At 31.7% G+C, this 140,853-nt stretch overlaps 17 protein-coding genes and 1 pseudogene across 34 annotated transcripts in view; 7 read left to right on the top strand and 11 right to left on the bottom strand.

Annotated features, from left to right (window-relative positions):
• The window catches only part of LOC103492200 (glutathione synthetase, chloroplastic), a 7,853-nt gene extending 1,713 nt beyond the window's left edge, over positions 1-6,140 (bottom strand). The window contains exons 1-9 of the mRNA XM_008452476.3: positions 5,653-6,140; positions 4,286-4,455; positions 3,838-3,913; positions 3,323-3,453; positions 2,003-2,125; positions 1,834-1,914; positions 1,528-1,608; positions 1,363-1,432; positions 175-296 (exon numbers count right to left, since the gene is read on the bottom strand). Coding sequence (XP_008450698.2) covers positions 175-296; positions 1,363-1,432; positions 1,528-1,608; positions 1,834-1,914; positions 2,003-2,125; positions 3,323-3,453; positions 3,838-3,913; positions 4,286-4,455; positions 5,653-5,997 — 1,199 coding nt within the window. The 5' untranslated portion in view covers positions 5,998-6,140. The remainder of the gene's footprint in view (positions 1-174; positions 297-1,362; positions 1,433-1,527; positions 1,609-1,833; positions 1,915-2,002; positions 2,126-3,322; positions 3,454-3,837; positions 3,914-4,285; positions 4,456-5,652) is intronic.
• Positions 6,141-9,383: 3,243 nt separating this feature from the next.
• LOC103492196 (uncharacterized) lies at positions 9,384-16,317 on the bottom strand. 2 transcript variants are annotated; one of them, XM_008452461.3, is made up of 12 exons: positions 16,151-16,317; positions 15,677-15,717; positions 15,473-15,573; positions 15,212-15,298; positions 14,816-14,898; positions 14,574-14,625; positions 12,649-12,738; positions 11,749-11,817; positions 11,458-11,559; positions 10,753-10,821; positions 10,004-10,060; positions 9,384-9,781 (listed from the first exon to the last, which is right to left on the bottom strand). In XM_008452461.3, the coding sequence occupies exons 1-12, from the start codon at positions 16,219-16,221 to the stop codon at positions 9,695-9,697; spliced, it is 909 nt and encodes a 302-aa protein (XP_008450683.2). In that variant the 5' UTR covers positions 16,222-16,317; the 3' UTR covers positions 9,384-9,694. The 2 variants fall into 2 exon arrangements, with proteins under 2 accessions (XP_008450683.2, XP_008450685.2); XM_008452463.3 differs by having other exon boundaries at positions 15,473-15,533; positions 16,151-16,299.
• A 1,859-nt stretch (positions 16,318-18,176) lies between these two features.
• Positions 18,177-25,445, bottom strand: LOC103492194 (L10-interacting MYB domain-containing protein-like). 2 transcript variants are annotated; one of them, XM_008452459.3, is made up of 11 exons: positions 25,225-25,445; positions 24,020-24,361; positions 23,795-23,945; positions 22,769-23,109; positions 22,548-22,692; positions 21,296-21,630; positions 21,088-21,226; positions 20,497-20,822; positions 20,272-20,422; positions 19,387-19,730; positions 18,177-18,872 (listed from the first exon to the last, which is right to left on the bottom strand). In XM_008452459.3, the coding sequence occupies exons 2-11, from the start codon at positions 24,350-24,352 to the stop codon at positions 18,366-18,368; spliced, it is 2,772 nt and encodes a 923-aa protein (XP_008450681.2). In that variant the 5' UTR covers positions 24,353-24,361; positions 25,225-25,445; the 3' UTR covers positions 18,177-18,365. The 2 variants fall into 2 exon arrangements, with proteins under 2 accessions (XP_008450681.2, XP_050937237.1); XM_051081280.1 differs by lacking the exons at positions 24,020-24,361; positions 25,225-25,445 and having other exon boundaries at positions 22,769-23,448; positions 23,795-23,944.
• Positions 25,446-26,267: 822 nt separating this feature from the next.
• On the bottom strand, positions 26,268-28,788 carry LOC103492193 (pentatricopeptide repeat-containing protein At1g07740, mitochondrial; the record flags this gene model as incomplete). The annotated part of the gene is made up of 3 exons (XM_051081279.1): positions 26,268-26,727; positions 26,817-28,084; positions 28,712-28,788. Coding segments are annotated over 3 exons (1,566 nt in total), but the record flags the coding sequence as incomplete, so codon positions are not given.
• A 4,523-nt stretch (positions 28,789-33,311) lies between these two features.
• LOC103492192 (transcription factor bHLH96-like) lies at positions 33,312-37,053 on the bottom strand. Its single transcript, XM_008452455.2, has 3 exons — positions 36,272-37,053; positions 34,252-34,803; positions 33,312-33,676 (listed from the first exon to the last, which is right to left on the bottom strand). The coding sequence occupies exons 1-3, from the start codon at positions 36,707-36,709 to the stop codon at positions 33,581-33,583; spliced, it is 1,086 nt and encodes a 361-aa protein (XP_008450677.2). The 5' UTR covers positions 36,710-37,053; the 3' UTR covers positions 33,312-33,580.
• A 20,901-nt stretch (positions 37,054-57,954) lies between these two features.
• LOC103492191 (probable serine/threonine-protein kinase PBL7) lies at positions 57,955-61,459 on the bottom strand. The gene is made up of 6 exons (XM_008452454.3): positions 61,016-61,459; positions 60,699-60,946; positions 59,415-59,800; positions 58,698-58,830; positions 58,472-58,561; positions 57,955-58,381 (listed from the first exon to the last, which is right to left on the bottom strand). Exons 1-6 carry the CDS (start codon positions 61,320-61,322, stop codon positions 58,256-58,258), a joined length of 1,290 nt encoding a protein of 429 aa, XP_008450676.2. The 5' UTR covers positions 61,323-61,459; the 3' UTR covers positions 57,955-58,255.
• A 5,728-nt stretch (positions 61,460-67,187) lies between these two features.
• Positions 67,188-72,901, bottom strand: LOC103492189 (uncharacterized). Of its 5 annotated transcripts, none has more exons than XR_007818932.1 (5): positions 72,680-72,900; positions 71,955-72,156; positions 70,936-71,032; positions 67,739-68,290; positions 67,188-67,503 (listed from the first exon to the last, which is right to left on the bottom strand). XR_007818932.1 is itself a non-coding variant. In XM_008452450.3 (4 exons), the coding sequence occupies exons 2-4, from the start codon at positions 72,132-72,134 to the stop codon at positions 68,034-68,036; spliced, it is 534 nt and encodes a 177-aa protein (XP_008450672.2). In that variant the 5' UTR covers positions 72,135-72,156; positions 72,650-72,901; the 3' UTR covers positions 67,188-68,033. The 5 variants fall into 5 exon arrangements, 2 of the variants coding, with proteins under 2 accessions (XP_008450672.2, XP_008450675.2); XR_007818930.1 differs by having other exon boundaries at positions 72,650-72,898; XR_007818931.1 differs by having other exon boundaries at positions 67,188-67,498; positions 72,650-72,898.
• Positions 72,902-73,888: 987 nt separating this feature from the next.
• On the bottom strand, positions 73,889-79,384 carry LOC103492188 (ribosome biogenesis protein BRX1 homolog 1-like). Of its 6 annotated transcripts, none has more exons than XM_008452447.3 (9): positions 78,984-79,384; positions 77,735-77,961; positions 77,419-77,560; positions 77,065-77,143; positions 76,837-76,961; positions 76,198-76,299; positions 74,897-74,965; positions 74,714-74,812; positions 73,889-74,302 (listed from the first exon to the last, which is right to left on the bottom strand). In XM_008452447.3, exons 2-9 carry the CDS (start codon positions 77,935-77,937, stop codon positions 74,171-74,173), a joined length of 951 nt encoding a protein of 316 aa, XP_008450669.1. In that variant the 5' UTR covers positions 77,938-77,961; positions 78,984-79,384; the 3' UTR covers positions 73,889-74,170. The 6 variants fall into 6 exon arrangements, with proteins under 6 accessions (XP_008450669.1, XP_008450671.1, XP_008450670.1 ...); XM_008452449.3 differs by having other exon boundaries at positions 77,735-77,950; positions 78,984-79,326; XM_008452448.3 differs by having other exon boundaries at positions 77,735-77,966; positions 78,984-79,264.
• Positions 79,385-80,884: 1,500 nt separating this feature from the next.
• Positions 80,885-84,744, bottom strand: LOC103492187 (NADPH-dependent pterin aldehyde reductase-like). 4 transcript variants are annotated; one of them, XM_008452446.3, is made up of 5 exons: positions 84,225-84,744; positions 84,022-84,091; positions 82,886-83,085; positions 82,395-82,567; positions 80,885-81,173 (listed from the first exon to the last, which is right to left on the bottom strand). In XM_008452446.3, the coding sequence occupies exons 1-5, from the start codon at positions 84,456-84,458 to the stop codon at positions 81,101-81,103; spliced, it is 750 nt and encodes a 249-aa protein (XP_008450668.1). In that variant the 5' UTR covers positions 84,459-84,744; the 3' UTR covers positions 80,885-81,100. The 4 variants fall into 4 exon arrangements, with proteins under 4 accessions (XP_008450668.1, XP_016901014.1, XP_050937230.1 ...); XM_017045525.2 differs by having other exon boundaries at positions 84,022-84,094; positions 84,225-84,630; XM_051081273.1 differs by having other exon boundaries at positions 80,885-82,567; positions 84,022-84,094; positions 84,225-84,551.
• Positions 84,745-100,220: 15,476 nt separating this feature from the next.
• On the top strand, positions 100,221-102,992 carry LOC103492186 (heavy metal-associated isoprenylated plant protein 34-like). Its single transcript, XM_008452445.3, has 3 exons — positions 100,221-100,722; positions 100,813-100,888; positions 101,060-102,992. Exons 1-3 carry the CDS (start codon positions 100,693-100,695, stop codon positions 102,646-102,648), a joined length of 1,695 nt encoding a protein of 564 aa, XP_008450667.2. The 5' UTR covers positions 100,221-100,692; the 3' UTR covers positions 102,649-102,992.
• A 3,689-nt stretch (positions 102,993-106,681) lies between these two features.
• On the top strand, positions 106,682-109,138 carry LOC103492185 (signal peptidase complex subunit 3B-like). Its single transcript, XM_008452444.3, has 6 exons — positions 106,682-107,015; positions 107,157-107,204; positions 108,101-108,163; positions 108,437-108,490; positions 108,569-108,655; positions 108,759-109,138. Exons 1-6 carry the CDS (start codon positions 106,890-106,892, stop codon positions 108,882-108,884), a joined length of 504 nt encoding a protein of 167 aa, XP_008450666.1. The 5' UTR covers positions 106,682-106,889; the 3' UTR covers positions 108,885-109,138.
• Positions 109,139-114,972: 5,834 nt separating this feature from the next.
• Positions 114,973-118,854, top strand: LOC127148180 (uncharacterized). 2 transcript variants are annotated; one of them, XM_051081270.1, is made up of 9 exons: positions 114,973-115,114; positions 115,284-115,980; positions 116,060-116,206; positions 116,273-116,704; positions 116,902-117,029; positions 117,121-117,346; positions 117,420-117,827; positions 118,029-118,124; positions 118,212-118,854. In XM_051081270.1, the coding sequence occupies exons 2-9, from the start codon at positions 115,285-115,287 to the stop codon at positions 118,800-118,802; spliced, it is 2,724 nt and encodes a 907-aa protein (XP_050937227.1). In that variant the 5' UTR covers positions 114,973-115,114; position 115,284; the 3' UTR covers positions 118,803-118,854. The 2 variants fall into 2 exon arrangements, with proteins under 2 accessions (XP_050937227.1, XP_050937229.1); XM_051081272.1 differs by lacking the exon at positions 114,973-115,114 and having other exon boundaries at positions 115,283-115,980; positions 117,438-117,827.
• Positions 118,855-119,397: 543 nt separating this feature from the next.
• On the bottom strand, positions 119,398-121,202 carry LOC127148178 (uncharacterized). Its single transcript, XM_051081268.1, has 5 exons — positions 120,881-121,202; positions 120,727-120,792; positions 120,259-120,648; positions 120,076-120,171; positions 119,398-119,984 (listed from the first exon to the last, which is right to left on the bottom strand). Exons 1-5 carry the CDS (start codon positions 121,181-121,183, stop codon positions 119,427-119,429), a joined length of 1,413 nt encoding a protein of 470 aa, XP_050937225.1. The 5' UTR covers positions 121,184-121,202; the 3' UTR covers positions 119,398-119,426.
• Positions 121,198-122,841, bottom strand: LOC127148179 (uncharacterized). Its single transcript, XM_051081269.1, has 2 exons — positions 121,749-122,841; positions 121,198-121,443 (listed from the first exon to the last, which is right to left on the bottom strand). The coding sequence occupies exons 1-2, from the start codon at positions 122,460-122,462 to the stop codon at positions 121,282-121,284; spliced, it is 876 nt and encodes a 291-aa protein (XP_050937226.1). The 5' UTR covers positions 122,463-122,841; the 3' UTR covers positions 121,198-121,281.
• Positions 122,842-122,947: 106 nt separating this feature from the next.
• Positions 122,948-126,389, top strand: LOC103492184 (cation/calcium exchanger 5). 2 transcript variants are annotated; one of them, XM_051081267.1, is made up of 3 exons: positions 122,948-124,054; positions 125,105-125,237; positions 125,403-125,952. In XM_051081267.1, the coding sequence occupies exons 1-3, from the start codon at positions 123,188-123,190 to the stop codon at positions 125,867-125,869; spliced, it is 1,467 nt and encodes a 488-aa protein (XP_050937224.1). In that variant the 5' UTR covers positions 122,948-123,187; the 3' UTR covers positions 125,870-125,952. The 2 variants fall into 2 exon arrangements, with proteins under 2 accessions (XP_050937224.1, XP_050937223.1); XM_051081266.1 differs by having other exon boundaries at positions 122,949-124,054; positions 125,105-126,389.
• Positions 124,533-124,629, top strand: LOC127148330 (U6 spliceosomal RNA; annotated as a pseudogene).
• A 3,928-nt stretch (positions 126,390-130,317) lies between the features above and the next one.
• LOC103492182 (nuclear transcription factor Y subunit C-9) lies at positions 130,318-133,590 on the top strand. Its single transcript, XM_008452438.3, has 4 exons — positions 130,318-130,426; positions 130,696-130,742; positions 131,706-132,545; positions 133,291-133,590. Exon 3 carries the CDS (start codon positions 131,739-131,741, stop codon positions 132,513-132,515), a length of 777 nt encoding a protein of 258 aa, XP_008450660.1. The 5' UTR covers positions 130,318-130,426; positions 130,696-130,742; positions 131,706-131,738; the 3' UTR covers positions 132,516-132,545; positions 133,291-133,590.
• Positions 133,591-133,719: 129 nt separating this feature from the next.
• On the top strand, positions 133,720-139,390 carry LOC103492183 (root phototropism protein 3-like). 2 transcript variants are annotated; one of them, XM_008452439.3, is made up of 5 exons: positions 133,720-135,463; positions 135,816-136,518; positions 136,626-136,701; positions 137,675-138,778; positions 138,888-139,390. In XM_008452439.3, the coding sequence occupies exons 2-5, from the start codon at positions 136,379-136,381 to the stop codon at positions 139,350-139,352; spliced, it is 1,785 nt and encodes a 594-aa protein (XP_008450661.2). In that variant the 5' UTR covers positions 133,720-135,463; positions 135,816-136,378; the 3' UTR covers positions 139,353-139,390. The 2 variants fall into 2 exon arrangements, with proteins under 2 accessions (XP_008450661.2, XP_008450662.2); XM_008452440.3 differs by lacking the exon at positions 133,720-135,463 and having other exon boundaries at positions 136,370-136,518; positions 136,636-136,701.
• Positions 139,391-140,853: the final 1,463 nt, after the last annotated feature.

Below are 140,853 nucleotides of genomic sequence, written 5' to 3'. Positions count from 1 at the left end.
CTTTAGTTCAATAATTAAACTTTTATTTCTATACATTTTTTAGTTTTATAAATTTTGGTTCAGTTTTATAAATTTTTTTTAGAATTTAGAAACAAGAAACAGATGATTTACCAAACACGTTTCTTTCTAGTCAAACGGAAGGATGGGAACTGAAGATGCAAAAATAAATAATACCTTTCAAGAACATTTGGTCTTGCAAGTTCCTGTTGAATTTTCTTGGTGCCTACTAAATGATAAGATATGGATGGGCATTTGACTGCAGATGACTGCTCCATAAGTAACCTTGCACTCCATTCCTGAAATTTGTTACCATTCAAATGAGAAAATAACTCCGAAGCTTTATTCAAGATAAAATGAACTTGAATAAATTGACAAGGACGTTAAAGAACTTTAAGAGAGACTCTTTTATTCCTTGGTATTGAAATCGATAATGGTCATCAAATTGGAAGGATTATCATCAGATGTTATAATTGTCTGTACATATGAATAGTTCAAAATTGCTTCAACATTATCTGGCTTAATGGGTGGATGTTGGTAAATTTTAATGCCTATTTAGAGGGCCCTACACTCAAGCTTCAATGAGCTTGAGTAAGAGAGTCTTCTGAATTTTTTAATGCCAAGCAACCTCAGCGTAGTATTATTATGAGTCAGGACAGGTAATATAACATCTATGATACAATCCATTTTGTAACTTAAGCATGCCAAATTGCTTAGCACCTAGCAACAATCGAACATGCAAATAGTCACTGTCAGCATTGCTTTGACAACAGTGGGAAAGATATAAGATATGCTGATGAAAGACAACTGCAAAATCTAACGAGCACAATCAAGGAAAATCAAAGTCTACATTTTTCCTCTGATGAATGTAATTCCAAGACTTCATCTAGAATGATCTATAAGTTATTCAAGTTTGAGGAGATAAATTCATAAGATGACAAAGGGGAGGATTCTGGAGTATGAACTCTCATTGTTTCAATTATTGTGAAGGTTCAACACTTCAGATTACATAATTTATTTCTCCCAAACATTTTCACACAAGAACTTTAAGTTAGAAGAAGCAATGGGTTTCTGGTACATCCACAAAGCCAGCATGAAGAAAGGTCTGACAAAGTAGCTAAGAAATTCAATGTCTGGAACTCTAAAATCCTCCGGGATTGAATTTACTTTTCCTTGTTTTAAAATCTCATGAAACTATTGAAATTCATCAAGAAAAGTGAGCTTCTTCCTAGAATGAATGGCAACACTAATGCATGGTAGCAACAGCAAGTCCATCCCAAAAGAATACATCAACTTAATCCTAATTCCTAAACAAAAAAGGTCTCCTGCGACTGCGAGCAGCAGCAGAATGAAGCAGTTGCTCACCGATTCAGACGGATAGTCCCTAGGCGTATATCCAGCCCTGAAGTACACAACAGCAATTGCTTGGCCATCCCTGCAGGAGGAGAAGTTCTCAAGAGTTATAAGAAACATAAAACTGTAACCAATTTTATGAAGGAAAAACCAAATTTGACATTCAACATTACTTACAGAACGAGTGTTCCATCAGATCTTAGTACTCCCTCTCTATCGATTTCTGCTAGTGTTTTCCGGAGAGTTTTGATGTTATGTGTATAATAAAGCTAAGGAACATTGACTTGGCAAGCTCAAGATGTATCAAATTGATCAAATTGTCAAAAAGCAACAATTTATTTTCAGTATTTTTTTTTTTTTTTGAAACGGAGACAAACTTCTTTATAGTTTGTTTTTCGGTCTGTATAGTTTTAGTCAGAAGTAAATGAAAAATTAAGAAAATTGATCAATGCTTTATAAAGTAGATCCGATAAAAGTGGATATCTTTTTCTCAAGTTAACAGAAAGCCAGAGTTGATCATACATGTTTCGTTCCTCAGCTTGAATCACAAACAAAATAACAGCACTGCAGAAAAGAATAACCCATGTTACATGAGCTGCAATAAATTTCTAGAAATGGAGATGAATAAGAAGATCAAATTATAAAATCTAACCTTGGGTCATTATATTCGGTCCAAGCTTTGGCCAGTACCTCAGCATATTGGTTAGCAGCATAGTTTTCAGGAATATTTTTATAGTCCAATCCGAGGACTTCTCCATATTCACCAAGTAGAAACCTGGAAGGATAAAGAGACCAAATGTGAAATCAAGCAAGGAATAAATAATGTTCTTTTACTGTAGACTGAATTGTGAAGGCAAAGCTCAGAGTTATCACAATGATCAAGAGACTTTCTTAGGAAGAAAAATGATCTAGGACATAAATTCTTAAAATAACACCGACCTAAGCACTTATTTTGCTAATTCCCATATTTTTGAAGTCCCACAGAAAAATTTTAATAAGAGATGATTAAGCTTTTTACTGACAAGATGAGAAGTATAATGATAGAGGGAAATCTAAGGGACCTCTCCCCTTACTAAGTTACTAGTATTCTCAGTAAAAGAAATATCTTCCCCCACTTACCAGTTCCTACAGTCGTAACTCCTACTATTGTTTACACTATATTACTTACCGGGCTTTTCATATGGTACTCTAACTTAATGATTAAAGCTTTCAGATTTCTTAAATACAAACACTTTCCACACGTTAATTCCATTTTGACTGTTAATTACCTCTTGACTGATTTTATCTTGTGTACTTTCGCAATGGAGGCCTAACATAAAAATAGAAGTGCAAGCACACTGCACTAGAGGATTTTTCTCAAATTATTTCAATTGGGAGAGGTCAAAGAAAGCTCACAATTACAAAAGGGTGGGAGAGGATACTGGAAAAGAACTGATAGTTTTCATTAGTATTTGACTATTTGTTTGGGCTTGTTCGGTGGGTAACAGAGACTATCGTTCCATGATAGAGGAGGTGTTCCAAGTTGCAAATTCCTTTTTGGGAAAGGGCATGGTTCTTTGGCAAGCTTGTTCCTTCGCTGTTTTGTTAAGTCTAATTAAAGAGAAACAGTAGAATTTTTGGAGGAGTTGAGCGGTCATGGAAGAGGTTTAGGATACTGTCAAATCTACACTTCTTTGTGGGCTTCAAAACATTTTGTAATTATCAGCTAGATGTTATTCCTTTGGAGTTTCCTTCTTTAATTGAGCTCTTCTTGTTGGACTATTTTTCTTGTATGCCTATGCCTTACACATTTTAAAGTGAAATATTGGTTTCTCATAAAAATAAATAAATAAACATAGAACCAAAAATTATATGTTGAGTGTACACATTTTTTACTGATGAAAGTAATACTTTAATTGGAGGATTTTATTTTATGGAAACTAAATTTTCATAAATATAGTGAAAAGCTACGCTAAATATCTGTAACATTTACCTATGAAGTTCACTGACTAGGCAACTAAGTCCAGGAAATGAGCATGATATGGTGTTGAGCTCTACTTGAAGAAGTAATTTCGTTTTATCATCAAGCATATAATCTGAGCGATGTAAACCCAAGCGGATTTCCTGCTTGAACAGTTGGAGAAGTTCATCAAAATCCTTCATTTAAATAACACGTCCCTTTTGGATAAAATTGCTTAGAATAGAGAAATTAAGTAAGACCTTTAGGACAATAAATATTATGGAGGTTTGTTATTCATTTACAAAATTCAAGCAATGAAAATTTTCCTCTGTTTCTTATTCTTTATCTGTGACGTTATGTAAGTTTTCAATGTCACCCAGTGAAAACATAAGAAGAAAATGGAAATATGAAACCAAAAAGATATATTTTCTAAAAAGCTAAAAAGTTAAAACTTGTCACATTCAAATACATACAATACAAAAGTTTGATAATTTACTCATCATGAGTCCATGACAACATAATGCCAAAGTAATTTATCACACACTTACCTCCTTTTTGTCAATCTGAAGCATCTTGGAATGAATATCTAAAAGTCTAGACGTAAAAGCATCTCCTTTTTTAGTTCTGCAACATAAATAACATATAAGACATCTTTTTTGGTAAGAGAGAATCCCTATTAGTAATCATAAAGGAAGAGAGTAAGGTTGATGGTTGTGGGCCCAAACTAGCTAAAAGAATTTAGGAAAAATACATTCTTGATATCAGGTTTTGGGTCTAGTTTCAATTTGGTCCCTAGGTTTCAAAACGTTACAATTTTACCCTTGAGATTTGAGTTTTGTTTCAATTTGGTCTATAAATTTTGGGTCTAGTTTCTATGCAGTTTTTCTCATAGCTGACCTCAAGATTTGTGGAATTTTCAAAAACATGTTTCATGGAAATTAGAAGAAAGAGTCAACAACTAGTGTTTGTGCTGACTTTAAAAGGGTCCAAGCATACCTGGATAGTGATTCCTGTAGAAACTTCCCATCCATGCTCACTCGATCAACTAATTCATTAAATATGGAGGATAACTCACATGCTTGATTCCAATGAGTTTCAGGAAATAACCCAGGCAACAAGGCAATTGGTGAATGAGACAAACCGACACCTGGTACTTCGCCTGATCTCTGCATTCCAAAACATTTGAAATGATTTCTAAAATGTTCCCCCAAAAAAGAAGTATGTTGCTTCAGCATCAAAACTCTACATCCTAATTCAAATCACTGTATTGAGAAATTTCCACCACATTTTAATGGAAGAAATAACACTCCACATTTTAAATGAAAAAATAACACTTACTGGAATAGAAAGTATGAGAGGATATGGAATTGATCTTTATGTTCAGTTTTGGTCTGACCACTATCTATAGACCATAATCACATAAAGACTCAATCTTAGCAAAGGATCTTTCCTTGCCAATGCCATAGGAAGGTAAAAGATTAAATTTGTTCTTCGGGCAACATGTCCTTGTCTTGATGGCACCGAGACATTCAATAGTCTTAAATCCGACATTCTTTTTAATTGAATGCATCTACGGAATGCAGCAGCTCTTACATTCCTCCTTCAGTAATAAAGATTTGAGTTTCTCTTTACAAACTCTTGAATTTTATTGGGTCCATCGTCATTCTTGGGATGGAAATTTGGTTTAAATGATTTGCAAACATCCTTTTAAGAAAAAACCAAAGGATCATTGGTTCAAAGCAACTAAATTGATACTTTAGAGTATTTTGTTAGAATAAAATAATAAACTTTTCAATGGTAAAGCGAAAGATTGGAGGGAGATCTTTAAGCTATACAACGTGCCGTGTATCTTTTGGGTTTCTATTGATAAGGAGTTCAGTAATTGAACTTCTTTTGTAACAAACGGTAATGGAAGAGAGTCTTGACAATATTCATGGTGTGATTCTAGCATGTAATTTGGTTGTAGACCTTGTTTTTCACGTTGTAACTTTACAAATATCAATGAAAAGCTTGTTCCTACTTCCAAAAAGATGAGGAACAGAAACACATTATTGAGATTATAGAGATCAGTCGAGGTGGGCGTAAAGCTGCCCGCCACTCATGGATATATATATATATATATATATATATATATATATATATATATATATATATATATATATATATATATATTATAAACAATGAACGATATTCCGCCCTCATCAAGTGTCTAACCCTACATTTTCCCAAACTAAATTCTCCATTTCCCACAGCTGAAGCAATACAGCAAATCCATCAGAAACTCCCCACAAAGACATTTTCAACATCCACAAACCAAATAAAACCCAGAAAGCACCCACCTAATAAACTGCAGAAACGCTTACCTTCACAGACCTGTCACCAACAACAAGCCCATGTAGAGAGCTCCAAACTAGAGCATCATAAACCATCTCCTGAAGCAATTCTTGATCGATTCCATGAACATCCGCCATGGTTTTCAAGGATTTCGCTTGGGTTTCAAATTCAGCCGCCTTTCTGCACTTCAGAGGCAAGACTTGTGAAGAAGAAGAAGAAGAAAACAGAAAAGGTTGTAACTTGAAATTGATTGAATTTCTGATTTGATTCTGATTTGGGTATAATTTTGATGGGGCGATAGGCGATGGGGAAAAGTAGAAATGTTTGGTGGAGTGAGTGGGAGTGAGAGAGCATGAAGAATGGGAAGAACCCATATCGAATTTGGCTATCTCTTGTGCCTAAAAAGTTGCGGCTAAGGCCGCCATCAACAAGGCCAAGGTGAGAGGACACCCAATGTAGTGGATGCCATTGAAACTTTTATAAAATGTTAATGGAAAGATGAATAAGAATATGTTCCTCTAATCATTTTTTTACCTTTTGTTTCCTTATAATTAATTAGGATAGAAAAGGTCAAGTCTAGTTTTCAAACCACTCTTTGAAGGATTCCATTGTTGAATTCTTTTAGATTAATCGTAAGTGTAACTCTGTTGCTCATGATTTAGCTTCTCATGCTTAGCGGTTAAAATACTTATTCATGTGGCTTGAAGACCATTCTTTATTAGTGAATTTTGTTATCGTTTGGATTATTAGACTTAAATTTCTTTTCATTTTTATGATTCATTTAAAAATAGTCTATTTGTGGATCAATACCTAAATTAGAGAAAAAAGTGAGATATTTTATACTTTACAAATGGAGAACTGTTGATTCTTAGTCATATTCGATCGAAATTACTAACATAAAAGTACGTGTAAGTTGCCCTCTCGCTCTTTCTTTTGATCTCCTTTATCTCTCTTAGTTAAGTCATTGATTAATTAGGATTAGGATTATGGTAAGTTGAAATATCTTTTAAGTGGGAGAAAGACGAGAATAAAAACTCGGAAGAGAAGTCGGGAAAAAAAAATAGGAACAAAAGTGTGAGTTTATTAAAAAGTCAAATTTGGAATACATAACAAAAGTTGAAACGAAAATTTTGTCATATCCCTAATTTTTCATAAATCAACGACATGCATGTAATTATATCATCTAAATTTGTCATCCATTATAGTATACCAAATATTTATTTACCAACTTATTTTTATTTTTCTAAATCTTTTTGTTTTATAATTTTTCCAAAAAAATAGCAATTAAAATCCACTTTTAATCAATATTTTCATAGAAATACTCGTAAAAATAAAGACCTTGATATTTTTATCGACATCGATATTTTAAACCTTAGTTCCAACTATGGATTAGTTAGCACATTGTTTAAGAAAGTCTTTAACTAATTCCTAATTTTATAATTTCACCAAAGCATGAATAACAAATAATCACTCGAACAAAGAAAAAAGAAAAGAAAACACTAACGTGAATATAATATAAATAATAAATATTGTAACTTATTTAAAAAAAAAAAAACATATCCTTCGACATTAACATTTTTATCGATATTTTTTTCAACAACATTCCCATCAACTATCAACATTGAAGCTTACACCTTCGCAACTATTATATAACCCAAAGCGAACCAAATCAAAAGAAAGCTATGAATTCAATTGATCATTCCCTTTCTCTTGCAACAATGAGTAATGAAATATATTTTCTTCATGGGCAGAAACATTAGACATTTAATCATATGATCCAAAGTTCAATCTAATATGATCTTCAAGGAGTTTTTGATAAATCTAAGGTATCTTTTATTGAGCCAACCTTGAGAATGGAGCGAATAGGCTTTAAGGAAGCATCATATTCATTATCAAAATCGAAGGATTTTGATTTTATTCCTTTTTTCTTCTTCCTTTCCTTCATGATAGAATCAATATACTCGACTCTTTCATTGATACTAACCATTTTCTTTGGAGCTCGTTTTGTTGTAGAAGGCAAGGATACAAAATCATCACTTTTCTTATCGTTTTCTTTTCTCAAATCAATCTCCTTTGGTTCTTTAAGATGATCGTTCGCGAGAGATGATGCAGAATGATCTGATTTTAAGGTAGTTGCGAACTCTTGGGACTTATTCGTTTCTTTGAGATGATCATTCGAGAGAGACGACGTAGAATGATCTGAATTCGAGGGAGTTGTGAGCTCATGAGACGAAGCGTTTGATTCATGTGACCCCGGGTTTCCAAGAGTAACAATTTCTCGAGCTTTAGATGATAAAATTCTCACAATGAAATAGAAGATTTGGTAAAATATATCCAAGAATTGGAACTTGGATTGTCGATTGTCCATTGGAATGTTTTTGGAGGGAAGGGGTGTTGAATTAAAAGAGAATGTTGTGTGAAAGGAATGAAGAATGAAAAGGAAATTTGGAATAGTAATGCACCAAATGCATATATACTTTACTTGTTGAAGAGAATACATGTAATAGAGAATAATTCATACCTTGGAAGGATACAACCTTAGCCCAAAAGACTTTGTTTCCTATGAATCTATCTACCCAAAAGGTGATTGTTTGACAAGATTTCCCAATAAATTTAATTCCTTGAAAGAACTAACTTTGTGGGTAGAATCTCTGGTATACGATTCTTTGATGTTGCAATAACTACAAGATGAAAGATCAAACTTCTAATGAGAAGTCATGCCAATTACAATTGAGCTACTTTAGTTTTTTGATGGTTTCTCTCAAACCTTGAAATAGGAATCAAGTCTATAGAAAGTTTTAGTCTTCCAAGCTTTTTTGAAACTTTGACTTTGAAGTCTTGGGAAACTTAAAAGAATTATTTTGGCGTCTACTAAGTTATTAATGAGAGCTACACTCTTCAAATCTTTAAGCTCCGTCTTCATTCTTTTTTTAGTCTTGTATTCTCGTCAGAATGAGAGATGATGTGACTTGGGCCCAAGCTTGTACAAAATTGGACAGGGACACAATTCGTTGATATGGACCTTAATGAATCTTTTAACTCGACTTCTACTCAAGCTTGTCCCAACTTACAATTGTATGTCAAAGTAGACTATTGGTCAAGCAATCAATCGTTTTTAGAATCACCATTTGCTCAAAGACACAAGACATGATTGAGATTGCTATTTGTTTGCCCTAAATTCAAGACTTACAATAATTCTTAGTTGGTCTAAAGTCAATAAAATGAGATTTTTTAACGATGACATGATAAAACTTAATTATCCCAAATTTCTCATTCTCTAGATCAAAGACCAACTTATGCATGTCTCGACTAATCTCACGAAACATCCCACTTGACCCTACAACATTTGAGTGTTACATAAATTCATAAGAAATTAATTTTTAGGTAGGTAGACACTATGGATTAAACCTCTAGGTAGGTAATGAGACTTTTTTTTACCACTAGATCAACCTATGATAGTTATCTAAAAAGGAATTTTTTTTTTATTGATGTTGAGCAAATTATAGTGCAGTGGAGTAATTGGGTACGAGGATTTGAAAGGCAGCCAGAAAAACGATTCTTTGCTCCCTGAATATGGATAGATTTGATCATGTACTATCTAGATAAAGGCTCTTAAATATGCAGATTCAGATGACCTGTAGTCTATGTGTAGATATAACGCCCTGTGATCGGTTCAAAACAATAACAATGAAGTAATCGATCCATGCACCTGAAAACAAAGGAAACCTGAAAAACAGCACAGTGGGAAAGAGAAGCCTCATAACAAAACAAACAACTATAAATGTTCTTAAAATGGTTTTCAGGGTAAGGGATTTTCCTAGTGAAAGTACACCTGAGAAAGCAGTAAAACATGTATTTGAATAATCACTGTCACGATCATCTCTAGAGACGGCTTGAACAAGGAAGTCAAGAATCATTAAAACTAAGAATCATAGGAATCTCTCGCCTATTGATGGCATAATTTAGGACACCTGAATCGTATATGATAAAATAATAACAAAATCATGAAGGAAACAACCTGTGGATCTACAAAATTGGGTAAAGAGGGATTTGAGGTTGAAGAAGATGATATTAGGTTGGAATTCTCCCACAGAGACGCCAAAAAGCTCCCTCGTGAAAAAGAGATTTCTCAAATACCCAGATGTCACGTACAAGCACCTAAAATGAGTAGAACATAACATAAAATCAAAATTGTTGATATAAAAGACAAATTATAAAGGAATCATGATAAACCTTTATTTCTTTCTGTTAGTCGTTGGGAGCTAATTTAGTGTAATATTTATTTTTAGATATTTATTGTGCATTGTAGAATAAAAATGGTAAACAAATCGAAAGAGGGAGTGAATATGATATAATTTGGACGGTATAACATGCACTTGCCTCCTTAGATTTATCTCCAGCAACGACAGCTCCTTCAGAATTATATGCTTCAAACTTCTACAAATGCAAGTTTATATCAGTGAGCATCTTCATAAGAAGAGAGATGCTTACAAGACTTCAAGGAAATCAAATTTACAGAAATATTTGATGAAACATAGACCTTGTTCAAAATTACAAATAATTTGAACTTTTTCATGGTCCAAAGGATGTTCTCAACGCTGTGGTTTCTAGATGCTCCTATTCTAGGGCTGCCTCAATTCTTTTTAACCTTTATTTTGTAGCCTTTCTTGGGATGTTTTAAGGAAAACGTCATTTACCTCATACTTTGCCCTTCATTACCTCCTAAGACAATTTCTATGAATCAACACGGTCAACAAAGCTCTTTTATTTATGGTTGGTAAGGAATCAAAGGATTTACCATAACAAATATCTCCCTTTGGCTCGATCGTTTGGAATCATCATGATCTAGGCTTTACCTCGGTGCTCTCTTTATAAATCTTTTGTGTTTTTCTTGACATGATATTTGTTTAAATTGGAATGCTTTCTTTTTTCCTTGAAATCCTTTTTAATTTTTATTTTTCTTATTATATCAATCACTTGTGAAGTTTGTATCTTTCAAACATTAGCTGATTTTCATATATTTCAATGAAAAGTTTTGTTTCTTGTTCAGAGAAAGAATTAAGTTGAATGAAATTTCATACTTAGTTCAGTCTCTTTAAAAACACAACAGGTACTAACTCTCAGCATACCTGTTTGGCAAGAATCTCAAGGGTAAGCTGTACGAAAACCTTTTCAAGGTCGCTTCGATCAACACCAATCTGTGCATGTAGGGAAACGAACAAATATAATATTATAATCAAACCAAAACAACGGGTATATTTCCACTTTGAGGAATTAGCTAGTGAGCATATGGATGATTTCGCTCTTACCACAATAATTTAAAAAGCTCTACAAATGCAGTAGAAACTACATGGCTTGGACAAACCATTCTAAATTTGTAAGTGGTGCTTGTGGCAGAATGGCAGCATTGGACTCAAAAAGAGTGAAGGCTACACTCTTTAAAAATGCAAATACACTGTGATCACTGTAAATAGCTTGAAACATTAAACTCGTGGGTATAATTAATGCATGTGGCTCTCTCGAGTGAAATGAGCATTATAATAGTTATGAGTTTCATCATTGTGGAAATTACAGATATTATCCCCACACGCCAATGGGTTAAAAAACAAAAAGAGAAAAAGCTCAACTGCTGTGAATAAACAACAGGGATAGTTGACAAACACCCAAATATTAGAGACCAGACCATCACGTATATTTAGCCAAAATAAATAACCTTTCACTTTTTTTCTTCAATGCAGGCATGACCTTTCAAAGTTGAGTAACTACACAAGTAAGGAGGAACTTGACAAATGCATGGATAAGACAAACATAGTTGTGATGATTATAGTACTTGCCAGTCTAGCTCGTAATGTGCGGACTTTGACAACTGGAACAATCATTTCCCAGTAAACTTTGCTCCATTTAGATTCTCTGAGTTTGATTTCATTCTTCAATGCCTGAAGGTTAGACCAAGGTATCAAGTTAAATTCTGCATCAGTTACAAATCCAACAAAGAATTTGTTTCCTTGACAGAAAATTGAATCTGTATATCTAATACATGAGAGCAAGTAAAGAAAACGTGGGAAAGAGAACTCAATCTCAAAGCAGCCATAAGATGAAAAGCAAAAGGAAAAGGTGATGCGTACAGAATACATATTCTCTGTGACTGCTTTCCTCAACGATGTTTTGTCACCATTTGCTATTAAAGTGTTTATCTGAAGATTGGAGAATGTGCAATTCAAGGATCAACAATTTTAAAACAAAAAAATGGTAGATAAAATGAAAAGGTAGGCATCTGGTCTTTGGTAAACAAACATGACCTTTTCTTCTTACACATCACAACATTCGATTGAAGAAAACCAGAAAATGATCAATTACCACAGCAATTTACCAGCTTTCATTAAAATAACTCCACAACTTATCTTTTGTAAGCAAGTTCCGGAAGGCAGAAGAGGGAATTGTAATGGAATTATAGAACTACATAAGGGTTATGATAAAGTAATGTTAACAAGTATCCGAGGGTGATGACCTTCCAAAACCCCAGCTGAAAAAATGGCTTCAGAAAATGATTTGTGTCATGTCCCCATTCCCATGTATTTCTCCAAGAAAATTAAGGAAGCAAAACCAAACTTTTTTTCTTTTTTAATATAACATAACAACTTTACAGTACGTAGCAAAAGCATTCTCTTAGACCATAAAGAAATTTACACTCTTCAATATCCAACCAAAAATTATGAAAAAGTTGTAAAAATAAATTATGCAAAAGCCAGATAGGTTCTTTTTTTCTTGTTTTTTTCTTTTTTCTTTTTGTTTTTTGTTTTGTAGGTTCTTTCCCCAGAGGAAACGGTTGTCAAAAGAATCAAAAGCAACTATTGGGCCTTACAATCATCAATTTTCATCCACAAGTTATGAAAAACCCAGGTAGGTTCTCTCTACACAGTAATGAGAAAACAGTTCTGAAGAACTTTCTGAAAGAGAAAGAAAATGATGATGTGTTTCACAAAGCACTTTGTAAGCCAGTATTGTGATACAAGAATCTGGAATACCTCTTTATATAAAATGGCTGCCTCTTCGTAAAATTGTTTCTTTGAGTACCCCTTCTTTCTTAATTTTGCTATTGCATAAGCACTTTTTAGCTGTAAAAAAAAAAAAAAAAGACACCATCGCTCTTTTAGGCACAACCCACAACTTAAACAGCCTATATCTATTACTTCCACACATGAGCACAAATTCTAGTCTAACAAATTAGAACAGAAACGTTCAAATCAGAAAACCAGCCAATGTATATTGAGGAATTTTTTTTCAGGTGGTGATCAAGGGATAAGTTCTATTTTTATGAATAACAAAACTCTTCAAACTAAGAAAATAGCTCAAGTCAAGTAAAACAAGGCCAACATAAAGGTCAGTTACAAAAATGATTTGCCAACAAAGCTAGAAACATGGAACCTTAAAAAAGACCAATTAATAGTAAATAAGATAATTAGCTTTAAAATCACCAAAGATTTTATTTCATTCTCATTAGAAATCTTTCCTCTATGTATTGAGCCTTTATCCAATATATCTCAATATTATTTATTGGAATACAAAATAATTTATTGCACCCAAATTTAAAAAGACCAAGCATAAATCAAATTCCTTTCAAGCTTTTAAGAAGTTCTATTGTTCCTCCAAACCTAAGACCCCCACAAAATTGCACTCTAGCTCGCCATAAAAAGTCCTCTTCTTGCAAAAGGGAGGATGAAGAAGGAACTTCTCAATCATCTCACTATGACCTCTTAGGTCAAACACCTCAAAGGAACAAACATTAGATTGAAGCAAAGTTATAGCTCCAAAGAAAGACTATGATCTAGCTAAATCTCACAATAATTATAACCAAGTAATGGTCAAACTATAAACATAACTCTGACTTGAGCTCCCTTTCAATAGTAATAACAAGGATCTCCAAATTCTTTTCCTAAGTTAAAGTTTAGGTGTCAAAACTCATGATCATACTTGTCCAGAGCATGCTGCTCGTGGCCACATACCCATAACAACCTTTTTTAGCTCTTTCATTCAGCATACTAGTTTAGCTTCCTTTCCTTTTTGTTAGTATATGACTCCTTGCTACTTGCCATGTGCAAGAGTGAGATCCTTCCTAACTTGATTGTATGGTATCAAAGGTGTTCATCTTATATGCTTTCTAGCCTACAAAAAATGTTTTTTCAGACGTTTTTGAACGATTACCAAAACCTATTTCTTTAATCCCATTTTCTAAAACTGCTTTCTCGAAATGGAGGCTGAACGATAGGCTCGTCGTTGCACCAACATCCCAAATTTGAGTTGGTTGACTTGCTCAAGGGCGATAGCAAGTGCCACACGGTTACTTTTTGAGTATGAAAGAAGTGCGCGGACATCTTACCCTTTTCCTTAGGGTGATGCTTCACTTGCTTCACCCCAGACGCACAGGAAGTAGTCCCTAAAAGCCAAAGCAAGGAAGAATCAACCCTTACCCCTGCCAGAAGTCCTCCTCCCTTAACAGGTTTCTGAAGAAGCTATACCAAACCATTCATTTGCATTAGATAGAAGTTGGAAAATCACTAATGATTTATTGATTCCAACATTCTTCTGCATCAAAAACCTAATGGGTTTTCTAGCTTGCCCCCAAGCAATCCCTCAGCAATTCCAAATCCAACCTCTCCACCCGTGTTCCCTTATGATCTTGTACGCACATTCCACAAACACCCTCTCCATCTCATCTCCCTCACCAGTACTTCCTTCTGCCATGCAAGAATGAAAAGATAAATTCTAAACCTTAAACAGAAAAGAAACCAGGAAAAAGGAAGAGGGAAGTAGAAGACTCAACATTGGGCATTGCAACATTAAAATCACACTGCTACATAAGTTAACTCGCAGAATAATCACTTTTTTTCTAAGAACTTGCAGTTGCAGCAAAATAGCTCAAAATCCAAAGGCTGAAATGACACAATTTCACCTCTAAGATGATATCATCTTTTGTTCTTTTCCAACCACTTCTTGTGAACCATCTGACACAGAAACATCAAAGGTGCTCAAAACATGGCAAATAATGACAAGCTCCAAAAATACTAGTAGTGTAAAATTGAGTATTTTGTAAATTGTTGCCAACATAATTGAAATTATAACAAGTCTAAGGAGGAGAGTGTAGAATGAGATCATATCAAATATCATAAAATAGTGTTAACAAGTTCAACTAACCTTTGCCAAAATGGGATTTGCTGACGAGGTGAATAAGGTTCATAGATGAATCCAGGACTTAACATGGAAACTTTGAGGGCAACCTGCAAGCATGATTTAACAAAAGTATTAAAAGACTTTTGCCAGGAAATGAAAGACTAAAATATTTGACAAATCATTTTCAACGAAAGATGGTGAAAGAAACTAAAAAATGGAAGTTCTAACAAGGTATCAAGTCTTTACGCTTGTAATGTCAATCATGCCATGGGTATTTGTTCATGTTTAACACAATTAATTAAGTAATTTGTAAAATAAATTTTAACAAGATAACCATAATTATCGAGCAATTGATCATTTATCCTGCTGGAACTGAGTTGAAAGAACAAAAACGTCATCAACAGGCAAAAATAAACTCACCTTTTGACGTGCTTGTGGAGGGGCTTTTGCTTGCGTTGTCACCAACCTAACGCCAATGCCATGCGAGAATACTGAAAACTCGGCAGCCTAAGTAATTTAAAAAATTAAAAATAAAATAAAACGATGAAGAAGGAAAAAAAGAATTTTGATGAACCGGAAAAAAAAAAAAAGAATACCATTAACAAAAATTTTATCACTAACATAAATCTTGGTGCATTGAAACAAAAAATGGAACAAACTGGTATAAGATCGGGAAACTACCACGGCAGAACATACGATCATTTTATGTCCCCGAGCCAGTGAAAAAGCAGAGTGACTGTTACTGAGGAAAGAAGAAGTTTTCTGAATACCCAATTGACTAACTGAACCAACCAAAAACCATATCAATTTAAAGCAAATTTCTGCAACTAAGTCTGAGGTAAGAAAATATATCTTTTTTTTAAAAAAAAAAATCATCAAAGTTACCATTTGTAATGCCACATGAATAGTTTGCTGAACTTCCAATCCTGAGCATTAAACAATTTCAAAATAACACTGTTAGACCAAAATGAGAAGCTGAAACATACGCAATTCTCACTAAATAAAAAAATAATAATAAAGAAAATACCCTTGTCAATGAAGAAAATGAGAATAAAGAACAAAAATTCCAATAATAATCATACAGCAATTAGGAGTATGTAAAGAAAATAATCTACATTCAAGTAAATGATACATTTCATTTCCAGCCTTCCAGCAGAATTGTACTTTTCCCCACCAGCTAAACAATCATTGAATAAACACCTTATACTAAAAAACAGTCATTTCCTAGCTGAGCTTCCTTATCACCCAAAAATAAACTATTCCCAGATTTCCATTTTTCCACACTTATCACCCACTAAACTTTCTAAATTCCCAGAAAACAAACACAAAGAACACAAATTTACACATACAAATACTTACGGAGAAGTAAATGGACGAATCTTTGGTGTGCGATACAGAGTTTGGAGTGAACGTAAGGTAATGAAATTCATTTTAAATCCCAAATCTGAAAATCTGTGTGACAAGTTTCTCCGATCATGAAAAGTGGGAATTGTTGAGGTGGAAGAGAGGTTTTAGCCGGCGAAGGGTTTATCTTTGGGCCGTAAATGTATTGGCCCAATCTATTCCTTTGTGTTTCTCTCTCTCTCTCTCTCTCTCTTTTTTTTTTTTTTATCAAACCAATTATTAATAGTAAAGGTATATACGTCTATCGACGGTGTCGATTTTTTAAAAACTCTCATTAGAAATCGAGTTTAAAAGTCTACACATGATATTCGTTGACTAATACCAGAGATTGAATTAATTGATTTTGTTCTATAAAGTACAGACAGTGTGAGTATCAAACATTGATACGTGTCTGACACACAAGCTAGTGTGTCGATTATTTTAGGACATACTAAGATATATCAACTATACGTCAAGGACAGTTCATATGTCACAGATTTTAAAAAATAATATCCATTTATTTTAAGTTGATTTAGATTCATTGTTGAACCTAACTTTTTGTTTTTTAGAATTATGTTGTTTTTACACTTTGTGTATAGTAACACATTTCACCCTCAAAACTTACAACCTTTTTGGAAAAAGAATTAAAAAAAATGCCCAATATATTACTTGCTTCTTCTTTCTAACTTCATCAACCATGGTGGCTTCAATATATAATATACATATTTCCCAATATGTCAAATTAGTCATATATATATATATATATATATATATACAAAAATTGTTTCTTTCAAACACTATTTGTGTTGGTGTTGAGAATATAAATATGTTGAACTATATGCACATTTTGACGTACAAATATTTAATTCAAAAATTATCAAATTAGCAGTAAGAAATATGTATCGCATAAATAAATTAAAAATCATTCATGCAGTGACGATAATCTTAAACAAATAACGATAAGAAGAGAATTTTTCCTTTTTTAGATTTTGAGATTAAAATAATGTGAAAACCAGGAAAATGAGATGCAAAGTATACGATCATCAAAGATCGATAGTGAAGGGAAATTGTATTAAAAGAAACATGAAAGATTCAAAATCCAAATACAAAATGAAGGAAGGAAGTCCAACATATTCAAGTCTCATTGATCATTTTGAATCCTACAAAATTAGCATAAATAAATGATAATAACAATAACCCAAAAGAGGTCTCTATAATTTCTCAATTCTCAATAATAGCCAAGCAAATAAAGTAAAATCAATACATTGAGTCTTCCTTAAAACATTTTGTGTGTAAGAATTGAGCCAAGTTTGAGTGTATGTAAGAATCTCAACAGTTCTTGGAACCAATGAAGAATGTTATGAGTCAACCATACCGCCCTCTGACACTAAACAAGTATTCAAAATTTCAAATGTTATAGTTAGCCTCGCACCTGTCAAAGGATATTCACTTATTGCACTAAGTTTCGAAACGATGACCATCATGCTTTCACCAATTAAGTGTGCTAAAGGTCAAGTCATGCTTTCACCAAAATTGGGCAAATCCCTACATTTCCTCTCCATCCCATCCACTTCAGTGTTTATACCCCATAAAAGAACTATAAGCATCGATGGATTTAGATGCAATTGATTCTAACAAATTGAGCAAACCATACAATAAAACTTCAATCTGTATCGTGGATCTAACACAACAAAAAACAAGACCTTCATGCTCGATATTTAGAAAAAAAATCTAATATACCTCATAAAATTTAAACTACCCAAACCAAGAACCTAGTAAAACACAACTAATACCGGTTTAACAAACTAAAAAGATAACGGCAAAGTTGGTTAGATTGCACCTTTGGTTCCTATAATTTGGAGAAAATTTAAGTTTAGTTCCTATAGTTCGGTAAAGCTCTCATAAATAGTCTCTATCGATAGAAACTACTTATGAGGATCTTATCAAACTATAGAAATTATTTATGAACTTTTATCAAACCATATAGACTACGTTCTAAGTTTTTTAAACTATGGAAACGAAATTAAAACTGATTGCAAAAGCATGAAACAAAGATATTTCCAATCTAATACATATATATAGCAAGCAGGTAAAACCTTGCTTTGAGAGAGTTTAATCTAAATTCCTATATAATCTAGATTACAAGGATAAATTTTTTATTTCAGTGCTTACCAAAAATCCACAGGAGACGCTATCGGCAGAATTTTTTTGATAACCACTTCTTTCGTGTCGTGACATCCATCGCAATAAACACCTTGGCCTTCCTTTCATCTTCTAAAAGTTTACAAGCTTCCAAAAATAACTCATCATCCATGTCTGGCACACTTTGGAGTGCAGAAACAACATTTTCTATTGAGTAATCTACAACATTTACCACATTTTTCATCAAACTTGCCTTATTACTACCTATTTCCTGCATCTCGTCCTTGATTCTCTTAACCTTTTTGTTGCCAACAGAAATTGATGGAGTGGTAGATTTTAACCTCTTTCTTTGATAAGATACTTCACATTCCCTTCCATGAGATTTACATTCTGAAAACAAATCGCTTCTACAAATTTTCCGAGTGCCATCTTCAACCTTTACATTCATACTGGAACTACCTAATCTTTCATCTTCAAACTGGTCTTCATATATCATGCACAAATCTTCATACCTATCAAAGCTTCTGCCTCCTCTTTCACTATCATTAGCAAGCTCCTGCAGAAAAAGAAATTAATTGAATTGGGCATGTTTATGAGAAATGGGAGTTTGCTGCACCCACAACACAATTTACTTTCTGCCATTGATATCGAAGTGTTTTCAGTGTCGGGAAACACACAACCCATTTTAGAACTCAAGAACACGGCTGTACAATCTATAGAACAAATATTGTTCAAGTAAGATTGTCACACAACCCATTTAAATATGCTGTTAAGTTTCCACAACGCCTATCTTATCCCCAATATTCAATCATACATGACAAGGCAAATAAACAGGCACTGATAGGAACCGAATAACTAAACTTGTTTCCGAAGATAAAAGAATAAAGGAATAAAATTATTCCCTAAGCATTCAGAACCTACCCTTCTAAATTTACAATCCTCCTCTTCCTCCTCTCTCATAATCTATTTACAATCCAGCACCCAGTAACAATTTTTTTGACTTACTAATATTATGCCCTTAATACCCTAATAACATTTCTATCTACCTCAATAGTATTACTATCACAAACCTTAATGTGAGTTTCAGAGACTTCATTATTGGTTGCTGTAGATTGGTGAATTCTAGCACGTGACATATTTTTCTGATCAACCATATGTTGAGCGTCTTTATATTCTTTCTTCAAGGTAAAGAATCGACTTTCAAGGAAATTTCTGTCACAAGTAAGTTTAAATGTCTTGTTAAATGAGGTCACCATCCAGGCCCAAGCATGATCTGTGAACATAGATCCAGTCTTGTTCCCCCTACGTACTTGCTCGAGCATGAGGTTAACATAATGATCATCCATCTCATTCGTCCATTCAATTATTGTCTCATCACTATTATCAGAAAAGAATTGCTCCTCCACTTCATTTACTGGAGAAAAACAAGACAATAAGAACAAAATATTAGAGGCTGCTTTCCCAATGGCAATGGATGAAAATTGTAGAGGTTGTTTCCAAGACTTGAGACCCAAAATAATCAAAGTTAAGACATTCTAATCATTCAATTCCCTAAATAGGCAATTGAATGAACAGAAACTAGATGGGAAAACATCACCAATTCATACTGAGTGACTAGAGAAAGATTATATGTTTTCGTTAAAGAGAGAAATTAACTAAGCTCATTTTGTCTCAAGAAGGGTGAAACTAATCACATGATGTGATGGTTGCAAAAGTTTAATAAAAATAAAATCATAGCGTAGTATTGGTCTATTTGAATCTCCAACAAGTGCAATAACGAACATACACTTTTGGGACGACCTGCAATTGGCTTTCATAAACTAAAATGTGAATTATGCAACATGAATTCACAAGTGACGAAGTTTGAAAACTGCACGTATCTTGAGGAGAAGTACTGGATAATAGAAATTATTCAAGTATTTTTTGAACAGAAAGTAAGCTGGAAAGAGAGAGACCAATATTTACTTCTGGGTAACTGTCGTCAGCATCCACAGAGTTAAATAAATAATGTTGGTGATTTGAAGTATTGTCCTTTCCAAATATCAAGAACAAATCATTAAAATTTGGAAGAGCCCTGCTCTTGTAAAATCTTGCATCTGGATATTCCTGCAAAATCTAGGTATAAGCCTACTTCAAGAAGAAAACTTTAGCGAACTTCAAATTTTTAATGAAACAAGTACCTCAATGTATGCGTCCCAGAGGTCATCTTCTGCAATTATCATCTGTAGTAATTCATCCCAGACAAAGCCATCCTGATTAAGTAGGAATTTCATATCACGGAATCTTTTCCTAAGATTAAAAAATCTACTTTTTAATACATCTTCATCATGCTGAGGCCCAAACTCTGCATTGAACTTGGAAACCATATCATCCCAAGCTTGTTTATTAAATTTTTGGTCAACCATATTTCCAGTGCGAACTTGATATAACATTAGATCAATAAGGCATCTGTCCATTTGTGGTGTCCAATCAGAGCTCCAGCGATAGGTATGGCTAGTTTTGGCATCTTTAAAAATTGAAAACAAATAATATGTAAGGGGAAGTCCTCAGTTAACAAGATCAAATTCTATATTTTAACAAAATCCCTAATACAACTGATACAATTCATTTTACAAATGCTGCAGTATCATCAATTTCATTTTATTGCTTGAGATTCTTTCTTTATTTTTCTCATGTGTCATGTCTGTGTGTGGTTGGGGCTACACGCCTACATAAATATCAGTTTGAATAGATCCCTTTCAGAAGCATTTATGAAAAAGGAAAGAACTCACCCTTCCCGTCACTGGCAATTTCTTGGTCTAAATGTTTCGGCCCCGGCCTACTATCAGGTACTAAATTTCCATAAATCAAGCACAGATCATTATAGCTAGGTATTGGACCAGTTCTGTAAGATTTTGCATGTGGGTGTTCCTACGTTTATAAGGGTTAGACAGTATTAATTGGAATTGATGGACTAGAGGCAGAAAGGAAAAAACTCACCTTAATATATGCAGCCCAAGTGTCACCGTATGCAATTACTAAATGCCGTCTTTCATCCCACCAAAATCCTCTCTGTTTGAGAATATTTTTCAAATCATAGTATTTCTTCTCCAAACTTTTGAAATGCCTCCTAAAAGAATCTTGGTTAAATACCAGTCCAAATCTTTCCTTGAACGAGGAAATCATGCTAGTCCACATAAGATCATCATTGTAATCAAATTTCTTCACTTTACCCACAGCCTCCAGCATGAGATCCATAAAATAACCATCCATTTCAAAAGACCATTGCATGCTTGAAGAATATCTATCAGCATGACATTGGATTTCTTCTTCTTCTACAAGTAGGACATTTCCAATTTTAGAGGAAAACAAATTTAAAGATGCCATAAAACAAGAAGTTATGGTCCTACTGTCAATAATATTGCATTGAATGCATTCCAGCAACAGATATCACAGATAAACATTGTTTTTAGTATTTAGAGAGAATAACAGCTATTATAAATATGTCTTCCAATTAAAAATCTCTTTTACGATCACCTATAGGTGCTATGGGGCTCCCCTCTATTTCATATCAAGGGGTCTCCCCTCTATTTCATTTATTCAATGAAATGTTTCTTCTTTAAAAGAAATAAATATCATAAATATATAAGATTAGTGTGTAGTTAAGAAACACAGATACAAATACATATTGTGACTATGACACGATAAAGACATTGTAGAACATCCTTTTTTTCTTAAATCTAAGACATGGGCATGGTCCACGGGAATGACATGTTTGACATAATATACATTTTTTATAAGAAACAATTATTAAAATATACATTTTAAAAAATATATATAAATACATTCTTCACTTTTATACAAGAAGAAAATTTAAAGTCAATATGAATACAAACTTATATCCTAAAAGGAAGAATTTTATGCATTCCCTTCTTGAAATTGATTGTTTTTGTCCGATATTATTATTATTGTGTATCTATTTAGTTTGCTTAATAAATGTTCAACGCACCTCTAACAGCGGTAGAACCCACATTCACCTTGTACAACTAGGGTCTAACACATCTCTATTGTGTTAACAAGTATTTGACATGTGTTCAACACAGGTCCAAGTGTCCAAGACATGTTGCCCAAACAAGAAATCAAATTCATTTTTTTCTGGCTCTGATTTAAAGCACTTTTAAAATAAGACTTGCATGGTTTAAATTACTACTTTTGAAGAATAATTGAGTTTCAACTGGGCATTATGCATTACCACTATCCTCAGGTGCACATTCAAAACGCTCCAATTGTTGCATATGGTCACAATGCCCATTGCTCATTGTATCATCGTAGATCAGACACAAATCTAGAAAGTTTAGCAACGTCCTTTTCCTGTATACATGGGCATCTGGATTTGCCTATATTGTGGCAGTAATAGATATAAAATATGATATTAATTGATCTATGAGAACAAAGTTAAAAACAACTATATACCTTGATATAATCATCCCACACACCGTCATCAGCTACCACCATTTGTTGTTTCTCATCCCAGGAAAAGCCTCTGCCTTCAAGTAGATTCCTTAAATCAATATAGTATGTCTTCAATTTCCTATAACGATGTTTCAAGAAACTCTTCCTATGTTGATAGCCAAATTCAGCATTAAAAGGAGTGATCATATCTTCCCATGCTTGCTTCTTGAAAGTACCATTTATCCTACAGCCTTTTCTCACTTGGTCAATCATAAGTTTCACAAGGTACTGATCCATAGGAAGAGTCCAGCCTGTTCTCGAACTCTCTTTATTCACAGGGGCAAGGCCATTCATGCCAACACCTACAACAGTAATGTTAATAACTACAGTTCACCAAGATATGATGGTTCTTTAAACAACCAAACATTGCAGAGTTAATGATGAAAATACTTCCTTAATTACAAGAAGAAATAAAAATGACACAAAAGGATGCTGCTGCATCTAAGCAACTTAGCACACCATTGCCAATGGAGAATAATTCTAACATCTAGAAAAAGGGGTGGGAAAACTTCCCGTGATCCATCAGTTAATAAATCTTTCGTTCATTTTCTCCTATAAAATGCAGGACTTGATGACATCAAAAAAACAGATTTATCATCACCCCGAACAACAAAGCAGACAGCAGGTAGTGGTGCTTGACCCTGAAAAAAGATCAAGGCAGGAAACGTGTTTCTCATCTCCACAACTAAATATGTTGTATGAATAAAATCTTTACTGTAGATCTTTAAGTTTTCATCTATTTTCCAGATATGTAGAGCTCCATCTATAACTGCAGTGACACGCCTGAGTAAGAAAAAAAATAAACTAAAATATTTTCTTCCTTTCTTTTGTGATCCATCTCCTCAAACTCGACTACCCCACAAGCATAAATACACGACAACAGAGGCAGGCTCCATACAGTTTAAATCTGCAAGCTAGATGTTGTATTTCAACAAAAATTGCACAAATTATATAGGTATCTTAAACTTAAAGTACGCAAAAACACACCTATACATAATCCCATAATGTCATCATCAAAATCTAAGTCATGGCTTGACATACTATATCTCCCATCAGCAGCAGTATGTGCATATATCAAACACAGATTATTGAAATTTATCAGAGGTCTGTTTCTGTATGACTGAATATCTGGATGGGCCTGTAAATAAGTAGTATCATTTAATATCACGTTTATAATGAAGATAAGAAAATGTCGGTCTAAACATTACTCACTCTGATGAAGCTGTCCCAAATATTATTCTCCGCGATGACCATTTGTCTAGCATTATCCCATGAAAACCCTTCATTATCAAGGAGATTCCTTATGTCATTAAATTGCTTCCACAAATTAGTGTACCGACTTTTTAAGATATTAATGTCATATGGAGACCCAAATTTAGCATTGAACATCATCAGCATGTCATTCCATGCTTGCTTATTAAATGTATGACCCATTCTGTTGCCTCTATGCACTTGATTCAACATAAGATCAATAAAATGTTGCTCCATTGCTGGAGTCCAATTTGTCCCCAAACGATCACTGCTGATATTGGTTTGGTTATTCATATTTTCGACCTGCAAATAATAATAATAACAAATATCAAAATCCTAGCTTTTCCCTTCTATTAGATAACATGGGGTTCCATCTCAAAAACAATTGACAAAGAAAGAGTAACTCATCTATATCTTTTAAGGAGTGCAAGGTCCCTTGATTTTTTCAATGTGAGATTCTCGACATTCCCCAACATGATGGTGCCTCTTTTTGGGTTCACCATTCTTGATCGATCACAATTTTTTTTATTGAATCAAATACTAGTTAAGGCTTCATGGGATTTGATACCATATTAGATAACGTGGGAATGGGTTCCATCTCAAAACTAATTGGCAACGAGAGAAGTAGCACATCTATATCTTATAAGGAGTGTAAGGTCCCTTGACTTTTTTCCCAATGCGAGATTCTCAACATAACATCAATGACTTTAAAAATGGCTCAAGAACCAATTAAGTTGTCAGGGCATCATTCCTAACTTGAACAAAGTTGCAATTTGCAATTGAAACAACCATTAGGATCATAGGCGGTATAACTTAGGCATCAATTATATAAAGGCATCAATTATATAATGTAGGATCCTTGGCAGTCTTTAAAAACAAAACTGAAGAGGACAGGCAGCAGAAACCAAGGTGAAAGAAAAAACTACAAATAGAACAGTAGAATCCGAATTTCTCTTCCAGTTTACTTGCAAGAAGTACAAAGAAGAAAACAAAGTTCAGAGTCATGAAACCTACTTAATATCGAATTAACAAAGATGGTCATTGAAATGAAATTATAAAAAGTATAATTCCAATAAGTTTGTCGTTAAATGCTAAAAGAAAGCAGGAAATATCTTATGATTTTGCTATAAACAGAAAGAAATTTGCAAAAGTGTCCGAGTGAAAACCTCCAAGTGAACGAGAAGAATGCTGCAAATTGGAGAAGAAGAGAAGAAGTCTGTGGCTGTTCGACGGATTAGGAACCGACGGTGGAGCTTCCAAATTTTGAGTTTCCGATACGAAATTGGTGATCTTCAAAAAAGTTGTCATCAATTTCACAAGTTCGAAGAAAACGAAAGAAAAGTTTTTTTTTTCTTTGCTGCTTTTTGGAAATGATAGCTGATATGAATAAGACAATAAGAAATGTGGATGCTGTCAATTCACTTTCACTAATTGTAGAGATTGGAAACATTGGTTTTGTTATTTATTTATTAGTACCATATTCATCTTTTTTATATCCGTAATTGTCTGCACCAGCTTATGCACACCTCTATCTCACGGCACAACATGACCCTACATTATTTGAGTATAAAGGAAATTCGTAAAAAATTAACTCTAGATAGGTAGCTACTATGGATAGTGGCACGTACATTTTAGTCGTTATCATATATCAAATGTGGGTAATTTGCTTATGAGTACTCATCGATCGTTTTACTAACGATTTTGCTCAATTTTACTAAGGACCAACCACTAATGGTTGATTTGTTATTTTTTAATAATGAGACGAGTGATTAAGTTTTTTCAAAGTTGGTAAGCTAAACTAAAAGTTTTAAATAATATAATTTAGGATTAAAAAAAAATTAGATTTAGATGCGATCAATGAATCAAAAGAAAGACAAAAGAATTATCATCCATACACATATTGTTCTTTTTCATTATTAGTAAAAGAGCCATGAGGCTATGTTTTAGTGAATTCATAATTTTATTTTAGACGTGTAAAAACTCACATACCCTTGGCAAACTAAAGATAGGTGAACACCTACAATGATAATCGAAACAACCTTCATTAGATCCACAACTGAAAAAAAGTTGAACAAATTTGAGTAAAAAATGATTATAAAAAATCGAGAAGATATAATAACTTGTTCCTATTTTGAGAATTTCGAACTCTCCACAATCTGAGTGAACGAATTAAATTGAAAGTTAAACATGCATTCTACACACAAGAATATAAAGAAAACATAAAACTCGCAAGAGATGGAACTCTATCACTCTACGGGATATATTTATTCAAATTACAACGTTATTTATACTAAATGAAAGGTCAATACGAAAGGACACAACCTTACCTATGTAGTCTAAATACATCCAACAACCCCTTCAACTACTTACATGAACTTCCATAAATGCAAATACACGAAATAAATATTCTTTTCTTAAAATTAAATAAACAAATCGGTAGATAAGACATTAACAATGTCGATGACCCAAGTATATTTTGAAACTTAAATTGCAACTCTTCACCATGGACGTTCTTCTCGATCTTTTAACTCTAGCTCTTGTCGATGCTTCTTGTGGCATAGAGACTGCCTCATGATTAGACTTGGTGTGACCTGCCATTAGCTTTGATATAAACTTCATTTGAGCTGATTGAGCTTCATTTTCATCTTGTAGAGTCTCATTGCCTCGGCCTAGAGGTTTATGAAAGTCAAAAAAATGCTGTCACCATTTTCCCCCCTGCAGATTTAGTGTAAGGAGATCAAATCATTTAAGTGGCTACCTATTTCAACATGTTGACCACAAACATCCATGATCAAAGTCCTCCAAGTTTCAGCATCAAACCTCAGCTGTCTCTTCTCCATTTCCTCCAATACAAAGCAAACATAATCATCATTATTTTCGCCTTTCAAAAGACCAACAACTAAAAAAGCAAAAGTTTTCATATGAGGACAGTGCCCACTCATCAACATAGCATTCAAAATCTTCATAGCCCCATCAAAGTCCCCTGCATTACAATATCCATCAATCATCATCCTATAAGTTGCTGCATTAGGATCACAACCTCCCACTTGCATTTTAACCAAAACCTTATAAGCATCTCCAACCCTTCCTTCCTTACATAAGTAATTTACAAGAATATTATACGTCACGACATCGGGCTTCAACCGTCTTTTCTTCATCTCATTAAGTAAAGATTCCATCTCGTCAATGTTCCCTGCCTTTCCAAGATATGTCATTAAAACACCGTAGTTCACAGGTCGTAGTTTACAACCATGAAACTCCATATCAAACATCAACTTTTTTGCTTCCTTGTATTTACCTATGAAGCACCATCCTTCCATTAACAATGCATAAGTAACAGCATTTGGATGATGTCCTTTCTCAGTCATGTTCTTGAACAAACACAATGCTGTGTCCATTTCACCCTTTCTACATAAAACCCCTAAAAAACTATTGTATGTTACAACACTAGGTTGAACTCCCTTCTCGAGCATTTCGTCGAACAGGTTACATGCTTGTTCCCATCCACCCTTCTTGATCCAACCCTTGATCATTATATTATAGGACACTGAATTAGGACGAAAGCCCATTTCATATGCCTGTTGAAAGATTTCACTTGCTTTAGAAAACTGGTCACAATCAACTAATGTATTAAGCAATACATTAAAGGACTGCAGAGTACGAAAGCAATTAAAGGAAGGCATTTGGTGGAAAAGCTCAATACCTTTCTCAACCAAATGAGCTTTCCCATAATGTTGAATCAAAGCGACGAAAAGGGTCTCATTGCAACGAATATTCCTATTTCGTAAGTGACCAAGAATCGTCTCGACAGCTTCAAATCTACGAGAACGAGCCAATTTGTAGATGAGAGATGAGTAGGAAGGATAGTGGTGTTTGAAGCCCTTTTCATGGTAATTCTCAAAGAGAGCCAATGCCTCACATGGATCCTTCACCTCTTTAACATCAGTGACAAAAGGAATGGGTTCACGGAGCTTTCGACGTTGTTTATGATGATTCTCAGAGTCAAATTTGTTTGTACTGAAAGTGCTAAGCAATTGGAAATGTATTAAGCAAACATTTCGGTGAAAAATAAGTAAACTCGATCGCTTGATCAATTTCTGTATCATCGAACTAGAAATGCTCAATTCAGTACTAGCAATTTCTAAATCATTCCTTAATCAATTTATGATGACTCATATCATTGAACTGGAAATTTCTGTTCCATCCCTTGATCAATTTCTGATGTGTCATATCGTTGGACTAACAATGCTCGAATCGGTGAACCCAAATAACTTATTTGAAATACTTTTTTTTGCCCAATGTCTGTATCTTGACTTACAAAAAGCTTTTCACCCTTAACTACCCATCAGAACAGACACAAAAATCTGCAATACATAAAAGAAAGGTCTAAATCAAGACAGAAAATTTCTCTTGATAAAAAAAAAAAAAAATCTTTCCAAGTAGCAGATAGCATAGAGTATAGAGCATCAAAGAATCTAAACTCAACAACCCCATTGGCCATTCCAAGGAGGAAAATGAATAATGTATTGAATTGAACAACATACTGGACTGTACAAAACATCGATTTTCCTTCTACTACCTACACACAATGGCTTGGTATGAGTCTAAGACTGCTAACAACAAAAACGAAAACAGAGAGTCTTTGAAACTGACCGGCGGGAAGGCAAGGCAGAGGCACGGCGGCAAACGGCGTAGGGAAGAAATGGGGAGAAGAAGGCTTTAGAGTTCGTTTTGTTGTTTTACTTTTCTGATGTTTTTTTGTTTTTTTTTTTTAATATATATTTATTTATTTTTGGGAAATATTAGATTTTAACATTAAAAATTATTAACAAATATTTGAAAATATTTTGTTTTATTTTATAATATTTAAAAATAATCATTTTAATATTTGATTTGAAAAATAACAAAAAGATTTTGTATTTTTTAATAAATAGCAAAACTAATAACTTCGACTAACAAATTGATTTATTGATTTTTGGTTTTTAGCTTTTGAAAATTGTCCGTACAAACACTTATTTCACTTCTAAATTTTTTACTAGGTTTGAAAATGAAAAATCATGAATCAAGTTTTCTTTTAAAACCATTAAATTTTTTATTTTTTATTTTGATTTTTGAAATTTAGGTCTTTATCCTCTCTTCTTACTAGAAAATGTATTTTTCTCGAGTAAAAGAGTTAAATTCTAAGTCAAATTCAAAAAAACAAGTACAAGGGTTTTTAAAATTATTTTATCTGTTTTCAAATTTTAACTTGATTTTTGAAAATACCAACAAAAAGTAGATTACAGAGGTTAAATGAGTGTATGTTTAATTTTTCAAAAAACTAAAAATAAAAAATCAAATCGTTACTGAACAAGATTTAAATGATTGTCAAACAAAACACAAATGATTAGAAAGGAGACCTTAGTTCTTAGTTCTTAATTGGTATTTAAAAGTTAAGCTCATTCGATCACTTTATTTGTTTTGTAATCCATTTTATACTAATGTTTTTAAAAACAAAGTCAAGTTTGAAAAAAAAAGATTTTTTAATTCTCTAATTTTTTTTAAAAATGACAAAATTGCTAAAAAATATTTACAGATATATATAAAAATATCAAAATTTACGTACGATAAATTGTGAAAGATCGCAATTACAATACAAATAGGAGCGGTATTACTATATTATTATGTTGCTAATGCCAAATTGAAATATAACGGAATGTGTCTATGGAGAATAGAAAAATAAGATAAGTAAATGGAGAATAGAAAAAAAAACAAACAAACGAAGGATTCTAAAAGGAAGTATTCATCTTTCTAGTATTCGATACCAGAAAAATTTCTTTTCTTGTTCTTGTGTCCGAATAATAAATTAAAAAAGAAGTATTCTTATCTCGTTCGTCCAAAATCCCTATTCTTAGTTTCAACTTTTTCCCGTTGATCATAAATTTCTTTTAATATTTATGTGTTGTTTTGCTCTATTTAAATAACGAGTAAAGAACTAATGTGATTGCTTCATTTTTCGAGTTACAAAAGGCCTAAAATTAATTTATTTTCTCAATCTTTTTTAGCCACGAGCGATTTTGAAAATTTGAAAAAACATTCAATTCCACATTATCTATAAAAGTACAATGCATTAACCAAAATCCATGAATAAGTTCATCAAAATCCTAAAACAAACGAATCTAGCCGCTTATATATATAATTGTCGAAAACACATTCTCATACAAGTTATCAAATATGAAACAGTAAAAAGAATGTGTAAAGAACTACCCTTGAAGTGATTCTCGGTAGTTGAAGTCCTTCAATCACACCTTGACTTTGCACCTTGGGATCTTGAACATTATTGTGAAATCAACAATTAGGTAATACAAAAACGTATAGAGATTGACGTAGAGATATATGTGTCAGCAAGATCCTGTACGACTAGCTAGCTATGTTGTTCGTAACACAACATACAAAAATTCAAGACATTCCAACAAATAGCTTCCGAACAATATTTCTCACTCTTTAACCTTTTATGTAGAAGAACTCACTCTATGGCTCCAAAATTTTATGTCTACGTCGGTTGGGAAACCCTTGATCTTAAATAGTCTTCCAAATACACTATCTTTTTAAATTAGCTAGGAAAGTTGGCACCATAGTTCCACAAGACAATGTCACCGTGCCATGGCATTGCATGTGTGCACAAGAATGCTTCGATATGCAACGATGCCACATGATAGTTATTGCAATGCTCTCCCTACCTTTGCTCTCTATGATTGATACCATGTCCCTCCCAAAATTTTCTCTTTTTTCTCTTTTTTATATCCAATCGTAGAGATTTGACTCGATTTGATTCTTTCAATTTTTATAAATAGTTTTAATTCTTTTCTATATTTAAAAATACTCCTAATACAATATTATTAAAGTAATTGTTTTAAAGAAAAAACTACTGAAAATATTTACAAACAGAGCAAAATTTCACTTACTGTAATTGACAGACATTGATAGATGTTGAAAGACATCTATTAGTGCTATTACTGTCTAACGCTGATAAATAATGAAGTTTTGCTATACAACTTACAAATATTTAATTCATTTTGCTATATTTGAAAACAACTCATAATATATATTATGAGATATAAATTCCAATAAAGCTTCCAACAATAGTTGTTATGCGTACCCTTTCTAAAACTTTTATTTCTAAGACTAGAAGTTCAAATTTTCATATTACACCTCGTTGGATGCCAAAAAAAAAAAAAATCGGTACGTTTATTTATTCTTAACAACGAAATCTCTTGGTAAAGTTTTCTAACTAAGAAAAACACACATGTACATGATTTAGTTTCTTTATAATTGATATATATGCCTCTAAGTAAGTTGATTGGTTATTAGTGACAATAATATTCAAATTAAACCATTAGCTAATATATGGTTTTGAAAGTGATATTCATATACTTTTTTTTTTCTTTTATAATAATATTAAAAAGAAGTTACTATAAATGTGACATATTATTCATATATCATTATAAAATATCTGTCCAACCATTTATGGCCATAACTTTTTTCCATTATTTTGTCAACTTTTTTATTATGTTCTGTTAAAAGGGATTCAATAACCCCACAACCAAAATCAGCTTTTACCCCATTGCATTGGGATTCCACCTTTGCTCAAATCATATACTATACTCTATTTCTCTTGTGATATATATATATCCATCCTAATTACAAAACTAATCGTTCATGTTTACCCTAATTAACATAACTCATTATATATGCATCGACTTCGAATTTTTTTGAAAAACTCCGTTGTCTTCCCTCGCCAAAAACGTGCATTAGTTTTGACACAAAAACTATCATGAATTTCGAAAAATTCGAAAAATTCAGTACGACTTTTTTTTCACTTTCTACTGTTCCCAAGTAATGAAACGTTCGTTATGTAGCAGTGATGCAATATCAAACAAAACATATGGTTAATGGTAACAATAATTTATTATTTTAGGTCTCAAAATTAATAAAGATATAATTAACATTTCAACACAAGAAATGTGTAAAGATATAAGTAAAGAAAAAGAGCTAGCCCAAATTAAGTTATAATCTTGCCAACAATAATTGTTTCTTCAATTTAGTACATTAAGTAGACTTCAATGTACAAAGTACCTTGATTCACTTGTTCTTGATTCCTTTTCCAAACTAGTAAATTTGAGGTCCCATATACATTATATATTATTGCTCTATATATATTTTTATCCAATGTATAGCATTTTCTTTGGTGTTGAATTAAGAATCTAGGATGTAATTAATAATATCTCTAGCTATTACATTTTCGAGTAGCGAAATGATTATTCTTAAATGTACGACGTTACATGTTTTAATTTTGTAAAATATGGTTTCATCGATGAATCTCTTGATTTTGCAGCTAAATAATGCTGTCGACATTGTCGTGCTACATGAGAGGTACGGTTGTGTAACCAAAACAATAGTTGGTTCAAAAGAACACGACGAGGAAATGAATTCAACAGTAATAACACGACAACAATAGTGATTAGTCCACTAAATAAAAAGAAGGTGTTTCGTAAGTTGTTTTGCGAGTCGAGGTTCTTGTTTTAGTTAAGAAGTGCGAGATCCCATGATCAAAAACAACAATTTTATGCTTTTTTAGTAACTTTTAAAACTACGGACCCGCGACTTTATCACTCCCTTTCTGGCCTTAAACAGAGGTAAAATAATACGAAAAAATCTTTGTGTATTATAATAGACACATTAAGTGAAGTCCAAAGAATCATTACAAGCTTTATATCATCCTTATAGAGAGCCTTGTAAGCCTAACTTACATACATATATAATCAACAATCAACATTTGTTCTTCAAATTGATCTTTTAAAGTTTACATTATTATTATTTTTGTGTTTGTTGCTTTCCAACAGCATCACAATAATTTTATAAGATGCAATAATATTTGCAAAAAAAAAAAAAAAAAAAAAGTATGAAGATTTATTTGTGATGTAATAAATTATAATTGAATAATTTGGTGGAATAATGTACTATCTTTGCTTTTTTTATTATACTCGCGGTTTCTCTCGAATAGAAGAGAAGTGGGAATATAATGAGAAGTGTTAAGAATCTATCGATCTTAGTTGAGATATTCAGGTGCACTTATCTATTGATGAGCATCATTATTATCTATGCTTAGAAAAACAAAAGTCGGTGAGATGCATAAAGATAAATATAACTCGATATCGATAGACATATGTGCTAAGTTTGTTTCTTGAGAGAGAGAGAATGAGAAGTTAACACAGAGTCTAAGAGTAATCAATTAAAAGACAAAGAACATGTTGAATTGACCAAAAATTTAGATCAGATCAGAAGAAGAAGAAGAAGAAGAAGAACAGAACAAGTACAATCTCAAAGTTTACAAAGTGAAGCTCCTAGAGAGAGCTCCATCAAGAGGGAGAAAAAAAAAATAAGAAAAAAGAAAAGGAAAAAGAAAAAAAAAAAGAAAGGAAATTAAAAGATAATTAACTAATTTAAAATGCAAATTTCTTTTTTCTTTCTCTCTCAAAATGATCAGTTGGAGAATGCCTCTTCTTGAATTCTGCAAAGCAATTGATACACACCATTTGCAATCTCATCCACTGAAGAAAGCCCACAGTCTTCCTCAACCTATGTGGAAAAGAAAAATCTCAACCCAAAATACATAAATAATTAACTGACTTCGTTGGTTTCGTTTATTTCGAAACCCTAATTTGATAATCATTTCATTTTTAGTTATGAACTCATTTAGATTTAAACATTTCCTTTAAAGAAAGATTTTCAAAACCTACCAATAAGAGTCAAAACTAGCTAAATAACATTAAGAAAATGAAAAGTGTGGGCGAAATAAAATAACCTAATAATAACACCCACACACGTTAAAATATAAAAAAAAAAATCAAACATTACTTTTAGGGTAAACTTCATGAGATGGTGTTAAATAATTTGACTCTATTGATATTTGCACATCTATCAAAAAGCATCTTATTTCTTTTCTCTTTTTGATGTTTAACTTTAAACTAAATTTATATTCTACACTCAACACACAAACTTTTTTAACTCTAAGATATATTAACTTTCAACTTCAAAACTCAACTTACTACTTCAAACAATTCCTTAGTTAAGTAAAGATTCGATTTCTCAACCCCACATTTTATAAAAGGAGAAAAAAAAGAGAGAAATATAAATGAGAGAAAATTAATTACCTTGAGACTGAAAGAGTAGAGGACAAATTGATGGGCAGTGGAGACATTGAGATGAAGAACACTGAGATGCAAGGAATGCAAGCCAGAAACAATCTTAAGAAGCTGTTTAGGAAGCTTTTTACATCTTATCTTAAGGTTTGCATGGGAGTCAACCATAGAGACTTCAATATCGCCAATAGAAGTCTGAATCAGACTGTTCAGGTTGTTCATGTTGTTCAAGTTGTTAGATGTCGTCATGGCAACAACGGTTGAAGCGTTATTATTGTCGTCGAGAGAAAAGGAAGAAGACGACGAGGACGGAGAAGAAGAAAACGGGAAAGTGAAGGAAGGATATTGAGAGAAAGGAAAGGAAGAAGAAGAAGAAGAAGAAGAAGAAGAAGAAGAAGAAGAAGAAGAAGAAGAAGAAGAAGAAGAAATAATGTTGTTATTTGGTGGAACATGAGAAGGAAAAAAAGGGTTTACATGATATGTTTGAGCACTAAGTAAATGTACTTGTTGTTCAAGTTCCTTAACAAAGTTGATAGCACCACCTATGATTGAGGCTTGGTCACCCTGCAGTAATCAAAAGAAAAAAAAAAAAAAATTCATGACATCTTCATTATTTTTTCAACTTTTCTTTTTTACTCATCAGATCATCAATTGTTTTTTCTTTTTTTCTTTCTTTCTTTTTCTGTCAATTATATGATTACAATTCAAAAACCATGGGTTGTTGCGCGTGGTCTTGGTTGGTATCATTTTTAGCCCACTGATTTTTTTTATTTTTTTTTTGGGGCTATAATTGAAGGGTGGTTGTGGGAGAAGAGAGGGCTAAAAACAGAAAAAAGAGACAACTTTTCTTTCTTTCTTTTCTTTTGCTGTTCTCTCGTTTCTTTTGTTCGTCTATTCTCCGTGTTGTAATGAGGAAGAGAGTTTTCTCCAGAGAGAGAGAGAGAGAGAGAGAGCTTTCTCTTTCTTTATCAACTACGGAAAGATCAGAGACAAAGTGAAGAAAGAATGAAAGAAGAATAAGAAAATCATTGAGAGAATCAAAAAGGAAGAATGGTATTTTACCTTCTCATCATTAGTGAGTAGAACTTCCTCTAATCCATTTACCTTTTTTTACTTCTAGTATTCTTTATGGGTATCTTTTTATTGTATTCCTTTGAATAAGTAGGGCCTACTAATCGTTCTTTAACCAATAAAAATTCGCCAAATCAAAAAGTAAGAAACTTTATTTTTCAAAAGTTCCCAAACGAGAGAATTGAATTAGCTCTAACTTTGAGATCTCAATAGTTTAAGCTAATTTATACTAATTGAGTTATATTCGTTTGAGCGATGATTAGGTACAACTTCTCGTGCAACTATCATTTTTACAACGGTAAAATTTAATTGAACAACAATAGTACTTGGTCTACCAAATTCACATAGTTCCATATGACAATTCTTTTAGTTTTTTTTCTTTCTCATGTTGAACATTATTAACATTGAGGTTGGAAGTGTGTATAAAAGAACTTCTAGCTTTACTTTTTTTTTTTTTTATGTACATATAATTATCTTACATAACATTAAACAAAATCTTTTTCATTCCAAAAATAATTTTCTATTTTTAAAATAGCAAAACCTATTAGCTAAAAAAAGTTCAAATTTTACATACTTTTTTAAAGTGCAAAAACCTTTCAACACATAACAAAATTTGAAAGTATAATATTTTATTAATTTTATTTTTTTGAAAAGTCTTTTCTCAAACTTCTCCCACTATTTTTTTTTTTAAATTTTATTTTAATCCTATGTAAAAACAATTATAGCTCCACCAATAAAAATTAAAAACCTTTTTTTTTTCACTTTCTCTATTTCAAATATAAAAAAGAGAGAAATGGGCCATTTTCTTTTTACATTATGGGTAAGGTAAGAAAAAAAGAAAAAAAGTGTGCTTTCTTTTCTTTTATATATTAAGAGAGAGAGAGAGAGAGAGAGAGAGAGAGAGAGAGAGAGAGAGAGTATATGAAAAAAAAAAAGGAGAGAGAAAGTTAAGAGATGGTACCCTTTGAACATAGGAATGAGGCATTAATGATCTAAGAATAGAGAGATACTCATTCATTTGCTTTCTTCTATTCCTCTCCACAACAATGTGTGTCATTCTTTGGTTCTCTATTTCCTCCTTGTTCTTTTCTGTTTTCCCTCGCCTCCGCCGTTGCCGCCGTCTCCCCAACCGCTCGCTCCCTCCTCCGTCCTTCATCTCGCTCGTCATCAACGTCGTCGAATCAACCCGTCCTGATAATTCGTCACTAAAATTATAATGATCATCGTCCAAAAATATTGGAGAGTTGTTCTGTACTGATAGGTCGGGAAGATAATAAAAGTCATTATCTTGATGATGATCAATGAAGTTGAGGCAGCTTGAAGAAGAATTCACCAAATTGAACAAATGATCTTTATACACAAAAGGGTCTTGTGGGAAAACAACTGCCTCTAGAGCCATAATATAATGGTACAAAAAATTTCCCTTTTTTCTTTTTGTGTGTTGATTTTGGTAAAATAAAGAAAATTAGTTGAGGGATTTGAAATGAAATTATTATAAGTATTTTGGGAGATAGGAAGAGGGGAAAAGAGAAGGACCCAAAAGAAAAGGGAAAAAAAAAAGGGGAAATTAGGGGGAAAACCTAAAATGGTTGGGTTTGGTTTGGGGTTTGTGATGAGAAAAATTGGAGCTTTTAAAGTTGGGTTTTTATTTTTTTTTTTTGAAAATGGAAAAAGAAAATAGGGAATTTTTTTTTTCAAATCTACAGCTTAGGCTGCACGTGAAGCTACAAAATTATATTCTTGAAGGGTATTTTTATTTATTTATTTTATTAATTGGTAGGAGGGAAACATTTGAGATCTCATAAATTTTGTTAGATTTTTCTCTTATTTTGTTTCAATGAATATTGGTTTTATTATTATTGTGTTTTTAATAATGTTAATTGAAAATATTAGGGTATGTCTTTTCTTGATTAGTGTTTGCATTGAGATTATTTATTAATCATATATGCTTTTGTAGTTTGTTGAATTATTTTTTTTTCTTTTTCTCTTGAATATTATGGGTGAGAGATTTTAGATCAACCGAGTATATAGTTTCGGTTAAAAGTTATACCCTATTGGTAATAGTGTTATCTTGATCGCATTAAGGTCAAGCTATCATATTGCAAAATGCATGATCGACCCAATTAAGTTTAGGGTTAACTTGATTTGATCGATTAAAATGTGACTTAGGTTTAACTTGCTATAAAGACATATTTTTCTTTTTGATTCTATAGAAAATAGTAATTAGCTTCATTTCAAGCATCAAATTATGGGTTACGTATTAGTATAATATCGGTGTAAAATATCCACATTTGAAACTTTAAAGATCAAACAGATATCAAAATCAAATTTCAAGAAAAAAATTCCTCATTTTGAAATAAATTTTTGTTTACTTTACCCTCCTTTGTATATTTTTATTTAAGAGAAACTATGTAAATTATTCTTAACTAAATTTAAAAAATAAAAAGTGCGTAAAAGATCACCAAACAGCTACTTGATCTCAATTTAACATGCAAGATAGTTAATTACTACAATGTGATGATTTTTTTAAAAAAAATTAAAATCAATTAATAGAACCAAAATTTGAATCACTAATAATGTTTCAAAACTCAAAATCTCCACTAAAATAACAACTTTTAACAAAAGATATCCTAATAAAATCTACGAAAGAAATAACAACTCTTGATGTGTGCCACATTCGTTCTCGTCGTGCCTTTGAATTTCTTTGTATGCTTTTCAAGATGTAATTCAACAACCTTTTCAACGAGCATAAAGTAATATTAAGAGTCTTTTCTCTTCAATTAGTTTCTCGTTTTGTCTATTTAAAACGAAGATAAATCCTATCATAATCCTAAGCTATATATTATATGGACTCTTGACCTAGAGAGATCTAAATTATGCTTAGACTAACTTTTATTAATTTTTTTTTTTTTTTTTTGCCTCGTAACGTGGCAAAAACAAGGGAGAGCGTGGCAATGCTCTTGGCTTTTGTCAAATCACTTTGCTTCTATGTCGAAGTATTGCAACGTTCCTTTGTAGTGTTGCGATGCTACTCTACCTCATCTTCAACAATGGAATTCTTCGTATATGCCGTTAACTTCAAATATAATGTTTCTATCTTCTTTTTTTTTTTTACAAATTAACTTAGAAAATGGAAGATTTTTTTCTAGAAAAAAAAAACAACAAAACTTTGAATTTCCTATAAAAAGAGGAAACAATTTTTTTTTTTAAAAAAAGAAAAAGACAACTTGGAATTGTCGTTATAAAGAGGAAGTCATAAAACTAAAATAGATATGTTGAAATAAATCACATATATTGTTGGAATATATTTTGCAAAATGAATGTAAATACAAAAACAGACAATCTTTTATATATATATATATATATATATATATATATATATATATATATATATATAATTGGGCAATCTTTTGGTCAAACCCTTGAAGATATGTACAATAAAAACAAAAACAATTTCAGTATACCAAACCATTTTTCTTTTTTTCTTTTTTGGATATAGAAATACAAAATTTAAAACCTATTAAAGAAATACCCATAGACCCAACTGGCAACTGATCTGTTGTGGTGTGTATGAAAATTATTATTATAAATTAATGAAATAAATACCCTTATTAAAAATATTATTCTGATTTTAAAAAAAGAATAAATTAAATAACAACAATTGTAATTTCAAATTAACTTGTTAGCTATAGTTTTAACTATATTAGAGAAATTAAATTAATCGATCAATGTTCATTCTTTCCTTCGTAATGCTTTGAATGATTGAAACACAGAAGTTTATTACAAAAGTGTGTTGTTTTAATTACTCAAATTTAAGTAGAATATATTTGTATATTTACCCTTACAGAATATTTACAATTAAGACTATAGAGTTTAGAGAAAGTTCGTTATATGAACTTTCTAATCTTAGGAGATGCTATCATTTTGGCGTATTTTGTAATATTCTCTCTAATGAATTCGTTCTTTCTGTCTCATGGCCGACTAACGCATTGTTAGAGTTAAACAATGTAAATGTGTATGTAAAAGTGTGTGGGAACATCTCCAACAACTAATGGAGAACAATGCCTTAGAGCAATTCAAGTATATATATGGATTTCAAGGTATTACATCAAAGGGAGCAACTAATTAACTATGGTATTACTCTTCCACAACAATAATGGTCTATTGAAATTGTATGGTTCTTGTGATAGAAACAAATTATTTATGAGAACGTTAAGAAAACTAGAGAAATCCATATGGTAGGAAGATCAAACCTAGAGGCAAAACATATTAGATCGATGATGAGCAGCAGCATACAACTACATAAATTATTTGGATAACTTTTCATATCCTCAAGGAACTTAGAGTATGTTTGGAATACACTATAAGTCAGAAAAAATTAGGATGTTTGACGACCTCTAAAAATAGATTTTGAAGTGTATTTTAAACTTTTTTTTAAGTGAATTCAAACCGAACTCTCCTAGACATATAAAAGAATAATCTCAACAGCCTCACATTTGTGTTCTATAATAATCTAATTGCTCTTCAAATGTCTATTACTACAGTGTAAAATTAGCAAGAGTGACCTTGGGATCACTTATTATTCAATGTGTTCTATCTACAAATTAACCAAATACCTAACATATTGACCCAAACAATAGTAAATGTAAATTTACATGCATGAATATATATATCGATCTAGATACATAAATCAAAAGTAGTATACATTGATGAAAATATAATTAACTTTTCATGTATATATTTGATATATTTTCTTACATGTATAGTTAAACAAATCTAAGTACAATTAATGTAATATCATTTATTGTAGTAGATATCATTTCTCATAAAATCAAGACTTTGATAGTTTTGTCTTCTTAAGTTTTAATCTTTCATTCTACATCAAAATTTTATTAGAAAGTTGTAACGACCCAACTCTTTATACTAAGCTGAGGTCGTTACTAAAAAGAAACAATGACAAGAGACACTTTTTGAAACGAGGGAAGAATAAATTTTTCATTAAAAACGGAATATTAAAACACTGAAACATAAACGCGGAAGCAAAATTGAGTCCCCATATGGCATGTCACGGATCCTTCTCTGTCGCTCGCCAGCTTTCCTCTACCTTTACCTTCGCCTGAAATGTTAAACATAGAAAGAGTGAGTATAAACATATACTCAGTAAGGGACCTACTACTAGTCCCGCTAGGTGTCTGTTAACTTCCCATTAGAGTCCTGAAAATGGTACCCAATCTCTGGCACGTTCCCGAACACGTGCAACATGCGCTCCCGTAGGAACGAAAATCTGGTCTTCGGTGTCCCGAGGGAGCACCTAGGACATGCTGGTCTGTAGTGAACCCGGGGGTAACACTAAGACAATCGGGATGCGAGGACCCCGTCGAATCACTCGAATCATATCTATATCCATGCTAGACTGGCGTCCCGTCGGACCACACAGTTCTAAATAGGTGGTGATCCCGAAGGACACCCATGCAGGTACGACTCTGATAGACAAAGTTAACAGAACACCCTATCCATAGCATGTAGCATAACATAACATCATAACATGGCATGAGTATTAATCTTAATGTCCTTAATCATGTGATTAATATATCATGCATTAACAATCATCAACAGTCATCAACAACATACTACCGGTCATTAACATAACATCAGTCATCATCATCAATCATCAACATAATAATCTCAGTCATCATCATCAACATCAACTATCATCATAATCTCAGTATAATCATTATCATCAAATTATGCATTTTAGCTACCATCAATGCATAATCATAATTACATGCGGTCTCTTGAATTCAGTTCGAAGGTCTAGTAGGAGAATCTCTTACCTGGAGATTTTAGCCAAACAAAGGTACTCCCTAGTTGACAGTAAAATTCTCCAATTAACTTGATCCTAATCATAAAAGGAACACTTAGTATCTTAATTAATGAAATTAGCAATTGGCTAACATCCAAAAATTCTCCCAAATTAATTAACTTTCTAAAAAAAAGGGTTGAAACCAATTCAACCTTGATTGGGAAAAATCCAAGATTCAGATCTTAAAAAGTTTAGCCAATTGAACCTTTAAAGAACCTCAAATAGATCCAAAATTAAATTAATAAAATATTAATTTAATTTTATTTGCTTACCAAGGTTACTCAAATGGAGGTCGAAAAATCCTCTTAATTCATCACTTTAAATCCTCAAGCTTCCAAAGAGACCAATCTTAACTTTAACTGAGGCGGCGACAGCAGAGGGTTATCTTAGAGAAGAAGATAAAGAACCTTTTTCTTTTTCTTTTAATTCCATCTTAAGCATTCCAATGCTATTTATAGACCCAAATAATAACAATAATAATAATAATTATTATTATTTCCTTTTCCTTTTCCTTTTAGGATATATATATATATATAATACCAAAAAAATATACATATATCTTTATTCCCATTATCTTTCCTAAATCAATGCCTTAATCTTAGGCATTTATAACCATTAGTAATAATAATAATACTTCTTTATTATTATTATTTTTCTCTCACCAAAATCTACAATAAATATATATTTATTTAAACCATTATTCTCTCTTATAAATATATATCTTTTTCGTCCAATCAAAATCAATCATCTCTCTCTTCATGAATTATTTTCTTTTCCAATTAAATATAATTATATTCCATAATATAATTAACTACACTTTTCCAAATTATTAATTAAATATATATATCTATATATATATACTCAATTAATTACAATTCTACAAAAACTAACTTTTCCCTCCAAAATCTCAAATTAACTTAAGTCCTCAATTAATTTAATCAATCAAATCTTTTCTAATAAATCACTTATAACTTCCAACATGAATTATCTTAACTCAACCATAACAACTTCACTCCATAAACAATATTTATCTTTCTACAGAATAATTAATTATCATCCACAATAATTAATTATTATTTACCTTTCTTTCAAAATAATTAATTATCTTCCACAATAATTAATTATTATTTATCTTCTCCAAAAATAATTAATTATCTTCCACAATAATTAATTATTATTTATCTTTCTCCAAAATAATTATTATCCTTTTACAAATAATTATATTTTCCCAAAATATAATTATTTTACTTTTTCTCCTTTAATAAATATCCTTTCCCCAAAATACAACTATCTTTTCCTTAAATAATTATATTTCAACAAATATAATTATCTTTTCCTTTAACATAATAATTATATATATATTTCCACATATACATATAATTATTGAATCTCCAACAAACTTTCCACCCGACAATTTAATTAAATAACATCCATAATTATTTAATTAAATTCAACTTCAACAACACTAAAATCCACAACTTTACTTAATTCTCTTAACTTACCATCTAATCAAAATCTCAACAAACAACACATGCTAAAACCTCTAATTAATTAAATATTCATCCAAGAAATATTTAATTAATTTCAATTCCCACATAAATCAAATAATTCTCATTAAATGGATTCAAAATAAGCCCAATAAATTATCTAAATTTTTGGGGCGTTACAAAAGTGGTAGAGTCCAATAAATGTAGCCACCACACATGGAATTAATAGTTTTTCTTTCTACTAGAGCATATATATCACACGTGTGTCCAATAATTTCTGCCTTAGTTCATTCTCAAACCATATCAAATTTTATTAGGAGAGGCCCCACCTTAGCAATACCCAAATTAAACCACTTCTAAAATTGATCTATTATTGTATATATCATTATAATATTAACAAAATATATATATATATATACATACATACATGAAAGACACAAATTATAATAACCAAACTCAGTGCCTCAATCATTCTAAATAATTGAAAAACACATTTTTTGGTGTTAAACTATTTAAAGTAAACTAGACACAACGTAAGATTACTTCAACTTTTCATGGTAATGTAATTTGTAATGGATAAATCATTAGATATTTATTTGAGTAATTGTTTTAAATGGATAAAACTACTTAAAATATAATAAAATATCATTGTCTATAGCAAAATATCATTGTCTAGATTACCATCCCACCGATAAATTACAATAAACATTTTGCTATATTTGTTAATAAGTTGGCTTATTTTACTATTTTTGAAAACCGATGGTTAATTTAAATTTTAGATATAGATTCCATATATGTATAAAAAAGTATTAATGAGTTATCTGGCTCCCTTTAATCATGTTTATTCAACCTAATTAGTCAAACTTTTAATTGCCAATCAGTACTAAGCAAGTTAGCTAGATATGTCAAATAAATCTTTATAATATTAGACCATAGCTTAGACTAAAGTAGAATTTGATGTTGAGAATTAATGATAGTGATGAAGTAGGTAAAAATTAAAATGCAAAATTCAACAAAATTAACAGAAGAAGAAGAATAAGAAGAAGAAGAAGAAGAAGAAGAAGAAGAAGAAGAAGAAGAAGAAGAAGCCACATATTAAGGCCTATATGTACAAAAGTTATATTTTGTTTATCATTTATAGGCATTAGGCCGGTTCTTGCAACACCTTTAATTTACATTTCCCATTTCTTCAAATTGTAGTTGAAACTACTCTTTAAATTAAAGCTTATTACATACTTCTAAATTTAATTTGTTATTGTATATTGACTTTTATATAACATTTTTAGTGTGCTTATGTCTTTTTATTTTACTAGAACGCATCTCAACTATATTAAGACATTCGTAGCATTCTCATCATATCTCAACTGGAAAACCTGATGATGCAGTAGGACTATAACTCGAGAAGAGCTTTGAGAAGTTAAACCAACTACCAATTAATCAATGCATGCACATTCTTCCACAAATTAGTGATGTTTGTATCTTCGTTGTTAAAGATGCGACTATATTTCTTTCATTCCATATGTACCAACATATGACAACTAAAGAGAGTTGGATGTATACGATGTTGTTCTTTTAAAATATAAGTAGTCAAGAATAATATTTGTGAATAAATTTGTGCAAGAAAAAAAAACCTAAAACCACATATACATGTATGTATGTATGTATGTATATTGAAATAATGTCTTAAATATGGTATCTGGTGCTTCAAATGACGAGTACGAAGCTTAGTTAGTATTCCATTTGTGCAGTTTAGAGGTAATGCACTCAAGTCGGATTTTAGGGACAATGCATGCCTTTAAAACCTAAGTTTTATTTATATTTGTCATATTTTTGTTGCTTACAATTTTAACCCTAAACTTTAGAATAATATGTCGTATAAATTGAAATTCAATTCTAAAGGCACGTTAAATTTATAATCTGAATCATTCTCTGTAATAATAAATTGTCATCTCTTTATGAACGTATGTTCCTAACATACACTGTTAATGAATAAAATATAAACTTGTATGTGTTGATTCTTTTCCTACTGTACATTTTCTATTCATATTTAAATATCATCGATTCTTAATAAATATATTTTATATCCATATATTTGATTATAAAAATGTCTTTTCAAGACTAATTAGGAGAGAAAAAGAAAAGTATTACAACGATAATCTTAAAAATAGATTTGATAAAAATTCAACTCCCCATCACCATCACACACTCGATGGAAGAAAAACCTAAGTATGGACGGTGCATGGAACATTGCATATATCACTAAATGTGGCCGCTTGCAGCACCTGCCGTGCCGTGCAATGCCGGGCGGCAGCCAAGGTAATAGCACCGCCGACCAACCTAACCCCCTCCCCCCCGTTTGGTTGAGTAACGCAGGGAAGCTTTTCGAAGAAATGCCCCCAACCAAAGGATTTCCCCATGTTGAAATTTCTCGAATTTGTCATGTGACGTGATGTTTGACGTTGTGCATTACTACTTTTGTCAACAAGATACAAAAGGACAAGGAATTAGTAGGTACACCAAAATATATCAACCTAAGTAACATTCCACGCGACTCATGTAAGTTAGGGGAACGTACTACCAAAACCTATTTGGTTACCCCTTTCGATTTTTTTTGTTTTTGTTTTGTCTGTTTATTTAATTTTGCTTTTAAACTTTTGTTTCTTAGAACAAAAACCATATATATTTGGTAACCGATTTCGTTTTCTTTTTTAAAAGTAAAATGTGTGTTTTCGATTTTTTTTATATTTTATTTTTAATTTCTTTCCTAATTTTAAAAACAAGTTTCTTATTTTTTTAAAGTGAATTAGTTACTAAACATATCTAGTAGTTTAAAATTAATTTTCAAGATGTATCATACATAAACTCCATCTTAGTGGCAACTCGGGGACTCTACTTATTTGGTATTTCTCTCTCTAATGATAAAAATACTCTCTTTGCAAGAACCATGCAATTAATTAATATATTTGTCGATTTTTATTTGGTTCACTAACAATTTGTTACTAGCTACAACGAACAGAGGAAGAAAAAATTTGTTATAAGGGAAGAATTCATAAAATAACAATATGCAAAATAGTAACGTCTCAAAGATTAAAAGGTTTATATAGTATACACTTCTCTAAACTCTACTTGGTCGTACAAAACACCAAATAACATATTCAAGTCATTTCAACAACTTTATTTTTTGTTTGCTTGTGGATTTTGTTTCTATCACAACAACCAAAATCCTCAAGTTTCTACATTTTCTTTGTCGTCTTTTTTCTTTGTCAAGATTTGAGTCAACGTACCAATAAGCAATGTACATTTCAAAGGATTGCAATTTTGTTGTTCACACAAGAGGGTGACGAAGGAGCCCCCCATCCCCCACCACTTTGCTTCCACCGCTCTACTCCATTAGGGCTTGATCAAGCCATTATTATTGTTTGGTCTATGTCTATAGATATGTATCACAGCTCACACTTCTGTTATATATATATTCATATCCATTATTCAAAGTGTTCGTATCTTTATATTATAATGCAATGGATTAATTTCTATTCATACCCTTTTCTTTTTTCTCTATAACATAATTGCACACCACACATATAATATAATGGTGCAAACAAGAATTAAATTTTAAAGGCTACAAACTATTGCAAAAGGACAAAATGTCCAACGATTTGATGATCAAATTATATATATGTTTAGGCATGCTATTTTATTGTTAATTATTTTCACGATGTTGGTATTTTGACATGTGGAGTGTACTAAAATTGTTATAGTCAATGTTAAAGGTAAATTTTAATATATATAATTATATGATATGATAACTTTATTAATTAGTTGAGACATTGTTGTATTAAGAGTAAAATGGTATGGATGAGTGGTTGATGAAGACATGATTTTGTTTGAAAGTTCTTTTTTATAAGTTTAAATTCGGGTGAGAATTTGATAAACTTGAGATCTTTTGATCCTCGAGTACATATAAACGTCAATTGGACTGAATTTTTGATGACCGTTGATCAATATATTAATTAATATTAATTCTCATATCTGCGATTTTGTTTTCTATCTTTATGTTGAGGTGGGAGTGGAGGATAATAGTTTCTCACATTTTGTGTTGATTAAATAGCCTAAACTTTTGGTGAATCTCCAGAAACTCTTTAACTTAATTATAAAAGGACTTTTGCTTAGTTGCTTGTGATCGGCTTCGACTCTTGTTTCTGTGTCTTGACCTTATACTAAAAGTTACATTTTTGCAATACATTATACCACATTAGCCAGAAAATGAAAAAAAAAAATTGATACATTTAAACCGCATACTTCTACTCACTAAAATTGAGGTGATCACATTCACAATTGTTATACCATATATTGAAAAATAATTAGTGCATTGTTAACCTCTTTCCATGATTCGTTAAAAGAGATAAATGTAAACTAACTCTAGTTTCATATATTTATAATGATGCATTCTCAATTCGTATATATATACATATATATATATATATATATATATATATATACATATATATATATATATATATATATATATAATTTTAAATATTGAAGTGTACTAGTTTCATTGTAGTTAATTAATAGAATGGCTATGAACTTTCAAAATTTGTCCAAACTATATTCTAAATAGAGAGGTGTCTTTTTTTTTTCTTTTTTTAATATGGAAAAATAAGCAAATCTATAGGATGGGATTTGTAATGATATATTTTATTATATAGGATCTATACATAGATCATATTAAGTTTTCTCCATCATTTTAATAAATTGTTCATATGAAATTGAACAGGCTGTTATGCATGTGGGGGTCTAATTAATATTTGAATGGTTTTGGTGAGTTTTAAAACTTTGTCAAAAAGGGAGAAATTAATTTATTCCAAAGTTTGAGGATGTGTGTTTGTTAGATTATATACCTTTTTCCCATGCTATATTCTTATATTTTTTTCTTCTTGATCATTAGTGAGAAGGGATCTTTTAAAATCTCGAAAAAGAACTATACAAAAAAAGGAAGAAGAAAGAAGAAACTTTTTGGCTTTATTGAGGTTTTGATGGAAAAAAATTCGGATATGGAAAAGAGTGTGATCTTCTTGTGACGACGATGATAAATTTTTTAGAGGAAGAAGAATATGATTTGTAAAATAGAGCAAGATCGAACATGCACAATAATGTAATGCTTGTCACACACACTCTGATGCTCAACAGATTAAATGGAAACTTTAGGACTTAAGAGTGGTGATTGACTTATTTTCTTTAGAACTTATATTAATCAATGATGTATTTATAGAAGTAGATCAATAACCTGTGTTATCATTCGTAGAATTTTGGAGCGACATTAGGATAATCCTCTATCTATCCGAGGGCACATGCAAGGAACACATTCCCCTTATGTATCCTTTTTGGTATTCGAATGATGTTCTTGAGTTGGAGCAATATGCACAAGCATGCTCTGTTAGGCATTTCGTAATTACAATTGATGAAGGATGACATGTTTGCTCGAGCCTTTGACCCAAACTAACCCTCTCTCAACTTTTATGCTCTATAATTTGATTTTAGGGTTCTGCTTTTAGTCTAATCTTGTTATTTCTTTGAGTCTATCGCTTTTGTTCTTTCTTTTATGTTAATTATATCATGCAATTCAAATAATCATCCACAACCATTTATATAATTTGCTTATAATTATATCATGCAATTCAAATATAATATTTTTTTTCTTTTATCACAAACATGTGTGTTTGTTTTTCACTCAAGTTAACTTCTAATTGACAAATTCACACTAACATAATAAATTCACCTTAGCTCATAATTTAACTCAATATTCCAACTTTTCTGATGAACTACAATTTTATATTATAATGCCCACCATACATTGATTCTTTTATTTAAAAGATATAATAAGACAGCTACTTGTTAAATAGATTCAATAACAATAAACTAAACACTTTATAATCTATATATACATGGACGGCCTTCATAAGAAGTAAACATTTTCCATAAAAGTTGATGAAGGACTCAAAATTATCATCATTTTTTAATATCAAACTAGTTAATTAATGGTGTGGCAAAGATAATACAAAAATAGAGTGGGCTCAAATTCATTCACTTCCTATCATATTAATTTAAAGTGTAAACGACTATCACGTTAGCAAGTAAATACCTAGAAATATTTTACGATCGACTCGGTGGTAAATAATAAAAAAGAAGTTGAATTAATTATCAAGCGTGAGATCTTTATTTATTTATAGAATAAATCGAGTTTTATAAGATTGTAAAAAGAGCAACTAATAAAACAATAAGGCGGCGTTTGGACTAACAAATGAGATAGAGAAAAACTCGACTATCCTATCAAATAATGCAAAGTAATTAGATGAGAATTATGTGGGTGTAAGAGTGATACTCATCTTGAAAAGGGTCGAATCAATCCTAGAGGCAGCCTTAGACGTACGTGTATATACATATTACATAGGCTTTGTTCAACACCCAAAACCAACTCTTTTACACTGCAGGTTTCTTCTTATTTTCATTTACTGATTTTCTTTTTATTTTTCTATTATTCCATCATTTTCTCACATGGTAACTTATGACATTTTATCAAATATATGAAGTATATATATTTATTCTATTTTCATTATGATTTGAGCTTTTCAAGAGATTTAATTACGTGTGGATACTCATAAACGAACATATAACTTGAACTAACCTATTCAAACACATTGAATTGCATTTCATTCTCAACTTTATATTTCTTTTATTGAAACGTATTTTATTTATTCATTTGAATTGATCGTTTAAATTACCATGTCCAGCTGAGTCTTCATACTATATGAATAATGTTAAAATATAGACCAATCTCACAAAAATACACGCGACTAAGAGCCTGGAAATAGGAAGGTTCTATAACCTTAGATATAAGGCACAACATAGAGCTAAAGGATTATCGGCACGAATCCATCTAAGTTCTAATTAGCCATTAGATCATATATGACTAATTAATTACTTAGATTTCTAAGAGTAGTACTTGAAAACAAGGTTGAATAGAAGTTGTTTTTCGGTTCATAAAGATTTGGTTGATGTCGACATATTGTTGATGCGATGTGGTTGCACTTTTTTTCTGTTTAAAACAAGTTCAAATTCAACATCTAAGGCAATTTATATCTTTGGATTGAAACTTGACTTGAGCTCCCTATTTCTTATTATTATTTATTTTTCTGTCTTTCTTATAATTTGTAACCTAACCCCAAAATCACTTATATTTATGGTTACCCTACTTGGTTTACATAAAAAAGTTCTCTTATAGAAAAGTTGAAATGCATAAATTAAATATAATAGTGGAGTATGATAGTTAGAATACTTCTAAGTTTGTTACTTATTGACAGTAAATAATACTTGCACATTACCAAACTATTGTTGTTTATATTTCTATCACACATATACATTAATTTGTTCATTCAAACCCTTTTTAAAAGATTTTAAATAATCCATTATGTCAATAAAATTAAGAAAAATAATTCGAGCAAAGTCAAGTTAATGTTTGAATTCACAACTTGTAGTTTGGATTTTATATCATATCATCCAACTTGATTTTTGAAAAAAATATAGCAATTAATTATGATTTTAACTATTTTGAAGTCATTCACAAACCTCAAACATGTCCTCAACCAAATTACATATATACTTCTCTTTTGTGCTTATTTTCTTTCTTTCTTTCTATATCTATACATGTATATATAATTATATATATGAACTTTCTTAAAAACATACACATATGCATGCATGTACTATTTTTAATTGTTTTATTATCATTTTGTATAATGATGGAGAGAGATGTGTATGGCCTTCTATATGTAGGGTCTTTACAATCTAATCATTTTTGTCAATTGTCTCTAAACTTGAGAGTTTTCTCTTTTCCCTTTTTTTTTTCTTCTTTTAATCATCAATTTTCTTTGATAATTAATTGGACCAACCCAATGCAAGTCTTTCTCAACTATGCCCTTTTTCTTCCCATAAAGCATGAATATATATAATTATTTCCAAAAGGAAAAAACCCCACTAGATAGAGTTATTCCAAAGAAATAGCCATATAGGGTAAGTCCCATTACATCACAAACTTTTTTGATGAAAAAAAGCAAACTAATTTATGATTTTGTCTCAAACCTTTATTCCCAATCAAACCCTTAATTAGTCCCTTTTTTTTTCTTCTCATATATATATACCCAATTCTAAAGGAAACCCTTTCCCTCACTCTTATATTCTCACTTTTCAAAACCAAAATGATTACCCACCACATACATTCCTCACCCTCTACTTTAATTGTATAGCACATTTTGTTCATAAAAAATCTCTATAAAAAGATCAACAGAAATTAGTCTTTTCTATAGTAATATGAATTTAGATATGTGGGGATTGAGGTCTCATATCTTCATTTGTTATATAAATTTTTCATGTATACATGATGTGAAATTTTCTCCTTCTATTTGGAGGTTGGTTCGACAACGTAACTTATATCTAGTTTTCTTCTCTCTTTTTTTAAAGGTATATATTAGTGTATTATTTTAATGTCAAACCATTATTTTCAACTCTTAATTAAGTCAATCAAAAAACTAGTTGAATCGAATCTCCCTAATTAATAAACATTATGTTAAACTCAAAAGATAATCAAGTGAATATAGAAAAAGCAATTCGGATTGAAAATACTATTAACAATCTTCTATACTTTAGGACTAATTGTTACATTTTATTTTATTTTTAAAAACATTAGAAAAACTTTAAATAAGATGGATATGATCCAAGGAGCTTTGAAATTATTGTTTTTGGTTTTTAAGTTTCTTTTCTCAATCTCTTTATATTTTAATACTTAACCAAATTGAAGAATTAATCATAAAGCTAATTTTAATAATACTACTCCTTTTAATTTATTTTTTAAAACGTGATTAACTTTAACTTTCAAAGAAGGTAAAATAAAACAAAGGAATTCATAAGTATAGTAATAATTATAAATTTCATTTTTTTTGAAAAAAAATCACAAGATGATTATCAATAATATTTAAAACTTTAACTTTTTTTTTTTTTTTTTTGAATATCTTCAAATTCAAAAGCTTTACTTTTCTAGCTAAATTCCACCTCAAAACTAAATAAAAATGTTTGTATATCCACAAATCAATCAATAAATTATATCAATTACTTCAACCAACTAAAAGAGGAAAAGCAAACCATAAATAAATTTTCAACTTGATCAAATAATGAATAACTATTTATTATAATATTCACAACTAAATTCTCTCTCTCTCTTTCCTTTAACACAAGGTGAAAACAATAGTAGTACTCCAATGTACAATTGAGGCTATTGGCTTTTAGAAAAATACTACAAATATATATATACATTAAAGTAAAACCAATTTCCCTAACTTTATATATATCTAAACCTTTTTATATATGTCCTAGTAAGGGTTTCAATGCTTCTCAATTCCAATATCAAGAGTGAAATGCCTCTTTCTTTTCACCGAAGTACGTACGGGTTCAAGAATAAAATGTCTTCTATACTTTCTGCCTCTTTCTCGTAAGCTCAGTTACTGCTTTACGATCTCGCATATTTCAACCTCCTATCGATTATGATCTGTACGACTCCAAAATCCAGATACAAAGAAAGTAAATGTGCCCTTCTAAGCCCAAGTTGCAATATCTATATACATAAGATAGGAAGAAAAGAGTAGTAGGTAGCAAATAGTAATGTATATATATGTATATGATGGTTTTTCTGCAATTGCATGCATGCAAAAACTGTAATTACAATAAGTGCCTCTCAATTATTAACGTTTTACAGTAGCAACTCACTTTTTTGATTGGACATAAAGATTAAAATTAAAATAAAATTAAAGAAAATAAACTTTTGTTTTTGTCATTTTCTCTTTGGAAGAGAACCTTCCTATTAGAGATAGGCCAAGAGTAGTCGATCTCAGCCATACACATGACAGTTTTCAATAGGAATAAAAGAAGACAGAAAACAAAAGTTTGAAGAAATAGAAACTTACCTTCTTCAGCATCAAATACAAGTTTTTAATTGGATGTATTTTGTAAATTTTTTCTTTTTTTTTTTTGTTAGAATTGTGATATTGGTTGTATTTTTTAAGTTGTCACCATAGTTATGTTCATCCATTCCTTTGAATTTTTGCTTTATTTTTTAAAAGATTAATTTCTATATCTTTGCCCCTTATCCATTATGTTTATTTACTTTTGTAGTATATAATATATATATTATATAGGTATGAGTTAATTAGCAACTCTTACTCAAGTCGATGATAATATTATTTTACGTCTAGATTGAACAAACAAAAAACCATAATCTCTATTTATATACTAAGTCGATGATAATATTATTTTACGTCTAGACTGGACAAACAAAAAATCATAATCTCTATGTATATACTAGATAGTATAAATATGAATAATATCTAATGAAAACAAATACATATAAAATAATTTTAAGAAATCAGTTTATTAGAAACGTAACATTCATGAAAATACATACCTAAATTGATATGTGATTAACCACGTTACGGTAACATTCATGAAAATACAGACCTAAATACAGACCTATATAAAGTGATGTATAGTAAGATGTATAATTTTGTCAATAGTAAATCAAAGAAACCAAAATTACTACAAATGTCACTCTATTTTATTTAAAATGATTTTGATATCAAGTTTATACTTTTATCACTCATCTATGTTAAATCAAAGGGATAGTAATAAAATATAAATAGTAGCAATTGTATAATGAACATTTTAAGGTAAAAGTTAATATGATATATATATATATATATATATATATATATATATATATATATATATATATATATATATATATATAATAACAAGCTATGTTTAGTAATTAATAGATTTAATAGATTTCCTTTTGCCTTATATTTATTATTTGTCAAAATAAAAACTTTGCTTAACTATATATTGTGATTTTTCAATGTGTGACAGCTTGTGTTCACATCTAATCAAGTATATAATAGATTGTTTATTATTTTTTTATGTGCAAACTTTACTTGTTGTAAGTATTTTTTTTTTTTACTATATTATTTCTCAAACTTTTATATTTATTTCATTCTTTTTCCTAAATACAACAAATTTTAGTTTTTCAATTTTATGTTTCCTAATATAAACCATTTTTATTTATTAGATTTTTCACCATTTTTAAAAAGAATAATTATTAAAAACTACGATTCATTCGTTCCTTGGTATACTAATTCAATTTTCAATCATGTTTTAAAAATTAAGTTTCGATAACAACGTGAGAATTAAGTTTATAAACATTATTCTCATAGTAATTAATTAATATCTCTATTTATTTATCAACTTATTAATTTTTAAAAATTAAATGGAGTTGATTTTCGTTTTAAACAAAAAAAATTCTTGGTATATCGATTTCACCTTATGTAGCTCAATCAACCGTTCAATTGTCAAGTTTTTTTTTTCGATTGAAAGGAAAGCATCGTACTTCCGTTAATTCTTTGGAACTTCATTTAGCTTCCAAAATCGACGTACAAATTCAATTATCGTTTACAAACTTTGCGAAGAAAAAAATTATTACAAATTTTAAATAAAAAAATAAGTGAAAACATCGCAAAATTTAGATTATTTTTTTTGTTGATGTCAAAATTTGGTTTAGATACAGTCTCTTTTCTTGTACCAACAACCACAAATTTATAATTCACTATAAACAACTCGAATCTACTAAACATAAAAGAATTGTTGTAGATCTCTTACAATTTTCATTACCTATCCAAAAATAGCTAATAACATATATGATGACAATAATTTAGCATAAAGATTGTGAACTTGATAACCAAAATAAACTCAATAATTCATGTGAATTTTTTTGGCTCAACAGCAATTATAATTAATAGCAGAAATATCAATTTTTATGTTTATAACATAAACTTTCTACTAACAAATATATTCATATTATATTTGAAAAAGGGAAATTTTTAATTTTTGCTATTTTCTAAATATTTTTGTTTATTTTGCTATATTTTGTATATATTTTTATCATTTTTGTCATTTATGAAAAAAAAATCGTACGGATCATGGGGTTGGCATTCGCCTTGCACTAGTTTCCCTATGTTCAAATTCTATAATAAAAAAAGTTACGATTAAGTTTAAGATACCATGAAAGTATTTAGATAGATAAGAAGAATATTGAAGACAAAAATGTTATGAAAGTTGGAGACGAGATTTTTCGAGTAGACATAAATATTATATATAATCAATCATTGTTTGGTGTTGTTTTAGTAGTGGAATATTTGTTATGGATAATAAAATATTGAAACTATTTACAAGTTTATCTGATTGATTTTACTATATTTTATAAATAATTTTAATATTTTGCTATTTTCTTAAAAAATCCCTTACGTGAAATTTTACATAATATCAAATACCAAACCTAATTAACTTTAAATTAAAACTTCAACATTCATTAATCTTATTTTGAAAAGTAAACTATCAATTATAAATTTTATTATAATTAGCATATGCATGAAACTTGTGGTTCTAATTAATTACTTTAATTTTACTACAAATTGTTAATAAAATATTTCAAACACTTTCTTTCTTTCTTTTTTCTTTTTTTCTTCTTTTCTTTTTGTTTGTTTCCATTGAAAATTTATCAATAAAATAAATGTGTGGTGAGGAATTTTTTCTTTAGTAAGGAGACAACCAAGAATTACCCACTAGATTCCTTTGTTAATTAATTTATTATTACCCCAATAAGTCATCATTAATTATCATGCTTAGTTACTTTGAACTTATAACAAAATCACAAAACAATAACAATAAAAATATATTAGCACATGGTTGTGTGTATATATATATATGAGAATTAGAAAATAACAATGTCTATATAGGATAGGTTTAAGACTTGGGAAAAAGAATAGGAAGTTAGAGAGAACACTATTAGAATTTAAGAAAGGTTGAATATTCTAGACAAAAAAAAATAATTAAAAATTAAAAAGATATATAAATTAGTAAATAAACCCTCTAAGTTTTTTAAAATAAATTATTATTTATACTACATTCACATTAATAACATTTTGTTGTTTATTTTTTATGTTTGTACCGTAGGATATAGAAATGTTAATTCAACCTCTCAAATCGATATTAAATTCATGAAAATGTTAAAATCTCAATGAAAGATGTCGATATAGAACCAATCTTATTTTGTGACAACATTTTTTGTCAATAATAATTATTTACCCATTATCCTTATGTTATTAGGATTTATCATTGGTATATCATACCATTATATATGTATATATAAAAAGAAGATATATTTTGAATGCTTCATAAAGATTATATTAATTTAATAACAATGGACACAAATGGAAAAAATTGAAGCTCAATTAATCATTGGTGATCCTAATTTTAAAGTTAGATGTTTCATTCTTAGATGTGTCACATGTTTAGAAGAATATTACTAATTAAGTACATAAAAGATAGAAATCCACTAAAAAATATCCTCAAATTCATTTTGATATCTCGGTGTCACCAATAATGTAAAGAATAAAAATAAAAACGGTCATAAATTTGTCTCTGAAATCTAATTTGACTTTGTTCCATAGAAAATACTACAAGATGACAAACGTCTTCTATTCTAAAAAGATAAGTTCGTTATTCATATTGAATTGGTCACGTAAGAAAACGAAACATGGTATAAATGTTCAAAACTCAAAACTTTATAACCGATAAGAGTCCATAAATGACTGTCATTATTGATATAATAACCTAAATTACTCTTTTCCCTTTATATAATCATCGTAATCGTAAGCCTTCTTCCTAATGTAGTCTAACTAGGTCATAGCAAACTCTCTCCATGTAAATCATCTAAACTTTTGTCATCCAATATTTTAAGATCATTGCTTCGATGGTTAAGACTCATTTGCCTAAAAAATAAAGTTTGAATTAGGTTGAATGGGCAAGGAGGTTCTTTATCTTTGTGCAATGCAAAACCACGATTGTATATGGTATCAATTTTTGTTATAGATTTGAACCCAAGATTCTTGGTTGTTAGGTACAAACATGTGTTAGTCGAACTAGGTTCTTGTTAATTAACATAAATAATCTCTATATTTATAACCGTTCAAATAAGTCTCTCAATAATCATAAGGTATGTAATTTCACTCTTTTAAAAAGACAATTCAAAATATAGAGACTAGAATTGTTATGTACACTGGGTCTACCTAACTTTAAGAATGTTCGATTGATCAAATTCATGATGCTAGACACAAATTTATAAGAGTTTGTGGATTTATATGATAATTTTAAACTTGAAGAAGCAACTATTAACTGCAAACTAAAATTTCAAAAGGGATATATCAAAGACAAACATATAAAAGTTCGTAAACTAAACTTCTAATTTAACCGAGAGTTGGTATTACTCCCTCCCTCAAAGAACAATATTATTCTTCATTTTCAACCTTTGTCAGAGTAAAATTCTCTTTACTTTTAGTTCATTTGTCTCTTCCCATTGCATTTGTCTTGTCAACTTTTTTTAACTGTTCCAATAGAAAGAACACAACTATATATATATATATGGGCTAAAACATTGTCTTATTTATGAAACTTTAGTGGCTCTTTAGCTTCTCTTTCTACCTCCATTGTTAGGATGGTACATAAGTTTCTTACCTCATGATAAGATGCTTCCCATGTTGGATTTTTTTGTCATGGTTGTAAAGTTTATGGCTGTGGATGGTCCTATTACTTAAAGTTGGCTAAGGTCTCTCTCTAGGTTGCTTCTATATCCTTTACATTCTTGTTTTATAGTTAAAAAGATTCTAGTGTTCTTTTCAAGATTTGAGACTTGAAAGACATGTATTTAAAGAAATCTTGAGGATATTGTAGAACCATAGTACTGAATTTCAATCGATATATATATTGATATTTTTAAAAATATCTCCATGCTTCCATGGATTCAATATCGATACGAAGGGAAAATTCATGAAACACAAAAAGTAAACATCAAATGTTGTTGATATATTTGAAAACTATAAAAAATATATATATATTTATTTCCATCGAGACTTTCATAAAATTATGACTTCGATATTTTTATCAACATAAATATTTCAAGCATTGGGTAGAACTAATATAATATCTCAATTTTTGAACTCTAACCAATCTTAAGAAGAGATTATGATACTACTTCGTATCTCTATTTGACCCCTAAAATTTAAAGTTGACCCACTAAATTTTAGAAATTAATATAGTTCTAACGAGTTTCTCTAACTCTTGACGGACTAAAAAATATCATTTGAGAATTCAGAAACACTTGGCTCTAAGCTTTATATCAACTCTCTCGACAGTTTACAGTAAAAATATTTTAATTTGTAGCATCAAATGATACTCAAAAATTTATGTACACGTCTCGTTTCTGATTAATAGAATTTAATGTAGATGTTTGTAGCCTCTATAGGTTCATATTGACATGCTCTAATCTGCATTTCATAAAAGTTATATAAAGTAAAACTGCAGGAAGCACCAAAAAGAAACCTACTTTAGTGAACCCATGAGGCTATCTTAATGGAAACTTGTATAATTTTTCGCTTAAATGTCATTTGAAGAACCGAGACGATGACGATGGGTTCTTAACTAAAGGAACCAGTGACTGCACAACATCGGTCATCAAAGGCCGGTAGTCAGCTTCAGGCTGCACACACATGGCTGCAATGGCTGCTACCTAGTAAACAGATACTTATGGGGGTCATAAATAAGAATGTGTAAGATTAGCAAATTCATAATTAGAATGTTAATAGAAGGATTAACAAACCTGAATTAGATCCTTTTTTGAGTACTTCCCTTGAATAGCTGGGTCGATCATTTTTTCCAGTTTTTCTCTATTAGTCAGCCTTGGGAGAGCCTAAAAGCCATGTAAATAGGAGATTAGACTTCTTATATTTGATGATTATATGATTCAATATAGCTCTGTTAAAGATTATTTTGTGGTAGCTTTTTGCAGCCTTATAGGTTTTTGAAATGTAACAGTATTAACTAACCCATGAGACAAGAACATGCTCGCCCTGTGGTCTCTTGATATCCACCGGCACTCGACCAGTCAATAGCTCTAGCAGCACGATACCAAAGCTGTACACATCTGACTTTGTTGTGAGTTTTCCGGTTGAAGCATACCTATACATATTTATTCCCAACAGAGAATTATAAACTGAAATATGTGTTGTGAAATCGACAAACAAAGACAAAGATTTACATTATTCACTAACAATATGTTAACTATATTCACAAGCAAAGGGAGAGAAGTTGAGAGAAAGTTATAAGAATGCAGATCAGAGATCAAGAGAAACCAGTAGAATTAGAGAGTTTCTATAGTTGCTTTCGTGTAAACCTTAAGGCGAAAATCATAAATAACGTAAATTCGAATTCAACTTAGATTTCGAAGCACCATATAAAATATTCAAGAGATTCAACAATATAGAACTAACTCTATGAATATGATTATCAGTAGAAAGGTTTATACTTTTTCTAATAAAAAGATTGATTCAGTACTATTGTAGTATGTACTCCTTCCTAAAAATATTGAGCTACGTTGCGTAATCAGGTAAATGTAGATTCACATTCTTCTAATATGACACAATGTAATAGGCGTACAGAGACCCACGTGGAGGCAATTCGAAGAATTGGATTGATTTTTTTGGTAGCAGGAGTTCAAAATAGTGGAAGTAATGAAATACTAGAGGCTTGTTTGGAAAACTCACTCTGGTGCTAGATATCCTGTGGTTCCAAGGACTTGTGTAGATATCTGACCATTGATCTTGTCAGAGCCCATCTTGGCCGAACCGAAATCTGACACCTTAGCTCGGAAATCCTGATCCAGTAGAACATTGGTACACTTGAAGTTTCTATGAATAACAGATGGAACAGCATGCTCATGGAGGAACTCAAGTGCCTTGGCACAATCAAGGGCTATCCTCAATCTAGTATTCCAATCCAATGGCTGAGATTCGCTGTTGGGATTATGTAGATGATGATGAAGAGTGCCATTGTGCATAAATTCAAATATCAGAAGCCTATGGTGTTGGTCAGCACAGTAGCCAAGCAACTCCACCAAACAAGGAGAGTGCAAGCGGCTTAGGAGATCCACCTGTGAATGAATCATCTTAAACTTTCAATTTCATCTATTTCAACTCCAAATAAAGAACAAATCCTATCAAGAAAATGCCTACAATCGAAACACAGTAGGAAAACCAATCAAATAAAAGCATCCAACACAACCACAAGAACCAATAACTATAAAAGTACGTCTCATTACAGATACCTATATGTATTAATTGTCCAAGTATAGGGTTTAAATTGCAACACTTATTCAAGTTCATAGTTCAAAACATCATCGAAACTGAAACTTTGACGCTGAAATTTAGCAGTAAAAATCAAACTTCTCACTTTTGTCTTATTACTGAAAAATTAATAATAATACACGTAGAAGAAAGAAATTTTTGTACAGACTACCCGAACTTGGTTTCATTAATGTCAAATGACATAAATTCTATAAACAACGAAAACCAACATTTTGCATATTTCACAAAGCACCGGCCAACATTATATTTTCCCTTCACAATTGCGGATCTCAACCATCAAGAATTTATGAGATCACCCCGAACACGATTTCACATCGAGAAAAGTCATAAGATAAACAAAATTTTAATAATGGGTTAGAATTTGAACTTCATAAACCTTAAAATTCACATTCCGACTCTCATTAATTGTCAATACACCAAACCTGCGATCGCAAATGTACAATTTAACGTTGGCCAGTGCTTCGTGACATAAGCAATAGGTTAGTTTTTATTGTTTTCAAAATCCATGCTATCTTTGACACTAACACAACGAAATTTAGTTCATCCTTAACAAAAAGATTTAGAAGGATGATGTAAATGGCAACACCAACTCCAAAAACTAGGCTCATATTTCGAAAACTTGAAAACTAGTAATGACATTGTTAAGAGAGACAGAGAAAGAAGAAAGAAGGAAAAGTTACTAACCTCCATTCTGAAAGAACGTTCCCTCTGTTTGCCATCTCTATGAAGCATTTTAATGGCAACAACAGCTCCATCTGCAAGAACTCCTCTATACACAAACCCTAATCTTCCATTTCCAATAACATTTGCTTCACTAAAATTATCAGTAGCCAATTCCAGCTCCTTATAAGTGAAAACTTGAACTCCCCTGATTCTACACTGAGGAATTCTCCCAGAGTTTCCTCCATATAAGCACCCACCCCCTTTAACTTCTGCAAACAAATCACCAATCAAAATTTAATTTTTGTATTGAAAACAGAGAACACAAGAAAATGGGTTACCTGGGCTTGAGTCAAAATTGATGGATGTGTGAGGGATGATGAATGTGGTGGATTGTGTGGTGGCAGAGGAGGCGGCGGTAGCGGTGGCAGTGTTTCGAGCAGATTTGAGACGAAGGAGCATGAAGATAAGGAGGAAAATGGCAAGGAGAATGGTGATGGAAATGATTGAAGCAATGATAATGAGGATGGAATTTGAGCTGAGAATGGCATTGTGGGTGTGGAAATGTTGGTGGGATTTGGAATTGTTGTGGTTATGGAAGTGGGTTCTTGGTGGTGGTGGTGTTCTTGAATTGTTGTTAACTTCCATGAGGATTGAGGTGAGCTAGTAGAAAAGGAAGAAGATGAGTTTTTCTTTTCTTTCTTCACAAAGAAATGATGTTGAATGTAAATGGAGGTTGAGTTTCCCTTTCTAGGAGGTCATTCATTCATTGTCTCTTCTCTCTCTATCTCTCTACTCCTCATATAAATCATTCATGGAAGCCACTAAAGTCCATAACTTTAGGTGGTAATTATTTACATTATCTAATAAATCATAGTTGAGTGAATAAGATATCTACGAACATTTTAAAAGTTTGTGATTCAATCTTGTGAATGTTAAATTGAAAAAAAATACGAATAGGAGAAAATGTGGTTAACAATTGTTAGTAAAAGGTAGATATTTAAATTTAGATTAAAAAAACACTTTTGGTTTTTAAACTTTCGTGAAAGCAAAATTGTAGTTTCTAAAGCTTAATCGATAAGATTTAATGAAATTTTTTTTAATATATAGATGAAAAAACTAATGGAACAATCAAATTTATTTATGAATTATATACATTAAGTAGTTGTGCAATACAAGTTTGTACTTTTATTTTGATGGAAATTTTCTAAAGATTAGACTGTTACAATTTTCAAAATCTAAAAGCTAAATTGTTACTTAGTAAAGTTCAATAACTAAATTATTATTATATTTTTTTAGTACAATAATTGGTGTTTGAAAGATTCAAATTACAAACACTGTACTTAACAATGCACTCGGATGTCAATTGAACTAAACTCTTTTAGTCAACAACTTTTTTAACCTTAAATTTATTAGTAGTCATTTGGCATTAGTCGACATCCTCTAGTTGTCCCTTTTTGTTTTAGTTTTTGAATATATGGAAGAAAAACTACAAAAGAAAGAAAAATATTCGAGTATATAAGTGTAGTTAGTAAATAGTATGTAGAATTTTGAAGCCAATGTCTAATGATTATTAAGAGATAATCACACGGCAACGACATTATTAAATATATATTTTTTTCTTTCCTTAGTGTTCGTTCTAATTCTCTCTATGCATATATATATATATATATATATATATATATATATATATATATATATATATATATATATATATGTGTGTGTGTGTGTGTATATATGTATATATGTATATATATATATATATATATATATATAAAAAGAGTTAGTGCCTCGTGAGAAGCAAATGGGTTTAAAGAATAAGGATTGGTCCAATGGTTTTGTATTTAGTGAAGGAATTGTCTTTGTCTTTTCTATCACACAACAATTTTTTTATCCTTTTTTAATTGATCACACACTCTCTCTTTTTCTTTTCTTTTCTTGAAAATTTCTCTTTTTAGTCTCATAATTATAAATAATTTGTGGATTTGGTTTTTAAATTTTTTATATAAATCTTTTCGATTTTGAATTTTTAAAAATAGTATAAAAAATTATTATAAATCGTTAAACTACTGAAAATATTACAATTATGTAAAATTCTATGTTTTATTAATGATAGACTTTAGTAGTGATAGAATTTATGTATCCATGAAACATAGATACTTCATGTGAGGAAAAGAATTTGTATCAGATATTGATACTTACGAATCTAACACACGAATTAGTGTATTTGTTTTATGCAGACATATTTGATACACGATTTAATGTATCTATTTTTACGACGATCCTAAAGAAAGAAAAAAATATCTGTTTAAATATTTTTTTTGCTACATTTTAAAATATTTTCACACTGTTTTGTAATTTAAAACAAATACCTGTCTTTTCAAGTTTATTTTTTGTTTCGAAAAACTTAAGAGCTAAAACCGTACCTTTTACAAACTCAATAACAAATGCACGTACTAAAAACATACATATATATATACATATATACATATATATATACATATATACATATACAGATACATATATACATATACAGATACATATATACATATATATATATATACATATATACATCTATGCATATATATACACACATATATACATATATATATGTATTTGATATGATTATAAAAAAAAAAAAAAAAAAAAAGAACTTTGACTTTTGAGTGTGATGGGGAAAGGGAGTTGTGATTGGGTAAGTGTTATATGAAATTGTGCCACCATACATTTCCACATTTCTATTCCCAATATATCTTAGCTTATATTATATAAAATAATTCAATACTTTATGATAATGTTTTTTAATCTTTAATTGGTTTTTAACCCCAACAAAAAAAAAACAATTTGTTTGAGATTCCTAAGATTGATTCATATCAACTTTTACCTCAAAACTTTTGTTTTCATCAAATTAAAAATCAGAAAAAACAATGTTTAAGATCTATTTAAAGAAGACTTGTACTTTAAAAAACAAATTAAAGATTTGCAAAATTCTGTAAATTTCAATTAAAATCAAATCTACACACAAAATTAAGGGAAAGTTAATAAATACACAAATTAAACTCACAAAATTTCAATTAAAGAAAAGTTCTTTTTTCTTTTTTTCCCTCATTAATTTTGTATCTTAATAATGTCTTGTAATTCATTTAATGTAATGTTTATTCAATTTTGAAGTAATAACCTAATTTTGAAAACAAATCAATACAATGAGAATTGCAATTTATATTTTTATCTCTAACTTTTTGCTTTTGTTTTAATTTTTATCTTTAGATTTAACATATAGTTTTTTCTGATATATTATTCGAAGTATAATTATAATCTTTTTTGTTAATCTGAAAAATATATCAACTAGCTAAGATATATGTTTTCAACTACAAGAGAAAATATGCGATGGTTAGATTTTTTTTTTAATTAATCTGTTAATGTCTAGGTCAGCTTTCACGCATTCGACTAATTTTATGGGACAACCCGTCTGACCCTACAATAGTTGGGCGTACTCAAGGAAACACGTAGGAAATTAATTTCTAAGTAGGTGACCACCTTGGATTAAATCCAGCGGGTTTTGAAAATTAAAATAAATAAAGATATTTTTAAAAGTATTAGGAACAAAATGATATAATAAATATAACAAGATAACAATTTTTTTAGAAGGATTCTGATATATATGTATAACTATTTTGATATGTTGTTGGTGAATCAAATCTCTAATACCAAGATTGATAATACAGCTATGTTAATTGAGCTTTGCTAATATTTTTTTTAAAAAAAGTTATGTTAGATTATTAATTTCATTCTGATTTTTTTTCCTTTTACGATAAGAAGATTTAAACACAGATCTCATGGTCTATAACACATTCATATGTTAGTTCAGCTATGTTCATTTTGATAATATTTATTCACTCTAAAAATAATGGAAAAGGTAGAGGTAATAGAAAATAAAAAGAAGACTTATATATAGATATTAATTTATATATATTTGAAAAAAGAGAGGAATTTAAAATTGAATAGGTGAGGGTTAGTGGAGAGTGGAAGAGCATTGGTTGGGACAAAGAAAGTGAAAGTCAATGGAGAGTGAAACAAAACACATTTATTATTGGATAACCAATACCTTAAGTCATTGGCTTTTAAATTTCCCTACACATTTCTATTCACATTCATTTCTACTTTAAGAGTAACTTGAAAATTTTAATAACAAATCGAATCAAAACAAACAGCATAATCAAGCCAAAAAGATGGTCTCCAAGCCAAATTTTTTGAAAACTAAAGTTTCGACCATTTGTAGTGAGTTCATGAGCACCAACATTACTTTTGCAATTAGTTCAAAAGAAAAAAAAAAAAAGACCTATAGCAAAGGGTATCATAAATAGAGTTAACGAAATCCTAAACCTCATCAGCATATGTTGATTTCTGAAACTATAAGCTAATTTGAATCCTGGTTCTAGGGCATTACATATCAGTTTCAAAGAGTTTTAGAAAGATCATTAAACATGGCAATAACCTTAACAAACTCAACTGATCCTATTGTTAAAAGTGTTTTTCCAAGGTAGCATAGCAGTACCATTGACGTTGCGAACAATGGTGTTGATTCCAGTGTCACTGCTATTCAAGAAAGTTAAATCAAAATCCATCTTAAAAAATATCGATGAGGGTCTAATAAGTCGGGACTTACCCCACGTGATGATTCATAGATTCTATTGGAGTCCACATTTTTATATATGTTCATAGATTCAATCTTGATATAAAAAGTCAATCATCAATTTTTATTATGCAATAGAAAAACCAACAAAACTTAACGAAAGCATAGACAAAGATGACTTCTGCATACTACTGAGGTTTATAATAAAAACGTTAACTTGCATTTAAAATTTAATTTGTTAATTTGAGTATTTTTTTTAATTGAACATTTTATGTTTATAAGTTTTAGAAAATAATTTTATTATATTTCTATACAAAATGAAAATCTAAAGATCTTAGATTGTCACATAGTTTTGCAAATTATTTTTCTCATCATTTTACAGCTCAAACTCACATGACAATATCCAAAATATCTAACATCATACTTCTTTTCTATCTCCCAAAATTATAAAATATAAAATGAAATAAAATTAAAAAATATATATATATTTCATTTTTTAAATTTGAAGTCACTTGATTTATTATTATTATTATTATTATTATTATTTCCTTTTGAGGGGGAGGTATTTAGGTTTTAATTCAATTTGAAGGTACCTATTAGTTATATTTATATATACACACCGACGAATAATATTGAGATAATGGCAAATATAACAATTAGATTCAAAATAATTAAGAATGTAGCAATATTTTTAAAAAAATTACAAATATAACAAAATCTATCGATTTATCAGTGATAGGCGGATGCACTTTTTTGTGTGTTCTTTTTTCCGATTATTAAGTGGTGTGATTTTATTTATTATTATTTTATTTCAATCTAATTTTGTATGAACTTTCCATCAAATAATGAAAAACTTTTGTTACTTATTTCCAAAGATGTAGAAATTATTGGTACAAAGCTTAATTATGTAGTGGTGAAAAGCAAAATTTTGATGGACCATATTGGAATCAACATTTAATAACTAACCTAAAATTGGCTCTAAGAGTATGAATTTGGAAGTGTTACTTTATATATTAAACATTTTCTTGAGGGGAAAACTATGGGTTAACCGTCTAGAAAAGGACTAATGTATAATATTGTTTAGTTCAATATCCAAATTTTTGTGAATTATTTTTCTAAATAATTTGATGCATTGTTGTTGTTGTTGAAAGGATATTCACTAAATTCTAATAAGATGATAAAAATGATAATGATTTTTGTAAGCGAAATTAAATTAAATTAGAGCGAGTTTAACTCAGCCGTAATATACATGATTTTCTTTCCGTATCGCCAAATATTTTTAAAAAGACCATTTTGATCATCGCATAGAGATGTTCATTTTCATACGAGATTCTTCGTCTACGTGATGTATGGGAGACTGTTCATTACTTCTGATCCTGGTCGATTGCCTCTTTTTTAATTTATTATAATGTTTATTGCTATGTTATAATTATTATTGTATAATATTACATAGAAACACATAGTATTTCCAACAATTTTATCATTCAAACCAATGTCCTAATTATATTTAAATTTAAATTTTTATTGTTTGATGATTAAAATAATGAATGTGTTTGAATTGAACATTTAAATGTTAATTCGTATGTAAACGGATAGGTAATTATTTCATTCTATTAGAAAATTATTCTCCTCCTTTTCTACTTTTTATATACAAGAGTTCGGTTTACTTCTATCTCTATTTTTCACATTTATCAAACTCCAAACTTATTACCTTCATTTGGTAGGTCAAAACGGTCCCTAAAGATGCAAAAAGTTAAATAAATGCGCGACTCACCGCACGACCCACTGAAGATAGTTGCGAATATTCCAAGTCAATGAAAGAAAAGCTATTAAAGCTACTTTGTAGTTTGTCCAATGTCTAAAAGATCATTAAAACTTAGTTTAATCTCAACTTCAACAAAAAGCTTTAAATCACACAAAAATATTGAGTAAACAACACTTTAACACCAATTTCTTATAACAAATCAATATGAACAAACCTTTAATTCTACAAAACATTTGAAATTGACATTGCTACCTTAGCTTAGATGGCCCCACTCTCCATTGTCAAATATCATCATCAGCATGTGTAGAATTTTGTCTCCTATCTTTAACAGTCCCTCTCAACTCTCTGCTATTCAACATGATGAACTGGAGCTCACAAGATATGTCATATTGTTGCTTAGTTATTTTGTTGTACATAAGAGATTAGCTGGCCTTGAAAGAATGAAGATGAGTTAATTTCCATGAACTTCCAACTCAAAGTATAATATAAATTATGCAGATAGTATAAAGTAAAAAGCTCATCTCTTCCAAATATGACTGCCATCCAAAATTTGGCTTATGTGAATTTGTCATCACATCGAAGACTCAATGATCTTAAAATCTCTCAATTGCTGATCAATCAGCATCACTCACATGCTCAAAAATTATAATTGATACCAAAAGTTACCTTCTCTACCACTTTCTGGAAAATGTCAAAACTGACTGAAGATATCTATGACCTGGCCAGCATGTAGATGGGTAATTGTAGAGTCATCGATGTCGCTGCTTTCGGATAGATATTGTTGGTTCATGAAAAAGTACAGGAAGCCAACTTATGCTCACAGTTGACAGGATGATTGTTTGAAAAAGTAACGAGGAAAAGCCAAAATTTTGTTTCTCTTGGGGTTTTGGAGAAGCTACTAACATTGATAATCTCAAGAACTAAAGAGTTTTAATTTGGAGAAAGAAGCTTTACAACTTCATCAATCTTCTGGAAAGCCTAGAAACCTATTAATGAGCGCGGCAACTGGTTTAGCATCACCTGGTGTGTATGGAATTATAGACTCCAAATTCAAGCTCTCTATAGTCTGATGTAGTGTTTGGGGACGAGCACAATACAAATGCTTCCTTTCAGCTAGTTCTTCTGCAAGTTCAATTTGATGATTGTCCATTAGATCTTTGTTTACTACAACAATCAAAGGTTTACCCAGTCTCAACGTCTCAAATATGCTTCCGGACCCTGCACGAAGTTGAACCAACTGTCAAATGACAAAGCCAAGAAAGGACGAACAAACAAACAAAAATTATGTCTAAGATAGATGAAAACATATTTAAAAAGATTAAGATTTTAAAATTTTTCTTCTAATTTGCACAGAAATATTATGTGTTAGTGCAAACGTATTTATGAGTATAAAAGTTTGTTCCATATCAAAATTCATAGCTCCAACGTTAAAAGTAGCATAGCACAACTCAATTGGCATAGTGTCTGTAGTATCAACCTCAAAGTTAGAGGTTCAATTCCCCCACCCCATATATTGTCAAGAAAAAAAAAAAGAGGCTCCAACCTTGCCATCGGTTATCAAAGATAATAAGAAAGGAGTTCTTAATGATGCAGTCTTAGCTGACGCTGAAAATTTGAAGGATGCAAAGAAACGTCCAAAAAGATGAAAGAGATCCAAGAATGGGTACTATGATTACCCACGTTTTATCAATTCACTTCTCAAACAGAGCAGACTTTTGGTTTTGGAAGGTGGAAAGTGGTGGTACATTCTCTACCAGGTCTAGCATACTACCTTGTCCCTAGGGGTCAATAAAATAGCACTCACCCACCGCTATAGAGTCTGGAAGGATAAACTCTCCTTAGCCACTTTCTTCAACACCCACCATAACCTGCAAAATGGAGCCCCTTGGCTGGCTATCTCCCACTAAACTGGCTCGACTCATACCAACAAAGAAGAAAAAGGACAGAATCACGATACAATATTTTCGTTACCTGCTCCATTGCAGTTAATTTGAAACCGAATACTTTCCTCCCTCAGTTGGTACACAGCCTCCAAAGGGATCCTCTCACTCAATTTGACTTTGCTAAGACTTTGCCCAATTTTCCCTCCTAGTTTTTGGGGATACTTAAATTTGGGAGTAAGACAACCTGCTTTCCATTACCGAGTACCTCCTCCATTAGGGTTCCAAATCTACCTCTATCACACTTTGGACATTCAGATTCTAAATGCCGTGGAGAAGCCTTGAGCTTTTGCCCACAGTCCGCTCCATTGCTGTACACATATATTCACGTTGCTTATGTACTACTTATGCTTCCCCCATGGTGCTACGTGCCACTTGCACACTTGTGCACCTTTCTACGCTGCACACTTTTGCGTGCATGGTGTGCTTAAATGTTCTGTTGTGTGTGCCCACCTACACATCTGTCCTGCCTTCTTCATGGATGTGGGGTGCTGACCACCTTCCAGTGCTACCTGAAGGTATGTGTTTGGCCATATCTTAGTTCCCACAACACATGTGTGCTGTCTTGGCCCTGTTCAAACCATGCCTTACTTTGCATTTTGCAAAATGTCCTTGTGACATAGAGGCTGCACACTCGTGTTGGAAAACTGACCAAGGAAGAACACCTCTTAGGCAACACGATGGAAAAATTAAACAGTGAGTTTTGACCACTAGACAATTGGCATCAGAACACGGTTTCCATGCTGGAAAACCAATTACCACGTTCTATTCTTGCCAGGCCTTGTTGCTTGAATCCTTTTTCCATGGAGGTTTGTGAGAAATTAATTGTGTTCCTTTATCTTGTATGGATGGAAGGCTCATTGGATGCAACGGTAGCTTACCTCAAACAAGAGATGTAACATCCAAAATGATGTTTATCAGCATGTTGCATGAGGGATGCTAATATCATTTGAACCTATCAGAGTCAAGTACACAACTTCATTACCAAGGGCCATCAATGAAGAAAAGCTATTGACGAATAAGTGAAAGGTATGGCAAGTAAGTTCAACACTGCCTGACACAATGCTGAAATAGAACGAGAAATTGACAGCATGCATGACAAGCATCCATTAGGAGCTGACGGTTCCAAGGACAGAGAACCAACTCTAGAGCTATGGAACAAGAAAATTCAACACAACTAGAGAGCGTGACCTATCAGAGAGGGTAAACTGTCTACAAACCCACAAAATACAAGATATTCATCACACCTTCTAGATTGATTGCTAAATCTCCGAGTGAAAAACAAAAGATATAAACTAAATCAACATGACTGACTGAAGGAGGTATAATTCCCAGTTCAAAAAAATTTCACCAAAGAAACTAACTAGAATTAGCACTTCAAAACGCTAGAAAGAGCCACAATTCCTTTTTGCCCTTCCTTGAATAAACTTTGTGGAAAGTAGGTCGAACAGATTTTTGTGGCTGCTGTGGAACTGTGGAAGGAAAGGAACAAGAGAATCTTGTAAGAAAATTGTGCTACTAACGAAATATTTGGAACAATGTACAATAACTTCTCCTTGGTGGTATTCAATTGTTTCATCTTTTGGGTTATTACAGATTCTTTACTCCCCTTCAGAAAAAACTACACACACACACACACACGTATTTTTATAATAGTTATAAAAAAAACATACAACATCAAACTGCATTTTCGAATACCCTGTCAAATTGAATGCACATATATTTGGGTGGTGAAGAAATTACCAATATCAATGCATCCATGTCATAGAAACACATATACCAAGATACATAATAATAACCAATCATAATTTAAATTTATAGCATTTGCACGAGGGAGATGCCAGTTAGCCTGGGGACAAAAGGGTCTTATGAATCACATTTATAGACAACAAAGAATAAAAGCAGGAACATATGAAGTTGTACCAGCATGGCTAATTACAAGAGATGCTGATTTTAGATGATCAGCTATGCTTGAAGAGAAGGAGAAATAGTCTACAACAAGCCCATCTTCTCCATGGGACTGCACATAAATAGTTAATGAAGGTTGAGTTATTCATTATAAAATTATATACATATTATAATAAAAAAAATAAATGATCCTTTCAAAATACAACTTCCTTTAAATTGGCTACTGCAATGGTGTGTGTTCTCAATTTTCATATACATGTCAGATGTAATGGAGAAATATGAACCACATTTCATGAAAATGCCATTTATGCAGAAAAATTGGGATGGATATTTCTGAGGGTTTTCATCGTTACTTTAAAAATAAGTATAGGATTTCAATTTGAGCTGGAGAAGTCTTCCAAAAAAAAAAGCAGTGGACATGAAATCTATGTTGTAGAAGGTCCTTTTGCACACACCATTCCAAGTTGGAGAAACCTTCTTTACCAGGCCCTTTTCTAATACTATATTGTAGAATATTTGAATCACAACAAATGGAAATGATTATTAAGGGTGTAGAGCTAGAGATTGCTTGAGAATAGGTTAAGAGTTTTTCATATTTTGATGTCTCCCTTTGGAAATCAAATTCTATGATAATTTTTACATAATTACAAGTATTCTAGACAATTGAAGCCTCTAGTTTGTAACTTCAAGCTCATTTTAGACTAAGGCATGGTCTTTTTCTTTTGTTTTTTGATATTCATAAGTGTTCACGCCAGCTTACACGCACCTCGACTAATCTCACAGAACAATATGCCTGACTCTACAACATTTTGGTGTCAAGGAAACTCGCAGGAAAATAATTCTTAGGTAAGTTGCCACTATGGATTGAACTCATGACCTTTTATTTAGTTATTGAGACTTTTGTAATACTTTTCTCCAAATGAAAGTTAATTTTTCATCAAAAAGAAAATGAAGATGTTCAATATGGTTTGAATGTCATAAAGACTACATTTGGATCCAAAGCTACAACATATCCAATGACAGACAGACATTACCTTGGTTGGATTGTATGTACCACGTCCCATTTGAATGAGAAGGTGGGTATAGCCTCTAGCATATAGTATTTGTTTCACTTGCTCAGTGTCCACTGCTCTAACCAAAGCATCAAAACACGTTGTTCCCACAGTAACAAACACCATCCTCGTCAATTTACCACCAACTTCAGAATCTCCCATTCCAAATTTTATGATACAAAACCTGGCATTTCAACAGACGGGAATAAGCAGCTTACAAGATAGCATAGCAACAACAAGATTTAATTGAGAAGGGAAAATAAAATCATCCAGATACTCAGTAAGAACTCCCATTACTGGGATTGAGACCAACTCATACAAGATCAACAAAATTACAAAGGAATTCTCCCGTATACAAGGTCATTTATTTTCTAATTTTGTTGATATTAATCATATAACTATCTTTTAAGACAATTTTAGTGCATCTAGATGATTTTATGTGCGATAAAATTCATTCACCACGCATCTGTAATCCTTGTTGAATCTGTTTTCAAACTAAAACTTATGTCTTTCATACGATAGTAAATGAAACTTCATCTATTTAATCTGATGATACTAATCACATAACACTAACTCCTTGAAGGACAGCAGTGAAAACTCCAAGAACCCAGCGTTCTAAAGCCAAAACATCATGGGTAATCAACAGATCAGGCCAAGAGAACAAAAAATGAACTAACCCGAAAACAGAGGAAGAAAAAATCACCCACGATGATGCCGAGAACAGGACAGAAACCTAGGGTGTGACGGGCACCGACGACCAGCTGCGACGGACACCAGCGACAGCGCAGCAATGGACTCCTAAGACAGCGACGGCTGAAACAGAGTTTTTTTTTTTTTTTTTTCCTCCGAAGCTGACCGGAGAGAGGGAAGAGTGTCGAACTCAACGCTCGCCGAAAATCGGAAAGGGTGAGGATATTTTGGAAAAGTGTCCCAAGTAACCAAAACCCAATTTTTTTTTGTTAAAGTGATCTATTTTTCAAAATAATGTCATTCATGACATTTTTTTAGATGTGAAATAACCAATTTACCCTCGTCGCCTTTTCATTTCTCTCCTCTCTGTTTCATCTTAGATTACAATAACATCCAAATTTAGAAATGATTCAAAGCTTTTAACTTACTTTTTGAAGTCAATTAAAAGTAAAACATGTTTGATCATTTTGTTCAATTTACCAGCATGGTTGAAATTTGAGATGGATGGGAAAAATCATTGATAACAAGTGAGCGATCGGTTAAAACAAAGTTTGTACCGATGAGTATATGATTAGAACAAAATCAATGCTCGTGTAATAAAAGGTGTATGATTATTCATTTTTCAGTGGACAATCAAATATAACAACTGTGCATCTTCGATTGTAATGAACATTGATTTTGTTTTAGTCATATCTTCATCAATACAACTTTGTTTTAGTTAAATGAACACTCGTTTTACTAAGATTTTTTGTTCTTTCTGACAAAGTTTTCTTCTAAATGTAGAAATCGGAAGACTTACTGCATTTAAACTTGGATAAATTTAGCTCTTCAAGGATTAAAGTCGAGGACTTAAGTTTTTGTTCAAATTACAAACATGACTAAATAGAACACCACGAAATTGTATGAAAAAAGAAGTCATTTAGCGAAATGGACTTAAACCAACAAAGATATGATTAACACAAAATCAACACATGTGGAACAAAAGGTACAGAATCCCTAACCCATTTTAATAACTTGCTTTAATACAATTTTTCAAGTTCTTTCCAAAGATACAAAACTATAGTAAGCAGCTGCTATAGCTCTCTTCCTCTGGTGAAGTAAATAGAGAAGAAATTGTAGTCTAAAAGTAAGAATGACCTATAAATCAATGCTCGTTTGCATAATCTCTCTCTCTCTCTTTTTTTTTTTTTTTCTCTTTTTAATTTGACAAAATCATAAAAATGAAATGATCATAAATGCTAAATTTATATGCGTCTTCATTCGGAACTATTCTTTGGTAACATAAAGTAAAACATATGAGATGCCCTTTGATCTTGTAAAATCACAGCTAAAACTCCAAGTATTCGACTAAGAGATACATTGAAGAGAAACATACACCTCGAGGTTTTTAAATAAACCAGGACAAAATTTGCATTACACTTACTAGTATTATAGAACAAAATCCCATTTCATTGGAGGCAAGGAATTATGATTTTGAGTCGCGGATAAAATTGTCCATCGAAATACTACTATTCCTTCCACATATCAGCAAACTCGTCAGGTTCCAATGGATTCGATAACTCGTGCATCTTCCTCCTTGTTTTCGCTTTGACTTTCTTCGAGTATTTTCCGGCCTTTTGTTTCTTCTCCAACGCTCGAATCTACAAAGCGACATGAATAACGTCGACAAAGTTTACAAAATATGACATCCAATCCAAAGGATTACCAAAAATACTACTAGTTTCATCATACAATTAGTGAGACTATAGTTGGAATCACAAAAAACCTTGAATTGAAAAAGATAGTGATTACTTGGGCTTTTGCGTAATTCCAATACTTAAATCTATGGTCAAATATGAACTTAAAAGAAACTGGAAAAACATAGATAATGTGTCCTCAATGTATGGTTTTCTCTTCTTTATTTCAGAATTCATAGAACAGAACCAGGTCGTAGTTTTCTTTTGGATATAACTGATGCAAATGTAAATTCTCAGCTGTTTTTGTAACCCAAATTTAAAAGGATAGTGTGAAGAAGTGTAATCCCAAATAACCAAAAAGTTGGATAATCTAACCTGGTTTGGCGATACATAAAGTGGGTTCTCATATAGTGTAGGACCTCCAAAACTGCCACCAAATATCTTGATTGGATTCAAACAGAATCGTGGGCCAACCTGTAAAATGCAAATATTTGAAGTCCATGAAGAAAATTATGAAAACCCACTTATAAACTAAACAGGAAGTGGAATTTGAATAACCTCAATGAGTGTCATTTTATCTAGTCCTCCTCGGGCGACTTTATCTGATTCATTATGTGGAACAGATATCTGATCACATCAAACAAAGAAGACAAGCACCATATCATTAAATAATGGGTTGGGTAATAGGTCACACCGACACAAACCCCAAACAAGAACAAACATACCAACAGTCGATGGAAAAGTGAACATGTAAGTTTAAAGGATAACAATCAATTATATGAAAATGTATACAGTTGACTAGAAAAACAATGAAATCATTAACACAAGAAAGAAAAATGGCAAGATTCCAACTAGTCCTCTCCTAAAAACTATCCCCCAAAATCTCCTTAATCTCAAACTCTTCAAATTAATTAATTTTTTACCATGCCAGATTCCTTTCCAATGACTATTGTACCCCTCATATCTTAAGGACGATACTTCTGACATTTATCCACATATTCCTTAACGTACTTCACTAAAAACACACATTGTTCCTCAGGTGGTGTAGCTAATGGAGTGATGGTTATGCGAACTCCCCATACTTCCTACTCATGCTACACCTTTAAAATAGGCACCCAAACTTAAAATACCGACTATTGTTTAGAAATCAAAGGAATAAAAAAGAAACAGAAAGGTAACTGATCCAGCAAGAGAGAAAGTCCTAGCATATTCTGCTGAAGATAGTGACGGCATTTACATTCGCCCAAATCACATTTCTTCCATTTTTTTAATGCATCCTCTCCAACCCATAATGTTTCAATGAAGTGGTAAACCCTCCTCTCATTACTGTCCATGCCCCCGAAAAGTTGAGGGTTCCGGCATTAGTCATATACAATGGCCATAATCTCCGGTCAAGGAACTTCTCACCAATATTATTAATGAAGCCTAGGCCATTTCCTCTAAAAATAGAGCATTGTTTATTTTTTCTCTGAACGAAATCTTGGTCATTAAATCTGAAGTTAGAGGATTGTTTCTTTACTTGTACGTATCTAAGCTCTTATCATAGTCTTTCTCCGAAGTGTAACAATTCATTGACAACCCCCCCTAGCTAATGACTAATATACTTCCAATATCATAATAAATACTTGACATTTATACCAACGACTCCTAAAAGTCTTTCCAATGTCTTTGCCTAACACAAAGTAGAATATATTTCTCTGCATTCATATGCCACTTCATGGAAAAGTGTGGTGAGCAAACATTTAGAAAAAAGACAGCATCCAGTGCATTGTTTGGGTGTCAGGTGGACGTTGTACTTTTGGATGCTATCCACGATTAGCATTAAATTCTGTAGCAAGTAGAAAATAAATAAAGCATACCTGGTAATTCCGGAACCAGATATGGTCATCAACAATAGAGAAAACAAATACATGATCATGGTATGGTTTAGAATGTCGATGCTCCTTAGGAGTTCCAAAAATCTGAGAGAAAATCACATTGGTGAGATAAAACTATGTCATGTAAAACAAGATTTAATAGGATTAGTTTTCAAAAATGCCATTATTTGGATAAGCAGCTAGGATCTACATACTTTTCATAACATAGTAACTATGCATATGTGAAACCGGACATTAATAGGAAACAAATAAAGGCAGCATGAAAGAAAAATGATAGTGGTGAGGCACCGACATGTGAGAATGAGCACAAGTATTCATTAATCCATATTCTTATGCCATATTACGTGAAAGAAGTGCATTCACGGATATCTTTTATTTATTTTTTTCCATAAGAAAAACCTGAAAGAAGATAATTCGCCTACAGTCACGCAGACAATATTTGATCAATTCAATACGATGTTTGCTTTGGATAGAAGGAGCAAGGAAAGGAGCGCAAAATGCATTTAATGAAGAAAGATAAGGAAACTGACATTTGCCTCATACACTGATCCACGAGTAAGAATGAAAAATAGTTTGAACTTTCAACAATTAATTGTTAAAGACAAAACTTGCCATTGGTACCTGAATAATCATTTCCTTCAGAAGTTTCCAGTGGACATCTTTATCAAAATTTGATGAAAATGTCAAAATTGGACGGGAACCTTTCAGATGGTTCCCTGTAAGCTTCAATTCTTCCATTGTATGCACTGAAAGCAAAAAAAATGAAGAAATAAGAAAACTTCATTTATAAAGAAATCAAATAAAGTTTTAGTTACCCAGTAATAAACTTTGAATACAAGTTAAAATTACCGGCATTAACTAAAAACTTCACAGATGGCCCACTAGGGCACTTTGCCATCCATAAATAAAGATCTTTATGTTTTCTGCACTGGAGTTAGAGAGAAAAAGATCAGTGAGTGGAAAAACAAGTGATGTGATCGCAATGTACAAACATGCTGAGAAGGCATATAGGAAAGTAATAAAATGAAAAGCAAAAGGATAGTTAAAACATCCTTATAATTTATACCACAATAAGAAAACCAAAAAGTCATCATCCTAAATCTAATAAAAAATAAAAATTAGAAAACATTTTACCTTAAAGATTCCAGATTACGAATTGAATTCCAAGTTTAGACATGGACAGTGCAATGTAAAGGTTCTAACCTCAAAAAATAGGCTTGAAGAACAACCTTTGAGCTCAACCAGCTCATTCAATGTTGCACCCTTGCTGGACCTCGACTCCACCTTGTTATCCTTCTTACAATGTGGCAAAAGTGATACCATATTCAACATCAAATGCCGATACCTAACCAACCACAAGTTAAATTGCCAAAAATTCTAAAGGGAAGAATAAATAAATAAAAACTAAAAACGTTTGGTTAATGAGTCATAAGTTACATGCAAACAACCTGACCCTGTATAGACCTAATAATAGATTTTACAAAAAGCTACACCAACTTGTTCCAACTATATTACATACCTAAAATTGATTCGGCGGGAACAGGTGACCAGAACCTTTTCTTTATTTCGAAAAACAGCATGATCAGAACCAGCTTCACTTTTTTTTGTCACTTCTTTGTCTTTCCAACCCATGAGTGTCCGCTTGGGTCTCTCCAGAGCATTTTCGTCCTTCTTAACCGATACCGTCGGCACTGTCTCACTATGCTTTCTCTTCTTTGCCATTTGAGAATATCACCTTCAGAAATACTACACTTAAATTAAGAAACAGAGATTAAAGGAATCTGTAAAGGATGAAGAGAGGGAGTGAAGCAACATAACTTCAAAGACACGTTCTAAACAGGATTGTTAATTCATGCATACAGAAAACACTCAAAGACTCAATAGAAATAACCTTTATATGAGACCAAACTCATTAAAATACGCAATAAAAAAAATTAAATCTTAAACTTTAAGAAGAAAACATATAGACCATTCACAAGTCCTTAAAACAAAGTAATACCATTCTATAAGTGTACAACTCACTCGTTTCCTCTTTAAACTTAACTCTTTGGTGTCATGTAAACCACTGCTGAAACTTTACCCATGATGATGGTTACCAAAATCATAACTTTTAAATATAATGAATATGCCTATACACGTATGTATGAGGTCCATGATTTAATCGGTAGACGTCCCGGAACATAATCATATGACACAAGAGAATAACAAATCTCAAAGGCGTTTCAAGTTTAAAACAATTACAAATGACTTTTCATATACTTCGCATCCGGAAGCTCAACACAAAACTCAACATACTCAGTAACAACAAAGCACAAACACACATAACCCTAGACAAATTACAGCAAACAAATCCCAACAACCCGGCACTTAAGGCGAATTGGTAGTTAAGTTACTTTATTGACTAGTTTGACACAACTTAAAAGTCCTTAGCCGACCTGCAACAATTTTTCATAACTGATAACTTTGGACCAAAACTACTCAACTCAATTAAAATGCTATTACATAGCCATGTTCACTCAGTCTTAAGCTTCAATGTCAATTCCTCCAAAATTTTCTCGAAATCGCAAAAGGGAAAAATTCAAAAGCACAAAGTCTAACCAACCGCACTAAAAACGAGTTTGGAAATTAGTAAAATGAATCCTTACCCAGTAATTTATATTAAAAAGGCTTAATTTCTAGCTGGGTCATGTTCGAATATGTTCAAACTTACATACTATAACTCTACAAGCTATTGTTAATGGGACTTAAACTGAAAGGATGATTCTTACCCGTCTACCCGGCGAGCAGTGAGGGGAAGAGAAACCGAGAGTGAGTGGAAAAGAGAAACGAAGAGAACTCAAAAGCTTTCCAGATGATCGGCGGCGCGGTGGCCGGATGAAGAGGACGAGAGTGGAGAAGTGATCAGAAAGAGAGGGAGAGAAGCGGCAGAGAGTTTTTCTTTTTACAAAGTCAAAATCTTAAACCCTAGTTTGACGATAAAACCCGCCATGTACTCTCTTTCGGCCCATCTCTTCCAAAGGGTCAAAACAAAAGGAAAGGAAGAAAATTTGTGGGTATATGAATATATAGTCTATATAGATAGAGATTCACCTCTTAGGGTATGAAGTAGAGATTATACGTTAATGTGATAGATTTTTTCGTAGAAATTCGACTATGGTGTGTTTGAATATCGACGATAAAACACTCAAAACCAAATTTTGAGAACATAGGTTTTGTAGTGATTGACGGGACTTCATAGGATTTTTCATGTTATATTAAAATTACTAAAACACCCCTCATACTACCCCTCCTTCCACCTTTCTCTCTCACATTTTTTACTTGGTTAAATGATTTTCTTCATTGTTGCAAAATGCATACCAATTAGATATTATTTTTTGAAGATATTGCAATTACAGGAGATTGAGCATATGCATCATTTCATCTCAAGGATTTGTACCTCAAAGTACTGAAGGCAATTCATCTGACATGTAGGAGAAAATAATGAAACATTTGAAGATACAGAGCATAATGACATTAATGATACTGAATTTCAATACATACTGCTGAGGATTACACTCAAGCGAAAGGGAAAAAAGAAAAATAATAGGATCAAAAGATAATGTTGCCAACAAACTTTGTAATCAATTGGAACGTGTGTGTGGATCAATAGGTAACAAGAGAAGAGATCTTCTAGATTGCAGTATTTTTGAAGTGATGTGAATGTCTTACGAGACAATACCTGGAATTTTGAAAGGCAGTGAGCTCTTCATGAAAGCTACAAATATCTTTACAAAAATCGAAAATAGAGAAATGTTCATAGCGCTACAAGAACTTGAAATTCAAGTTGCATGGTTGAAGCAAAAGAAAGTTTGATCACCTTAGATATATAAGAAATGTTTGTTTGGATAGTATAACTTTGAATTGTATAGACAATTACCGTACTGGAGAGTTACATTTAATTTGTTAAGAAAGTTTTATGGTTAAAAATTTATTAGGATCTTTTGTTTCTAATTTCGTTTTTTAATTCCTTTATGTTTTTTAGATGTCATCTTATTGTTACAATATTAATAACAATGATCACTTTGACAAAAAAAAAAAGCGATGTTGAATATGAACTCGATCAATTAGTAAAAGTGGGATGTGGTGTTGTAGTGCATTATTTTGTGATGCATGTTTGCAAAGAGGCTTGTAGGACATCTTCTCACATTGGTTACAATTTATCATGGAGTTCTTGAATGATACAATTTAGAATGGAAAAACATACATTGAACAATAATATAACTTCAATAAAGCTAAGCATATGCCTTTGAAGGAGCTTCTTACAATGTTTTTTATTACATTGGGTCACATGTTTCTCAAATAGAACGGTTTAAGAAAGATTTTACCAATCAGGTGAAATTGGATAAAGGTGATTTAATATAGCATTAGATGTTATTTGTCGTATGGTTGTATATGTAACTATAGCCTACAGATCCACAAATCAAATATACTTCTGATAAAATTAAAGTGTTTATGAATGTATAAAAAGTTAAGGTTCTATTTATGTTGTATGTGAGCTAACATGGAGATTATTCAATACACAAAAGCTTTCTCACAAGGGAAATTTCTAATTTTTGGGGGTTCATCATCTTTACTACTTTATTTCAAAACGTAACTGCAAGTACCATAAAAGAACTAGACAAAAAAGGAGTTAGAGAATGCACTTTTATTCTTTAAATAGCTTAATGACATCTCAACAAGGACATGCAAGCATTTTTTCCAAAGAAGGGTAACTAAGATCAAACTATAGAGGTTGAAATCAAAGATACGTGTTTATAACTCAAACAAAGGTAAGATAGATCTATAATGATCTCTCTTGATTTATAAAGCAGACCCTAATAAAACATCGATCGAAGTTTTTGGATCCTTAATTAATAGTGAGAGATGCTCCATTGTCCTTCGTTGTAAGATTTAAAATTGTTGGTGCCGCTTTGACAACCCTATAATAAATAAATCATCAAGCAAAAAATATTCAAAATTTATATAGTATATATAAAATAACTTTATATTTTTGCAACGAAAAAAAATTGAGCTTTATTAGAACTTTAATAATACATTAGATAAATATATCATTGATATATATATTTGATTAGTGATCAATTGGAAAAGTATTCTTTGAAAAGCTCACATGTTATTTTTCTCATGATTGAAGAAATTTTATAAGTATGCTACCTATGAATTATGAATTATTCTATGAGGTATTATGATCATATGACTTTATTCATCATTGTGGAACCCTTATCTCTGCATGTTGCATGCTAAGTAAGTTTATAGCAATCATGTACATCATAAATTGTGTTCGTAAGAGTTTATCATGCCCATTTGTGTTTTTTGGAGTTCATGCTTGATATAGTGAATATGTCTCTCCTAACTACAATAGGACGAATCTTTCAACTTTGCATTCAGATGATCAATTAACTTCAGTATATACTAGTGTATACGTTCCACTAGCTAGAGAGACATTCGTGTTTGTACGTAAGTTCTTAGACTTATATATCTTAGTAGAATTTACTTGGTGAATATTTTAACTACGTACTTACTTTTTTGCTTAATGTTTTTCATGTAAATATAAGAACATATCAGACGCTCGACGAATAATGGTGTGTCGCGACATTTGTGAAATATTGTTTTTGCACTCTAGTTTCGTTTCTTCATGATTATATTGAATGAGTTACTGGTTTTAAATTATATTTAGCGTTTTACATTTCAGTGAGGTTTGGGAGGGATCTAGCCAGAGAAATAAACTTTGTTTTAGTATTCTTTAGATTATTTTAACGACTTTTCGTTGATTTGAAAAACTTTTAATTTTGAGTTAAAAATGATCAACTAGTTTTTATATATTCTTAAAATTTCTTGTACGATCCTACTGTCTCTGAAAAGTCTAGTCGTTACCGTTATTAATGTTACATTTTCAAATCATATAACTTAGACTATATACTATTTAACCTCCACTAACATAAATATGTAACATCAACCAAGAAACCAGAGGTTTCATATCCCCTATCTCGTATAATATTGTTAAATTAAAGAAACAAAAAATAGAAATAGTCACGACTTACTAAACATATTTTTATTTTGAATTACTAAAAAACAAAAAGAATATACCAAATATAAAACAAGAGACGGAAACGTTATCGAAGCAAGTTAAAAATAATGCGTACCAATGTTCGGGGGTTTGACACTGCGAAGCCAAATCACCTTGGCATGATTCCAACATATCTGTGTGTATGACTCCTGGATCCAAGGCTACAATTGCCATTCCCTTTGGTAATTCTTGTGCTATGGATTTGCTCATTCCTTCAATTCCCCACTTTGATGCACAATATGGTGCAATCTACATATTATAAACAACTCAGCTTCTTCTTCATAGTCATTTTGATGGCTACCTAAATTGTTCCCTACAAATGTGTTTATGGATTCATGGATAAACATATACCATACGGATTGTTTCTTAAAACTAGCTAGTCGAGGTCTACGTAAAAGGTAATCTTAAAACGTCTAGAAATCGAAATGTTTTTATGTAAAGTTATAGGTAGTAAGTATAAGAAAATTAAGAGAAAACACAAACACGAAACTCATAGATATAGTAAAGCATAATAAGATATTGTTGTGTTGAATGAAACTTTTAACTATTAGTAATTAGACGACGTACCATTTTATATGGAGTATTATCTCTTCCAGCATCCGAAGACATATTGACAATAATTCCTTTGTTATAAGGAATCATAAGAGGGATGAAGTGACGAAGAATATTAGCTGAGCCTTTGATGTTAGTATCAATCACATTATCAAAATCTTGTACATCAATCTCCCACATGTTACCTTGTTTATTTACCACACCTGCATTATTCACTGCGAACAACCAAAACCACACACAATTTTACCTTTCTTCATTTTTCGAAAGAAGTAATAATAATAACGAGAAAAGAAAAAGGAAGAATTATAACTTTTCGATTTTAGGTTTATAAGTTTTGAGTTTAGTTTCAATTTAGTTTTTAGGGAGTTGTTTGGGTCTTCAACGTATAACTTCGAGTGGATGGAATGAGATGGGTCATATTGTAGTTCACTTTAACGTTTTTTGAGGTCACAGTTATGACCTAAAATTGACTACAATATTATTATTACTTCCAATCCTTCTTTATTATTATGTCGGTTGGTTTTTACTATTTTCTAACTATTCATTCTCGATTTGCTTCTCTCTTTGTTATAGTGCTTATCATTTTCTACCTAGACTAAAATTAGTTTTAAATTAAATGATAAAAAACTAGTGAAACTTAATTAATGGTAATTTTTTTAAAATTAAATTAATGCACATTAATATTTAACATTGGAAGTATAGAAAAGACGTCGAAGTAAAAATGTGGACGAAATTAAAAAAAAAATCTCAATGATAAAATTATAATATTTTAAAATTCATGGAAGGATTTAAAATCAAACTTAAAACTTAATAAAAACTACAGAGGTATACGTAACATTTGAAAACGAAAAAAAGTTATTTGGGTTCATCTTTAACTGCACTCATCTTTGTACGAGATGTCCTTAGACTCATGGCAAACTTTTCTTTTTGTGATACACATCCTTACGGGCAAATTTTTCCTTAAAAAAAGATATTAATATTCCTTTTGTGTGATTGAAGTGAAACACATACGAAAATAGATATAACTTTAGTTCTACCGTCACTCAAATATATTTAATATTTTGAAACTTAAGTACTAATAAATAGAAACTAATTAATTAACTAGACCCAAGACCGAAAAATATAGAACAAAAAAAAAAACCTAAAATTACCAATGATATCGGGAACGAGTTCATTTTCCTTGACGATTCTTGCAAACTCTTCGACACTTCTATTACATCTCTGCTAAAAACAGAAACCCAACATTTAAAAAAAGGATGAGCTTTTACGTATATGATTGAAAGTAGAAGAAAAAAAAAAGTACCCAAGTTAAATATATATGAAGATGAAAAGAGGGTTAGGTTTATGAATTAACCACATCGACGTTGAGGAGCAAATGATTGGCATTAGGGGAAACCCCAGAGAGTTGTAAGTGAAGAGAATCAAGTTTAGTTTGATCGCGAGAGCAGCCAATAACAGTATGGCCATAAGTAGTAGCCAATTCCAAAGCTAAAGCTCTTCCTAATCCTTTACTTACACCTGTTATCAGAATCACCTTCTTTGAAACAGCCATTGTTGAAGAATAAGCTTCATCTGTTGTCGTGGCCATGGTGGATGTGGAGTAGTACTTCTTTGAGAGATGACAAACAACTACACTTTCCAATGTTTGGGGGATATGGTTTGGTTGGTCGTCCTAGTTTTCTCATATATATATATATATTTGTTGCATGCATTGGACTTTTGAGTAAAACTTGTCTGCAAAATGGCCACGTCGAATTCGTCCTACGCTACGACATGTGGTGAACTTTTGTCCTCTTTTTTCTCTTTTTATTAGGTATTAGCCACACACAATAATCTAGTTTGTCGAAGTTGTAGTTTCGTGGACGAAATCGTTTCGTGGATAAATTCGAGCTACTAAGAGAATCGTTTGGTTTAAGGTTTTATAGACGTTTGAGAATAAAAGATGATGCTTTGGGAATGGAATACCCGACAATAAGATGTTTGGGAATGAAGATAAAGATAGATTTGATTGTACAATGAAAGATGCTATCAGAATTTTATGGACAAAAATTATATTTGAATTTAATTTATAAAATTGAGCATTAAAGTCTTGTATAAATTTAATAGCTTAATTAATTAAATAATATATTGATTAGAAAATATTAATTAATTTAGAATCAATAATAATTTCATTTATAAATAATTAAAAATCAGTAATAGCTAGATAATTAATTTTTTAAAAGGAATTGATAATTAAAATTAACCGAACGTAATATTAATTAATTATAATCTAGTACTTAATCATGTTTATATTAATTAAGTTTATCGCTAGAAAATTTTAAAAATATAAATTTTACAAAATATTTATAGAATAAACAAAATTTCATATTTTATCAATAATAGATATTAATATGCTTCTATCAGTCATATTGATTAGACAGTAATAAACCGTAATTTTAATTTTAATTAAATAATCATCTATAGAATTAAAAAAAAAAATTAGTGAACTATTTAGGTAAATAAGCTCTAAAGAAGGTCACATGTTGGCCACACATTCCCTCTTATATGTATATATAATAATCTCTAAAAAATTGGTTTACCACATTTGTGGATAAAATTTAAAATAAGGTCATATGTTGTCACATCACTTCTCAAAATTTGATTTTTCATCTTTCTCAATAAAGTTTATAATCTCAAACTTATCTTAATTACCTACATGTTATTGACTTAAACCTCATTTGTAATATTCATTATTGTTAAGAGATTTTAAAGCTAAATCTTCTTATTAATTTAACATATCTTTTTAATAAAACTTCCTCTAACTTTTTCCCTACCTTGATCTTCCAAAAACAATTTAAACAACATTGTCCAATAAGACCAACAACATCTAAAAGATCATATCAATATGTATTTAGTTACAACATTTGTATGACAAATTTCCTCGAAGTAGTTTTTTTTTTTTTTTTGCAAGAATAAGATTTATTATTAAGAAAAACCAATTAGGTAGACTTCTCCTCGTAAATGATGGAACATACAGCTCAAATTATGGTGTTCGAGACAATTAGTAAGATGTTGAAACAACTACAATCTAACAAATAGTGAACATGTAATGCAGCGACAAAATTTTAGAACAGTTCTGTGCAGTGACACTAATAAAAATTAGAAAACAACAGCTCTAAACCAAACTTGTAATTAAAACATAAGGTCTTAAAAAAGAAGACTGAGATGCAAATCACGCTCTCTTTAAGACGTTCCACAATCCAGCAACGTCGATGCAGACGTGGGAGATCATCACATCCACATTTACCTATCTTCTCACCCTCTAAAATAATAACAATTAATAATATATTTTTTAATTCTCTTGAATTTTATGTTAAAAAAAAAATCAAATACAAGTTTAACCTCGTAACGATTCTTTTCTGTATTTGATAAATCTGTAAACTTTGAAACATATCTAATAAATTTCTAAATTTTTACCTCTACATCGAATATGTCCTCAACTTTTAATTAAAAATGTTAAATATATCTCTAAACTTTTAAGTTTATGTTTCGTAGGTTATTAACATAACTCAATATTTTTTTTATGGCCTAACTTTTATCAAACTTAAAATTAAAAAAAAAAAATCAATAACTTATTAAACAAACACTTAGTTAGACACCTTGTAAAGTTCATAATCTAAGTATATAGACTATTTAGAGACTTATTTAAATATAAATCAAAAAGTTAAAGGACTAAGTAAACTTTTTAACTTTTTTTTTTCCAACTTTGGAAACAAAATAACTTCATTTAGAGGGAAAAAAAACTTTTCTTAAAGATAATTGAATAAAATAATCAAAATTAGTATGCTTTATATATCTATGGGTTTGAAAGAGCTTATCAATCCGACCGTTAGGAGTATTAAATTAAGACAAAATAAGCATGAAAATCTACCAATCAATTTAATAATATTTTTAAATATAACGAAATAAAAAAAAAACTTACAAAATACAGTAAAATTTTGAATTTATCGATAGATAGATAGAATGATAAAAATAAAATTTTGTTATATTTTTTAAATATTTTCATAATAATTAAAATTAATGAAAAACATATAATAATGTATTATATATAAAAAAAAATTATTTCAAATGACAAAAATGTTGAAAATATTTACGAGTATAGTCAAATTTGAGAATCTGTTGATAATAAATATTGATGGACAACATATTTTTTTCAATAATAGAAGTGATCTATCGATGGTGATCTATCGATGTCTATCAATTTCTACATTAACAGATATGAAAAATTAATATATTTATAAATATTTCGATTCATTTTGCAAAACTATTGGAATATTAAAATTCTAAACTTTTTTTTTCTTAAAAAAAAGAAAAGAATATATAGGTGTTTACACACGAATCAATATATATCGGGTCTCATGAAAATCTACCAATCAATTTAAATAATATTTTCAAATATAACGAAATAAAAAAAACTTATAAAATACAATAAAATTTTAAATTTATCTATAACGATAGAATGATTTTAAATTTATTTATAACAATAGAATGATAAATATAAAATTTTGTTATATTTTATAAATATTTTCAACAATAATTAAAATTAATGAAAAATATTATATATATAAAAGAAAATTATTCTAAATAACAAAAATGTTGAAAATACTCGGAATATAGCAAAATTTCAGAATCTATTAATAATAAACATTGATGTACACTCGTAAATACCGACATATTTTTTTCATTAGTAGAAGTGATCTATCGATGTTTATCAATTTCTACATTAATAGATACGAAAAAATTAATATATTCGTAAATACCTCAATTCAATTCATTTTGCAAAACTACTTGAATATTAAAATTCTAAACTTTTTTCTTAAAAAAAATACATAGGTGTTTACACATGAATCAATAAAGTGATGAGAGAGAGAAGAAAAGAGGAAGGGAATATTTGAAAGACAAGCAACCAAGAAAAAGGGGAAAAGAAAAGTGGATTTGGGTATGTCTGAATGTTGGGAAGTCATGAAGATATAAATAAATAAATAAATATGTTAAGGTAACTTATTTATTTATTCATTCATTCATTCATTCATTCATTTTTGTAAAACATTTTATAATAATGACAATAATAATATGACTTAATGTTCCTTAAAGTGTTGAAAAAAGAAACACAGACAGTACTGTGTCTTATTAACACTCAGGTTTTGAATCTTTGTTCTTGTTTCTTCTTTTCTTTTTTTATTTAAAGCTGATGAAAAGAAACTACCATTGCAGCATCTCTTTTTATGAACACTTGTTGTTTTTCTTCTTTAACTTCATATTAAACAAACTGTTTTCTCTCTTTCTAGACATGAGAGCAGCAGCTGCCATGCCAAGGAAAATATTACCATGGATGCATGATTTAATTTATATTATAATGTCTTCTTCAATATGCAGTTTATATCATTAAGCTTTAAAAACAGCTAAAGTACAGGATCTTGTTGGTCATCGGTGGAAGTTCTAAGGGGTAATGCCTCCAAAACAAAACAAGAAACCCACATGATTTGAAATGTTTTTCAGATCAGTACAAGAAACAAAAAAACACACAAATTAATGAGTTGGATATGCAAAAGAATATGTATAGAATATGATGTGTGTGTGTGTGTATACACACATATCTGGTCTCATGGAGGGGTATTTCTCAGAGTTTGTCTATGGATTAAATAATTATAAATAATATATATTAGAAAAAAGAAAAAAAAGTCTGTCTTGTGATAATTGGGTGTGGTCACGTCTATCACAAGTCAAATGGTCCCCGAACGTAATTATTTAATTAATTTTGACCATTTATTGGACTGGAACAGTTTACCACCGAACTACCCTTCTAGTATTAGTATTTCGGTTATATATATATAAAAGAGCATAAAGTTGAAGGAGTTGAAAGTATACTAAATCCGTTGTAACATCCAACCAATTAATATTAAAATAAACCAAGTAACCAAAATTTCTTTTTCTCGATTGACCATCAACGTATCTTTCTATTACCACCATGTACCATTTGAACATGTGATTTTTTTTTTCCCAAACATTCTCTCTATAAAAGAAACACTAAAATTTGTTATATTTTGAACACTTAAATAGATTATTTTTGGTCGGTGAAGTTTGAATTAGTTTTAAAGGGATGTAATATGTTTGGGCGAGGGGAGTCGATCCTTAGTAAGTTTGGGGTTATGTTGAAATTTATGAGTTTGTTTGTGGAGTGTAAAGTTGTAAGATTGAATTTTTCGACATTTGTATAAAAAAATATATTAAAAATCGAGTATAATAATTATTTTTAAAATGAATCAAATTTTGAATAGATATCCATAGAAAAATTAATAGTTTATAGTGCATTTATTATATAGCTTCTTCAAGGATGGCAACTTTAATATGATCAAAAGTGTATTGTTCTGAAAACAATCCTAAAAGATAAATGACTGATTTAAAAGTGCTTTTATGAAAAATGTTTGAATTAAAGTTAATTTTTCCAAAACATGACTCTAAACTTGAAATTATTTTCATTTGATTTCTATTTATTAAGATTAAAAAAAGATTTATAAAATAATTCTATGAAAAGTTATTTGATTTCAAGAATACATAGGGAAAAATATTTTTTTTGTTTTAAAAAAACATTTATGGTATAGATAAATGCTTGTATTTATAGTACGTATAGGGGCAATAATAGCAATATACAATTATCCCAATTGATAAGGTTTTGAATCCACGTGGGATATAGTAAGTAGATTGATCATCATTCATTTTACAATTTTAAGTATTTTTTGCTACCATATCTGTAAGTCTATTCCAATCACGACGACAATAAATAACAGATAAAAGAGTTACGTTGGTCTAGCAATCAAATTCACTAGATGCTTTCTTTTTCTCCAACAATTAGAGTGATTGCTTGTAGGCAATCGGATTCGACAATTAGGTTAGGGCATGGTGATGATTTGGCATATATTTTAATATTTGTTTAAAAAATAATAATGATAATGATTTTAGAAAAAGAAAAACTCTTTTTCTAAAGATATTGCTTAAATAGAATTAAATTTGTTTTAAAATAACATTTTCCCCCAAATATTTCAAAAAAAAAAAAAGAAAAAAATCTCTTGAATGAAATCAAATTGACTTTGTAGATATTAATCTTTGTGTGCTAGGAAATGACACAAATCCAAATATATTTTTCTAAGAGATATGCATCAAAGAATCTCATAATATATTATTTTGTACGTCATGGTAAGATATTTTTTTCCGTCATTAAAACTTTGTTGCGTGACTTGGTGCCATGAAATGTTCACCATCCATTTTTACTATAAACTTATTTTAATCTCATTCAAATATCTCAATTTCTTGAACAATATATCACAAAGTTTTCAAATTCATCTCCTAAAAAACTACATTCAAACCCTGAAAATAGCCAGACGTGCAAGAAAAGGGGTCAAATTTAAAAGTGGTATAATAAAGATAAAAAAGATAGAAACAAGATTAAAGAGAAGAAGCAACCAATACGAAGGAAAGGAGACGACAACGAGGAGTTAGAAAATAAAACACAATAAAATAACGTTGGATGCTATGAACAAATGCAGTTATATAACATAGATTTCAAAAACTATGTGATCTCGTTTAAAATAAATACTTTAAATAGTTTGTATCCTTACTCTTAAAATTTGTCCCAAAATACCGATCAAACACGATCCATAAAGTAATTGGCTTTAGGATTGTTTATTTATTTTGGGACTCATTTCAAAGTAAATGAAGTTAAATTGTAAAACCAAATAATTTAATTAAGAAAAAAAAAAGGTAATTGGTCTAACCAAATTACACATGAATACATAATTAAACCAATCGAATTGCACCATGTCTATGATATACAATGACACAAATGGGTCAAATCAAATTAGTCATATCATATGGGTTAATCCATTAATCAAAAAGTGTGTATTGTGTATCAAATCATATAAATTAGTCCAATTAAATTGTGTCACATGGAAGTCGGTTAGGTACAACCAAATTAGGTTTAATTTCAAAGTCCAATCAAAGAAGTCGCTCTCATTAATCACATTCATAGAATTTAGAATTTAGAGTTTAAATAATTAGGAGAAAGATTATCGAACAATCGAAGACTTTATGAACATCTTTCAAATATATATACTTAAACGATCAAGAAGATAAAAAGGAAAAAACTCTTTAAAAAAACAAAGCTAGCAAGACATCAACTGATTCTTTAATAAATAAAAACGAAGATTTCAATTTCGAGAATAAGTCGTTCACGTAAAAAAAATTATATTTGAGATATTAAAAACTATATTTTATGAAGTAAAAAAAAAAATTGATATCTTGCAATCTATAACTTTATTGTAATGGTTTTCATCTTTCCCTAAAAATTTACCTTTTGCAAATCACGTCCTTAAAAGGTATATTTAAAAAATTGTTAATAAACTTAAATTGCAATAATTAACCGAAAATAAATCATATATCAAATGGGTTTACTTCAGTTGATGAAAATAAAATTGTGAAAGTTCAGGACTATATTATACCTATATCACTCATATGTCTTCGACGATGTTACATAAGTCTTTGATCAATTTCGGTTGTCCTTAAATATCGACTGTCTCATTATCCACGTTGAATAACTCACTTTTAATATAGCAAATGTGAATAGTGAATCTTTCTTCTATGGAAAAAGAAGAATGATTTTGATTTTGGATGGGATGTACATATAAAACCTATAGTACAAGCAAAAGCCACACATTGTAGATATCAAATTCCTTTCACAAAGGACTAAGAATAAAATAGGTCATTATTTAGATATCACTAAGGCCATAAAACAAGGAATATGTGACACATCAACCTTAAACACAACCCACTTGTAAATCTCACAAACTCTTTAGAGTCTATCTTTTTGTGCCATTCAATGTTTATTTATTTATTTTGTTTTTTTTCTTCTTTAGCACTAACTGAATTTTTAAATCAAATAAAATTAAGAAAGATGTTTAGTGTTTAAAAATATATATTTGGTATAATATGCATTGGAATGTTATATCATCACCCCTACTACTTCAATTTCAATAATATACTAAGTTTTAGGTTATACCTTTTCCCATAAATACATTATCTTTTACTTCAAAGTAAGCAACTTCATTATCATATACTAAAATAATTTCCTACAACTAAAAAAGAAAAAAACTAAGCTTCTTCCTGTCTTGGTATCGAGAACGTCGTGACAAATACCATATCAGTGTTAAAGATTCTCCTTGCTTTGCATATCACGTTTTTTTTTTAATAAAAAGTTTGTTGTTTCTGTCATATGGAAGTTAGATTTGTTTTCTCTTATCCAAATTTTGTTATCAACACTACCTAGATGGACGAGGTTTTGAAAAGCTAAAAGATAAAATGCAATATTGAGAGTAGCTCAACCAACATGAGTTATGCTCTCTTGATCAAAAAGTCAAAACTTCGAATCCTTTCCTATCCTAATTTTTGTACTGAATAAAGTAAAAATAAGAAATAAGATATATGCATGTATTATCTGGTCGTCACATTTGCAAATATAACAACCATGTCCAAAGTATTAGTAAACATAACACAATGTAAAATGATCTGTAGATATAACAAAATTTAGATTCAACACTTCGAAAATATACCAGTGATAGACTATATCGTTAATAAGAGTTTATTGACGCGTAAAGTAATCGCGCATAAATTTTGCTATATTATTTACAATTCTTTAAAATATTACTACAAACTCGGTCAAACTATATTAAAAAAAACCACACATAAACTTTCCATATGTTTCAAAAAATACTTTAATACTTTCAAAAGTTGAATATTACATTTTCACTTTCACAGATATTTCAAAATATCCTTATTGTATTATAAATCTATAGAATTTGGACAAAACTAAGATGTGAAATGAAAATAAATCAAAATTTGAATCACCACATCTACATCTATATCGTTTTCGGTCATCATCACAGAGTTTCAAAACGTAAGAGATATTTTTATCAAAAGAAAAGTAAAGTTTAGGGACTTAAACTTAATTATTAGTTGTAAAATTTTATGTATTATTGATGTTATCCAATATTATAATAAGGTTGGAAAAGGAAATATCTTTTTTCTTGAAGAAAAAATAAGTACAAAAAAGACTTAAAAGATCATAACACAAAGAGTACACTCTGTGCCTTCTTTAACTAATGGACCTACCCAAGGTTTTGTCTACATCTATCCACCAGCTGTTAACACTAACAAACCCTAAAACAAATAATTCACTTTTCTTAATCTAATCCTCCATTTATTTATCTATTTATTTAGTTGTGAGAATTTTTAAATATAATAAAACGAATCAAGATGTTTAAACATAGTTTTAAAATCATTAGTACAATCGATCATGCATGTTCTTTAATTTATGTATGGAAGAAGATTCATAATATGGAAGAAAATACACTATATTTCTCGAATTCAGCCGTCGTAAAGACAAGACGGTGAGCGACCCAATTCGTGATAGACATAATGGTAGCCCCTACCACCATTTTAATTAAAAAGAAAGAAAGAAAAAGAAAGATTAACCCCACCACCCATTGATGATGGGAAAAGAAATCTCAATCTTCTCTTCTATTCTCTTATCATCTTTTGTGACCATTATTATTGCTATAATTTAATTCCTTCTTTAGTTTCTCTACTTCCTTTTTCATTTTCATTTTTGTCCCCAAGCTTTTGTTTTTATTTTCACTTTGGTCACATCTCTTTCTCATGTTTGAAAATATATGAAAAGTGAAATATGGAAAAATAACTATAAATAAATATTAGGGATTATAAATTAAATGCTAGCTGCCTTTAAAAGTTCATCTCAATCATATATATATATATATATTCCCTATTGGTTTGGTTTAATTAACCTTAAAAATTATAATTTTTATTTGATTAAACCCTAAGTTAAGCAGTCATTTAAAATTAATAAGTGATGACTTTCAATAATATTTTTGTTTGAAAATATGGTTGAAGAGTAAAGACAACTCCTTTCAATACACACACACATATATATGCATGTATATTATATATTTTATTTGGAGAAAATTTCGCTTTAATACTTTACGTAACTCCTCAAACCAAGATTTGTAATTCAAATTCAACGCCCAGCTCCGACATACACTTTTTTGTATCACTTGTGATCCAACAATATCATTCTTACTTGTCTTAAACTACTACTATTAAGAGTGTGGACTTTTTCCACAAACCAACACGAGACATTTCTACATGTATGGTTTATCCTCGAGAAGTCATCCATTATAAGATTGCTCCAAATCAAACACACTTAAGCTTAGAATTTCTATGGTCAAGCCATGAAAGAATGCACCTTGTTGAGTATAGATCATAGTATATAGCAATTAGTTCTTGGAAGTTTTTCTTAACTGTATTTTCACGATCTCTCGCATCACGAATATAAATGGTCTCGATTTATTTATGTGACCTCTTGAACTTAAACACATTACATAGAAAATACATTTAACACATTGATGGTCACTGGAAGACTTTAGAAAAAAAAATTACCACTCATATCTATACCAACAAAGTACACACATTCTTTTTTTAATTATAACTTGTTCATAGAATTATGCTCAGCAATTTAATTAAATAAATCCTATATACTGATTGAACTTCCTAAAAACTTTTTCCCTAAGAAACGAGGAGCGTTCATTTTTAAAGAACAATCTACATAACTATATAACTAATTTTCATTCAATGATAAAATATTCATGTAACAAATCCACAACAACGTAATCATTAATCGAAGCTATATTGATTTCACTATCATCTCAAGTAAAGAAAGCTAACTAGCTAGCTATGTGAATTAAAAAAAAAAAATTGTTGTTTCATTTTTTCTTAGAAACATTGACTATGTTAGATCATAAAGATGATATATATGTATATAGAAAACCCCCTTTAATCATGTTTTTTCCCTTTAAATTATGTTTATATATAATGTATAAAAATCAAACCTTTCCACATTATCAAGTTGTGTGTATGTATGTGTTTTTTTTGGGTTAGTTTTGGTCAAAAATGTTGTATTAATTTCAACACCATAAATATATGGGCATGTGTTTGTTTCTTGAAAATGATAAAGCAAATGAGAAAGCATAAAAGTAATGGGTTTCTCTATATATCATTACCAAATTGCCCTTTTACATCTCTCTCTCTCTCTCTCTCCTTCCCATATATGATTGAACCATTTAAATCTTTTTTCCTACAATAATTCCATTATTTATAAAAATTAAAATTGGGAGAATATATATATATATATATTATATTTCATAATTTGTCACATCATTAATTTGATATTTTTGTAAAATTTGATATTTCCTATCAACTTCAACGCGTTTTTGTTTACCTAAATCACAAGAGTTCCTCACTATACACTTTCATTCCAAATTTACCCCTCACCAATAATTATATATATATATATATATATATATATATATATATATATATATATATATATATATATATATATCTTTGCCAAAGTCGACCGTCTTGATTTTATTGTATTGACATGTCTTTTGTTGTTAAAAGTTGATAGTTAAATCCCTCATTTAAGTTTACGGTATATATTTAAATATTATTTTTTTTCTTGAATAATTGCAATAGATAAAACATTTTTAGGGTTAATAATCAAGCGTAAAATTGTCATTATATAATAAAAAGTGTCTATGATAGAGCTTATCATCGATGGATTTCTAATTCTATCAACAATGCATCCACATGTTATGAACTAAAATGGTATTGTAGTTAAAATATATAAAATCAAAATAAGAAAAATGATCTAAAATTGTTCACAAGCTATCTTTCCACATAATTTTTTTTTTGTTTTAAAAAATGTTTGATTATGCTAGGGGTTGCCCTAGGCAAGGCTAGGGTCGAATTAAGGAAACATTAGGAGTACTCGGTTGTGTGAAACGTGACCTTGATTCTAGGGTCAGCTTAGCCATGGGCTCGTTTATATTTCACAAAAGAGAAAATGAATGAGTTGAGCTCATTGGTCGTGAAACTTGTCATCTTGGAAACTCACCCATTCTGACACTAATAGCATTGCACATGCTCCACGCGAGTGTCATACAACATAATAGGTCCTATAAATAACTTAAAAGATATACAATATACTTCTAGTACTTAACTTTACTTGACACTGTTATATACTAACTTACACATGAAAGTGTCCCAATGGGTTGGCATCAACCACACGCTAGTGCGAATTCTCTCTTCCAAACTAGCTCAAACTAGTGTTCAACAAGAAATTAAAGATCTGTATTAACTTACGCATGATCTAACGAGATCTCTCATCGTAAAGCCTTACCAAGTTGAAAATGAATAATCTTGAAAACGCTCAAGAGAGCCTCATCCGACCGTAGAAGATGAACAATAAACGGAAAAAAGAAACTTCCCAAAGTTTTTGTGGGCGTTACCCCTAGAAAATCTAAAAAGGAAAAGAGAAAGGTAAGAATAATGTTAGTGTAAAATAGCTTCCCCAATGTGTAAACTTTGGGCTTCACAAAGACTCATTCACTTCCCTCTTGAAAACTTACATTCATACAACCTCAAAATATCACACTATAAAGAGAGAGAGAGAAAAAAAACAAAACAAAACAACACTCTATGATCAAACTTCCAATGGGTTTTTAAATATCATTGTTTTTGCTGTCACAAACCCTATAAAAATAATAAATAAACAAATAAGAAAAAGTGACAAAAATCATAGCCGTGTACGTCGTTGTTTTTCCTATACTTTTAAATATTGAAATCAACTTTAACTTTCATAGATCTTAGTTCTTTTAATTTTCTCAACTTTTATCTAATTTGATAGAACGATTATAACACTAAAAAGTTAAACGTAAACAAATGTCGATCCCATTAAAAAAAAATACCTATCAATAACCACAGCAAACAAAACAAAACAATCCTCAATTATACAAGAGAATAAACAAACTGATATACAAAAAAAGGTTCACTGTCATCCACTAAAGAAATCCAGCTCAAATCACTTCAATCTAGTGCCAACCAGATCAAGTAATATGGCATGTACGATTGAGTTACGAAAAAACATTACAAAAAGAGAAACAATAGGGGGGCAAAAAAGAGAATTTAAACAAAATAACAATGATTAATATTGTTATTATTAAAACATGAAAAGAAGACAGAAGGAAAGAGGAGTAGTAGTTGATTAGTCAAAGTTTGAAGGGACCCAAAGCTCGCCCATCTCTCATCCCTATAAAGCATTGTGTATATATATAAGATCAAGTTGTCAATATCTTTGTTGTCCCTATTCCCTCCCACCTCTCCACTTTACTTTTACACTTCCAACATAAATACTTTCCTTTTCTTTTCTTTTCTTTTCTTTTTTCATCTCTCTTTTTCTTAGATAGTGATTGAGAAGTTGAATCAAATTTGTATATAATTTGGAAGGTAGAATTTAGGGTTTACGATTTGTGGTGGGAACACTTTTGTTTTGTGTTTTATTTCACACTACCGACTTGGTAAGTGGCACAAATGAAAGTCTCTCCTACATATATAACACCGACCATATAACTAATCCATGTTGTTTATATGGATTTTACAAATTAGCACAAAATACTACAACGTTTTCTTTTTTTCTTTTTTTGTCAATTTCAAACCATTTTGAAATGATTTAGTTTGGCACTAAAATGTATGACATAATGAAAAAATGACAAGTAAAGAAACCGTAAACAGTAAAGAACGTTCGATACATTCACTAACAAGCTACATCCATAAAAAAAAAAAAGAGAATTTTATTAAAGTAGAATATCATATAATAAATATGCCAAGAGTTATTAAATAACGAACATATAATGTGTATATCATCAACAATACACTGGTATTCAACTTGGTCATTCAAAGCACTAGATGGAAGACACAACACCAATTTAAACAATTTTAAAAAGATGACATAAGAAGTTTTTGACATAATTCGACTTCTTAAATTGCTCGATCAAGAAGCGGCTAATTGGACAAAGAAAAAAAAAAACTTCTTAAACTATGTCATAATGTGGTTGATCAACTCCTCTTTAGATTAAATAATGATATCAAAAATGAAACTTAGACTATCAATGTATCATATTGGTTCGGTTTTTGATGAATTAAAAGCAATACTTTGATTTCCAAGAAAAGGGTTTAATTAATTTTAGAGTTCTTCGTTTTTCTTTTTCTTTTTTCTCCCTTTTGTTTGGATTTTTTTTTAAAAATTTATCAAAACTTTCACTTTTTCTTTTTCATGATCTATTTTCTTTTTTCTACTTACTTGGGATTGGGGATTTGAATTACTTTACGTGCTTTCATATATTATTGCTTTTTCTTCTTTTTTTGAAGCCATTTTTATGTTCATCTATGATGAATAATATTGCTTTTTCACACCTATCTGCTCTGTCAAACTGCCATCTTATTGAGACGTTATGTTTTGTTGTCTCTCTTCACCTTTTCCTTTCTCCTCTTTCTTCCTTCCTAATCAATTTCTTTTTCTTACAATAAAATAAAATTCATCTTCTAAACCACACAAACAAACATAAAACACTTCAACTTTTATATTTTAATAATTTTTCAAAACGTTTCTCGTTCGTACATGTCAAAACGTGAGTATAACTCAACTGACATATATGTATGTTAGAGATCAAAGATTACGTTACACGAACCTGAACTTTCAAATTTTTATTTGCATATATAGCCTCAAGGGTAACTTGCAATTGGTCCCTATAGGTGAGAGAGAGGCTCTTAGAATTTATAACCTATGATCTAGGAAGCTAGAATTTTATACATATGCTCGTAAACTGTCTCTATTATTCTTTGTCTTAAATGCGTAAAAAAATTCAAGGTCCTACATGAATTAACTAACTAACTAAAATTATTAACTTAAGATCCCTCCAATTTCATTTCAGGTCCATGTCGTGCACATACGTATATAATTAATTAACTTTCAAGTACTCAATTGGTCAATAATGATAACCCTAAACCGTAGAGGCTAAATTTATAAATAAATCTGTAATTTCTTTAATCTTCTTTGTATGGAGCCTTACTAACATATTCAATTATATTAAAACTACCATATGAAAATCTAAATGTGAATATTAAGACCGTTTTCATATATAACAAACTTTCAAATTTTATCATGACAAACGACCCTACTGATGTTTATTATTAATAAAAATATAAAATTTTGTTATATTTTATAAATAATTTTATCCCTGTTTTTTTTTTCTTTCTGGACAACATTTTCTCTAAAATAAATGGATAAAAAAGGAAGCCAAATAATAATGGAAAATTCCAAGAAAGAGGAGACCAATTGCAAAAAAAAAATTGGCATCACATGGATTAGCCACTCTGCCCCAAGATCTCTCCCAATTATTTTATTTTCTAAAATATCACTTCTTCTTCTTCTCATTATTATTTTATTGTCACACACTAATTATTCATGTTTATCTATGTCTCTCCCCAATTTCAAGTTCCACTACATTATATACTTAGTATATATATATATATATATATATATATATACACATACTCTAACTTTTCTTTTGGTGAGGGAAAATTAGACTTTAGATCTTAGTCAATGAAGGTTGAAATATTTGGTACTCTCTTATCATTTATTATTGACTTGTTGAAATGGAAGTATTATTTCAAGTATTATATTCCTAATATCAATTTTTCATATGATATATATATATATATATATATATATATATATATAATTTTTTCCTTTTTACAAAAATAAAGAAAACGAGATATATTATTAAACATGATTTTATTTTTGTTGTTGAAACAAAAATGATAAATAGCGTGGCACATGTGTGATATTTTATTATGTTTGTTGATATTTCAGTAGTTTTGTTATTTAAAGCTACTTCTCTAAATAAAACAGATCATATTAAAAAAAAAGTTATCAAACGAGGTTTTAATTTTTCAGAAAACGTAAGATAATAGAGAGCCAAGACAAAGATCTACGTGTGTTCATGAACAATGTATTTAGTTGCATAAGATTCATAGTAGAGAGAACAATTTATTATGGGAATTTGCAAAAAGTAGGAAAAAGAAATTTATGATGATAGGGCTAATGTACAGAAATAACAAATTTAAAAGCGGATAATCCTTTGATAGTCCTCCAATAGCCGTTTGATATCATTAAGGTATGAGCTGTTTTTGTTAATTTTTTTTATTATATGATGTAATTTTTCATTTATTTATTATTAAAGATAAAACACACGTTAAGGAGTTAGAGACCCAATAAAACTTACATAGTATATTACTCTAGAAATGGTCATATAATTAACATATTGGATGTATTGTTAGAACCAAACAACCAAAGTGTTTTTTTTTCTTTCTTAAATAATGATTTTGAATATTGAAATTGAAGAAGAAGAGAAGTGCCTCTTTTCTCTCTCATAGTTTAAATAGGAGAGAGAGAACCTTGAAAGAAGGAAATAAAAGCTCAAAAGGGGACACACCCATTGAGCTGCTCTCTACTGTGTTTCTTCTTCCTTCCTTCTTTCTCTCTTTCAAAATATTCCATTTCTCTTTCTCTTTCTCTTTCTCCAATTTTTCCTTCACACACTTTTTCTTTTTTCACCCATTTCCCATTTCTTTCTTCTTCTTCTTCAAAATCTTGAAGAAAACAGGAAGAAAAAAGGAAAATTTTTCAACTTACAAACACCCCCACTTTGTGAATCTTCAATTACAAGAAGAACCCACTTTCATTTTTGTCTCTCACAAGACACAACAACACACTCTTCCATCAACACAATACTTTATTCTCTCTAACACCAAACACTATGAGTAAACAGGATTTCATGAACATTCAGGTACATTAAGCTTCTGTTTGAATGTTTTGTTGTTTCCCTTTTAAATTCCTTGGTGGGTTTTTACTGAAATTTTGATGTTTGTTTATACAGGCCTGTGTTCTTAGAGTTAACATTCATTGTGATGGATGTAAACAAAAGGTGAAGAAAATTCTTCAGAAAATTGAAGGTAAGCTGTAAGCATTGGGTTTTTTTTTTTTTTTTTTCTTTTTCTCTCTCTGGTTCAACCAAAATACAGCTCAAACCCTTGTTTTGCTCAGAGATTTGTTTCTTTTTGCGTGTTTTTGGAGAGATTTTTTACTGTTTTTGTTTTGGGGTTTTGTTGTTTTTGTTGTTATAGGAGTTTACACTGTGAAGATAGATTCTGAACAAGGGAAAGTGACAGTAACTGGAAACATAGATCCTGTGAAACTGATAAAGAAGCTTGAGAAATCTGGGAAACATGCTGAGTTATGGGGAAAGCAAATAAGTTCAAACAATATGAACAATTTCAACAATTATAACAATTTCAACAATCAGTTTAAGCAGATGCAGTTTCAGAATGTCAAAGGAGGAGGAGGAGGAGGAGGAGGAGGAGGAGGAGGAAAAGACAACAATATGGACAACCATAAGTTTCAGATGGAGAAAGCTTATCTTCAACACCACCAACAACAACAACAACAATTGAAGGGGTCCAACAACATCACTAACAAAGGAGGTAATATCACCAACAACAATAATATGCATAGTCTTATGGTTCCTCCTAAAGATAAGAAATCTGTTAAGTTCAATTTGCCTGAGGAAGAATCTGATTTTAGTGGTGATGAGTTTGATGATGATGAGTTTGATGATGATGATTATGACGATGAAGATGATGAAGATGATGAGTTTAGCCATGGACATGGACATGGACATGGGCATGGCTTACCTAACAATATGATGCCTGTGATGGGTAAAAAAGGAGGGTCATTTGGGGCCAATGAACACAATGGAATGATGAGTTTTAATGCGATGAATGGTAAGAAAGGTGGGGATGGAGGTAATGCAAAGAAGGGTGAAGTTATTGACTTTCCTATTATGATGAAGAGTAAGGGAGGAGGTAATGAAGGTAAAGCCGGCAAGGGAGGAGGGAAGAAAGATGGTAATAGTAGCGGTAGCGATAGCGGGACGAAAAGTAAGAGCAAAGGAGGGGATCAGAAGAAAGTGGGGAAGGATAAGAATGGAGGGAAGAAAGGGGGTGGATTTCTAGGACTAGGTAAAAAGGGGTTGTTTGGTTTTGGTGGTAAAAATGGTAGCAAGAAGGACAATGGTGGTAAGAAGAACAAAGGGAGCAGCAATAATAACAAAAGTAGTGAGAATGGTGGAGGAAAACATAATAGCAATGGAGCCAAAAAAGGAGGCAAAAACGATGGCCTCCATGAGTTTGACAAGATGGATCTCGGCTTCCATGACCTTGATATTGCCAAACCAAGCAAAGGAGGAAAAGGAAACGGAGGAGGTAATGGTAACGGTAATAGTAAGAATATGAGCCAGATGAACCAAATGGGTCAATTGGGCCATGGTAATGGAAACAGAGGCCAAATGGGCCCAATGGGCCATGCTGGTGTCAGTAGAGGTCCACCAATGGGAAATTATGCAATGAATCAGATGGGTAACATTCCAGCAGTACAAGGTCTACCAGCTCAACCAATGATGAATGGAGGAGGGGGAGGATATTATCAAGGAATGGGACAAGGGAATCCCTACACCCAACAACAACAACAGTATATGGCTATGATGATGAACCAACAAAGGGGAGTTGGGAATGATATGTTCCAACCCATGATGTATTCTCGCCCAAACCCGGCCGTGAACTACGCTCCACCACCCCCGATGTTCCCTCCGGTTGCAACTGATCAATATACGCACTTCTTCAGCGATGAGAATACGGATAGTTGCAGTATAATGTAAACTTTTGCTCTTAAATATCCTTTGTCTTGTTTTCTAGGATTAGTGTTTTTGTGTTAGTTATATAGTTTTTAGTTCAATGTAGAAAAATGGTTGGCAAGGTTTTATAGTAGTACCATTGCTTGTGTTACTTAAGCAAAAAAAAAAGGAAGTAGAAAAATGGGATCAAAACTTTGATTCTTTTCACTGTTTAGTCCCTCCTAAACTCTTTTATTCTTTTACTGTTTCTATTTGTATTTTGTATTTTTCTTTTTTTTTGCCCTTTTGTCATTATAACGACAACTTTCAACTTGAAGAGAGATAATAAAAATAGAGTCCTTAGAGGGCTCCACAGTACCTTATCATGACAGTGGTTTGTCAGTTTAGTAATGGCTTTCTGAACTCATGAATTATTTTTTTTGGTAAATTACTTTTTCTTTTGGTTCCTTTGACTTTGGTAACTTATTTTGTCATTATCCTTGTGTTGGTTAGTGTTTAATCTCTGTATATTTAAAGGAAATGTAATATGGAGTTTGAAAGTTGAAAGTCCTTTTGGAGTTTAGCTATATGAAGTCAGAAACAATTGAACCATCTTTAACCAAAACCTATAGATATCAGTTGATATTTTCTAATAAACTATTGCACCAATTTAACTCATACTATATGGGAGATAAAAGAAGTATAACCAAAGTTACAATAGAATCAAAGTTCTATCGAGTTCTAACCATAACTCAACTTCACTAATTTTAATAATGTTTCTACTGAAGTAGTTTACATAGTTATTGAAAAACTCTGTCTCTTTTTTCTTACCTAACTCAGACTAGACAATATTGGAACATATTAACCGTTACAAACAACCCTTTCGTTAGGTTTAATCTTACCAAGTTCACCTACTAATATAAATAACGCACAAGATCAATAAATGAATTAAAAAAATAACAAATATCAAGCACTTTTGTGAGTAGTTTTTGCAATTCGTCCTTTGTATATTCGTAAAAGTATATATCATAAATGAATTTGCTTTCAAACATTTCCTTTTCAACAGCCTACACATTGCCCCCACTGGGCCTAAAATTTTGACCCCAATGTCATTATTGGTATTACCTTTCTATCTCACTGTTGTCTGCTAGAGAACTCTCCTTCTATTTCCAATATTCTTATAAATACCCTCTCTTCCTTCCTTTTGTATATTCTAAACTTTGTTCGATACTATATCTCTATTTTTTGTCAAAGTAAGCTTAGTTCAACGGATAAGACATAACTTTTCATTCTCGAGGTGGGAGTTTTGACCCTCTATCTCTACTGCTGTCTTCATTAAAAGGATAGTTTTTAAGAGGATAGGAAAGATTTCTTTAACAAAATATTTATTTTATAAAAATCTTCAAAAGGAAATTTGTTTATTTTATAAATAGTGATCTTTATTATTGGGGAAATGTGGGGCCTTTGGAGTTTTTTGGTGGGTGGCTATGGGTTCATATCCACTTAATGATAAATTTGTTGGCAGAGTGGGATGAGAGCATTGAATAAGATATCAATTCTTTTACATTGATGTCCGTAATCATATCGATATTCTATTCATATTATCATCAAATGCATTTACGTTTTAATTTGAGGATAAGATGATGATGTTGAACTAAAACAGGTTCAATTTTATCGGTGTATTGTTAATCACGAGATCTATTGTTCAAATGTATCGAAGAAAAAAGAAAACGATGTCGAAGGATAAAAAGAAAAAAAAGAAACTAGAAGCTAAGATTCAAGATTAACTTCTTTCAATTATTACTACGATTTATTTTGGTACCATTCTCATTTCTTGTTTTTAAGTTTTCAAATTAGAAATATTCTCTCCATATTTTACGTTTTTCAAGAACATTGCAGGTGTGTGAAGATATCTTGATAACAAGTTCAAGATTTTTTTTCTTCTAGTTTTTCCAAAACATAAATAAAAATAGGGAGCATTTTTTTAAAATAGAAAAATGAACCAAAATATTTACACAAATAACAAAATTTCAAGTTATATGGATGATAGATATTGATATAATTCAAAATTTTGTTAAAATTCGATATTCTATCGGTGTTTATCTGCATTTTTCATCGAGAGAATCTAAATTTTCTTTAATTTAAACCGGACTAAGAAATACTCTCAAAATCTTTTATTATAAACTATAAAAACATAACATTTAGGCTTCAAATAACATTTAGGCTTCAAATTTGGATCAACATAAGATTCAAATTGTATAATAAAATACATGGGACGTTATCGAAATTCAACGATTTTTATTTTCAATTTAAATTTAGAATGCATGTCAACTTTGCAATCTATCATTCTCAAATTTAATAGATATCTATTAATTTCATCATTAATTTGACTACTGCCATTTATAATTAACCAAAAATTCTTATTCAACTAATAGCCTACAAGGATAGGGTCTTAAATTTTAAGTCTCACCCACAATTTGTTAAGATAGGATGTTAATTAAAGTTTAAAATAATTTTTGGAATCTGCACAAATTTCAATATGAAATAAATTCTCATCCAAAATTTGGTTGGAAGAAAAGTTCTAATTAAATGAATTTTAAAGTTCTAACTTTGAACAAATAGGTTGTCCCAATCTCTACATTTCTCAAAGACCTAAAACTTAACAAAGTCAATTTGACCACAAAAAGTTGTGTTGAACTAATCTAGAGCACTTTGCAGCTATATTGAAGCGAACATTTAGTGACAATTTATTACATAGTTTATTTCTCTCGATTTATTATTAACGTTTAGATTGTTTTGTTGTTGTAAATTCTACCAAGTTCTTCAAGATTAAGTGGAAATTGTCATCGACTTGTTGTCTCGTTCATTACTTCAGATCGTAATTATGCTATTAACCCAATTGGAGTTTTTTTGAACTATATAATCAACCTATATCATTTGGATGTGAAGCATGATCGATTGGTCAAACAAACTCTAAATTTTATAAAAGAAGAAAGATATTAGTGTACTAGAGAAGAAGAAAGGTATCCATGAGTGGAGGAAAATGCTTAGTTGATTCTTTAAACTCGATATACAAAGATGGGCCTTGTTGAATAATATGTGCATACATATAAAGGAACGGTGGAGAAACTAATGCAAATGTGTATAAAGCCTCATTTGCACATAAACACCCGATGAGAAATTGTAGATAATGCTAGTTGGCGAAAGTTATATTAAGCATCCCAACGATGATGCCTAAGCAGTATGTAGTGTTAGTAATGAGGAAAATGGTTAAAGGTTTACTCGATATCAGATATCATATCGTTCGAAGAGTTCTATATGTTTTTTAATAAATTAAAGTTTATATCTATTATACAGTGCTTATTCTCTGGCTTGGACACCAAAAAAATTTTCTTCATGATTTAGTTTCTATTTTTTTCACATTTTTCCCTTCTGATTGGACTCACTCAAGTAATTGCCTTTATGGTGCCATATTATCTCAAGACACGAGATTGTGTGTCCACCTTCTACAAACAAAAAGAGTTTTACTTGTGATCTAGGATCACTCTCTCTTCATGTTCAAGAGTGAAAAATACTATTGTTGAGGTTGATCTTAATCGAATCCATATATTTTTCTTTGAATAATTCAATTTGTCGATAAATTTTCATATGGGACTAATATACTTTTATCTTCAACAAGTGGGCTAATGTTTCATTCTTTCAATTTTTGTACTTTTATCCTCAATTTTCATTAAATTCTAATTTTTCATTTTCTCTTAGTTTAAAATTAATTTTAATATCGATTCAAAAAAACAATAAAACTTAATCAATATTTTCAAATATAATTAAATAAATCAAAATATTTACAAAACATAACAAAATTTTAGACTATATGATAAACACGACTTCTACCTGTTTGAAATTTTATTAGGTCAATTTTACAATTTAAGTTAATTTTAATTTTCTAATTAGTTAATTATAAAAAAAATAAAATTGTAAGAGACTAAGAAATCAAATTCAAAATTTAAAACTTAAAAGAGGTAATATTTTGAAGTTTAGGGACTAAATACAAATTAAACGAACGAATAGGGATTAATTACAAAAGTAAAAATGAAAAGTCAGCAAATCTTCCATGGTCGAAGAAGCCACCGCAGCGCCATTTCCATAGAATCAAAGAACTACCAACGAGAAGAAGAAGAAGAAGAAGAAGAATTGAACCCCAGAATCAAGAATCGAAGAACAGAATCAATAACGACAACCCAAAATTTAAACTAAGTTTCACAGAATAACCGATACCAAAAGAAAATATGCATTCTTTTGGTTATCGAGCCAATGCTTTGGCTACTTTCGCCGTCACTATTCTCGTAATTATGTGCGCCATGGCTTCCTTCTCCGATACCTTCAACACTCCCTCTCCCACCGCTAGAGTTGAGGTTTGACCATTCTTTTTGTTCTTCTTTTCGTTAGATCTATGTCTTGGGCGTTTAGGGTTTTGTTTTTATTTCTGAAAAGCCTGAATTTTGTTGTGCATTTTGTTTGTTTTGATATATATTTTTTTTTTTTGTGGGTTTTAGGTATTGAACATCAACTGGTTTCAGAAACAGCTTCATGGAAATGACGAGGTATGTTGTTGGAGACTCGTCTTAATTGAATGCTGTAGATTGTTTGTTTCTTTTATCTGATCGTTTTCGGATTTTCTTTGCTCGAAGTGTATTTTGGGGTTTGATTCTTGTGAATCTAGGGAATCTAATTGAGAATGACATCCAAATTTGGTTTCTTGCGAACTTAGTTAGCTATCTTAGGCCTTCTTCTGGAGCCCTTTTTCTAATCTATAGTTAATGGTATGGGTTTTTCATTGCGATTCTTCTGTGATCGGATCGTCATTTCCTTTTGATCCAAGAAGATAGAAAGAGAGATTGACAAAGATGATACCTTCATAGGTTCTGTCGTCCCCCTTCTCCAACAAGATCATGGAATATTTATAGAGGTTTCTATTATTCATCTTCAAATTTGCTTGAAGTTTCTGACAAGTTTCAAATTGTTCTTTTTCCTCATTCTCTGTTATTGCCTTTTGTTCATCAAAATTGTGAAAAGGGTGCAATACTCTTCAATGGGAACACTCAATTTAAAACACAACTCCGAAAACACTCTGTAGAGGTCACATCGAAAGGGTCCACTAGGCAACTCATATTATTGAATAGATGCTGCCATGATCATGGTTGCAGTGCAATGTGATTCTTGGGATTGCTAGAAGTGCATTGCTTAATTCTCTAGCCTTAAGTTTAGATTAATTGAGGCTATTGAGCTAAGAAAGGGATTTCAAGTTGGTATCAAGGATCGGATATTTGTTGTTCATTACTTCCAATCGCATTCTTTAATAGTCAATATCGATAAGTTCTTGGTTGGTTTTTAGATGTTAATTGCATTACTGACGAGAATATTCTTTCATCACAATGGTGTTGATATCTATTATAGCCTTATACTTTACAGTCTGAATGGAAAACCATTAACTGTGCAGGTCAGCATGACATTAAATATCTCGGCAGACTTGCAGTCACTATTTACATGGAACACAAAGCAGGTATGGCAATAACCTATTTTATAACTGCCCTTTTTTCATTGTGATTTTTGTGTCATTTCGATGGCTTTTGAAATATTTGAATACTGGAGCTTGAGTTATTGTATAGAAAATTAAACTTGAAATCCATGGATTTTGCTACTTTTCATTGATTTTCGAATGTGGACACAGACAGCAGTCAGCAAGTCATGATATAATCTGTCTTGTATTTGTTTTCGTAGTATAACCAGCTGACTGAAATGAATTGGATTATTAGATTTTAACACAAGTTTACAGGTTTTTGTTTTTGTAGCTGCTGAGTATGAGACTCCTAAGAATTCCTTGAACCAGGTAAGCTCCATCAATACGTCTTCTAGATTTCTAATCCTACTGCTTATCTTATTCAGTTGTTGTAACATTGTCATTCAGATCTCACTGTGGGATGGTATAATACCTTCCAAAGAAAACGCCAAGTTTTCAATTCACACTTCAAACAAATACCGTTTCATCGACCAGGTGAGCTAGCTACTTTCCATGTTTCTTCCAATAATTTGATATAAATTTACCTTTTGCATCTACATGAACTTTATCTTGTTATATCCTCTTTTTCATTTTATAGGGAAGCAATCTCAAAGGTAAAGAATTCAACTTGACATTGCATTGGCATGTAATGCCAAAGACCGGTAAAATGTTCGCCGATAAGATAGTGATGACCGGATATCGCTTACCGGAGGACTATCGATGAAGATGCGGTGAATATGGTATTTAAAAACTTACTTTTCCATATCTGAGGATACAGAAAGTTCAGTTCAGCTGAGTAAGAAATTTACGGACAGGAGAAAAGAATTTCCTTTATGAGATTGATAGAAAGTGAGTTTTGGTTGGAGTTTTTGATTCATTCTTCTTTCATTTACAATTGCCCCCACCCCCATTAACTTTGGCCTAGCCCTTTGAGTTTATTAATGCATCTGAAATCCAGTAGAGCTGATATAACATGAATTTCACTGTTATAATGGTAAAAAAAAATATATGTTTTTACCATTTTTTATCCACAGGTCACCTTCTGTCATTTATATAAAAAGGAATAAAAAAGAAAAAAAAAAAAGAAAAAGAAAAAGAAAAAGAAAAAGAGTGAATCTCTTTTTTACTCTCAAGTTTTTAGGTGTGCTGGTATAACATGACTAACGTTTCTATGATGGTTATGAAATGTATATTTCTATAATTTTTCTATACGAAAAAGGGAAAAGAAAACTACTGTTTTAGTTTTTGAAAACTTTGGAGTAATCTTTTTTTTTTTTTTTTTTTTTTTTTTTTTTTTTTTTTTTTTAGTTTAAATGCTAACAGGGCATATTCATTTCTCTGCTCTCTTTTAATTAAAGGTTCAAATATCTTTGATCTCAAGGTAAAGAGTGTACATCAATTATGGCTCAGCTATTCACTTTTAGCATAATATGTAGATAATTTGTTAAGAGGAAACATTGGTGGACCAAAGGGAGGAGTAGAGACAGAATAAGATAAGAGGATGGGGTTAGAGAGAGTACATTTTAAAATTTTAGGAAGCAAACATATCACTTAATAACTCGTGCTAATTCTCTAAAAAAAGAGAGAAAATATGGACCAACTTTTGTAGCGCAAAAGTTAACGAATGATAGGTACGTTATTCACGGTAGAAATTTGTACTTTTAATTTTGAAGTTAGAAGTTCGTGAGATCCGATCTCAATCAAAAGCTGATGTGTTTACACAAGCTAGTAAGCTGATGTGTTTACACAAGCTAGTGTTTTTCTTTTCTTGTGTTATGCTAATCTTTATCTTTTATAAAATGTTTGGGAAGTTAATTCAAAACAATTATGAATGGAAAATTGTTTTAAAATTAGTTTCAAAAGTGATTAAAAAAGAGAAATTGTGTTAAATGGTACGATAGAAATATTTACAAATATATTAAACTATCACTATCTTGATTTATTATGGTTTGCGAAAGTAATATTTTGTTATATTTAAGAACAACACGTGAAAAATGATAAAATTTAATTAATTATAGTTATTTTAATTTTTTTAAATTACAAAACTAAAGATTGAATATGAGTATTTGGGGAAAATTGATCTTAAGAATATAAAATGCATAAAAATTAGGGGTCTTTTTAAAAATATATTAAAGCGACAAAACATTGACAATTCTGAACACGGAAAAAGCCTACAACCCACAATTGAAAATACCAAAAAAATTTTGTCAACCATGCTGTCAACAACGTCCATAACATATTTGTCACACGAGCTATTGCAACAAAAAAAAAAGAGAAAAAGAAGAAAAAATACATTTGTTTACCCAAATCAATAGAACAAGGAAGATGATGGAAAGCAAGAAGAAAGATACGGAAGACAAACTTGATATATTTAAAAAATGGATAAGACTCGTTGAATCCTATGTTTTAAAACTTAACCTAAAAATTATAATATTTTGAAACTTATCCTAAAAATTATAATATTTTTGGAACTTATAATATATTTAAGACGTGAAGTTAATAGGTTAGAGTTAGAAATCGGTTATTGAGACTCCTAAGATGAATTTTGTTGAGGCCAACATTAAACTAAGATTACGTTTTGAAAGGTTATATTTGGGAAATTGCCAAAAATAGGTTAAAAAAAGAGATTTAAATGAATTTTGGGACAAGTTTTCAAAAGAAAGACTTTTAGGACAATTTGGGTGTGAATAGACAAAAATGCCCTTCCTTTCCTTTCCCTCTTCCACGTTGCTTTCCCTTCTCTGATTCGTTCTCTTTCGCGTATAGTTCCGTTTCCCTTCTCTTTTCTTTCGTGTAGAACACTTGAACCTACTCCGGCCATCGTCAGTTGTTCATCGTCACTTGCCCATCGTCGCTTGCCCATCGTCGTTTGCCCTTCGTCGCTTGCCCTTCGTCGCTTGCCCTTCGTCGGTCGTTGTCCAGTGCATTTCGTCGCTCCTATTCGGACCATTCAATCAACTTCGAGCGTCTTATTTAGGTGAGTTTCATGTATAACCGATTTTCAATTTATCTGCTGTAAGTAAATGTTTGTTAGGGTATTTGGTGCTATTTTCATCCGTAATTGTCTGGTTTTTGGAATTGGACTTATTTGCCGTAAATTAGTTTAGTCAAATTTTGGTTTTAGGTTCTTAGAAAGTTCAATGTTCAATGGCTAGTGAAAAATGAATTGAACTAGAGGATGAGGATTTAGTTGGATCAAATAGAGGAGGAGTAAGCAATAGGAATAGAAGGAATTAAGGTTTTTTTTTTTTATCTCGCATTTTTTTTTTATCTCGCACTTATCTCGCACGTATCTCGCACGTTCCAAACTTTCACTATTTATTTCAAAATCAACTTGGTACACCTCCTAATCCATTTAGAGCTATTCTTTGCATGTTTAGTAACTCTCTTAGGCCCTCATGCTTTATCTCGCACGTATCTCGCACGTATCTCGCACACATCTCGCACGTTCCGAACTTTCACTATTTATTTCAAAATCAACTTGGTACACCTCCTAATCCATTTAGAGCTATTCTTTGCATGTTTAGTAACTCTCTTAGGCCCTCATGCTTTATCTCGCACGTATCTCGCACACATCTCGCACGTATCTCGCACACATCTCGCACACATCTCGCACGTTCCAAACTTCCACTATTTATTTCAAAATCAAATTGGTACACCTCCTAATTCATTTCTTTACATCTTGCACGCATTTTGTAGGTTCTTAAGTTCAAATCAATTTTTTAAGATACAAAAGTACTTAAGGTAGTTTAAGGATGGCACATGTTCGGATTTTAGTGCGTCACGGTGGTGAATGGGATGAGGGACGAAGAAAATATGAAGGAGGAGTGTTAAAAGGCATTGTTGTCCCTAAAGAAATAACACACAAAGATTTACAGTCTGAACTATATGACCTTGCAGAAGTTGACCCTACAAAGTTTGACATAAAGATAAGATGTATATATGAGATCAAAGGGGAAAAGGAAGCTCCTCCATTTGAGTTAAGCAATGACCGTGATTTGAAGTTTTATATTCTTAGTGAAAATCCATTGGAGGTCCCCCTATACCTATCGTTTGAGCCTACAAGCAATCGAAGCATGAAAGTGTTAAACAAAGATTACAATTCAGTATCTGGGAGCAACCAAGTTCAAAATTTAAACCCTCATCCTCCTCCAATTGGAATGGATAGATTAGATGAGAATGAAGTTGATATTGGTGAAGTCGAGGGTGGCTTGTGTCATAACATGATAGGGACCAATTCGGCTATATGGGAATCATATGAGTCATATCATTCAATAGATGATACTTTTACATTGGAGTCAGTTGAGATGTACAATGAATTGTTTGACATCCCAGAACAAAGAGATGCTCCTACAAAAGATTGCAAAGGAAAAGGTAAAGTTGACTACAGGTCCTCTAGTCGGAAGTTGAAGACAAAAGGAAGTGGCTGGTCGGAAGAAAGCTCTACAAGTGAAGAGTTGGATGTAGGACAAATATTTTTTTGCAAGAGAGATTTGTCAATGAGATTAAGTGTGTTGGCAATGAAAAAAAATTTTCAGTTTGTAGTAAAAAAGTCTACAAAAGAGGTTCTTTTCGTTAGATGCATCGACAACAAGTGTGGTTGGAGATTGCGAGCGGTTAGACTGAAGGATTCAAATATATTCAAGATTAAAAAGTATGTGAAAGTTCATTCATGTTCTCTTGAGTTTTTGAATCGTGACCATAGGCAAGCAAAATCTTGGGTTGTTGGAGAATTAATCAAGTCCAAATTCAAGGGGCCCGGTCGCATATACAAACCACGTGATATCATAGAAGACATGAGGCAAGACTATGGCATAAATATGAGTTATGAGAAAGCATGGCGTGCCAGAGAAAATGCATATGAACGAGTGCGAGGGTCTCCTGAAGAGTCATATAATCTTTTGCGTAGATATGGTGAAGCACTCAAATTTACAAATTCAGGTACAATATTTCACATGGAACTCGAAGATGATCGTTTCTTTAAATATCTTTTTATGGCTGTTGGTGCATGTGTTAGAGGATTCTTAAATTGCATTAGACCGGTCATAGTCATGGACGGAACATTTCTTAAGAACAAATATCGGGGTCAGTTGATAGTGGCCGTTTGTTTAGATGGTAACAATCAGATCTATCCTCTAGCCTTTGGAGTAGTTGATAGAGAAACAGATGACTCAATACAGTGGTTCTTAGAAAAATTGAAAGGTGCAATAGGGGAGGTGCCTAATCTAGGCTTTGTGACAGATCGGAAAACATGCTTCGCCAAGGGTATTTCATCAGTTTTCCCATCTGCATTCCACGGCCTTTGTGTCCAACATTTGAGTCAAAATTTGCATGATAAATATAAGAATGACACGGTTGCTACTTTGTTTTATAATGCATCGAGAACATATCGTGAATCAACGTTTGTTGAAGCGTGGAGACATCTTCTTTCATTTCCTAATGGTTCAGGGAAATATTTAAATGATGTTGGAATAGCACGATGGTCTCGTGTTCACTGCCCAGGAAGACGGTATAACATGATGACAACAAATATAGCGGAGTCCATGAATTCTATACTGAAAGAACCTAGAGATTTGCCTATTGCTTCATTCCTTGAAAATGTTCGAGCTTTGCTACAACGTTGGTTTTGGGAGCGTCGAGAAGAAGGCATTAAAGTGACGTCTACATTGACCAAATGGGCAGAGTTAGTTATTCAAAAGAAACAAGAAGGAGCTTTGACAATGAAGGTCAACCCAATTGACTGTTACCAATTTCATGTCAAAGATTTAGATAAGGAGGAGGTCGTAAACCTTCAGACTAAAGAATGCACTTGCAAGGAGTTTCAAGCTGAGCAACTACCATGCTCACATGCCATTGCTGCAGCACGGGTTCGTAATATAAATGTTTATAGTTTATGTGCTAATTATTACACTAATGAATGTTTGTTGGCTGCATATGCGGAGGCCGTCTACCCAGTTGGGAATCAGTCAGATTGGAAGACAAGCGAAGACTACGTACATATGACTGTTTTACCTCCAAAAGTAGTCAAAAGAGTTGGTCGACCGAAGAAAAAGAGGATTCCAAGTGTTGGTGAAGCTCCGAAATTGCATAAGTGTGGTCGGTGTAAACAAATAGGTCACAACAGATTAACGTGTACCAATCCAATTTCATATACCGACAAGTCGAGCATACAAGATTAGAAATTTCCCTACCAATGTACCAAGTATTACACTAATTAATGAATGTTTGTTAATGATGTGTTTTCTTAATGATTTGTCCCAACATTCTTACTTTCTGTGCGTCCAAATGGATGAAGAAGACGAAAATAACGATTGACTTATTCATTTAAGAACACAAACACTGGTTTTATGATCGTTTAAAAATAACTAAATGTTCGTTTAAAAATATGTAAACGATCGTTTAAAAATAACTAAACGATCGGTTAAGAACAACCAAACGATCGTTTGAAAACAACTAAACGATAGTTTAAAACAAAACTAAACGATCGGTGAAACAAAACTAAACGATTGGTCAAACAAAACTAAACGATCGTTTAAAACAACCAATCGATACCTTGAAATTAACTAAACGATCAGTTAAACAAAACTAAACGATTGGTCGAACAAAACTAAACGATCGTTTAAAACAACCAATCGATCGTTTGAAATTAACTAAACGATCGACTATAAAAAACTAAACGATCGTTTACATAAACTAAACGATCTTTTGAAACAACGAAAGACACCCGCGAATTGTTTACAACCGCGATTCAACATTTCAAAAAAAGTATGCGAATTTACAATATTGCCCCTTTGGTAAAAACGACCGATATATATATACGTTCCGCCTTCTCACTTTTCGTTTTTCGTCACTACGCAATACACAACCGCACTGATCACACCTTCGTTTTCTCTCAGTCCATTGTTCTCTCAGACCATTTTTGTCTCAGTCCATAGTTTTCGTCAACGTTAAAAGGTATTTTCCCGAACTTTTCCTACTATAACGTTACACTTTTCCTTTGTTTATATTTCAAACGTTTCAACTTCTGTCTTCAAAAACTATCACTGTGTTCTTATATTATTATTGTGAAGCGTTTAGGGTTTCGGGTTCGACTTCTGTCTTCAATATATTATATTCATTTCAGGATGGCTGTACCTAGCGAAAAGTATTTCCCTGCCACTGTGTCATGCCAAGTGCACAAGATTGGCAGTCTTATTAAGGATAAACTGACCAAGGACCAGCTGCAAATGTTCGAAAAAACAATTTTTGGTCCATTGCTGAATGTGAACATGGTATTCAACGGCCAGTTGATCCATCATTTCTTGCTGAGGCAGATACCTGAAGACGGTAACGCAGATGGAATCTGTTTCTCGGTTTTAGGGAAGAACGTCCGTTTTACCCAAAAGGAATTCAACATCATAACTGGATTGTGGCCAACAAACAATCCATTGGAGAAAGATTGCGATAGCAAGCGACTGCAAAGTCTTCTATTCGGATCAGAAAATAAGAAAGTAATAACATGCTTGGAAATTGAGGAAATTTTCAAGAATTTTGAGTTTACAAATGATGACGATGCTGTGAAGGTCGCCTTGGCCGTCTTTATAGAAACTGTGATGGTCGGGAAGGATAAGAAAACACAGTTTGACATGGACATTTTGGGAAGAGTTGATGATGAAGAAGCATTTAAAAGCTTCGATTGGTCAACTTTCTTCTACACTCGTCTGCTCAACAGTTTAAAGACAAGTCTCCAAGGCAAAAAAGAAGCATACGAGCTGAAGAAGACACGAAGTTCCAAAGCAGTGTCATACTATAACATCAAAGGCTACGTCCTTGCTTTTCAGGTGATTTTTATTTCTTCATACACTTTAAGTAAATGCCAATTGAACATCAAAGTTTAACATATTTGTTTAAATGTTGTAGGTGTGGGCTTATGAAGTACTCTCAACCGCAAATGAGCACCTGGCCACAAGAAACAGTAAGGGATTAATCCCAAGGATATTGAGATGGAATTGTACACAAGCTCCATCTTACAAAATGCTGCAGAATAACATATTCGACAACAAAAATGTAAGTAAAACCTGTCAGTCATCGTTTAATATAATTACACAATCCAATAATACAATTACATTGCAGACTGTTGTTCAACCTAAACTCAAGATGTCAACCCAAGAGAAGGCTTTCATGGAGAGTCGAATTCGAGGGGATGATAACATGCAAATGGAGGAGGATGAATCCATTGGAGCAATGAACAACAAATCATTGGAGCAATCAGACTCATCTCCACAAAGAGAACAACTCTCACCCCAAAGGGAACAAAGTCAAACAGTGGCTGAGGAGTCTGAAATGCATCCAATCACCAAGAAGAAACATTTCAGATCAAAGAAGTCCAATGACAAAGAAGAACGAAGTCATTCAAAATCCTACAAGAAACTGAAGAAGGAAATAAAAGAAGTTCGTAAGGATTTATCCACACTGACTTCTATAGTCTGTAGGATGGATGACACAATCACAAAGCAGTCATTGGAGCTGTATGAAATGAAGCAGATGCTGGAGAGATTGGTCCAGGTAAAATTTGTTTTCATCATACATTAGATAAACGATCGTATAACTTTGATAGACGATCGTTTATCAAAGTTACTCGATCGTTTAACTTCGATAGACGATCGTTTATCAAAGTTACGCGATCGTTTACTTTTATATACACGATGGTTTAACAATACATTATTTTTTTAATTTTATGTTCGTTTTTATTTGTTTGTTAGAATCAAACTGAAAATCAAGGGAATGATCATACTGATCAGAATGACAATGAGTATGTTGTTCAAGAACAACATACTCAACAACAACCTACTGAAGAACAACATACTGAACGTCAAGAGGAAACCCAAAGGTTAACATTTCATTCATTGTTTACTAGTTTATAAATACCTAACAATTGTATTTTTTTTTCTTATTCTCATGTTTCTTCTCATTTTGTTTAGGGAACATGAAGAGGAACGTGGTAGTGATATAAGCATAGACGGTAGGGATGCAGACTTGCTAATGACTATAAGAGATATATCGGATAGTCTAAGTCATCAAATTCAGAAAGAATCAGACCTGCCACAGATGATTACTACCCTTCCATATGTGAGCCAACCTCTTGCACTTTGTGAATTGGCTCCAATGGATCAAACTGTACAAATTGTAAATGAAGAATCTCAACTGGTATGTATACACAACAAATTTGTAGTCGTTTGAATGAATAGTTTGTTACTTGTTTAATACGATTACATTGCAGGAAACAACAAAAAAACAGGTTGAGATGAAAAAAAATGATGAAGCAGTTACTTTGGTTGAAAAAGAACCAGTAACTGTGCCTGATAAAGATGTGGAAGAAAAACCAATAAAGAGAAGAAAGCTATGTAAAATAGCAAATAAAGAGGTGCAACATGAAGATGAACAAGGTAATCCACCCACAACATCTGCTCAGATCATATCAGTATCTACAACACCTGTCCCAGATGTGGAAATCAGAGAAGTAGATCCATATAATCCGATGTGGAAAGTGGATCCAAAATTATGGAAGGAATACTTGCAATGGAAAAAATCAAGAAAAACAACCCATGAAGAAAGGAAAGTAGTCTCCACAACCAGAAAGAAAGACTTTTTCAGACAGCTTGAAGAAAACACATGGGTACATGGAGACGTAAGTACTCTTCCCAAACGATCGCTTATATTTGATATACGATCGCTTCTATTAACTAAACGATCGCTTCTATTAACTAAACGATCGTTAAGTTAATATTACACGATCGCTTACTACGTAAACGATCACATGTACATTTCTTATGCGATCGCTTATCCTCTCCTTTCATTCATTAAACGATCGTTTATTTTTTCTTTGTAGACATTGGATCTGCTATTCGCCCACTTGCAGAATAAAATGTTGCATCTCAAGCACCATTGCAAGCGTTCTTTTAGAATATTACATTCCTCTTTTCTGGTAAGTTGTTATTCTTTAATTTTTTTTTTTGTATACAAGTTAAACTGCATCATTATATTCTGATTAAATTTTGACTTGTTCTTGAAGACTGGAATCAATAAACCAGACTGCATTGTTTGGAACCACATTTTTGATACTCATCTGGTGACACCAGATAATAAGAAAGCTGAATGGACAGACCCAACAGCACACCTAAGTATATGGACAGAAAAAGATGTCGAATACTATTTCAACACTGCTGTTGGTGATTACAACGACATACCAGGGTGGGGAGATGTCAACTACGTGATTACCTGCATCAACATAAAAGAACACTGGTTGGCTATTGCAGCTGATATGAGAAAATGCAGGATCTACGTGTTCGACTCAATGCCAAATTATGTTGAGCAGAAACTTGTTGATGAAGCTCTTCAAATGCCTGCACGATGCATTGCCTCACTCGCGATTGCAATTGGAGTCAACCTCCATTCAGATCGTTTCACATATGGCCCTTGGCCAATACGCAGATCGAAGGCCACATTACAGAAAGGGCGTTCATTGGATTGTGGAATTTTCTGTACCAAATTTGTTGAATGCCTTGTAACTGCTAGTGACCTTGGTTGTCTAACTGTGCCAAACATGAAACTGTTTAGACAACAATATGTGCTGGAACTTTGGGCCAATAAATACTTTTGTTAATATTTGTATTCGTTTATATAATTTTTTTATGTAATTTTTATAGAGAGAATAACATATTATAATTTTAAACTTTGTTATAAAATAAATACTTTGTGATATTTTCAATTAAACGCGACCAAAATTGAGAAAGAATATTTGAGTTAATATTTGTATTCGTTTAGATACATATCACAAAATATTCGTGTAGAGAAATACTCATCGCGCACATATGTATAAACGATCTTCTTAATAAACGATGTCTAAACGATCTTCTTAATAAATGTCAAAAGTCTAAGCGATCGTTTAGTAAAGTCTAAACGATCGTTTGGTAAAGTCTAAACGATCGTTCGGTAAGTGTAAACGATCTTCTTAATAAACGATGTCTAAACGATCTTCTTAATAAACGTCAAAATATTAAGCGATCGTTTAGTAAAGTCTAAACGATCGTTTGGTAAAGTCTAAACGATCGTTTGGTACAGTCTAAACGATCGTTTGGTAAAGTCTAAACGATATTCTTAAAATCATAAAAAAATTCAGCGATCGTTTAGCTACAAGTAGTTTTGCAACATAGAGAATAATCGATACTACTAATTGAAATGCAACATACACAATAATAGAACAGCCAATTGATACTTGTGATTTATGTTAATATTTCAATACATAGGAGTGTTGGTTGGTCCATACTTGAAATGCTAATTGTTTTCTAAAGTATGACATGTTTTCTTGACATAATGTATCTAAACCAACACCAGCAGCTATGTACTCAAAATACTTAATTGCGAATACGCCACAATCACAATTATTTCGTTGAAGTGGAATTGGGTCAACAATGACAACTGGCCAAGGTTCCTTGTATGTCGATGATCTACCTCTCCTATCAAAGAAGCCAGTACTATCTAACAACTTTGGCACCAACTGTCGAATGGGCAGTAATATGTTTGTCATCTCTTCGGCAGTTGTAAGTGACGGAAGCGAATCCCATACCTTCACTTGACAACTTACCAAATCCAAGCATAATAGAACCCAATGGTTGCCATGGACATTGAATGGAGAGTAAACGTAATCAACACTTGCCCAAGGATCTTGGAAGTCCACTTTTGACCCGACAACATAGTCAACCAACCTATACTCTTCGTCCCAGTCAAACGGGCGATTCTCTTTAATACATTCTTTGTATAGGGGCCACTTCGAAACTAAAATGCGCTGCAAAGAAAAACATACAAACGCAAATATCAGACCGAAAGACAAATATCAAACGCAAATACATACATAAAGTAACGAGACGATTACAAACCATAAAGATTGTGTCCGCAGTTGTGAAGTTCTGAGAAGAAGGTATCCCGGCTGCCTTAATCTTCAAGCGAATGAAAAGAAAAAGTGCATCCAAATGCTAATACAAACAAAAGTAAGCAGTAAATGTATAGAACCATAACAATGATAAAATTATAATTGCATAAATGATAAGATAATCCCATACCTCATCCGACAACCACCGGCGACACATAAACAAGTCTCTGAAAAAAGCCTTCGATTTTTTCCCATGAAAGGTTTCACGCAGCTCATCGTCTGTACGCTTGTCTGTAATCCACGCTCGAAGTCTATCTAAATGGACGTCAAGTATTTTGTGCATAGGATCATAAACAATTGCTTCAGACTCAGAGGTGCTGGTGGTTGATGTCAGAGACCGTTTAGGTAGAGTTGTGAATGGGGTTGATAGGTAAACACTTGCACGCTTCCTACGGGCGGGCCGAACGTGTGGTCGTTGAGTGAGAAATGGTTCTATCTCTATGACGTCCTCATCGTCAACGACATCTATTGGCTCCTCTAAACCAATATCAACCTTCTTCTCCAACACATCTTCGTCACCCTATGGAAGCTCATAATGCATTAGTGTATATAATGATAGAAATTAAACATCAATATTAGCATGAACATGGAACCAAACCTTCTTTTTAACTTCAATGTGTTCATCCTCCAAGCCTTCGGACACCTTGTGGTCCCCTTCGTCACCCTATGGAACCTCAAAATGAATTAGCGAGAACATGGTTACCAAATATGAAACAACTAACGTGAATACACTTAACAGTTTCATTCCTAACCTTTCTTTGAAGTCCAATGTGCTTCAATATGGTTGACATCAGGCCCTTCAATTCGTCAATATCGGATTTTATAGTATTAAGTTGGCCTTCAACAACCGCTACTCGATCTTGGAGATTTCGAATAGCCTTTTTCATCTTAATCTTGGACTTCTGTTTCTTACTCTTTTTCAACTCATCTTCATCGTTAACAACTTCTCGTACTCTTTTTGAACCACCATTCTTCGACTGAATAATGGTAGATGAGCGGAAGTTTTCAAAAAGTTCACCTGAAGCAATTTTCAATTGCTCCTCTTCAGGTGTCATCTCAATGACCGCCTTAATTATAAACTGCAAATAGAAAAAGGCAAATGTATTTAGGACAAAGAAATAAGCACAAAATCACGCGATCCTTAAGTAAGTTACTATTGCTTGCTACTTACCATTGGCGAGTCAAACACCTGGCTTATAGTTTGGGACTTTGGTGATTGTTGGCACACCCACCTCAGCATTCGTGGTATGGCATGATCGTTTACTTTATCTACACCACATCCAATGATGGTTGGTATAGACTCATATGCCCAAACCTATTCCACATTTGACAAACAAGTTTAGAAAGTGCCACAAGATATATATAGATATATAAACAAGTGGTTATACAATCGTTTGAAAACAACTATACGATCATTTAACATAACTAAACGATCGTTAAAAAGAACTAAACGATCGTTTAAATAACTAAACGATCGTTTAAAATAACTAAACGATCGTTTAAAATAACTAAACGATCGTTTCAAATAACTAAACGATCGTTTAAAATAACTAAACGATCGTTTCAAATAACTAAACGATCTTTTTAAAGTTTTGAAGTAAGAAGTAAGAAGTCAAATACCTGTAATGCATGCGGAAATCCATTGATAGTATATTTTTTTGTCTGTGTTGATTTCTTCTTTCCCTTGGCATATTGCTTGTCCAAGGCTCTTTTCAATGCACTTAGCGTGCGTACAAAAACAATCCGACCCCAATCATAATTATTAAATGAATTCCAATCATCAGCAATCTTCAAAAAACCAATGTCCACTTTGGTTCGCCTATCTTTTCCCAACAAAGATATCTCTATAAAGTAGACTAAAGCTAATTTGACGATATCATCGTCATCACCCTCGTATTCCAAAAATATATCTTCTAAGTCGCTAACGTAAACACAGTCCTTGTCTTTGAAAAACTTCTCCAACAGTCGACTGTTCCCACCCAACTGAATATAGTCCTCTTTAGGACCCCATAGTCCAGTTACGATGTTAAACTCTCTCCTACCGAAAGTACAAACAACGCCCCCTAGTAGGAAACTTATAGAATCCTTTCCTTCATCTTCCACCTCCCTTAACAGTAAGTAGTGGATGAGTGGCCCATTGAAGACAATATTTAGGTCCAAAAAGTGCCCAAACTTTGTTTTCCTAAATAAGGCTAATTGATCGGGTTTGAGTTTGGCCTTAATATTATGTGTTGTCTTTTCCAAATGAGACAAACAGCTTACTAGGGAATAAAAATGATGGGAAGGATTAATCTTGTAGAAGGGTCCGTCGGTCGATGTTGAAGTCGATGTCATGATTCAAGCCAAGAAAAAGCAAATATATTGAAAATGGGTTACAGATAAAACTCACTGAAATAAGAGAACACGCTCAAAGTTGATTCTTAGGTTCGAAAAGGAGAAGCGACGAAATGCACTGGAGGACCGACGACAGACGAACAGTCGGAGTATCTTCGAAGAGCAGAGCGGGAAATTTGAAAAGCCAAAGAAAGGAGATGTTTTTTTTTTTTTTACTTCAGGTGTTCTATGCGAAAGAGAAGGGAAAGCGAACGTGGGTAGGCGAAACAATCAATAGAGAGCGATAGAAATTTAATGAAGGGCATTTTTGTCTATTCACACCCAAATTGTCCTAAAAGTCTTTCTTTTGAAAACTTGTCCCAAAATTCATTTAAATCTCTTTTTTTAACCTATTTTTGGCAATTTCCCGTTATATTTGAACAAAGACGAAAATGTATTTTTCTTCCACTAGTTAATTATAGATCGGAGTGTCCATAATTTGGGTGTCATCTATTGGTTCACTCACTCGAAAACGCGTCGAGAATCGTATCTTTTAACGTCGCTACGTTCTTACTCCGATTCTGTATCGTCCCCAGGCACCCATTAAGCCTCTTCAATCGATCTTCTTCAAAATGCTTCGTCTTTGCAATTGATTGATACTTAATTTCATTGATCCCCAAATTCTGTTTTCCAGATTCAGTTGCGGAAAAAATGGATGCTTTGATTTGATTTCTCTTGGGAATGGCATGGCATTCTCTATCACCTTCCTCAAATCCTCCGCTCTCTTTCTCACCATTCTCTCCGTTTTCATCTTCTTCATCCTCTTCACTCCCAATCCCTCGCCGGAATCCCCCTCCAGAAGGTCCCTTACCGCCACCGGCGATTCCAATTCCAGTTTCTCTCCGACCCCATCTTGTTCCTCTGTTGAATCTCACTCTGATGGCCTTATTAACTACTTATATTTCCATTTTTGCTTCTTCGATGAAAACCCATCTCTCTCTGTCCCTTTTCTCACTCTCTTTCTTCTCCTCCATTTCTATATCCTCATCAAAACCGCTCAAGATCACTTCTCCATTGTCACTTCCAAGCTCGCCTTTCACCTTAACTTGTCTCCCAGTATGGCGGCTGTGACGCTCTTGGCTTTGGGTAATGGCGCTCCTGATGTATTTGCATCTGTTGCTGCGGTTCGTGGTGGCCAGTATCGAACTGGTTTCGGTGCAATTCTCTCTGCCGGCACATTTGTTTCGGCTTTTGTTGTTGGGTTTGTGGCTATTTATGCTGCTCCGTTCTCGGTGAATCCGGCTCAGTTTGTGAGGGACGTGTTGTTCTATTTGACTGCAGCATTGTTCTTGTTCTATGTGTATCTTAGTGCAGAGATTTTCTTGTGGCAAGCTGTTGGGTTTGTTGGGTTTTATTTGTTCTTTGTTGGATTCGTGTTTTGGATGGATTTGAGAATGGGAAGTGGGAAGGCTAAGAGTGGGGGTGATTTGGGAGTGACTAAAGAAGCTGATGTCTACCATGGTGAGTTGCCTAAAGACTGTGAGATTGGAGAAGGCTACAGAAATGTAGATGAAGGAAAAACCAATTCTGGATTTTGGGAAGCTCTTCGAATAGTACGTTTCCTTTTCTTTTACCAGATTCTAATCTGAAGAGCATTTGGTCTTTTTGTATTTGTATTTGGTTTTATTGAGTAGGGAATCATCAATTTTGCTATGATACAATTAAATATATGGGAAATTGGAAGCGCTTTTATCGTAGATGGTTAAGTGTATTTTGGTAAATGAAAATGAAATCATGGAACTGGTTGTTTTAAGACCTCTCTTTATGTTCTTTCATAGAACTGGTTAGATGGTTAATTTGTTTGGTATTTGATTGATTAGTCAAAATGTTTTCATGTTTTAAAAGATTAGTCAGGTTGTTTAGAACTTTTGATAGATTGTGGGAGGAGGTTTTAAAACACATCTATTCAAGTGCAGGCACAGAAGTGATTACATAGTCATTTGGCTTGGATAGATTATAGAAGGGTGTTTGGGATCAGTGCATCTTGGCGCCTCTCTTTATGTTTATTCATAGAATTGTCTATCTTTTGAAGTCCCTTCGGGTACATCCAACCAAATTGGAACGATACAGAGAAGATTAGCGTGACCTTTGCACAAGGATAGCCAATCTTGATGGATCATGGGATTTGGAAAGAAGTTCAGATGATCTGGCGACCTTAGCCACTTTCTTTAGGTTCATTTATCGAACTGGTTACATAAGCAATTTGTTTAAAGATTTTGATTAAGCTTGGGGGGCCCAAGATTAGTCAAATAATTTAAGCATTTTCATGCATCTATTTAAGTTCATACATGAGTTTGCAGAGGTTCCCCTCTTGGTCTGCCTAATCCAATTACTATATTTGGGTGCTAAGGAAACTCATAAGATACTAAATTCTAGGTAGGTGACCACTATAGGTCGAACTTATTCTCTTGAATGTTTTTAACTTAGCAAATGATATTATGGCTTTTAGGTATAGTAGATGGCTTATAATGGAACTGGTTGGTCTTTGTAGAATTAACTTCCTGAGTTTATATCCTTTGAACAGTTATTGCCTCTTTATATGGATGAACTTCTGCACCGGGTTTCACTGCTAATAATTGTATTCTTTTCTTTTGTATGTTTAGATCCGAAAAGCATGGGAAGCTCCTGTTTCGTTTCTTCTGAAGCTCACCATTCCCCAACCTGCACCTTCCGAATGGAGCAGACTCTATGCATCGGCAAACATTTCTCTCTGTCCTGTTGCGCTTCTATATGCCTGTAACTCATTCATGTCATTTAATCATCCCATTGCTTTCCTCTTACCAAATACGCATTTACCACTTTGGTTCGTAGTACTCCTAGCAAGCTCCTCTCTTGCAATTCTACACTTTGTCATGGAAACTGAGCCCCCAAAAACTGAGCAAGTTCCTATTGTGCTTGCAGCATTTGTCATGAGTGTATTTTGGATTTCGACCATTGCTGGGGAGCTGCTGAACTGTCTTGCAGTTCTTGGAGTGCTTCTTAAACTCCCACCAGCTCTACTTGGTCTTACGGTGCTTGCTTGGGGAAACTCAGTTGGGGATCTTGTGGCTGATGTTGCTCTTGCAAAAGCAGGCCAACCTTTGCTTGCTATGGCTGGATGCTTTGCGGGGCCAATGTTTAACATGCTTGTGGGGCTTGGAACAGCTTTAGTTATACAAACAGCTAACAGTTATCCGGACGCCTACCAGCTTCAATTTCATATCGGAATCGTGATTGCGTTCGTGTTCCTACTTTTCAGCCTGATGGGTTCCCTACTTGTAATTATTTGGTGCAGATTTCGAGTGCCTCGGTTTTGGGGATTCTGCCTTGTACTGCTGTACATTGTCTTCATGGCTGCCAGTTTACTGATGGCCAAGTTTTCTCCATGATTAAACATCCTTCTAAATTCTAATCTGTAAGTGTAAGACCAAGAAACTCCATTTATGCCAATGAAGCAGCATTCGGACAACAACCGAGAATAGTAGTCGCTAGTCAGCAGTTTAACTGGGCAGTCTAGACATAAAACAAATCCCATTTCCCCTCTCTGTCAACAACCTGAAGACACTTTTAAGTAAGCAAATATAAACATTTCAATATTTGTCAAGTAATGTACCCATAGCAACATGTAGGTCATCTTACTCGAGTGCAGTGGTTCGTTCATACTAAATCACTGTGATGTTTCTTATAGGTTGGCATGGTTGTTGGCTTGGAATCATGGAGGGAAGCCCTTTCACTAACACAAAATTATAAGTTAGAAGTAACAATGGAAGCTTCATTACGGAGTTGGGTTTGTGTTGAAAATTTCAGGAAGTTGAACTCACAGCTGATGAAGATATTGTTCACATCTTTCTTAGTGAGATGCAGAGAAGATATGGTGAAGCTCATTTGATAAAATTCTTTATTTATTTATTTTCTAGCTAAGTGTTGGAACATCAATAATTTCAGTGTGGGTTTAATTATGTTTAGTTAATTGATTAAAATGGATATAATTGCTTTTAAATACTAAAAAAAATTGTTTGTCGATTATAAAATATGACAAATTTTCAGATATAATAAATCTTAGATTCTATCAATGATATACATTGATAGACTTATATCATTGTTTATCAGTCATAGATACTATTTAAAAATAAACCAACCTAACAAGCTTTTTTGTTTAGAATAAGAAAAAACCACTTCAAATTATTCTTTGAAGCACTAAATTAGTGGACTACGACTAAGAGAAAACTTAATGGAAAAGTGGTTACTTAACAACATTTGGGTTCAAAATACAAGTTTGGTTTTGGTTCAAATTTAGTCATACTTTTATAAAAGAGATTTTTGTAAGGATGACCTTTTTTATAGTAACATTATGATTGACTATCCATCCTTCATAAAACTATGATTTCTAACTTTTTTCTAATTACGTCAGATCCCATTGCCACACTTTTACAATTCGTTAGATCTCGCGATAGAGCCTCTATCGTGTTAGGGTAACAATAAAAGTGAACTTGTGAACTTCCCCAACGAACACAAATTGTGATTTGAACAAATTGGGATAAAATATGTGTTTATTACGACCAATCATGATTGAGATTTCATACCTAACGTGATCTGTAATCAAAAGGTTAAAACTCGGTAGTGGAATATGACTATTCATACTATTGTAAGGGGTGAGTCATCAATCATGAAGGTCGATCACAATTTCCTCTTCTAAATATTTAATATAGTTTTTATGCTTTTAATAAATCTTAATTTAGTTCGTCAAAGTTAATTTTTTTAAAAAAATCGGTTAAATAACAATAATAATTTTACAATTAAATATATTATGGGGATGTGTTTTCAAAATCTAAAAAATGCCAAAGTTATATAATACTTGTGAGAAGATAGAAAAAAAACAATAATTTATGCTAACTAAATCTAAGATTTATTAAAAATATAACAACTAAATTTAAAAATTCAAACAAACTTTAAACTATATATAAAAAAAAATCCTTAATTTATTATTGGTATTCAATTGGACGCCAATATTTGAATGCCTCTTTTGATCTATATTTATATTCTGATCTATAAATGCGGCATTTCGAATATAAATATCGTGAAATCTGATAAGTTCAATTGATGATACGACGTGGTTATTCGTATGGAAGTAGTTATTGTTAAACATGTAATTGGTCTATGTGCCTATAACCACAAAAATGGATACATACACATTTCATATGGTAAAGAAAATTGAAATATTATAACTTATAAGCCACTAAAATTGGATGATTGATTCATTGATGGATTTCTAAATGTTGTTTTTCTTAGACCATTTTTCTTTTCACGTTCTATCTTAATTTTTTCCTAATTGTAAAACAGCTCATAGCATATTTTTTTTTTATATTACAAATATGATAAATGTGACAAGTAATTAGATATATCATACGACTATCAAAAGAATATCTAACAACTATTAGTGGGCTATTCATTTTTAAATTTGATACTTTTGCAATTTAGAAAATGTAATGACATGAGTCCTATTGTCGTCATAAATTTTTTTGCTATTTTTACAAACGTCCTAAAAATTTATAGAATAAATTGCTCTTTTGGCAAATTAAAGATGAATTATTTCTATTATGTATTAGTAAATATCTAATTTAAAGGTTGTTTTCAAATATAAGAGAATGAACCAAAATATTTATAAATATAACAAAACATAACAAAATTTCACTAATAGATGTTGATACAATAGTATCATCTATATCAAAGGATAGTTGTTGATAGACAACGATAGACTATAAAACTGCTATATTTATAAATATTTTCATTAATTTTACCATTTTAAACGGCTTTCCTTTAATAAACTTTGAATTTAGTTATTCAAAGTTTCTTTTATTAAATTGATAAACAAAATCCAAACTTAATGAACATTTTTTTCAACCTCCAAAGTTAAAAAAAAAAAAAAAGATGGCGAGAAAACCAAGCTGACCAACACCAACTAGCAGTCGGCCGATTGAACATCGCTTGTCGGTTTCCCTTAGTATAAATCGACTAGATTAATTTTCGATCCCAATCTTTTTTACAAAATTGTTCGTATCTCATTATCATTCTAATTTTATGTATGATCAAATAAATTGAAAATATTCTATTCATGACAAAAATTCAAATTTAGTACATATATATATATATATATATATATTTTCAAAAGAAAAGTCAAACCATTTTATTTTTAATAAAATCTTGGAAATGGTCGTAACACAATTTTCCATTTGACTTGGAAAACAAAATCTATTAAAAATGTCAACTTTTTTTTTTTGGTAAGTTTCTAACTCCTTGGAATTTAATCAATTAAGGTTGAGGAATGATGGAAATGTTCTCAAACTAAATTTAATCATTTATGTTGCTAAAAAAACGAAAAACATGATATGAACCTAATTCGTGGATAAAGAAGTTACTTACTATCTTAAAGGTTGATGATATGATTCCTATATCAGGTTTGTTGAACTAAAATGAAGAATAGAAAAAATCTAATTAGGTAATTAAGTTATGAGTCAGTTTTATTTTCGTCCCTAATAGCAAAATATTACCCTTTACCTCTAGTTTTCAAATTTAATTTCAATTTGATTCATAAAATTTAAAATATTATTTTATCTTTTGAGTTTTGAGCTTAGTTTTCATTTGGTCGATAATTTCAACATTTTATACTTCTACTTCTAGATTATGTCTATTGTTCATTTTGTGAAATTAATTTTAATAGTAACAAAAAAAGTGAAAATTAACTAATTATAATTATTTCATTATTTTGAGAAAAATTAGGCTCAATGTATAAGTTATTATCAAATGTAAAATGTAAAATTGAAATGAAAATAATGAAACTCAAATTTAAGAGTAAACATGTAATGTTTCGAAACGTATAGATCGAAGAAAAGTTAAATTCAAAATTAAAAAAATAAAAATTTAACCTTTTAAAATTGAGTGACAACAAGTTATCTAAAAAAAATTTAAAATTAGTTTTGGTTCCTAAACTTTTAAGAAAGTAACAATTTAGTCACTAAACTTTTGTTTGTAACGATTTAGTCTTTATACTTCTAAATTTGTGGTAATTTAACCTATAAACTTCAACAAATAACATTTTAATCCTTATAGTTTACCCTTTAAATTTCTAATGAATTATCCCCTAGCATGGCAATTATTATGAACTTTCTTACTGATGTAGATTAGTTAATCGCGATAAAGGGTTATTTAATATAAGAACTAAGTTATTATATCATCAAAATTGATAATTATATTTGGTGAGATTTTCACCACAATAAGTCAATTGCTGATCAAAGTATAAGGACTAAGTTGTTACAAAGTAAAACTTAGGAAAAAGATATCAATTTACACTCTTAAACTTTTGTGTTTGCAATGATTTAATTCTTAAACTAATACATATCAATTTTATGTATATCAATTCACATCGTTTTGTTATGGAAAAAAAAAAAGATATATTATATAAAATTTATAACTGTGTCAATTAAACTCCAAAACTTTCGTAAATTTATATTCTTAAACAAAATTTTCATTTAAGATTCTCCATACACTTATACTAATCGTTCGAAATTAGTATATAGATAGTTTTCAAAGGTAATCTAAATTAATTGAGTTATGAAAATATAGAAGTTTAATTGACTCAAATTATATGTTTCACACGTTACGATTCTGGACGAAATTTATAATGGTGTAAATTAAAAAAGAAAAAATTATTAGAAAAAATAAAAATACACTAAATTACAATTTAATAGAAGTTGAGGGACTAAAAATGAAATTTAACAAAAGTGGGAGAGAGAAAGTTTGAGAAAAGAAAGGGGAAATAGTAAGAAAGGAAATGGTGGAGTATAAAAGGGCCTTTAAGGCTCTGACGATTGTAAGTCGAAATCGAAGACATAGACAGACTTCTCTCTCTGCTATTCCCTCTTTCTTTGTTTCCTTCCTTTTATTATAAGGTCAGTTTCTTACCAAAAACATATTCATTAATCTTTTCGAAAACCATAAAATCCTCTTTTTTATAAGAATCTCTTTGATTTTCTCTTCTTTTCTATTTTTTCTTTTACGCTGACACAACCCCCCCAGAACACATAACCAAAGAAAAAAATGAAACTTTTTCATTTCAAACCCCAACTAACAAACCAAATTAGCTAAATTATGACATGGGTCATCTTCCATTCTTCCCCATAGATCTCTTTCTCATCGATTTTCCCTTTTTCCCTTTCAGGGTATCTAAGATCTTGTTTACTTGAGTATCATTTGTGTCTTTAAAAGGTAATAAAAGTCTCTCTCTCTTTGCTTGATCCTTAATATTTGTGGGATTTCTTTCTGGGTTTGTTTGCTTTTTTTGTTATTTGATTTGGTTGGTTGTGGAAATTAATGATTGTTTTTAATATTGATGATGGTGATCTTCATTTGTTATCAACAGAGCTTTAAAATCTATAAGTAGATTGGTTCTTTCTCAACTGCTTTCTGGGTTTTTTCTTTTATATGTTTTAGGCTTTTAGCTATGGATATGAATTAGCCTATGTTACATTTGGTTGAAAGTATAATATCAATTCTCTTTCCTCACATAATTTTGTATCTTCTCTACCTTTTTGATGAATTGCGTCTGAGGGAAAGTAAAGTAGGTGGAGTTTCTATAAGGTTTCTGGTTGTGTTTAGGATTTGTTTTGGTAGACCATTTAATCATGATGCATAATGTGACATAGGTCAGGAAGCACATAGATATAGATTCTTGAACATATGGACTTCTGTGGTTTCAGCTTTGAGAATTTTCTGTAATGGCTTGAAACAAGTACTGTGCTGTGAATTTTGTCCATGAAAAAGTCTTTTGATCTCTTCTGATATTTCATAGAAAGTATATGGATATTTTGCTTCCTCCTGAGATCGATTGATTTTGTTGAAATCTTACTTTCATCGATGATTACTCTCTAGATGTGCATTGAGTTTGTTTTAGACAATTCAGTTCGTGAATATGTGTGGCTCGGTCGTTCTGATAGGTTGATTTGTTGATAATTAGGTGAAAAGTGATATATCATGGTCTCTATCTTGTAAAGGTTCTGGATTATAGTTTTCTATTACATTTTTTAGTCTAACTATTTTTCTTCGGTTCTTTTTCCCATTTAAAAAGGTTATTTTTGTTTCCATTTCTAGACCTGCTTCGATTTGCATCTTGATTCCATGTAATATTTATCTCACATAGTTTGATTATTCCGTTTGTTGTTCCTTTCAAAGGCTGTCCGAGATTTATTTCAAAGTTCAACCGTGATGGATCAGCAAGGGCATGGCCAGCCATCCATGGGAGCGGTTGGCAGTGGAGGTCAGATAGCATATGGTAGCAACCTGTACCATCCCAACCAAATGCCTGTAGGCCCAACTTCGGGATCTGTCGTTACATCAGTCGGAGGCATTCAGTCTACGAGTCAACCTGGTGGAGCACAGCTTGCTCAACATCAACTTGCTTATCAACATATCCACCAGCAGCAGCAACAACAGCTTCAACAACAGCTCCAGACTTTTTGGGTAAATCAATACCAAGAGATTGAGAAGGTAACAGACTTCAAGAACCATAGTCTTCCCTTAGCAAGGATCAAGAAGATCATGAAGGCAGACGAGGATGTACGAATGATATCAGCTGAGGCACCTGTTTTATTTGCTAGGGCATGTGAAATGTTCATCCTGGAATTGACTTTACGGTCTTGGAATCATACCGAAGAGAACAAGCGCAGGACACTTCAAAAGAATGATATTGCTGCAGCTATCACAAGAACTGACATTTTCGACTTTCTGGTTGATATAGTGCCGAGGGAAGATCTGAAAGATGAAGTACTCACATCGATTCCAAGAGGATCAATGACAGTTGGGGGACCTGGAGATACACTTCCTTACTATATGCCGTCTCAGCATGCACCTCAGGTTGGGGCACCTGGAATGATCATGGGTAAGCCAGTTATGGACCCAGCTATGTATGCTCCACAATCACACCCTTATATGGCCCCACAAATGTGGCAGCACGCACAAGATCAAGCCCCTCCTGATCAATAATAGCTTGCTGCATGGAGGTGAAGGCGAACCGTACGTCTTTCTTTGTTCCTTTTGTTACATCTCTTTTATTCAAAATGAAAGTTCTGTGGTGGTATATATATAATGCTTTTTTTGGTCTACTATCTTCTAGTAGATTTCATGTTTCTGAGGTTGTGTTTGTTCAGAATTCAGATTCATTTCAGTCTTCAGTGATGCATATTTTGTTGAAAACATTGGCTGTAAAGTGCATTATGAGTGTATTATCTCAATCATATACGCAGCTTACAATTTCCCTGAGTTGGAGCTTTAAATAAACTCTAGTTCCGTGTTCCATTTAATGTGACTATATTTAGATGAGACATTTGGACCGTAGGATTATATCAAAAGTCGAGTATATGTTTGGAGCGTCTATTTCGTTTGTAAAGATTGGAGTTGACAATCTGTTTGGTATTTGTGTTTGTGTATCTTAGACTATGAATTAAATCTTTGATCCTAAGAACTGCATAAAACCAAGCTTCTGAAAAAAAAACCCCTTTTGAGCTACAAGCTAACTTTTGTAATCACAATCCAACAAAATCGATGTCGAACCACTGGCTATATAAGCTTTATACTGCAAAAACGTCTTGTACCTTGTAACATTTCACAGTGGACTATCCAAACCATGTTCTCTCAACTCTTGGTTACACAAATTCAAACTTTCGGACTCGTGAACCAAACACCTTCATAAATGGCCTTGTAGTTGGATTTTAGATTTCCATTTGGCCTATACTCACCATTTTCCTGTCAATTATTGCAGACGGAGTCTCCTCCGAAGCAAGCTCTATGAAGCCAAACCACACACACACAACAAACCGAAAGGAGAATTTACACTGAAGATTTGATCTGAAGCCCTACACTATACTTTCTGTAGATATTTTTGCTTGACAAGATTCGATAATCTTGATTGAGCTAGAAAAAGTCTCTTCTTTTTCTATTCATGCTTTACTTCTATTCTGATATTGGGAAGGACAGTTGACAAAATGTATAACTTCATATGATACTCCAAAAATTTGATGTTTACCTTCACATTCCCATATAAAGAAAAAACTTTTGTTCCCTTGTTCTGTCTACCTAGAACTTAATGTTATATTACAAGACAACTTTTGTTTGATTCAAAATAAAATTCGATCAACCTGATTCAGTCAAAATTAAAAGCAACAGTAAGGAGAGAGGGGCTGTTAGATAGTTGAGTCAAAAGTTTTTTTTTTCTTTTTATAGTTTAAATTTAAAGATGAGATTAAATGAGTATTTCAGAAAAACTGGAGAGATTGTTTGGACAATGGCGTTTAATTGTAATTACATTTAACAAGGCATCCACTAAGATCTAAGAAGCACAAACACTTTAGTTTAGATGATGTGTCCATATTAGACACATATCAAACAATTGAACACTAGTACTTGTTGAACTCTTGGTTACATGACAAACCTAGTTTATACGAGGTTAATGAATCCAATATTTGTTAGGCACATATAGCTAAATAGACAACATATATCAATAGATGCATGATAATATATAATAGAAATAATAAACTTTGAGGGAAAGATACATTAAATCCAAAATTTTTAAGCATATAAACCTATGAACTTATTGATTTATAATTTCCTTCGAGTCTAAAAATAATACATATTTTTCAAAAATGCATATTTTAGTAAAAGTGTCTTTGTTGCACCCTAGATTTGTAAAAAATGACGTATTACCGTGTCCTTGTTGTGTCATGTCTTATATCCATGTTCATACTTATTTGGTCAACTAACCACAACAACATACTAGTCATTAAAGATCATTGTGTAAGATAGATTGCCATCTTCAAATTCTCTTTGAAAAGATTGCTATTTTCTGTTTATGAGAACTCAAAGGAAACCGATTGGAATTAAAAATTGATTTCTTTTTGTTATATTCATAAGAATGATCTAGCATATCAGGAAAATAAAATTAAGTTTAGAGGATTGTGATTTTGTTTTTCTTGTTTTGAAAAAAATTCATTCCTTTGAAAATTTTCACCAATGTTGAGGAGAACATGTAATTAGATTATAACCTGAACTTCTGGGATTTAACTCTAGATTAGAAACTAAATAAACATTACGAGGACTGAATTTATTGTTTAACCTAAACACTTCTATTATTGATTGATATTCAAAATTGGATACTAATACTTACATTAAGGAAGATAAAAGACTTGGTTCTTGTTCACAAACTTCTTAAGAAACTGATCTGAGTAAAGAGGCAGAATCAAAGGTGACAATATCACTAGTGTCAGAGATGAAACTTCGTTTGTCTGAAATTTGTTTAAAGCACATCAAATAGACATGTTTTTCTGCTGCTTTCCTTTTGTCTTAGAGCAGTCTTAAGGAGGCCAAGACCTTGAACTCCATCAAATTTATAATCTCTCTTTTGATGGTGGCTTTGCTTCAATTTCTTATTTCTCTGCTTCCCTTGCCCGGAGCAAAATGTATGCATTTTGGCTTCAATTTCATGTAATCTTAATTGAATACGATCGTCGGATATTTAGAGCGATTTATACATTGTTCTGGATAATTACACTCGTTGATAACATGTTAAGGGGTGTTTGGGATGATGAGTTTGTTATTATAGTTTATTGATTATAGTAGTTTGTAGATTATTATATAGTTTGTGTCTGGGATGTAAATTATTTTAGTCCGGATAAGAAATAATAAGTACCACAAACAAGAGGGAATGAGAGAATGAGTAAGAATAGTAAACACTATAACAAAGACGGATTTAAAATAGTAATACTATAGTTAGTAGTAGGAAATAATAGTTGAAATACCAACTATTTAATTGGAGCCCCAAACACCCACCCATTTGAAGGTTGGGACCCAAACACCCCTATTGTTTTTCATCATGAATGCAGCCGAAGTCTGTAAAAAATGAGGAAGAGCATGAGCTTAGTTGGTGCCACAATCTCTAGGTAGAATTTTATTCAGTTGGAAACCCTTCCTCTTGAGAAAGTGCTTTTGAGTTTTGAATTTTGAGGACTTGTTTTTTCGTATGCCCTTGTATTCTTTCATTTTTTTTTTCTCAATGGAAGTTCTTATTTTCATCTAGAACCACCATCTTTATTCATAGCATTAGTTGATATACCATGAAAATGAAGCCAAAGTCTATGCAGTGCCTTTTTTTCCTTTTCTCTTCCAAAGTAGTAAAAGACGTTTTAGAGAGAGTTAAAAAGTGTATATTGATGGAACATATGTTTGTTTCTTTGACTTGTGCTTGTTTCCTAATAAATTGCATAATATTATAGACCATACATTTTTTTGTAGAAAAACTGATTGAGAAAACAAATTTTGATGACACGAACCGTGTCACAGTATCAACCACATCAACCATTTGAAACGTTCAGGGCTGAGGATGAAGCATTCAGTTTCATGGTATAACAACTAATGCTATGAATGAGGATTATGATAATGGCTGGAATTGGAGCAGACACTGACAGAGAAAGCTGACATCATCAACTTCTTGTTTTGTGGATGAAAATGAAGAACAAAAGAGTAAATGATTGTTGTCTCTAGTTTTGTTTGTGGTCATCTTCTTATCGTGTCATCGGATAGGACAAACCAACTAACTCCATTAATGACATAATTACTTCCTTAACTTAACAGAAATTCCTTTTGTCTAGAACTCTGTAATGTAACATTTAATGTTCTTTCACTTTTTGGATAAAGAATGACCTTTTTGGTACGAAAAAGGTCCTATTTAAGGGGATGTTTACTATTCTTCTGACCATAGCAGAAAAAAGAAAGTGAAAAGAGAAACACTTTCTGTCATTCATTTGAAGCTTTTAAAGCAAATTAGAGTTAGGTTTGCGACCATTGATCCTGTTGAGATGACAGAAGAAATGAGGAATCTAGATAGAGAAATTCCGACATGTGGATCAGTGATTGGTGGGAAGCATAACAAGTGTGTCATTTTTCCAGTCAAATCAAGCATGATTGCTGAGTCCATGGAAAGAAGTAACAAAAACTGGTAACTCCTAATACACTAACATATGGCTCCTGAAACTCCTTTGTGCATTTTGTTTTGATATAATCACTCTATTGAGCACTTATTTACTTAAAATTTGCTCATTGAAGGATTGTTCAGACAAAACCAGCATACCAGAGTGACTTAATTGTTCAGGTTGGGGAATTTTGCTTTCACCTGCACAAGGTACTGTTATCTTATTATCTTGTCAGTTAAATTTACAGCCTTATATTTCAATAATAACTTTTTAGTACAAAACCATGAGATACTTTACCTTGCTGACCTCATTGATCATCCCTCTATACAAGCTTTTCTGAGTTCTACTATTTGTCTTCCCTGTCTTTCAAGAAATTTTATCCTGCTATCATCTATTTTGAAATTTGAAACAAGGATGGTTTTCCAGGAAAAAGCATCTTGTAAGTTAATGAGAAATTTCTAACGTTGATTTTTTCATGTAAGATTCTAAGTGAATTGTATGACCATGGTGGTATATAAAGGCTCTCTTTAGTTATGAAAAGAGTTTCTTTGATCGACATAAGAATATATTACAGTTTATATCTGATTTTGTTTCTCGATGTTTTCCAATGAACTTTCTAATGTTTTGTTTTAGTCTCTTTTAACTTTCTTCTATTTTAGTGTATGCAAAAGAACTTTTTATCCTTGTTGTTAATTTTGCAACAATCGTTTAACAAAAATCCAGAACTATTTTGAAAGCCAACACTTTGACCTATTTCATATAGTTTCAATTCCATCAAGGCCATAGGCATGTTGATCCCATTTGATAACCATTCGGTTTTTGGTTTTTGAGAATTATGCGTGCATATTTTTTTTATTTCCTAATTAAACAAAATTCTTGGCCAAATTTCAAAAACGAGTTTTTTGAAACCCACTCGCTTTAGTTTTAAAAATTGGCTTGGTTTTTGAAAACACTCCTAAAAAGGTGACAACAAAATAAAGAAATCAATAGCAGAAGTAGTGTCTATAAGCTTAAAATCAAATGGTTATCTATGAGTTCTAGAAAACAATAATATATCTACAGTATGTTGGTATTTTATGCAAATGCAAGGGCTTAAACAAAAATTGAGTAATCAATATAGGATTTAATCTGTATATACCAACTGAGTTGGGACTAAAATGGTGTGATCTGTCATCTTTTCAGCTCCCAATGGTTGCAAGAAGCAAATATCTGAATAGAATGATAATCCAAAACAGCAGCCACGAAGTGCAAAATAACAACAGTGTCAGCACAATACAACTGAACAATCTTCCAGGGGGGCCTATGGCTTTTGAGTTGGTGATGAAGTTTTGCTATGGGTGGAAGGTTGATTTAACTGCCAAAAATGTTGCTCCTCTTTACTGTGCAACACATTTCCTTGAAATGACTGATGATCTTGCACAAGGGAATCTCACTTCCAAAGCAGAAGCCTTCTTGAGCTTTGTAATATCATCATCATGGAAAGACACGTTCAAAGTTCTCAAAAGTTGTGAATCCATTTCTCGATGTGCCAATCAGCTGCACATCCCGAAACGCTGTTCTGAAGCAATCGCCCGGAAGGCTTGTATGAACCCGCAATCCTTCTGTAATAGTGATTATAATGTTGATAATGTAAGGCTCGAAGTCGTTGCTGACAACTGGTGGTTTAAGGATGTTTTGTTTCTTCGTATTGATCATTTCATTGAAGTGATTGAATCAGGAAAACAAAGAGGAATGAAGTCTGAGGTTGCAGAATCGTGTATAGCACAGTGGACAATGAGATGGTTTGCTCGGTTAATGAATGAATTTGAGAATTTGATGCTGAATAATTCTACTGACAAGTTGAAAGAAACGGCAGTTGAAAGTTTGATTCGGTTACTTCCCTTGGAGGAAAATTCGGTTTCCTCTACTTTTCTGCTTCATATTTTGAAGTTGGGATCTGTAACGAAGATCGACTCCGAATTGTTAACTAGGATTGAAAGTAGATTGGCCATGATGTTAAAAAAGTGTCGTGCGTCAGATTTACTTGTCAAAAACTATGGAGACGATGATGGTGTTTACGATGTCGCCGTTGTTACTCGGATCATAAAATCTTATGCTTCTCACATATCAGATAATGCTCAATCAAATTTATCTGATGTTGGGAGATTGGTGGATGATTATCTTATGCTTGTTGCACAAGATCAGAACCTCAAAGCAGATGGTTTCCTAGTCCTCGCGGAAGCATTGCCGCAAGATGCTCGGGTTTGTTGTGACAATTTGTATAGAGCAATTGATATGTACCTGAAGGTAAAGAAAGTTCCATTTGGAAAATACTAAGTTTCAATTTGAATAATCTCAAATTCTTGGTTTGGATCGGTTTTGAGCAATATTAACATAATTTTTTGAAATTTTCCAGGCACATCCTGAGTTAACAGAAGAAGAAAGGACATGCCTATGTAGATCCTTGAAATACCATAAACTATCCCAAGCAGCGAAGGAGCACATAATGAAGAACAATAGGTTACCGCTGAAATACGTAACAAGTTTCATTCTTTTGGAACAAGTGAGCGTGACAAAGCCTAGAACATCATTTGGATCGGTTGACCGACAAATGAGAAGCCGGGTTGTGCTGGGTGAAAGTAAATGTCCAGGAACAAGTTGGACGTTGAATTCACAAAACGAGATAAATCTGATGAAAAGGGAGGTTGCGACAATGAAAGGGCAGCTTAATGACATTCAGATGTGCAAGACAAAACTTCAAGGGCAAGCAAAGAAAGGTTTCAATCACAAGAAAAATTTTGCCAGCGTACGGAAAATTGTCTGTTTGGGGTTCAACAATTCTAAGTTGAAAAGCTTTGGTTTTGCTCCATTGTGGGCTTGAACAGATATGCAAAGTTTCTTAAAGAAAATCTTCTTTTATCGCATCTTGTCGTACATACGATCATGTCAAACCAAGACAGGATCTTTCTTGTATATTGCAGCTCTTACCTTATCTTGCACATCATAAATTTCTTTGCTTGCATTCAAATACATTGCATTGCCAGCTGTTAATGAAGAGAACCCAACAAGAGAATTGTCGTTACGAGGCTGACTCAATATTGTTCTATAACTTGAAACTTACAGCTTAAGCATTGAAGGAAAATTCTGTCATTCATAACTGGCAAGAGACACCAGATTTGGACATTTATCTTTAATCTAATCCTATATAGGCTGATTAAGAGAGAGCTTCGGTTGGTACAAAAAACAGATACGAGTAACCCAATTTGAGCATTTTTCTGTAACTTCCATAACTTTTGAACAGATTGTTGGGTCATAGGACAAATTTGAATCTGAGTTTTCCCTTTCTTCTTAGTTGAAAGAAGCTTTTATATCATAGCAAAGGCAGGGAAGTTTCCAAATGAACAAGTTCCGACTTCAAACGAAAGGCTTAAAGATCTGCATGATGTATCGGGAGAGGCTTGGAGGGTAAGAAATGCAGGGCAAAAGGTTTGGATGATCCAACATGTTGGAGAAGCAATATGAAGGATAAAGAAGAGCTTGCTAGTACTCTTTATGGAGGAAGTAACTATTGGCCATATCGAATGAAGTTGACAACCGATCAGTTACGTTGGGATAGCCTCAAGATTTCGGAATCAAAGCAATTCGAGGAACTGCTTTCAAAGAACATGAATGAAGGAAGCTATAGAGATTTGGCTGAGATGATCCCTATTGAAGTATCAATCTATGATGTTGATATCTGTGAAACTTTTAGGGTGAAGTTGGTGAAGAAAGAGGCATTTTGGTTTGAGCCATTGCCTCTAGTTGGTGAGAAGTCAAAGAAGGATAAGTTTGGTTCTCATTCCACTGCAAAATTGAATGGCAAGTCCTACAAGGAAAAGAAAGAGTTTGTTTATTCGATCGAGCCTTTTCGCCACATTATAAAGAAGCGGGGCCTAGATTATCAACAAGAGATTGGTTTGCGTTGGTCGGGTAGCAAAGCGATGGATCGATTTGACTTTTCAGTTTTATCTTCTCCAAGGTTGAGCTTAAACAACTTGATGATCTAAGAACTTAATAGCATGAATTTGATGATTTTGTTTATCACCTTGTTTCAAGAACATTTAATAGATAACTGTTAGGATTTTAGAGATTGCAATCAACCGTTTTCAAATGTTGAAATTTCTGGCTTTTGGTGTCATGTTATTTGCTTCGATTTAACTCAATCAATTATTAAATTCTAGTTAAGAAACCCACACAAATCAAACCTCTTAGGAATAAGATAAGTTGGAATGACTATCCGAATGCACTTTGAGTAGTTACTTAATTCGAGTTCAAACGAAAAAGTTAGATAATCCAAAAGAGAAGAGAACTTCAACGTGGCAAGACACATGGTAAAAAATACT

The sequence above is a fragment of the Cucumis melo genome, chromosome 2, assembly GCF_025177605.1.
Source record: "Cucumis melo cultivar AY chromosome 2, USDA_Cmelo_AY_1.0, whole genome shotgun sequence".
Lineage (NCBI taxonomy): Eukaryota > Viridiplantae > Streptophyta > Magnoliopsida > Cucurbitales > Cucurbitaceae > Cucumis > Cucumis melo.
This window is presented reverse-complemented; position numbering and strand designations above follow the sequence as displayed.

What these genes read in the sequence shown, in the direction of transcription:
- LOC103492196 (XM_008452461.3), bottom strand. Translation starts at nt 16,221, where the DNA reads ATGAATTTCATTACCTTACGTTCACTCCAAACTCTGTATCGCACACCA. An exon ending in ATTCGTCCATTTACTTCTCC is followed by an intron (nt 15,718 to 16,150) that starts GTAAGTATTTGT and finishes TTTAATGCTCAG; the next exon opens with GATTGGAAGTTCAGCAAACT. An exon ending in GCACATTACGAGCTAGACTG is followed by an intron (nt 10,822 to 11,457) that starts GCAAGTACTATA and finishes CTACATGCACAG; the next exon opens with ATTGGTGTTGATCGAAGCGA.
- LOC103492194 (XM_008452459.3), bottom strand. Translation starts at nt 24,352, where the DNA reads ATGAATAACCAAACCAATATCAGCAGTGATCGTTTGGGGACAAATTGG. An exon ending in TGTGGGATGATTATATCAAG is followed by an intron (nt 22,693 to 22,768) that starts GTATATAGTTGT and finishes GCCACAATATAG; the next exon opens with GCAAATCCAGATGCCCATGT. An exon ending in AATTGCCAGTGACGGGAAGG is followed by an intron (nt 20,823 to 21,087) that starts GTGAGTTCTTTC and finishes CAATTTTTAAAG; the next exon opens with ATGCCAAAACTAGCCATACC.
- LOC103492192 (XM_008452455.2), bottom strand. Translation starts at nt 36,709, where the DNA reads ATGGCTCTAGAGGCAGTTGTTTTCCCACAAGACCCTTTTGTGTATAAA. An exon ending in CTCATTCCTATGTTCAAAGG is followed by an intron (nt 34,804 to 36,271) that starts GTACCATCTCTT and finishes TGATTACTGCAG; the next exon opens with GGTGACCAAGCCTCAATCAT. An exon ending in TCTACTCTTTCAGTCTCAAG is followed by an intron (nt 33,677 to 34,251) that starts GTAATTAATTTT and finishes TTTTCCACATAG; the next exon opens with GTTGAGGAAGACTGTGGGCT.
- LOC103492191 (XM_008452454.3), bottom strand. Translation starts at nt 61,322, where the DNA reads ATGGAAGTTAACAACAATTCAAGAACACCACCACCACCAAGAACCCAC. An exon ending in ACAGGATATCTAGCACCAGA is followed by an intron (nt 58,831 to 59,414) that starts GTGAGTTTTCCA and finishes AAATATGTATAG; the next exon opens with GTATGCTTCAACCGGAAAAC. An exon ending in CAAAAAAGGATCTAATTCAG is followed by an intron (nt 58,382 to 58,471) that starts GTTTGTTAATCC and finishes TCTGTTTACTAG; the next exon opens with GTAGCAGCCATTGCAGCCAT.
- LOC103492189 (XM_008452450.3), bottom strand. Translation starts at nt 72,134, where the DNA reads ATGGGAGATTCTGAAGTTGGTGGTAAATTGACGAGGATGGTGTTTGTT. An exon ending in GTACATACAATCCAACCAAG is followed by an intron (nt 71,033 to 71,954) that starts GTAATGTCTGTC and finishes ATTTATGTGCAG; the next exon opens with TCCCATGGAGAAGATGGGCT. An exon ending in TCTTGTAATTAGCCATGCTG is followed by an intron (nt 68,291 to 70,935) that starts GTACAACTTCAT and finishes AACTTCGTGCAG; the next exon opens with GGTCCGGAAGCATATTTGAG.
- LOC103492188 (XM_051081277.1), bottom strand. Translation starts at nt 77,937, where the DNA reads ATGGCAAAGAAGAGAAAGCATAGTGAGACAGTGCCGACGGTATCGGTT. An exon ending in TCCCGCCGAATCAATTTTAG is followed by an intron (nt 77,561 to 77,734) that starts GTATGTAATATA and finishes GTGGTTGGTTAG; the next exon opens with GTATCGGCATTTGATGTTGA. An exon ending in GAAGTTTTTAGTTAATGCCG is followed by an intron (nt 76,962 to 77,064) that starts GTAATTTTAACT and finishes TTTTGCTTTCAG; the next exon opens with TGCATACAATGGAAGAATTG.
- LOC103492187 (XM_051081273.1), bottom strand. Translation starts at nt 84,458, where the DNA reads ATGGCCACGACAACAGATGAAGCTTATTCTTCAACAATGGCTGTTTCA. An exon ending in TGCTCCTCAACGTCGATGTG is followed by an intron (nt 84,095 to 84,224) that starts GTTAATTCATAA and finishes TTCTGTTTTTAG; the next exon opens with CAGAGATGTAATAGAAGTGT. An exon ending in ATAATACTCCATATAAAATG is followed by an intron (nt 82,568 to 82,885) that starts GTACGTCGTCTA and finishes TATAATATGTAG; the next exon opens with ATTGCACCATATTGTGCATC.
- LOC103492186 (XM_008452445.3), top strand. Translation starts at nt 100,693, where the DNA reads ATGAGTAAACAGGATTTCATGAACATTCAG. An exon ending in AGGATTTCATGAACATTCAG is followed by an intron (nt 100,723 to 100,812) that starts GTACATTAAGCT and finishes TTGTTTATACAG; the next exon opens with GCCTGTGTTCTTAGAGTTAA. An exon ending in AATTCTTCAGAAAATTGAAG is followed by an intron (nt 100,889 to 101,059) that starts GTAAGCTGTAAG and finishes TTGTTGTTATAG; the next exon opens with GAGTTTACACTGTGAAGATA.
- LOC103492185 (XM_008452444.3), top strand. Translation starts at nt 106,890, where the DNA reads ATGCATTCTTTTGGTTATCGAGCCAATGCTTTGGCTACTTTCGCCGTC. An exon ending in AGCTTCATGGAAATGACGAG is followed by an intron (nt 107,205 to 108,100) that starts GTATGTTGTTGG and finishes TTAACTGTGCAG; the next exon opens with GTCAGCATGACATTAAATAT. An exon ending in TTACATGGAACACAAAGCAG is followed by an intron (nt 108,164 to 108,436) that starts GTATGGCAATAA and finishes ACAAGTTTACAG; the next exon opens with GTTTTTGTTTTTGTAGCTGC.
- LOC127148180 (XM_051081270.1), top strand. Translation starts at nt 115,285, where the DNA reads ATGGCTGTACCTAGCGAAAAGTATTTCCCTGCCACTGTGTCATGCCAA. An exon ending in TGCTGGAGAGATTGGTCCAG is followed by an intron (nt 116,705 to 116,901) that starts GTAAAATTTGTT and finishes TTTGTTTGTTAG; the next exon opens with AATCAAACTGAAAATCAAGG. An exon ending in TAAATGAAGAATCTCAACTG is followed by an intron (nt 117,347 to 117,419) that starts GTATGTATACAC and finishes ATTACATTGCAG; the next exon opens with GAAACAACAAAAAAACAGGT.
- LOC127148178 (XM_051081268.1), bottom strand. Translation starts at nt 121,183, where the DNA reads ATGACACCTGAAGAGGAGCAATTGAAAATTGCTTCAGGTGAACTTTTT. An exon ending in ACATTGAAGTTAAAAAGAAG is followed by an intron (nt 120,649 to 120,726) that starts GTTTGGTTCCAT and finishes GAGCTTCCATAG; the next exon opens with GGTGACGAAGATGTGTTGGA. An exon ending in GCCGGTGGTTGTCGGATGAG is followed by an intron (nt 120,172 to 120,258) that starts GTATGGGATTAT and finishes TGTTTGTATTAG; the next exon opens with CATTTGGATGCACTTTTTCT.
- LOC127148179 (XM_051081269.1), bottom strand. Translation starts at nt 122,462, where the DNA reads ATGACATCGACTTCAACATCGACCGACGGACCCTTCTACAAGATTAAT. An exon ending in GATTTCCGCATGCATTACAG is followed by an intron (nt 121,444 to 121,748) that starts GTATTTGACTTC and finishes AATGTGGAATAG; the next exon opens with GTTTGGGCATATGAGTCTAT.
- LOC103492184 (XM_051081266.1), top strand. Translation starts at nt 123,188, where the DNA reads ATGGCATTCTCTATCACCTTCCTCAAATCCTCCGCTCTCTTTCTCACC. An exon ending in TTTGGGAAGCTCTTCGAATA is followed by an intron (nt 124,055 to 125,104) that starts GTACGTTTCCTT and finishes TTGTATGTTTAG; the next exon opens with ATCCGAAAAGCATGGGAAGC.
- LOC103492182 (XM_008452438.3), top strand. Translation starts at nt 131,739, where the DNA reads ATGGATCAGCAAGGGCATGGCCAGCCATCCATGGGAGCGGTTGGCAGT.
- LOC103492183 (XM_008452439.3), top strand. Translation starts at nt 136,379, where the DNA reads ATGACAGAAGAAATGAGGAATCTAGATAGAGAAATTCCGACATGTGGA. An exon ending in GAAAGAAGTAACAAAAACTG is followed by an intron (nt 136,519 to 136,625) that starts GTAACTCCTAAT and finishes TGCTCATTGAAG; the next exon opens with GATTGTTCAGACAAAACCAG. An exon ending in TTTGCTTTCACCTGCACAAG is followed by an intron (nt 136,702 to 137,674) that starts GTACTGTTATCT and finishes TCATCTTTTCAG; the next exon opens with CTCCCAATGGTTGCAAGAAG.